The 144179-nt window shown below is 43.5% G+C and overlaps 1 protein-coding gene across 2 annotated transcripts; it reads right to left on the reverse strand.

The window, feature by feature from the left end:
• Positions 1-14896: 14896 nt before the first annotated feature.
• CNKSR3 (CNKSR family member 3) lies at positions 14897-103685 on the reverse strand. Of its 2 annotated transcripts, XM_059401304.1 has the most exons (13): positions 103596-103679; positions 49277-49440; positions 41714-41916; positions 41188-41275; positions 36403-36444; positions 33358-33477; positions 31117-31176; positions 26751-26819; positions 26355-26501; positions 21836-21960; positions 19063-19271; positions 18475-18564; positions 14897-16267 (listed from the first exon to the last, which is right to left on the reverse strand). In XM_059401304.1, the coding sequence occupies exons 1-13, from the start codon at positions 103645-103647 to the stop codon at positions 15969-15971; spliced, it is 1668 nt and encodes a 555-aa protein (XP_059257287.1). In that variant the 5' UTR covers positions 103648-103679; the 3' UTR covers positions 14897-15968. The 2 variants fall into 2 exon arrangements, with proteins under 2 accessions (XP_059257287.1, XP_059257288.1); XM_059401305.1 differs by lacking the exon at positions 49277-49440 and having other exon boundaries at positions 103596-103685.
• Between the last annotated feature and the right edge of the window lie 40494 nt (positions 103686-144179).

The following is a 144179-nucleotide window of genomic DNA, read 5'->3' on the forward strand; positions in this document are numbered from 1 at the left end:
AGAGCTTCTGGAATTTCCTCACAATCTTCTAAGGCAGTAGAAAGCCATAAGTCTAATTATAAAACAAGGTTAGCCTTGTCACTGCTCGGTTAGCAAGCCAGAAAGCTGAGACGCTCAACAAAGCAGTGGCTTGAAGAGATTTATATAAAACTTTGTTTAGCTGCCCACCCCTGGAGAAGGAAGTTCTTCAAGGTGCATCAGCATCACCAAGGAATGTTACCTAAGCTCTCTCCTCCTCCTAAGTAATCAAATTCAAGAGACACTTAGGAAAGAATCTACCACCAGAATATGCCAGTTGTTTTTCTGGACGTCCAGGAGCTATCGAGAAAGTGAAGACTCTGCCCTCCCAGAGCTCACAGATCTCTGGGCGGTGTGGAACCTCTTACGCCCGTGGTGAAACCTCTTACACCCGGTGTGGATTTTCATGACCATTCTCCTCTTTATCAACTTGTGATAAGACACAAAATCCAGTGATACAGGGATTCGGTTTGGAGCCGTCTTCTTTACACTTTTTCTTCCACCTCACCTGCAGCCCCCACTTTCCGGGGAACAGCACACCTGGGGAGGGGGCAAACCCCTGGCTCTAGGAGTGTTTCTCCCTCCAAATCTGATACGTTGGACATCTCATTCGGTCTCTCTCAGCCCCCGGTGATTTACACGGAAGGAGTGTGTCCAGGGCTCCCCTGAAGCCTTGAAATCCAAAAATGCCTGTCCTGGTGACAGAGGATGACCGCCTTCCAGGAAAGATGCATGGCAGTGGGAGAAGCCACGGCTTTTTCCAACAGACTCTCTGAGATTATATCCAGCCTAGCAACTTTCTTCTTTTTCCCAGAGGAAGAAAAAAGTAATTCTGCTCCATCCAAACTAAAGACTCACTCAATTTTTTTTTTTCTATTTATGTGTATCAACTTCCTTTCTCCCTCTCTTATCTATCCCTCCAATTACTGAGAATTCTTTGGAAAGGCACGATACAAAAGCAGCTAGGTTTATGAAGTGGAGCCCTTAATCTGTTCTGCCTCGAAATATCTAAATTTCTTAAAGACAGCTTTTTTCTTTTAATTAAGGATAATTAATGTATAACATTATATTCATTTCAGGCTTATAACATAATGATTCATGTGTATATATTATGAAATCGTCACCATAGTAAGTCTAGTTAACATTCATTACCATCCCCAGTTACACATTTTTTCCTGTAATGAAAACTTTTAAGATCTACTCTCTTAGCAATCTGCAAATATGCAAATACAGTATTATTAACGATGGGTGCCCTGTTGTAGACTCCATCCCCAGGACTGGTTTATTTTATAACTGGAAGTTTGCATTGTCTGACCCTCTTCATCCATCCCGCTCACCCCCAGCTCCTGCCTCTGGCAACCACTCCTTTGTTCTCTGTATCTGTGAGCCCGTATTTTGCTTTGATTTTTTTTCTTTTTCTAAGATGCCACGCATAAGTGAGGTCATGTGGTAGTAGCTAAAGATAGCTTTCTACATTACAGATTAACAACCTTAAAGCCTTCCATTAAAAAGCAATTTCAAAGCACTTATGGATTACATAATACCCAGATTCATACACGATTATTAGCATTCTGCCTTCCTAACAAGGAGGGCACAATTACTCCTCCACCCTTCCACCTGTCAGTCTCTAGAATCAAAAATGACAGCGGTCCCCTGAAATCCAAAGACAAGCGTCCCCTGTGTACCTTCTCAATGTTAAAGGGAAAAAGGAAAAAAACTTAGAATAGGGCAATTATCAAAACATGAAGGGGAAAGTATTTTGTTCCATTTGAAAAGAATTAATAAAAATACATCCACCACTGTGGCAACTGTCTCGTAAGTGTGCCCGATGTTTTCTGATTTTCATTTCAGATCTACTCTTCACTCCCCCAAAACTTCCTGGCACCATAACCCCTGCTTTGGGCCACAGGAAGCTGCCCTCTGTGGACCCCTTCATCCACCAGGCTTTCCTGCCCTCTGTCTTCTGGTTGTGTCCTGACAATGGTGGTAGACAGTGACAGAAGGAGAGGAAGGTCAGGACACGTTCTCTTCTCTCTCTCTCTCTCTCTCTCTCTCTCCTGCATTGGCAGTGAACTTCTACCGAAGATCAAGGCTTCCAGTGGGCATCCCTCCCTCTCTCCTCCTGCTGCATTCTCCCTGGGTTCCAGGGACCTCTTCCTCCCCTAATTTGTGGTCCTTCCTGCTGAATCTGAGGGGCTTCACTGTCCCTCAGGAGATCTCTGCATCTGACAACACTTCTGTAAATAACCCATTCAGGAGACTCTCATCAATGACCCCCTTGGAGGGTGCCATCTGTTTCCTGCAGTGACCATGACCAGCACTGTGCATGACTGATCTTTTAGCCTTCATATCAATACATCAAGCATTTCACTCTTTTCCAAATGAAAAGTAAATTACAAAAGAAAAGAATAAGCCAACCACAGGGTGCCCAACTTTGCATAACTAATAAAATAATTTAGGCATTGCTGAAAAGAAAATTAAAGAAAGATGTTTTATGGTGTACATTATTTAATTGAGGCAATAGGAAAGGAATGTTAAGGAAAGCAGGAATGTTTGTCGAGTTCAGGGTCCGTGAGAACTGCCGATCTCTCCATGTTGCAGCCACATGAGTCATTCACGATGGGTCTGAACATGCATATGTAACGGTTCTTCTACTTTAGTGAAATGTAAGAAACTGGCCAGCCTTGGAAATTAGAAACATACATGTTCAATTATTTTATTAGGCCTTATTTAAAAAGAAAAATTTTCTATAATCAAATGTATTGTGCATTGTTTGCTGACATCTGAAACAATGGCTTATTAATAAAACTAATCAGACTTAAGAGTTGAATTTTTACAGGAGATTTGATTCTTTTTCTTCCCAAAGTAGGTTTACATTAGCTTTGCAAAAAGAGTCAGCTGATTTCCTGGATGTAAGGAAGAGTAAGGTTCTCAGAATTGAAAAGCAACCTGCTTTTCTCTTTTGTGTAGAAAAACAAACACAGGAACACAGAATTGAATTGTTCATAATTTGATCTGGGATTCTTTATGCTACATCATCAACATCGCCCCCTCTTTGTACTTCTCTTACTTTTTAAATTTCATTCTTAAAATGATAAAATGAATTCCTACGTACCCACTATGCTAACCAGAAACGGGAATATTACTGACCAGCCACAAACCCATGCGCCCCCCGCCCCCCATCCTCTCAGGACCACCCGGGCTCAGGCCCCGCCCACATCTAACCAGCTTGCTGGGGCACAGGGTTCCCCACCTAGGGGTGATCAGGGCGGGGCATCCCCTTGACCCTCACCAGGACCCTCCCCACAAAGCACACCCAGGTTTCTAGTTCTTCCTTTATGATGAAAGGCCACACAGCGTGGCATGGGCTCTGGCTTCCTGAGCAGCCACTAAACAGGCTGGAGGACACCAGGCAAAAGTAGAGGGACTTTAACTTCCTCGGGCAGACCCTGACCGATGGGAGACGCGAGTGGGCAGGGAGGCACCGGAAGATAAACCCCTTCTTCATCCTGCCTCCTCACAGTGTTCCAGAGAAGCCCCAATGAGCAGGACACAATCCCGAGTGACCCACTGTGCCTCTTCGTGACTCATCCCGACAGGGAAGGCAATACCTCCGTGCATCACTTTGGTCTAGTCTACTCAGGTGTCCACGACAAAGGACCACAGACGGGGTGTGAACAGCAGAAATGTATTGTCTCATATCCCTGGACGTCAAAAGGCTGCTATCAAGGTGTTAGCAGGGTTGGTTTTTCCCAAGGACTCTCTCTGGCTTGTGGAGGTCAACTTCTCCCTGTGCCTTCCCACGGCCCTTCCTCTGGGCACACATGCGTGTCCAAATTGTGTCCAAATTTCCTCTTAGAAAGACACCGGGCATACTGAATTAGAGTCCATCTTAAAGACCTCATTAATTCGTTCACTTAATTCTTATCTCCAAATATGGTGGCATTGTGAGGGCCAGGGATTTAGGACTTCAACATATGCATGGGAGCAGGGGTGGGGGAAGAGAGGGCATTGGGGGCTGTGAGGTGTTGTGGGGGGCACTGTTCAACCCATTACACTTTGCACTCTTTCGCCTCCCTTTTTTCTCACTCTAGTTGCCCTGGGTCTTTACTTCGCATGTAAAGCATCAATCCGTGAATCCCCGACCCCAGCGAGGACTGGGCTTCTACAGCAATCACGCACACCCCCACCTGTGGGTGCTTGCTTTTCCTGAGCTCTTACCACCCCAGCACAGCTAACATCCTGAGCTCGGTGTTTCTCATTCGCTTTCTTTTCACTTTCCACTTAGAGGCTACACCTCCATAGTATCTTCTCCAGTTTTACCTCTTTTGGAAGGTAATGGAGTGTTACCCTGTGGGTTGAATGCTGGCACTTCCTCGTTCCACTCAGCATCGTGTTCCTAGATTTCGTCTTGGATGTGAAGAGCTGGGATTCATTCGTGTTCTCTCGCTGCAGAGCCTTCCATTGGAAGAATAAAGCACCGCGCAAACGTTGTTGTGCCGATGGACGTCAGGTTGTGCTGCGCAAACAAAAGCAAAGGACTAAGAGCACCAATAGGGCCCTCGAGACCATGTGCCGGGGACATTCAGAAAAGCACGGAAGGAGTGTGGGCCCCCTATTGCCGATGTCATCTAGGGCAATAAACATGAGTCTAACAGAGCCCACCCTCAGAGCCCAGGACAGAGTGCCTAAACCTTATGGGGATTTTATTTTAACCCACATGACAGAAGATGCCCTAGGCCCTCCCCGGCATGACTGGGGGCTGTGCTGGCCGCTGACATACTACCAGCTAGCCCTAGGATCCGCTTTATGAGCGCTCATGGTGAGAACAACCAGCTCTTCCTTGCCCTTGGAGTACCAGGAAAATAGGATCTAAGCCTTGCATCGGATCAGATTTTATTGCCCTCAATAACAGATTGCAGGCAATTTCCATGGAACTCTGTAGAAGTCCAACTCCTTTTTTTCATAGGGAGGAGATCAGTCTTTGACATGTTAGCATTTACTGCACAGGTAATTACCATGTCGTTCTCCAGAATACATGTCCAGGCTTGAAATTGCTGGGGCACAGGACATATGAATATTAAATGGTAATTTAACTTCTCCCCAGCAACGCACTGGTGCTCCTACTGTATTCTCCTGGTATTTTCTAGTTAGTTCATTTTTGCCAACCAATGAGGTTAAAAGGGTAGCTCCCTGTAGTTTTGACTTAGATTTCCCTGATGACTCCTGAGTATCTTTTAGTGTGCATATGGGCCATTTGCATTCCCTTTTGTGAAACACTTTTTGCTCATTTTTATACTGATTTGTCTTTCTCTAATCAACTTGTGAAAAGTATTTACATATTCTTAATTGTTAATTCATAGAATGTATCTTCTCCCAATTTGTGGCTTCTATCTTTCCTTTCTTTTTCTTTTAAGATTTTATTTATTTATTTGACAGAGAGAGAGACAGCGAGAGAGGGAACACAAGCAGAGGGAGTGGGAGAGGGAGAAGCAGGCTTCCCACCCCACAGAGCAGGAAGCCCAATGTGGGGCTCAATTCCAGGACCCCGGGATCATGACCTGAGCCAAAGGCAGACACTTAACCGACTGAGCCATCCAGGTGCCCCTTGTGGCTTCTTTGTATTTCATTATAGTGTCTTTTGATAAACAAAAGTTCTGGGGGTGCCTGGGTGGTTCAATAGGTTAAGCCTCTGACTCTTGACTTTGGCTCAGGTCATGATCTCAGGATGGTGAGACTGAGCCCTGCATCAGGCTCCCTGCTGGGCATGGAGCCTGCTTAAGAGTCTCTCTCCTTATCCCTGAGCCCCTCTTCACCCTCATTCTTCACCCTCACTCTTCACCCTCACTGCGTAGGCATACTTGCGTGCTCTCTCTCTCTCTCTCTAAAAAACAAACAATAACAACAACAAAAACAAACAAACAAACAAACAAAAAACCCACAACAGTTCTTAACTTCAGTGTAGTTGGATCTATCAACATTTTCTTTTATAGTTTCCCCTTTTGTTGTCTTGTATAAAAGATTCCTCGCTATCCCAAAGCCATGAAAATATATAAACTTCAAAGTGATGCATGGACCAAAAATTAAATCATAATGGCAATTAAAAACTGGTTGGAACCGAATGATAATGAAAATACCACGTACCAAACCTTGTAAAATACAACAAAAGTCATGCTTGAAAGGAAACCTACGGTCTTAAGCGTTCGTATTTTAGAAGTTGTATATGAACGAGCTAAGTATCCAACTCAAGAAACATGGCAGAAACCACAAGTCCTCCCCAAGATCCCTTTCCCATCTGCCCTTGCAGTGAGGGGGGCGTGGTCATCATTTCTAGGCTAAGTTGGTTTATGCACCTTTGCTTCTGTATGTCCCACACCCCCATCTACTGGACAGACAATGCCAGGGTGAGTCCCAAGTTGCAGAAACCATCAAACGGGAATCACCTGAGTCCCTGAGCCACTGGCTGGAGGAGAGCTGGTATGGAGAGTTGCCCAGCCAGCACACCCGCAGAGGAGTGCGCGTGAAGAACATGTAAACTCTTGTGTGTTGAATCACTGAGCTATGTCAGTTGTTTCGGCGTGAACCTAAAATAAGAAGTTAAAACACAACACAAGAATAAACCCAAAGGATATAGAATGAAGGAGAAGGTAAAAGAGCAGAAATCGCCGAAATGGAAAACAAAGATGCAGCAGAAAGTCTCAACAGCGGGACAGCTGTTCTTCCCAGAACTCTGGAAAAGCCATCAGGTAACTCCTCTACTCCACACTGACTCTCCTCGCAGAAAGTGTTTTCCTCTCCCCACACTGCACAGAAGAAGCACGCACTGACCCCCCCAACACACACACATATTCGAAGCCACATGGGCTGGACTGTTTGTCACCTGCTTCTCCATGTGCCAAATCAATGGTATGTATTTCCCCCATGGCAGCTGCAGCAGGAGAACCATGAGAGCATGGAGCAAGAGACCGAGACTGAGAGGAAAGGTAAAAAGGGCACGAGGAAGAAAGAAAGGCCTGCAGGGCACAGGGTTGGGTTTCCTGGGCCGCTCAGGGCAAGTCCTCCCCCTCCAAGGGAAAAAAGACAAAAGCAGAGTATTGCCATCTGTGCGCCCCAAATATTTTCCGTTGCCCACAATAGAAGTCAATCCTTTTCCCATGTCCTAACTGTAGTCTACAAGTTCAGTGAATTCTACAAGAGTGCTTTGGATAAAAGTGCCCAGGTGGATCCATCCAGGAAAAGCAGCCAAAGGAAGGTCCAGTATTCCTCATCATTAACTGTGATTTGCAAAGAAGGGTTTTTTAATTTAATCATCTGGTATTTCTTCCTTTTAATCTTTTTTGTTCTTGTTGTTGAATGGCGTCATCGCTGAACGTCTCCTGCTACAGGTCATCTTTCCAGCGCGGGTTCCTGGGGAGCAGAATCCCTGCTTGTTTCCATCCATCAGAAAGGAGAAGCCCACGGATTCAGGTGAGCCCAGCGTCGCCACAGGCAAAGGACGATGTCATTGTAAAACCAGGCATCCACGACCTCCGCTGGTAGCAACAGAAATAGTCTCCATAGTGCAGGTCACTCACCCCCTCGGCATAAAGGCTCTTAGGAATGTAGACTCGACAGCCTTCCTGTTGACACCCTTGGCTTTCTCAGGCTAGAATTACTCGCCTTCAGTGAAACGTCAGAAAACTGGAAAGGTCCTCCATCTTGCCTAAATTTATGGGAATGTTCCTTCACCCCTACACTCCAACTGTTAATTTTTCTCCACTTCATTTGAAACTGCCTATGTGAAGGAGTCTTAAAGGAGTCCCCTGTAGACTCCTTAAAGAGCTTAGGTTCTCAGCAGTTCCTGTAATTCTGTAACCAAAGAAGCTGTTGTTGACGCCCGGGTGTATTCTTCCTATAAATACGAGTGAGTTCTGACACCTGATATCATGTTTTTCTTTAGAACCAGAGCCAATGTAATGAAATTCTCTATGCGGTAGTCTACAAAAAACCTTAATAGAAGTTTTTTTTTTACAGAAAACTTTAATAATTTTCTCTAGTCTTTTTTCTGACTCTACAGTCGTTACTTTTTCCATTTAGTTACTTCAATAATATTTGCTCTACTGCCTACCATGGGAGTTACCCAAACTCTGATTTAGAAAGGCTCCCAATCCAAGCTAGAGAGCCAAACATCGACCAGGATGAGTCAATGTTATAGAAAAACAGAAGAGACCAGTTAATGATGTCCAGAATAGGATCGAAGAGAGCCCCAGAGGATGACCAGGGGACGCACCCCAGCGACTGCATCTGGAAGGGTGACTCCTTCCTCAGGATTTAAGAATCCAGAACCAAGTGCTAAGTAAGCGTTGTGAGAAGAGCATTAGCTAAAATTAAATAGTTAGTTAGTTAAAACTAACATACGAACCAAATCTTACACCCTGGCATTTGTATTTTATCTTCTCCAAAGGGTTTAATTCAATTATCATCATCGAATACCCTCAAAGGGGGCACTATAGTGGCACCCCTTCACTGAAGGAAAATCTGAAAAAGGTACTTCCAAGTAAAACACGCTGCCCTAAACAAGGTTAGCCCAAAAGTTCTTCCATTTATGTAAATGCCCTAAGAGTAAAAGGAGAAGCAAATCCTGAAAGCTCTTAGTTTGATTCTTTTCTTCTCCAAAGGTCAGGTTCTAGTTGCTTTTCTTTTTTCTTTTTTTTGGTTTGGTTTTTTTGTTTTGTTTTGTTTTGCTGTTGTTTGCTTTTTTTTTTTTCTTTTGTTTTGTTTTGTTTTTGCCGTTGTTTGTTTCGTTGTTGCTAACTGTTCATCTGATCTGAAAGCCCACGGCCAGCCCTCATCTATCCTTAACACTGCCCTGAGCACAAGTAACACAAAATGCCAATTTTGTCAATCACCACAGTTGTCTTCCATTTTTTCTAGGAATTAGACAGATTATTTCCTAGGAAATAAACAGATGAGTAAAATCACATTTGGGCGTCATTGTTAGGCGTTTGGGGGTAGCGAGAAATACACGGAGGCAGACAATTCGTACAAAATCCGTCTGTGACACAGGGTACAGAACAGAATTGAGTTTTGCTAGAAAGAGAAGGAAGGAAATACGATTATGTTGAATTGTGTGTACTGCTGATTATGTAGGTTTTTAGTGCATAGGGCCAAATTCACACATCCACATGGTTCCCCTCACAGAGGAGGGACACAAACACAAAAGCCCAAGCCCTTTCGCAAGGGGCAGGGAAAGTCGCTGTAAAAAGTGTAGCTACAGCCCCACCCCAGTCCCACATCACACACAGATAAACTGAGACTCGTGGGCTGGGCTATCAGATTTCCATTCACAAAAGTTCTTCCAGAAACAATATTCAGGACCAGTATTCACTCTGTATTTGCTAAGCATCTGTCAGTCTGTGTGCTCGGTCTGGCTGGTACGTTGCACATCCCCAGATGGGCAAAACTCAAGCACGGCCCCGTAAAGCAAATGAAAGCCAAGCCCCAAGATCACCGTCCAGCCCCCTTTCCTTCTCAGAGGTTCTTCCCCTAATTACCCCCAGTCGACCACAGCATTAGTTGGAAAAGGCATCCAAGGACGGGCCTTTTCAGCTTCTGCAAAAGCAATACACAATCTATTCTCATGAACATTTTCAAAATGGGTACCATTCTACAAGATTCCTACTCTACCAATCCCATGAAACACAGAAATAAGTTTGGGGTGGGGGGCATTCCAAAGTGGGTATGGGAGGCAAAAGTCATTCGGCCAAACAGGAGATGGGCAAACCCTCAGATTTTGTTTTCCTCTATCATTTTGCTAAAGCAAGCTGGTGGGGAGTTGGCAGTAAGTCGGTGCTGTGATACTGTGATTCTGGCTGGATGTGTCCGCTCAGGCTTTTATCGCTGGAGCTCTGACTCAGCTAACACTTCAGAGCAACTGAGATTGTCCCAGCAAAAACCACACTTCCGGGTCACACACAGCTCAGCAGTCCTCTGCCAGTGCAACCGAGGCATTATTTTGCTGCTTATGGAAAAAGAATGAGCAATTGTCTGTAGACCAGCTCTGAATGTCTTATTTACTAGAGGTTAAGATTGTGTAAACACCACTACTAGAGTATTTCAACAAAAGTCAGTATCTATTAAGTGCTGTGTGGTAGACTGTCCTAAGGGCCTTACAAACATTATCTCCTTTAATCCCCATAAGCCTATGAAGTCGATTCTATTATTACCCTCATTTTGTAGATAACTAGGGAGCAGAGAGATAAGTGACTTGCTTCAAGTCACAGAGCCTGTAAGTGGTCAAGTGGGACACCCGATTACCTGACTTCAAAAGCTGAGCCCCCCCAGCTGCTTCTAACCACTGCCAATTTCCAAAAGTCAAAGACTTCTAAATTAGTACTAATTCCTGAAATCTCTCCACTCTTATCCTGGCACAGCCTCAGCTGGAATGACAGAGAGGTGTTCATACGTGGGAAAACAGAACTCGACACCCACAAAATTAAAAGACAATTTCTTAACTTCAGAAACAGTATTGCTTTGTATCAAACTTCATTTTTAAAGTTCCGTCATGTTTCTCTAAAATAATCGAAAGGTTCAGACCGAGATACATCAAAATGTTGAAGGAAAGTATTAAAAATCTGGTCTCTGTCACCCTAACATTAAAATTACAAGGTAAGTTTCTTAAAATGGGTCTAGTCTGTGGAAGAACAGGAAAAAAAATAGTAATTTGTTTCCTGATTTTTTTTTGTCTCCTTTTAATCATTCCTTCAAGAACAGCTGAGTGGGAGAGAAAATGATGAGACCATCCCTGGATCCCGGATTTCAGGAGTGATGTAGCTCCTTTGAGGATGTAGCTCCTTTGAGTGATGTAGCTCCTTAAATGCCTTTGAGGTTTATTTTTTAAATTTTCTCCTGCAGCTTCAGTTTCACAACTTCTCAGGGAGACAAGAAACTCTGTAAGGAAGAGCGAGTGTAATAGCCGGTTGCAAGCATGGCATGAGCGCTCAGACTGGGGCCCGTCGTCCCAGGAGCAGGGACTGCAGCGCGGTAGGTAGGAGCTGGGAGAGAACGCAGGAGGAAACCCCATGATCGTGGCTTTAGCCTCATCACGTGTTTTAATCCCTGAGGTCTGTCGTAGGTTGGCAGCACGTGAACACTTGACCAATCAGAAGATGAACTTCACAAACGCTGCCATTGAATTTTTGAGTATCTCCAAGGATGGTCGGCATACGCCCAGACTCTTGTCCTTAATAACCCCACACCATGTGCCTTTCTATGTTGAGGGGAGTAGGGGAGGTGTCCAGGGGTTCTCAAAGACTGTGCAACAGGCTCCTGGATGAGTGATGTTTATTTTGTTCATTGTGGACAAAATCTCGCCTCTTCTCTTTCCCATCAGTAAGCTACAGGCCATTACTGTAGAAGGACTTTTTTAAGAGGACAAAATTCTCTTCCACATATATACACAGGGTTTGGGACAGATCTCACATGCCTAAAACTGGAGAAAAACACGGCCATCTAGAAAATCTGAATTTGATATAATCTCTTTGTCCTTTACTTACATTAAACCTTACATTTGTCAAAACTTTTGTCAGACCAGCACATGGCTAGCAGTAAGTTTAATGGCCAAAAATAAAACCTCTAGGGCAAAACTTAGCACTTAAGAAATCTCCAGAAAATTATAAGGTAAATTTTATTAAAAGATCACTGTTTTTTTTTTTTTTTCTAATCCCATAGGTCATAAAATCTTTTTTTCAATCCCTCGAGGTACCCCCAACCACATTCTATGATCCCACTAGGTTTGATTCATCATGAAGATCTTCCACCCATTTGAAGAAACATCAGAAAAGGTCAGTTTGTGTATACTATTTAAGTCAGCTTTTAATCGACAGATTTTTAAATACTCACTTTCAACTGATTAGCATGAACATGTAAAAAAAAAAAAAAAAAAATCCACCTTCCACATAATCTCCAAGATAGGGAGTTTGTGGTAGTCTCCTCCCAAAGGAAATGATGCAGGGATTCTATCACGAGGGCGGGAGGGAGATGGGAACCCCTTGTCCATAAAAACGAGTCCCAGACACATGGAGACCTTCAAATGAGGCTGTCCCATTTATGCCTTCAGTGGCAAAAAAAAAAAAAAAAACAAAAAAAACTGTCTGGCTTTTATTCTTTGCTAATAATATTCAGATGTCAAACAAGTTTACGTAAGCTCTTTAAAGGGTAAAATTACGTGTAAATACCTTAGTGTTTTCTGAAGGCCAACACTCTCAAACTCAGTAACATTCATGGTCTTTGGGCCAAAAGCAGCAACAACTGCTTGGCTTTGGGGAGAGGAAAAGAAAAACAAAACAAAACAAAACAAAAACACAGTAAAACTGATTCTAGAACCTCAGGTTTGGTGGGTAGAGAAGCAAGGAGAAAGAACCAGAGATAGACGATGGACAAGAACACAGCATGAAGACTGACTCACACTCGATGATGATGGTGGTGATGGGGTTTCTTTTAAATCACTTGTTCTCCAAGGATGGCGTCTCCTCCTAGAGCCAGTTTTGGAAATGTGAGGTGCCAATGATGGGGAGGGCCACTCCTGGTGAACAGATGGGGTCTGGGCGCTACGTGAGCTCCACTGGTTAGATCCCTTACAACCAAAAACTGCCCTCCATCGGTACAGCATCCGACTGCGCCACCAAGTACTCATGTGGATGGAAACCCAGCTCAGCACTGAGTCTATAATCTCATTCTATCCCTAAACACACAGGGCATTTTTAGCCCAGTTTTAAGACGTGTTGGAATTTTCAGGAATGCAATCACTCCCCAAACTGAGAGAAGCCAATACGTAAAGCAATAATGAACAAGGAGGGTAGAGCCAAATCACTTCGATCTTAACCCCAGCTCTCTTATCAGCTGTCTACCCTTGGATGACTCCCTCACTTGTAAAATGGGAAGAACCGGGACACTCATCTCACAGTTGTTGGGTAAATATTTAGAACAATGGCAGGCACCCAGTAAGCACTACATAGGTGTAGCTCTCATAGATTTTTGTTTTATCTACAACTTGATCAACAATTGGCCACATTTTAGAAAATCTTGTTACTGACATCCATCTATTCCTGGCATTGCGTTGCCAGCAGAACACACCTGTGCTAGTGTCCGTTTTGTAGCTGTCACATGCATGGTGATTTTCTCTACAGGTTCAAGTATGTGCCTTGTCTCAATATTTCAATATATCTTGTACTATAACCGTGCTAGAATATTTACATAAGAAAATAATTATTTCACTAGAAAACACTTATACATTTGTTTATATTTCATTTAGGACATTAAGTTAATGCATGTGGTTGTATTTACTATTAATTTCATTTTAGAATCGTAAAAGTATATGCGGGTGATACTTTTACATGTGAGGATAGGTTTAATCATCCATGGCTTTTAGTTGATGATTGTAGCTGTATTGTGAAATATTTATGATAAAAAGGGATGGGTGTTGGGGCGCCTAGGTGGCTCAGTGGTTTGGGCTGCTACCTTCGGCTCGGGTCATGATCTCAGGGTCCTGGGATCGAGCCCCGCATCGGGCTCTCTGCTCCGCAGGAAGCCTGCTTCCCTCTCTCTCTCTCTCTCTCTGCCTGCCTCTCTGCCTAATTGTGATCTCTGTCAAATAAATAAATAAAATCTTAAAAAAAAAAAAAGGGGGGATGGGTGTTGAGTTGTTCTGGTAGGGTTAAAGAAAAAATCACTTTTAAAGTTTCAAGTGTCATTCCACACATCCACCATTAAACCTCGACTGTTACGGAGGCAAGTCGCTTCCTTTAATGGCTAAGAAATTAGTATTAAACTATTGTTTATGTATCTCGATGGTAGAGATATACACAAACTTTTTTTTTTTTTCCTTAAAGCAGGGATCTATTTCCCAAATGCAATTCAGGAGAAAACCCCAGGTAAAAATACAGATGGAGCTGTGGCATCTGACAGAATAAAGGCAGAGGACCCAGAAGCTTCTCTGGTCTTCTATTAGGGCTTGAGGGAACAAAGTCACAGAAACACCCATGTGGTGCAGGAACTGAAGCTGGGCACTGTCTGTAGTTCAGGCAGACTCCTGAAAATGCATTTTTGAGGATGGTCATCCGATCGCAAGTGGCATTTTCTCCACAGAAAAGGGGCCAACTTCCAGCTAAGACCTCCAAAGCTACTTAACTCATTATTCAGCTGAAGAGCACTAAGAATCCTCCTAAATCCAGGGAGTGAGAGGAAGTGTTGCCGCCCCCTTTTCTGGGCATAAAGCCAGCTCAAGCTAACAGTAAAATAGGCCAAGGCTGGTGCCCTTCCTTTTCCATAGCTTCCACACTAGTCTCCAGAGCCTTATTACCAGACCTCCCCACCAAGCTCTGCCCTTACATTGTGTTTAAAGCACCCAATGAATCATGCATTCCAAGCCTCTTCTGTCCTTCAGCGGCAGCTCCCTCGGAGGCTGACAGGAGGAGCCCAACTGCCTTCAATCCCTTCAGCCTCACCAGAGGCACTTAAAAAGGAAGATGTTGACTAACTGCAGGGAAGCTCTAATTCGTTGAATTTCAGGCACTTGAGCAAAAAGTAAACAATTCCAGAGGTGTTGGTGTTGGGGGGGGCGGTGTGTGTTTTTGAGCAGGGAATACCAGCTCGGCCTAGGAATATACCTCAGAAAATTCCCCGGATGTAACTGTCACTATACGATGCTTCCTCAACACCCCCACTTCTAAACCATAAAAATCCCAAAATGCTTGGGAGGGTTTATTTTGTTTTCTAACAATAGCGCCCATAGAGGCAGCAGCCTGGGGGGGGTCACTTGTAAATCGGAAAGCACCCTGAACCCTCGTTTTCATTAGCTTCACGCAGGATGCAAAGCAGAAATACTTCAATTACACGTGACTAAGAGTAAGAAAAATATACAACTATATTTAAAACACTTAAATTAACAAGATAGGACTTTTCTGTTCTAACAAAATATCATACATTCAGTTTAAACAAGAGTTAATATCTTGACACACTTTTCCAAAATACCTGATGCTAGTTGAAAATCAGTGACCATGAGACTTTCCAAGAGATTTCTATTTTGCAAAATATGTACAATTTTGAAGAACTGCCTGTTTGTTTGTTTTTCCTGGAAGACAGAATTTACACAGTCAAAATGCAAACTGCTGTATCTCTCATAAACCTAAATATTGTTGCTTCATTTTTCTGAAATGATCCTTTGGCTGTCAGCACATCTTATAGCTTCTTTTCCCTTAAAGACAATAATATATAACAACAACGACACCCCTCACAAATAATCATAAACTTCTTTGTGTGTAGTAATCCCTACCTAAATGTGTTCATGTGTTTCTGTGTTAACTGACCTACATACTGAGATTGTTACGAAAAGGGAATAACCAAGTGCAACAGGCCTACACTTACTGAAACCACTTCTTTGAAACAGCAGGAAATGCATGCCACATGTTATTTCAAAGTCAAAGCCGCTACACTTACAAACAGGGTATGTAGCTTGAAAAATCAAAACAAAAATGTTTTCTCCACTGGCTTTTTCAGGTGAAGAAGATGGACCACAAACCAAGGCCTCCGTGTGACAGGGCCACCAACTTCAGCCCCACCCCCAACACCACCATGGCCCAGTTCCTCATCACGACCAAAACATTCCAGGCACAGGCCCCAGTGTACAGTGTGTGTCTTCGTGTTCCCGCCCTAAGGAAGCCAAGAGGAGCAGACTCGACTCATTTCTCTCCTTCGGCCTCCACAAGGCAACACCTAAGATCCTCCGTGATCTGTCCCCATCCAATCACTTCCAAAGTCCGAGAAGGGCAGTATACAACTTCCAAAAGAAACAAACAATGAAATCGTGTAAGGTCACGATGTAATACTGTGGATGGAAACCGGAACAGGTTGTCAACGGAAAAAGCAAGGCACTTGGGGGCGGGGGCCAGGGACGGGTCCGAGGAGGGCGGAGCTCAGTGAGTCAAGAGTTTCAGGCGAGTAAACCAGCTGACCAGCAGCGACGGCTCCGTGGAGGAGGCCTTGGTCGCCGAGGAGACCGGCTTCTTTCGGGTCCCCTCCTCCTGGAACGGGATGGTGGCGCTGCCGTGGAGATCCGAACCGAGGTAGCCCCTGCTCCCCCGGACGTAGTCCGCGCCGCGGACCAGCTGCCTCTCCGCTGGGGGCCTGGAGAAGCGGTACGGGGGCGAGGGGCGCTCTTCCAGGATGGGGGGGATCCGCTCGTTACTGAAATACCGGCACAGGGCGTCCTCACCTGTTTGCAGACAAAGCCCACGAGTCCATTAAAATCCACAGCACCGTCCAGCTCAGCCAGGCGGGCAGCGTGCTGAGACCCGGTGCCCTCGGGGTGCGTCCCAGACCCCGCCCTCCCCCCACCCAGCCAGGCGCACCCCACTGGATGTTTAGAAAGTAGAAGTGGAAGGAGTCCATCTAAGTCTGCTTCTACAACCCAAGAGGCAACACAAGGGCAGGGCAGAATCGGAGGGCCCACACTTCTTTAGCAGTGTTAGAATTTTCGTAACATTTCACTCGAAATTGAAGGGGGAAAAAAAGCGAAAAGGTTGTCTCAGCCTGCACTCCTTAAGGCCCGATCTATTCTTGTTCAATGCCTGTGGGCACCGGGACAGTGGTTCTTATCCCCAAGTCTCCCCTAACGAGCAATCTGGAAGGTGGGGGTGCCTTGGGCTGACACCCTCAGTATAGGGCAGGCACTGTCACTCACCTTTAACAGAAAGGGTTCAGCCATGCTTAAGACAGTTCCAAAAAAGGAAGAATGGTCCCAGCCTAAATGCCAGTACACCGCTCTTGGGGGCGGGGCGGGGGGGGGGGGTGGGGGGGGGGGGGGGGGGGGGGGGATGCGAGATAGTTAGGAAACTGAAGAGAAACCTAAAATGCAGGGCAGTCTGGCCACGTGTAACATTCTTTTGACCCAGAAATTATGACGATCTAGGGACAAGATGCTTAGTGCAGCATGGGTGCTCAACGTGGGGGAAGGGGGGGGCACACACCCGGCGGAGGTGTCCAGCAGCAGCAGCCTGGGTGAGTACATGCTAGAGCCCTGACATGGATGTTAGGATGTCATGCAGTTGCTACAGAAAACATACATGTGTTGAGTAAGTCACCTTTCACGGTACTGTCAAAAATCTATTTCTTCCATTTTGCACATTTTTTCTAAGTGTATAACATCAGAAAACATTCAGACTGATTATGTCTAGTTTGGGGAAGCAGAAGACAGTGGAGTTTTATTTTCTCCTGTCTTCTAGATGTTTCTCAGTATGCCTGTTTCGTTTTTGTTAACCAAAGGGGTAGTTGCTTTGAAGAAGTGCCCATTGTCAAAGAGCCACATAATGCAGGAGTCTACTCAAGAGTACAAAAATCCAGAGACACAAAGTAGATTAGTGGCTGCCAGGAGCTGAGGGAGGAGGGCATGAGGAGTGACTGCCTCAGGGGTTTCTTTCTGAAATGATAAAATATGCTGGAATTAGACAGTGCTGATGGACACACGACTCCATGAATGCATTAAAAACCTCTGAATTGTACACTTTAACAGGGTAAGCAGATTTATGGTATGTGAGTCCTCTCTCAAGAAAGCTGCTTTTTTTTTTAAGTGCCCATCACGCGGACAGACATCTTTTCATTCTAAAACAATCCTACGACAGAACTATGGAAGGTGAAACAGGAGGTCAAGTATGTCTCCACTTTCAGACTTAACACTCCCCACCACCTCTCTCATTTCTAAAAGGAAGTAAAAGGCTAAATCAGGGATTAAAAGCCCAAGAGAACAGCAATGAAGATGTTGACATTTCTAAATCTAAACAAAGACTGCCCTGCCACCTGCTGACTGCTCCACAGACTTTCATATGCCAGTTAAGGGTATCCTGGACCTTACTCCACAGACATCTTCTCCCTTTCCTGCTTTATTCTGCTCCAGGTGATTCAGGTTCGTGAGGGAGGAACTTTACCAAGGCCCGGGGAGCTGTGAGGGGTTGTTCACTGTGGAAGTTGAGCCTCCAGAACTTTTTTCTTCTTCCTTTTATTTATTTATTTTTCTAAGATTTTATTTATTTGTTGGAGGGAGAAAGAGCACAGAAGGAGAGTCAGAGAGAAGCAGACTCCCCACTGAGCAGAAAGCCTGAGGTGGGGCTCGATCCCAGAACCCTGAAATCATGGCCTGAGCTGAACTCAGGAGTCAGAGGCTTAACCAACTGAGCCACCCAGGCGCCCCCACAACCTTTTTAGAGCACACGATGCTAATGAGAAGATTCACAGTCACTAACTAGGGTAATATAATTCTGCCATTCCAGGAACAGGTAGGGCCTCAGAGACGTTTTATATGAAGGGACAGGACTCAGGCTGGGATCCTCTATCTGGTTATTATAGCACAACTAGGAACAGGGCTGAAGTGAGGGCCATGGCCCTTTTGATTCCGGTTTGGTGTATTTTGGGTTTGTTTCAACTTACCCTTCCTCCCATGACCTCGAGGTCTGGCAAAAGGGTCCACGATCCCCATCCAGCTCCCATCCGCGGGCATGGACAAAGGTCGGGGCTTGCCTTCAAAGGGAAGGGAAGGACACGACAAGTTGACAGAGTCTGTGGACCTTAAAGCATCTTTCCTTTTATTTATAACTTAAGACTCCCCCATATCACACTCACTTAAACCTAAGTGATAACATTATTGTAAACTAAGAAAAGTACCGCCAGGCCTCCCATTTCCGTGGCAAGCAGTGAGAACACAGGCCGGCCGAACTCAAGCCTGTGTTGTCTACCGAGCAAAGCCGTTCCACGCTAAAAACCAGGCCCTGCAAGTTAAAACCGTAACATGATCTCACTCCACTGGGCTTTGATGCCAGGCAGCGAGTAATGATTCAACAAGACTTCGCTTTGGAGAGATGAATAAAGGTCTCATACTTAGAATTTCATTGAGGTTTATGTTTTCCTCAGATTACCCTGCAAGTCTGCCAAATCCATCCAACAGTTCCAAATAAGGAAGGGGGGTAGGGGAGGGAGGAAAAACAAACAGCAGAACAAAACAAACAGGCAGAAATGTACCATGAGATGGAGTTTTCTCTCTCATTTTTGTGGGCAGAATATTGGTTTCCACCGAATACCCAGGCAACTGATCAGAATCAGCAATGGTAAATCTCCGTCTTCGGCTCTCCTGGTCCAAGAAGGAATTTGGCGACTCGGAACCCTTAGGACCAGGCAATGGCTGTTTACACTTACTGAAGCCTCCATAAAGAAAACTCCCGTTTTCATCCCTGGAAGACAGTGGGCAATAATTAAGTCGCTTACAAAGATCCTCTCCTACAGAAGAATTACAGGACATACTTCCTCCAGCACACACACGTAAGAAAATTTTAATCTTCCTTTCCACTACAGGAAGCAGCATTCCTTTTTCGTTCTGTTACCCTCCAATACACAGAAATCCTATTACGTAAGAGTAAATAGCATGATCCTACTAAATAAAGGAAAATCACTTTTTTTTTTTCCCAGATATGTGTAAAGAGTATAAATACAGCTTTGAAAAGACAGCTCTGGTTTCCTGTACTTCTTATCTGAATCTCCTATTTATTATAGAAATCACAAGTGAAAGTATGATTGAGCCATTTTTCTGATGCCCAAAGTAGTATCTTTGCCAAGATCTAGCAGAAAAGACACTGGATGTATAATGGAGTTGTTAGGTTTGAAAATTATGTCAAAAAATACAAAGGCGCCTTTATCATACCCAGTGGAGAGTGTCTGTTTTCTGAACTCCCTACAGAAACTGGAAAGTGTGGCTTAAGGACTCCAACTTAATTCTTTGTACATGTCAGCTTTCCTAAAACTTAATTCTAGTTGAATCCAAGTTACCAGCTAGTTACATTTTTTTGAACCTAGAAAATTCTCTTAGGTGATCATTGCAAAAACTACAAGACAAATTACAACATCAACTGAGTCCAAAAATAATCTAAAGATCAGCTTTGCCTGCTTGGTATTCCCAGTGAACCTCCTGCCTGTGCACCCCCCTTTCCCTTCTACAAATCCATCTCCTTCTATACTTTTAACCCTGGCCTATAACTGCCCCAGTCACAAAGCTCTCAAGACTCACCTCTCGTTCTCCATAGCCATGTGCATGTTTCATTCCTCTGAAGGTATCCTTCATTAACGGTGTGTAAGTATATGTGTGTATGCACGTGTACCTATGTATCATGTGTGCATGTGTGTCTCCCCTGGGCTTAAAAGCTCCAGTTCGCTTTCCCCTTTACTATGCAAGTACCCTTTTCCCTGCCACTGCTCTGTGACCCTTCACGGACACCCAGACAAGGACATTCAGAGTTCAGGGTTAGGGAGTGGCCTCCTGGTTTCTTGTAAAACCACCCACACACAGGTCATCAGTGAAACTGTGCCCTCCATGTGCAAAGGCAACTACCTGTCACTTGAAACGCATTGAAGATCCTATGACCACAGGACTCTGGTCTGTGAAGACAGGGAACGGTCCCATCTACCAACTAGGATGCCTATGATCAGCTAAGGTTCTCTATGCGCTGTACTAAGTTCTAGGTGGCCCAAAGCCAGGGAGAGGAAAACGATGTTCATTTTTCCTTGTGCCCAGGGAAGAAACAGGACAGATTCAAACACTCAGCTTAAAACAAAAACAAAACAACAAAACACTTCCAATATCAAGTAACATATCACTGTAAGATTCAGCCTGAACTTTTTCTTATGAAATATGATACCATAATTATGTATTTCTCCATTTATTCTTGAACAGCTGACTAAGACATTGGCAGTTCTCCGGGGGTAAGAACCGCATCTGTTTTGTGTAAGATGCTGATGCAGGCCTCCCACTCACTACACTTCTGTTGAATAAATGAGTTAAATTCTCCGTAAATAGGTAAACTGATACAAATAAACCTGCATTTCACACCTAAATAATCCCCCAAGGAACAGCTAATATGGCTAGCCTCATTATTCCATGTGCCAATTAAGAATGTCTTCTAGGAGAACTTCGAAGAGACACACAAACACACGCAACCACAAGTACCACATCTCCATCCACATTTCTTAAGTCCTAAGAAGAACACAAATTCACCCCCAACTACAGCTTACCTTTAACTTGCCGCACAAAAACATGTATTATCTTCCTCCCCAGAGATGATCTGACCTTATACATAATGAAACTTCAGCTTCAGGGACCCCCCAACAGCCCTTTCTGGTGTTCCAGAAGGAGCTAAAACAATGCATTCCCAAGAAGGCTGCTTTCTCTACCTAGAGAGTCTCCTCTCCATCAAACTATATAGTTTCAAGACCCATGAAACCTGGATCCATCCCTATATTTCTCCCTAAATGATCACACATCCCCCTCCCTGTTTTATTGAGAAATAACTAGCATAGAATGTTGGGCTCATGTTCGGTGTATGACATAATGACTTGATTCATGTACCTATTGTGAAATGATCACTACAAAAAGTTAACACCCATCACCTCACACAGTCACAAATGCTTCGATTCTTGTGATGCGAACTTTTAAAATCTCTCTCAGCAACTTGGAGGTATAAAGTACAATACTGTTAACTATAATCGCCGTGCTGTTCGTGATGTCCCACAACTTCCTTATCTTGTAACTGGAAGTCTGGACCTTGTGACCCGCCCCCTTCACCCATTCCTCCCAGCCCTACTCCCAGGACCACACTCTATAGAACAACTGCCATTTCAAGACTTAGCCTTGTCACCCTGGAGTGCATCAGCTTCTGCCCTTGAAATCCTCATGGCCTTCATACCGCCACTCAAATCTCCACACACAGGAGACGGGCATGCACACCGCCAACGGATGCTGACATACCGGGGAGAGTAGGGCACGGCCGGCGGAGGAGGGATATAAAGATCCAGGATGGCTGGCTTCTCCTTCTTCAGCGAGGTATCCATAGTGCTTTCAGGGGACTGGGTTGTCGTGGGTGGAGGAGAGGCCTGAAATAGAGGCCAGTGCACAGGGCAGAGGTGAGATTATTCTTGGGTAACTCTCCTTCCCCAAAGCCAACACCGAGGGCCAGCATCATTCGTGTGTTTACAACTATTAGCAACACTCAATGCGTAGTCTTTGAGACACTCAGAATCAACTGGGCATTTTGAAAGACTAGATGTGTAGGAAGAAGTAGAGGCTTGGGGGTAGAGGGAAGAGGGTGCCTGGGTGGCTCAGTTAGTTGGGCAACTGACTCTTGGTTTTGGCTCAGGTCACAAAGGCACCGGTCGTGGGATCGAGCCCCTCATGGGGCTCTGTGCTCAGCATGGAGTCTGCTTGAAAGATTCTCTCCCTCTGCCCCTCCTCCCCACTCACCCATCTGCATGCCTGCGCGCTCTCTCTCTCTCGCAAATAAGTAAATAAATCTTTAAAAAAAAAAGTAGAGGCTTGGAAGCCAGGTTAGGATTCTATCTCTGAGCAAATCGCTTAAATACCCTTGTCTGTTTCCTCCTCAAAAAACAGCCATCCTGACAGCAGCTCCTGCACTGGGCTGTGGCCCACCCTGGTCACGTGAGTTCATACAAATTAGGAGCGATGCTACCATGCATAAGAGCCTCCGTCCAGGGGCTATCCTGGCTACAGCTCTCACTAGCTGTGTATCTCTGGGCAAACCGCTCACCTTCTCTGTGCCTCATCTATAAGACGGGAATAAACGAGACAAGAATAGCACCCACAGAAGGCGAATTAAGTGACACGATACACGTCATAGGCTTAGCACACTGCATGTCACACGGTAAGTGCACAACCTTATGCGCTTTTTGTCACACATCCATACAAGTTAATTTTAGAACTTTAAAATCCTTACAGCTTAATTTTAATTATGTTATTAGGCTCAAAAGGACCTATTTTTTAAAATCTTATGTGAGACCTTCAAGTCTTATTTCTTCTATAGACTAACAATGATGACCCACTTTCTGGCGGGTAAAGAAAGGCTTCCAAAATCCCAGAGTCGAGGCATAAAGACCTCTGGTGACGGCCAGTGGGTGGTGACGGCCACACGAGAACTGTGCCTGGCCCCTGGTACCTCAAACCCTATCCAGCCAGGATGGTGACCCAAGACCCCACAGTACCCCCCCAAGTGAGACCACGAGCTATATTTAAGGACTGAAAGGACTGGAATGTACTCACAGTGACAGGCCTGTTTTAGGGGGAGACCCCCAGACTCAAGAGAAATGGGGGCTTAGTCTTTAGTCTCCTGTGACACGATCCCTACAATCTGGATGGTGGCCACCAACACAGTCAACTCTACTTAATATAGAACTGATTAACAGTGTCTGAAAAAAGTGCTGAAAACAGCCTCAAGGGCCCCCACAAGTGTCAGCAGTACAGTACAGCACTGGCACAGAGTGGGCGCTCTCCAAGGGCTCCAGCATTGATGATGCCGACTATAAGAAGAACTCTCATTTACCAGGATGATGGCCTAAAACCAACGAGGATACCTTCTCAGGGACAGGCAACATTAATGATGGTGACAAGAATGAAAGAAACGCACTCCCACAAGAGGTGGGTGCCCAGGCGTGAAGCCTGGAGAATGACACACAGCAATGTCAGGGAGTGTCAGTGTTCCAGAATTTATATTCTGCAACTATCCTCGACCCGTCATACACTTGTAGCTAAGCTATGAAAACGGCCTCTCAGTTGTGATGCTGGTTCTACCCCTGGGTCAGAAGCAAAACGAGGTATCTCTTCCCTCACCATCAACTGGTCCCCAAACTGCACAGTCAGTGGGACTTGGCAGGAAGGTGGACAGAGCCAGAGAGGAGGGAAGCATGCCCTTCTGAAGTGAATTTCCAGACATCAAGGGACTAATTCTAGCCTGTACCTAAAAACAGCTTCCACTTACACTTGAACACAGGCACTTGAACTGTCCCCCCCCACTTCCGACTCAGTGATTCTCAGAAGACCCACCATCTCTGCCTTCCCGACTCTAATTTCTGTCACTAGTATCACCAGCCAGGTGCAATGTCACACTGCACACCTGCTTTGCTTGCCTTCCTCATCCCTTAGTCCAAAGCCTTTTAAGATTTTTATTTATTTATTTTTTGAGAGAGAGGGAGAGAAAGAGAATGCACAGACATGTGAGAGAGAGAACACAAGCAGGGGGAGAAGCAGAAGGAGAGAGAGAGACGCCAGTTCCCAACTGAGCAGGGAGCCCAATGTGGGGGCTCGATCCCGAGACCCCGGGATCATGACCTGAGCCGAAGGCAGATGCTTAACCAACTGAGCCACTCAGTTGCCCCAGCTTTCTCTCACAGTAAATACCAATAATTAGGGGTAAGGTTTAGAAAGATTAAATACCTTATCAGAGATCCCATAGTTAGAAGTGGCAGAGCTGAGATTCGAACTGGAGAAGTTGAACTCTAAGCCCCCTGTCTAACCACTAGGCTGTGCTGCTTTGTGAGTCTTTTCCATGCTTCTTCCAAATGACCTCTTGGCATGAGTCTTTCACTGGCATTGCCCCATCACAGTTGGGGTGTGATTGATATTGTTATTATTTAAGAGATGATTACTTATAAGAATTGACTTATAAATCATTTATTTATCAGTTATTATTTAAGAAGTGATTTTAATTATGTGTCCCTCCTTACTCCATATCCGACTTATTTTTTTTTTAAAGATTTATTTATTTTTTTAAAGATTTATTTATTTATTTGACAGAGAGAGATCACAAGTAGGCAGAGAGGCAGGCATAGAGAGAGAAAGAGAGAGGAGGAAGCAGGCTCCCCACCGAGCAGAGAGCCCAATGCGGGACTCAATCCCAGGACCCTGACACCATGACCTGAGCCAAAGGCAGAGGCCCAACCCACTGAGCCACTCAGGTGCCCCTGTTATTTATTCTAAACCCTGCATCGAGGTACACATGTAGGTGTATTTCCAATGCTGTATGTATCACAGAGGGTTCAAACTGAGAGCCTGAGACAACTACCATTCCTCCCATTGAAGATGAACCGTAAAATGGCAGACGGTTCCACATAAATTACAATCTCAGTCTTTAAAAAGGGCATTAAGGGCGCCTGGGTGGCTCAGTGGGCTAAGCCGCTGCCTTTGGCTCGGGTCATGATCTCAGGGTTCTGGGATCAAGTCCCACATCGGGCTCTCTGCTCAGTGGGGAGCCTGCTTCCCTCTCTCTCTGTGCCTGCCTCTCTGTCTACTTGTGATCTCTCTCTGTCAAGTAAATAAATAAAATCTTTTAAAAAAAATAAAATAAAATAAAAAGGGCATTAAGATGTCATTGCTTTTATATTTATGATTTAAGAAATAAACACTAAGGACCAATGATATCCGAAGGGGGTCTGGCCCTTGAGCACACTCCACCCAGCTGTGGGGAAAAGGGAGTGCACTGTTCGTACGGAATTACACAACAGTCTCCAACACGAGGCTGTAAGTCAGTCTGCTGCTGCTGATCACTCGAGTCTGCCAGCTCTGAACTAAACAATGCAGTGGTTCCACTCCCCGCTGGATGGCCGAGTCCCACCATCCCTAGCCCTGCCTTGGCAGGACTCCACCCGAGGTGGTCTCTCCAGGGTTCGTGCTCAAAGCGTGTACCGTCAAATATGTTTGAAAGGAGGGCGCCTGGGTGGCTCAGTTGGTTGGACGACTGCCTTCAGCTCAGGTCATGATCCTGGAGTCCCAGGATCGAGTCCCACATCAGGCTCCCAGCTCCATGGGGAGTCTGCTTCTCTCTCTGACCTTCTCCTCGCTCATGTGCTCTCTCTCACTGTCTCTCTCTCAAGTAAATAAATAAAATCTTAAGAAAAAAATGTTTTTTTTTTAAAATATGTTTGAAAGGAGAGGGGAAAAGGACCAGAACGAACTTCTGCAGTGATGATGACAGCCACTAGCCACACGAGGCTACCAGACCTCTGAAGTGTGGCTAATGAGGCCAAGGAAATGGACTTTTCATTTTATTTAATCATTTAAACAGTCACATGTGGCGAGTGCAAAATCTAGAACCTGTGTTCTCACTGAAGTAGGACTAGAGAATGATTCCGCATACACAAACTCCTGAAGCCGATCACCATCAAATGGTAACTGTTCTTTCTGGAGACAAATCTGATCCTCAACACGGTTCATGCGCAGAGAGCAGAAAAAGGTTTACAGGGGCGCCTGGGTGGCTCAGTGGGTTAAGTCTCTGTCTTTGGCTCAGGTCATGATCCCAGGATCCTGGGATCGAGCCCCACATTGGGCTCTCTGCTCAGCGGTAAGCCTGCTTCCCCCTCTCTCTCTGCCTGCCTCTCTGCCTACTTGTGATCTCTGTCTGTCAAATAAATAAATAAAATCTTTAAAAAAAAAAAAGAAAGAAAGAAAAGAAAGAAAAAGGTTTACAACCAATAACGGATACCTGCACGAGGGGCGGTCTCCACCGGAGGTTTTTCAGGGGAGCAGGGGTAAAGTTGAAAGAACCCGTGGGGCGCTTCTTAAGCAGTAATACGACTCCTGTAGGATTCTCTCTCAGTTTTCTCACCAGATTTTTTAGCTGCCATCCCACCTTCAAAGAAAGAAAATGAGGAGAAGGGACTCCCTTGTGAGTTATGAAAAGTCAAATCTATGAATTTATTCCAAGGAAATCAGTTGTGAGCAAGTAAGCAGACACTAGTGTGTCCATCTGAGCACTACTTAGAACTATGGAAAATTGGATGAAAGTCACACATTTCAAAAGTTCAAGCAAAATGGTTTTGGATTTAGTTAAAAGCGCTAGAGGGGAATATAAGTCTTAAGTCTCAATGAACCAACTCACCACGGTCTGCTGATTAACCTGAATGACTTCATCACCAGCGTGAATCTTCTGAGATCTGTCTGCAGGAGACTATTAGGAACAAACACAGAGACCTGTCTTATTTTTTTAAATCTTCTATTTGTTTCTGCTTCTATTTCTTCCTCCTCCTTTCTTCTGCAGACAATGAGGAGTGGAAATACAATTTTCTCCAGAACTATGACATGAAGCACTTATGAGACAATCCCAAGACAATATGGTCTGTCAAGCCTGCCATGGGGGTGGGCACTCATGTTCCCCACCTGATGAATGGCTGGCTGGTCCAGACCATCTGTCCGTTCCAACAGCCTGGTCCACCCACCAGGAAGAGTGGGACATGCTGCCAGGTCCACCTAACCCATCAGGAAGAGTGGGACATAATGCGACACAGTGAACTAATAAAAAAGGCTTTCTTTGGTTCATCTAACGTATATCCCTATCAAAATTAGTCCTGTAAAAGCTGACCAACTGCTTAACACGTAAAAACCATTGTTATGGTGATGTTCACATCTCCTTTTAAGCAATTATCAAAACGAACTCTTGTCTACTCAACCTTGTTTTACGCATCATCACAATGCTATTATAGCACAGAAAGATGGTGACATTGGAAAATGTACTTCTTTAAAGAAAATGAATTTAATTTAATGTACTTCTTTAGAGAATACAAACTTAAATTTTTGTCATTTTCTGGTTGAATCTAAAAATGAATGTGTTTTTAGTATCAGAAGTCCAGATTTTGATTCTGCCCAATAATACTTTGCTACAAATCTGCATATATATATATATATATATATATATATATATATATATATAGCTTTCTCTCCACTTATGTGTGCATATAAATATCTACAAATAATCTATTTCTCAAATATTTGTCCACAATATTCTGTTCAATTAATGAAACTAGCACTCTCTGAGTTTAAGGTGTCTCCTATGAGCAAAAGCAAAGAAAAGGATAAAACCTTGATTTCAAATTACAATCTAATGTTCTCGAGGCCGGAGTATTTTATTTGGTAACTTATGTAACCAACTGAATCTTCTGACATATTTATAATTATTTTTCTTTAAAAAAAAAGCAGCACCTCTGAACACAGTCAAGAGGATGGGAACCAAACACAAGACATCCTTGGCTGAATCTTCTTGCTCAACTGTTGGGACAGGCTCAACGAGAAATGAGCAAATAGCATTAAACTGTACAAACTATCCCTTCAATGTATCTAGGGCCAACGCAAGGCACAGGGAACTGAGAGTTATTTTTCCTGCCACCATAACAACCAGCAGTGTCTTCCCTGAGAGACCTGCACCGTGGGTACCTCAGGGAGATAGTCTACCTCAATCTCTTTCTCTTGAGGCCCTGAAAGAAAAAAACAGAATGTGTCTAGGCTCCCTTTTGCCCCTCCATGGCAGATGCTTAACCCATAGTTAGAGACCAATTTCCATAAGTCCATTCAGAATCAGTCCAGCCTAGATAATCTTCTCGGCTTAGGGTTCACTTAAGGTAAAGCTTCACTTTAAAAGATGGTTCTGAGGCTAGGATGTTCTTGTTTATGGATGTGCAATCTTAAAAACCAATCCTAAATGTCCTGAATTGACTTTCCTTCCTAGTGATCCTCATGCATTCATTTCTCAAATATCCTACCAGGTGATGAAGAGAGGTGTTTGGCAGAACACTGGTAAAGAGAGAGCTTGATACCAAAATTCTCCCTGGGGCAGTGACTCTTGCCTATTCTCACCACGAGCCAGACTACTGAAAAATGATGCTTGTTCTGGTTTTCTGCAAAAGGGCGATGACCTGGAGAAGAATGCATCCATTCTTCAGAGGCTAATCGAATTCCCACATCATCTCAGAGGTAGGGAACAGAAGTATGGATGAGATCCTGTCAAGGTGTTGGACAACTTCAAAAAAGAAGTCATTGAGAATCACTAGATACTGTTGGGCTGACCTTGGAGTGATCCTGACTTCTCGGGTAACCTCCCCCCAAAATGGACTGGAGGCCTAAGATAACCTACGGGCGTTGCTGCAGCCTGGAGGCCAAGATAAACACGGGGAATGCAATGGGTGATTTCCATCCACTACCAACCACAACACTAGGCTTCCTTTAACACATTCTAATACCGGGAGTGCCTGGGTGGCTTGGTAGGTTGAGCATTGGACACTTGATTTGGGCTTAGGTCATGATCTGGGGCCCTGCATGCGCTTCCGAGCTCAGTGGGGAGTCTGCTTGAGATGCGATGTCTCTCTTTCCCTCTCCCGCTGTCCCTCCCCCTGCTTGCACTCTCTCATTCATACACACACATATATACATACATACAAAACTTAACCAGCATTCTGATTTGAAAGTCACAACAACCGTTAAGTGCTAGCTGGAAGGCTGTCCCAGAGCTGGCAGCTGGCATTTTCTACTGCCATTTAAGTGTAAAACATGCAGCATTTAGGGTCAAATACCCAGATTAAGCCCTGGAGAAGTAGGCTCTTACCTACGGTCCCCAACCCCATCTGTAAGATTTAGCAAGTGTCTCACACATTCCAGGTACTCCGTGAACACAAGCTCAATGACTGAAAAGAATGAGTGACATTCTCAAATGGATTGCCAGAAGGAATAAGACAAGTTTTCCCGTTTTTGATCTTTCACAAGATGGAAACCACCTGTGTCTCTAGGATGACTTCTGTATAATCCTGCATGGGATCAACTACATCCATGTCAACCCTGAACCTCTCATCCAGTCTTACTGAGTCTTGTAGGAATTCCAGGAGACGTACCCTTGCATTTGACATTTCACTGTATTCAAAAGCAGCTTGTTTCGTCTCTCATTCAACTCTCATCCTTAAAGCCAAAGGATGGGGGGCTGGTTTGAAGAGGAGAAATCTGTGTGCCTTCTGGCAGTAACAGGATAGCGAACTACACATCTATCCAAGATGAAAACTGCTTTAAGGAGACCAGGGAGAGTCTGCAACCATACAGGTCTGGTGGTTAATTAAACAAGGCAATCACTAAATTGCTGAATGCAAACTTCCACTCTTTAAAAACTGAAATGACCTTCACCGTCCCCCTGAATCCTTCCAACTCCCAAACAATGTACCGAGTGGCACACAAGCATGTTCTCATTTTGGTTGACCTGAAATATACCAAGTCTCTGACAAGAATGAGGGATGAACCAAGTAATGAATTACGCATTTCATCTTCTGCACCACCCCTGACCTAAAAGCAGAACTTCCCGTGCTGTTACTGCCTATCAGGTGATATGCCAAAAAAAATCCCTATCGCTTCTCAGTGTGTTCTCACAGCAGCTCGACAAAGAAGGCTTAGACACCACCATCTTCCACTCATTCCTCTGCCAGAACCACACACCATATTTAAAATTCACTGACTGCCTTCAGCAATGTCACTTCTTTCTTGCTACGAATATCAAGCTTGTGTCACAAACCATCAAAGATCATGCCGTTTTATTTTATCAAAAGACGCTGCAGCTCGAGTTCAAAATTCAACACATTATTTCCAACAGATCAGAGGAGCTACCAAATTTCTTCTATTTTTAGAAATTATTTCCTCTTGTCTTAGTTGATTAAATAGCAGATTAGTTCCACAGACACATGCTTCTTTCATACAGATCCAGGAAGCTATTCTAACATTTCGACCCCCATATCAATGTCATCAAAAACTAGCCATATTGTAGGTTACAAAAAGAAAGCATTCAATTAGCTCTACTTTTCACAAATTCAAAATGTTAGAGGGGCTCAAGAAAACCTTTCATGGAGCAGCATTTCCAAAAGGAAGTGAACAGTGTACAAAGACTCTCACAGGAAAAGCAGCCCTGCTTTTTCTATTCAAAAGATTGGGGGTGGGGGGGGCAGGGGGGTACTAAATTTCAGTATCATGCCAAATATTACAAAACACAACTCTGTAAAAAGTATCTACACTGTGTAAAAGTCCCAAAATAGCTTCTCTGGTGATCCATCTAAATTCCATTAAACAACAACAAAAAACTGTATTTTACACATACGGCTACTAATTTCAGTTCTTATAAGAGTGGTTTTCAACCACAAAGAGATCATTGTTTTTAGACTTACGGGTTAACACTTCCAGGGTGCAAAGGAATAATTAACAAGGGTGGGGGGTAAAAACTGGGCAAGGTATGGGAACAAGAGCAATAAAAGACAATTTAAATAATAAATTCCCAACAGCTGGGGATAAGCAGTATGCTAGCAACAGAAATAAACAAAACAGCACCCACGCTCTCACCGCAGATAATAAAATAGGATGAACACGTTGGAACGAAAAGTATAGGGACCACGCGTCACATTTGTTTAAACACACGACAGCTTTTACATTTAACGGATGTGCGCACTTACGTTCTCGGTGGTTCCAGTAATCACGTGCAATCCATCATAGGTTGATTTGATGTACATGCCCTAGAGGGAGTCACAAACATATTAACTCATTACTCCAACATTCAGAAACACAGCCGCCAGGGAGACTTCATCTTATAAAACATTAAAGGCAATCGCTTCGGGACAACACGCATTTCTAAGCCGCCTGAAACTCTGGGAAACCAGAGCCAAGGAGCAGTGAAGGGAGCTCAGAAAGGGAACACTCATGAAAGAAATCAGCAGCCGGATCTCTCTGGTATTATAATTTGTGTACTGGGCACGGAGAATTTTCCCATAACTCTGGGGACTCGGAAGGCACCTTCTCAGACCCGCGGAATGAATGAGGCATTTCAAACACGGACTGTTCTCTCCTGACCTTCTCCTGGGTGACACGATATATTCAGATAAATGGGGGATCAGCAGTCATCATGGGTGACTTGCTTAAGCCACCAGCAACCCAGACTAGGATACACGAGCCAAGATTATTAACCAACACGACACAGGGAGTAAATCAGAAACAGGCACCGCTCCGTTTTAAGGGAAGGGTAAAGCCAAATGCACTCCTGCTGACGGGCCTGGTGAGCAAACTCACAGGCAAATGCCATACCATGGAGGAAACATTTCCACTGTTTGATGTACCAGACATAAAAAAATTTTATTAAATGTTCATAAGATTGGGGGAAAGAACAAAAAAGTCGACCGGGCAAAGAGTAGTATCGAATTTGCAATAACATATCAAAGCTGCAATAACGTAGATCTTCCTCAGATATCATGTGGACCCTGAACGTGTCCTGCTCAGCAACCTACACCACCCTGTAGTAAGAATCTCATCAAACGCTAACACCTTCAAGGGTCTCCCCATTCCTCTCCTTTCCTGTTTCTTTCTCTCACAGAGGAATCCCTTTCTCCTGACCTATGCAACTCCTCCTTCCAAAGCATTTGCTTATAGAACTTTCCATCTGAAAACAACAAGTCTACTTCTGCCCGTCTGGGGTATTTCTCTGCTTCAAGCCAGAACTATAAACTCACCTCCAGGAAGTCTTCCCTGATTAATCTACTATCATCCATCAGGTGAACCCAAGAAGTCTCAACATGCATATTGCTATGTACTAAGACTGAACTTGTCGATACTCAGTTGATTTTTGTTTTCCTGAGAGCGGAGTCTGCCTTGGCGTCTCCCCACAGCTACCTACACACTAGGCCTTCCTCCCCGCCGCCTTCCTCCTCATCAGTGCCAGCATCAGAACCTGCACAGCCAACAATGACTACACGGGAACCATGTGTCCAGCAGCTGGTACCCAGCACTCCTCATCTAATTTAATACTTTCAACAACTCTGTGAGGCAGTAATTATTAGGGTTCACCTCTGTCAGATGAGGAAACCAAGCTCTCTCAAACTTACAGCCCTGAAAAGCTTATCAGGGAGCCCTGTAGCCTCCCCACTGGAAGATGTAGGTACCGAGGCACAGATCCAGGGAAGGAATCTGCCCGTGTGTACGCTCAGGGCCTGTTCGTATAGGGCTCCTACAGTGCTCATGAAACATTTCTGAACTTGTTTTTAAGAAATCATTTTGTTCCACCGGCTCTTCTCACATTCATCCTAAGTGCTAATACAGACTTTCAGAGCAGATGTTGTTTTGTACCCAGAAACCATCTTTCCTTTGTGTAAATGTTTTATATCTCCCTGCATGGCCAAGTCCTAAAAATAAAATTGTTAAGACAATTCCTTCAAGATATGAGAATATAGTTTAAAAACGGTATTTATTTTTATACACCGAAGACATAAAACATACCAACAGTTCAAGGTGGCAAATTCCTAACTGCATAATGGAAGACAATCGAATTGAATTCTATTCAGAATCATAGTAAAAGCAGTAAGGAGTTGGGGAAAAAAAAAAACTTTAATAAATGATAGTATGTTATTATGTGAAAAGGAAGCAAGCATTTCCGGCACCTGGGAGGCTTAGTGGGTTAAGCCCCTGCCTTCAGTTCACGTCATGATTCTGGGGTCTTGGGATCGAGTCCCCAGTCAGGCTCCTGCTCTGCAGGGGGTCCGCTTCTCCCTCTGCCCCTCCCCTCACTCGTTTTCTCAAGCTCTCAATCTCTCTCCCAAATAAATCAATCTTCAAAATAATTAAAAGAAGAAAAGAAAAGAAAAAGAGGAAAGAGAAGAGAAGAGACAAGAAGAAAGGAAAAAGAAAGCAAGTATTGCTAGAATTCTTACCAGGCCTTCCCCAGGTTTAACGTTGGGCAAGTGAACCTCCTCCAGACATGCACACTGGCTCATAACCGGATCCGTAGTAGATCGTATTGTTTTGTCACAGATGCCATTTAAAACCTTGACCTCAAGTTGGGAGAGGCAAATAGGAAAGGTTCAATCATTAACCAAGTTTATCTCAATCTGAATTTTAAAGAAACGCACTTCCCCTACAAACCTGAGCTCCCATCAGCAATTATTTTAATAATGCTACTCCATGAAGCCAAGGCATGTGAACTTTGCATTTGCAATCTGTAGAAATGGGGCCACTACTTGGGTGTTTAAAGCGTACAGCCCTTCCAAGAATTATGGCCACTAAAAAGCAGAGACTGCACAGAAACCCCCATTTGGCGGTGGAGGAGAATCGCCTCTTCCCAGCCATCTGCATGATGTCTTCGTGATCACTCACATTCTGTGCCTATCAAATACTCACAAGGCGAGAAGAATTTTTTTTTTTTTTTGTCTGCAGCTGCTTTTTTTTTTTAATAGATTTTCTTTTTAAAGCAATTTTATTAGGTTTACAGAAAAACTGAGCACACAGTACAGCATTTCCCTATACTGCCTTCCCCACCCCAACACAATTTCCAGTAATAGCTATAACATGGCTAATAAGAACAAGATATCAAAACGTTCTGCATTAGTATGGTACATCTGTTACAACCAATGACCCAAAACTGGTAGCTTTTTATCAAAAGAGAGTCCAGTTTCCATTAGGGTGCACTCTTTGGGGTGTATAGTTCCACGGGTTTTAACAAACGCATAATGCTATGTATCTACCACTATATACCATACAGACTAATTTCACTACTTAAAACCCCCCTGCTCCACCTCCGTCACCCTCCTGACAATGAACCCTTGGCAATCACTGACCGGCTTACTGTCTCTGGGGTTTGGCCTCTTCCAGAACGTCAAATAATAAGAATCCTACGATATGTAGCCTTTTCAGCTTGGCTGCTTTCCCTTGGTGATGTGCATTTAAGGTTCTGCCATATCTCTTCATGGCTTTATAGATCATTTCTTTTTATGAGTGACTGGAATATCCTGAGTATTCTAAATGACATTCTACTGTCTACATGTGCCAGTTTATACAGTCACCTACTGGAGGACATCTTGGCTGCTTCCAAGTTTTGACAATTGTGAATAAACCTGCTATAACATTCTGTGTAGGTTTTCTGTAATTAGGTAAATACCCAGGGGTCTAACTGCTAGATAAGGGGGTAAGAGTAGGCTTGGTTTTCCAAGAAACTCCTGCAGTATCTTCCAAAGGGGCTGTACCATTCTGCATTCCCACCAGCAATCAACTACTTCTCTAATCCTTGCCAACATTTGTTGTTGTCATGTTTTGGGTTTTAGTCATTCTAACAGGTGTGTAGTGGTGTCTCACTACTGTTTTAATTTGCAATTCCCTAATGAAACTGGATGCTGAACACTGTTCCCTATATTCATTTGTCAAATGCCTATCTTCTTTGGAGGTGTCTGTTCAGATCCTTTGCCCACTTTTTAACTGGGTTTATTTTCTTATTATTGCATTTCAACAGTTCTTTGTATATTTTGGATACAAGTTCTTTATCTGGTATGTGTTTTAAGAATACTTGCTCCCTGTCTTTGGCTTGTCTTTGGATCCTCTTAACACTGCATTTCATGGAGCAAAGCGTTCCATCTCAAGGAGATCTACCTTGCCAGTTTTTCTTTCATGGATTCTATCTTTGGTGTTTTTTTTTTTTTTTTTAAGATTTTATTTATTTATTTGACAGAGAGAAATCACAAGTAGATGGAGAGGCAGGCAGAGAGAGAGAGGGAAGCAGGCTCTCTGCTGAGCAGAAAGCCCGATGCGGGACTCGATCCCAGGACTCTGAGATCATGACCTGAGCCGAAGGCAGCGGCTTAACCCACTGAGCCACCCAGGCGCCCCCTATCTTTGGTGTTTTATCTAAACATTCATCAGCAAACATAAGGTTAACCTAGATTTTCTCCTGTTATAATTTAGGCAATAAATAGATTCGTGCTTGGGGCACCTGCTCAGTAGGTTAAAGCCTCTGCCTTCGGCTCAGGTCATGATCCCAGGTCCTAGGATCAAGCCCCGAATCGGGCTCTCTGCTCAGCAGGGAGCCTGCTTCCCCCTCTCTGTTTGCCTCTCTGCCTACTTATGATCTCTGTCTGTCAAATAAATAAATTTTTAAAAATCTAAAAAAAAAAAATAGATTTGTGTTTTATATTTAGGATGTATGATCTTTTTAGTGATGGCTCACATTCTCCGACCCCAAACGTTGACAAGGTAAAATTTTTGAGCCATGAAGATCCTTGGTAAGTGGTCTCCAGGTAAAAATAACCATGGCTACATGTGGTGGTTTCCTCCAGTCAGATTCACCTAATCTTTCAAAATTAAGCCACCAAAGAAATCAGGAAATTTCAAAGAGGATTTTTTTTTTTCCAAGGGGGAGAATCCAAGAAGTGACACTTCTTACATTCCCCCAATTTGTTTAGCTTCCCTATTTATGGAAAATATATTTATAGCTGTTTCATTGCTAAATTCCTCAACATCAGTGGGAGGAAGGCCTTATCAAAAGAGCACAGGCCAGCTTATGTCAAAGGGAGGAAGCAAAGATGACTAAGTCACAAAATTTCTTTAAACAATCACAGCACATCCCCCACCTCCATCATAAGGTTTTTGCCAAGGATTTTTTTTTTTAATCAAAATGTTCCTAAAGTGAAATCTGTGGATCAGTGTACCTTGATTATCAGCCTAGCTAGTAATTTAAGTATAACTGTACCTACTGAAATGTTAGAAGACAAGAGACCTCCATCTACCCAAGCACAGGAATTTTCACAGTAGTCATTTTCTTCTTGTTATTAAATAACTTTCATTCTTCCCTTTTGACCTTAAGTCCCCAAAACCCAGTATTTCAAAGTATATCCTGAAGGAATTAGCCACAGAATTCTTGCTCGAATTGATGTGAGTTCCACTGGTTTGGGGAAAGGAATTTTACAGTAATTTTTAAAAGGTATACTTACTACAGTTAAAACTTTATCCTCCATTTCTGCAACAAGGCAATCCTAATGAAGGAAAGAAGAATAAAACTGTAAAAGCTAGAAACTTCCAAAAACTGTTGGCTTAGCTCTATAGGTACTTCCTGGAGCCCAAGATGTGGCTGGCACGCCCCTGACCCTGCAACCCAAGGAGTCCTGCACTGAATTCAGAGGGCACAGAGCGGGGCATCCAACCCCTCCCAAGGCTCTGCCCTCTCCTGACCAAAGGAGCTTATCATCCAAGGAATGCGTTTGGCCAATTATTTAATCAGAAAACCTATGAAAAATAACTGAACTGAAACCCACCGACCATCTAGACTGGGCAGAGAGCAGTAAGCCAGAAGTCAAGTCCAAGAAACCTGAACAATGGCTCCTGAATGTGACCCCACACTCAGCCAGCCCCTGGCCAACAAGCCAGGAATCTTTTAGCTCTGGGCCTGCCTATAAGAATAGCTTTCAAATAAGGGCTTGAGTAAACATAGCCACAGAAGTTTATTTTAAGCACCACCGAGATTAAATCAGATATCTCAGTCCTTAATAAATGAAAAAGGTTCAACAAAACATTCATTAACACACTGCCAAAAAAGTGGTCTTGAGGTATGCTATTGATGACATTAAATAAAGGGCTGGAATGCAAAGCATTATTTACTCAGCTTGAGAACAAAAGACTCAGAACTGTACGAACCTGGTTGGCTGATGATAGGAGTCACCATTGTCCTGTCTAAAAGTGGTCAGAGTGAAGCCGCTGACGTCAAACTCTCACAGTTAACCTTCTAGAACTGGTCTACAGCAGAGGTTTCCCACCCACGGGGCACAGTACACAGGAAAAAAGGGGACTAGATTCTTTATAGTTCTTTTGCACCATTAAGTCTAGTCTAATCCCAAACTAGGACATTCTAATTCTTTCATGGACATGAAAGATATAAATCAACTCTGTTGAAATTGTCAAAGATTTTTACTTCAATCGAAAGTCATTTGAGGTCATTTCTCTACTATCATGGGGTGGGGGGGGGGGCTGGGTTAGAAATGTATGATACTCTACCCTACACAATTCTGTAATCAGATTTTTGGGGTCTTCCTAAAAAAATTCTCTACTAGGGCGCCTGGGTGGCTCAGTGGGTTGGGCCTCTGTCTTCGGCTCAGGTCATGATCTCAGGGTCCTGGGATCGAGTCCCACATTGTACTCTCTGCTCAGCAGGGAGCCTGCTTCCCCCTCTCTCTCTGCCTGCCTCTCTGCCTACTTGTGATCTCTCTCTGTCAAATAAACAAAATCCTAAAAAAAAAAAAATCTCTATTAGATTAAAAAATGTGGGAAACAATACTACTCCATTTCTCCCAAAATTTACAGATTCTCAGGAAAAGAGCAGCCAAGTAAGGACACACTTTAAAAAAGAAGTTTAGAAATGTATTTTTACATGTGTAAATCTGATATAAACTCAAACTACAGAAGCAATTTCTGTAAGACAGAATAATCATAGCTCAAAAATGTGCTGTTCCTCCTCCCTCTTGTGCACAGAACTAAGCCATCAACTACCACCACGGTTCAACCCCTATTAAAACCATTGGAAAGAAAGAATTATTAAATAAATACCAATTTTAGCAAACAATACTTATGTTGTCTTGTGCTAGAAATAAAACTAATCATACGTGTTTATGATTTTTTTTTACTATAAATCCCAAAATGACATGGGCCCTGCCACCCTCCTGAGATAATCACCCACAGGCAAAGGGCTCCTCTCGATATACCAAAGCCCACAACTCAAGGCAGCTATGGGCTCTCGTGGTTCCTGACACTTAATTCCCTGACAGATCCAAGAAGCCACCAAGAAAATGGGCTCCATGCAGCATTGGAACCAAGGTGTGAGAGGGACTCTCCTGCCTCCCAAAACTATTCCAGTCAGCATGCAAAAGAGCCCCCTTTTTACCTTCCGCCACCATGAACATAGGTTCCCACACCCGTTTCTACTGGGAGGAAGCAGCTGCAGGCATGACTTCATGTTGTTTGGCATAAAGGCAATGGAATGGGAAAAAGAAGCTCTGGAACCAAGTCACCCCTCGGGAGCCAGGCAGTGGAGCTGATCTCTGTCATATCCCTTGGGTCACCCAGATCAGCAGACTTAGGCCAGCCTACTGGGCAGACCCCCCGCCAGGGCCACCATCGGGTGCCCCTTCCTTCATGGCTCTTCCTCATTCTACCTTCTTACCAATGGAGGAGACTTCAGCAACCTGTCACCCTCTCTGTGCTGTCTCTTCCTGTAAAGCAGGCATGATAAACCCTAACTCAGAGATCTGCTGAGAAGTAAATGTGGTAACAGATGTCAAAGATGTCACATGCACCTGAGACACAACCAGCACCCAATAAATGCTCTCATGGCTTCTTTTTCCTCTGCTTCCATGGCCATATCACTTCCTGTTCAGTCCTTCTGGGCTTTCTAATGCTCATTCCCCCCAATTTTTTTCCACAGTGGAACTCTGGTGCCTGCCATTGTCATTTCATCTCTCACCCCTGTGACTGCAGTTTTCATGTCATTGCCACTTCACGGGGACAGACGGAAGATACAGCCCTTCCCATCCGAGTTTCCCTCGTAGGACGGTAGAGCCTGAAAACTGGACAGGGACTCTATCTGAGGACTTGGTGTGGGATGGCAGCTGAGGCACACTTACAAGAAGGGTGCAGTCTCCTCACAGGGGAAAAAGCAGCAGCTCTTTACCCTTCAGATCAGAAGACGGACACATTATCCTTAAACGGAAAGATGCAGACAACGTGACAAGAAAGAGAAGGGCGGATGACAACACAGGGAAGAAAAGGAGCAGAAGCATAAGCAAACCGCTCTCCTCACAGATGGAGACAAAAGGAGTAAGACCCAAAGAGAACATGTTCCTTGTCACTGGATGAAGGACACAACTTTCATTCCTTAAATTTCCCAGAGAAAAGGAATAAATGGAAAAGACAGGTTTCTTCCGGAAAAGTCAAGAGACCTTCTGCCAAGAAGTTCTGGAGAAAACTATTCTTCTCCTCATTGGAAGACAGTGTGAAGTCTTCTGGCTCATTCAGTCTTGTTGCTGCTGTCACACGGCATATAGAAAAAGGCATTCAGCTCATTCATCAAGTTTGTTATTTCTAATTTGTGTGCACACAAACATTCCACTTGCCAAGGCACCTGTGTTCTCTAATTGCTAAAGAAAACATATGTTCACAAGAGCTAAACATCTTTCCAATCTAAGTTCATAAAATGATACTCCCATGTATATTCATATTTTGCCAGTTTCAGACCATCCTTAAAAATTGTTCAAATTTTAAAAACAACCAAAAAAAAAAAACCAAAAACAGAAAAAAAAAGAGCAATATACTTGTTGACTTTCTCTCCTTAAATCATCAACTTTGTTTCCAGAAAACCAGTATAAGGCATGATTTTTTTATATTTCCTACTCTATGCTATTATTTCTTATGGATACTGTACTTTACATATATTATCTCATTTTATCTTTCTACCAATCTTTTGAGGTAGATATTACTATTTTAAAATAAAACATTTTACATTATATCTCTATATCTAATTTTACACAAATACATACATGTGGTTAAGTAATATTCTTTGTAAATGAAAGAAGTGCTTCTTTTCCATCCCAGGGTAGAGGGGGTTTGGCTCTTTTGCTCCATCCCCAATTCTCTCCCTGCCAAAGAAAACCCAACTTTTCTTTTCTTCCAAATTGCCTACTGCACTTATTCCTTTGTATGCAGGTTTCTGGATTTGCCATTATATTACACTTTTTTTTCCTTTTTTTTCTTATTGAACAATAACTGCTAGAAATCCTGCCAAATCATCTGGTAAGGTAAATATTAGTATTCCCATTTTACAGACAAAAAAACTGAGGTTCCTAAGTTTTAAGTGACCCATCCAAGGTCTCAGGGTTAATTAGTGTAGAGGTAGGATTTGAACCCATGGTTATCTCTGAAGCACCCGCTCAATGAGCACCAAGGGGAAAACAAAAACCATACCTCTTGTGTCCCCTAAGTTGGGCTGAATTTCTTCCGATAAGTGACAAAGTCTCATCAGCTGATTTATCAAAAGTATTATATCTCATTTGTTTAAACACACATTTAAAAATCACTACTTCTCATGTGCCAGGCAGTGTGAGGCCTGCAGAAGGGGCAAACGTGACGAGTCGGCAGGGAGCCTTCTCCTGAGGTGAACAGCTCAGGATCTGTAGTTCTCACGGTGACATTTCTTTTCTACCATCAGTTCTTAACAATCAATACTTCCGTGACCATCAGGAAAGCACCCGAAGACGACACAGGAAGCCCTTTTCCTCCAGACAGGCACAGAGTCACACCAGTCCATTTACTCAAGCGTCACCTTCTCAAAGAAGGTCACCCCGCCCCATACCTAAACCTGAATTCCTCCTCAATCTTTCCCGTGCTCCTTCCTTCCTTAGCATTCCTTAACTTCAGGCCATGCAGTTCCTCCAGAGCTTCTATTAAAAAAATTAAGTGCTCATACAGTTTAGAGAAAGTACAGGCCTATTAGCTCCATTATTTTAAAAAAAAAACAAAAGAAGGCAATCTTTGATGTAAAGTCCACTGGTTATTTTCCAGAAACCATCTGTACAATGCATCTCATTAAAAGCCTTTCATCTCTCCCCAGTTGCGAGAAATGGGGAAAAAAATGGCAAGGGACAGAAAAGCAAAAAGCACGTGGTCCCTGTGAGGAAGAGGACAGGGCAGAGGGAGGAAACAATGTCAGAAAGCAACAGTGATGATGTACTGACCTTCTGCACGGTAGTGGTCAGGTCCAGGCAAAGCTGAATGATTTTGTTCTTGGTTACTGAGAAATCCGTGATCCCTGTAAACGGAGCCCTAAAAAGCAACAAATGTTCTTTTATAAAGGGGGGCGAGCAGCACCAGGATCCTGCACCGTACACGGAGAAGCACGGCCACAGCACAGGCTGGCTTCAAAGACGGGTCATGCAACTGCTTCCTCTCAAAAACAGGAATCCAAACAGAATAAAGGCAGAGAAGTGCTAGATAAAAACACATCAGAAATGAGCCTTCAGAGGTCAAACACAGCTTCATATGGTTCCAGGCCTTCCCCAAGGGGAGCTTAATTTGTTCCTACTATTCACCCTTTCAGGAGCTTCCACAGGGACCTAAAAACCCCCCCACTGAGCCAGATCTCCTGCACTGGTACAGTGGAAGGGACAGGCAAGGGACCCCAGCTCACTTCCCAGACAATGGACAGGCCTCTGTGCAGCTCGGGCCCTTCTGACTGGATGGTCGAGGTCATGCATCACTTACCGGTCCAGCCAAGCCAACAAGGCCTTAGCAGCACCTATTAGCTCCACCACAGAAGTCAGGAACTCATTGGGGGGCTTGTGGGAAGTGTTTCCATCGTAAGCTGGACTTTTCCGCCGGCTACTTATGTAATTTTGTAAGTTGTGAGAAGAGGCTCGCAGTTTCAGAACTAAGTTCTTCATATTGTCAGTTTCTAGGCCATAATTCTGTAGAAAAGAAAATCAAAGAGAAAAATTCAAAACAATCAACAACATCCAAACTCTCATAATTACCTCAAAAGCCCGCTGAGCAACTTGAATAACTCCTACGACAGCCACAAAACCCTACACGATTTACCCACAGGGCTGATCTTTCCCACTCCAGCCTTTTCTGTCCTTCCTCCAGTGTACTCTGGTCCCAGTGACTTTGTTCTTGCTAGTTCCTCTTTTCAAATGCTCCTGCCACGAATATTTGCATGAACAGCTCTTTTTTATACTTACCTAGTAGCCCAAAGGTTCCCTCCTCTTTGAGGGTTCCTTGACTATCTAGAACAGTTTCTTCACCTGAGGCTTACTGACATTGAAAGCCTACTGTCTGTATTTTGGTTGGGTGAGGAGGAAAGGGAGGATTCCTGTACACCGCAAGACGTTTAGCAGCACCCCCGGCCAATTGTACCCTCTCCCTAGTTGTGACAACCAAAGATGTCTCCAGATATTGCCAAATTCCCCTTCAGGTAACTCTTTAGCTCATCACCAACTGTCACCTCTCTGAACTGTCCTGTTTGGCACCATCTTTCTTCACAGAGATGCAAAGTCGGAGAGAGCCAAGTTCCGTGTCCAGCAAACGACCATACTGGCACACAGAAGATAACAGAGTAGCCCCTGAGTGGATGCATTTCCACCAGGTGAGACTCACCTGCCAAAAAACAGCATCACTGACCAAATGTCAACTCCCCTGAAATACAATTTCCACCTCTTGAGTTTCTCACCTGTGTTCTTTCTGGATAACGTTCAACTGACTCAGGTGCTTTGAAAAAATTAGTTTTGTGTGATAGATAGAGAACAAATCCCAGAGGACAACACCTACATCTCAGATAACTTTGGTGGGAGGTGGGATGATTTCTGTGTTCAACCGCATGTACATATCCCAAGTTGGTGTTTCTTTGTTTTAACCAAAAAATGAAGATATTTCTGGATTCTATTATACTGTTGAAACAGCATCCCAAAGTCAGAATGCGGTGCCATTTAAATTCTGGGATAACAGAATGACCAATAAAATGGAACATTTACTCTCTGCCATCTCGAGGCTGGGCTAAGTCCTCAACAAGTATTATCTCAGGGAAAGAGCACATGAAATTGGGAATGATAGGATATCTATTTTCTAGGTAAGGAAACTAAAGCACAGAGCCATTAAATAAATTCTCCAAAGTCACACAGCTCATCTGTGGAGAGGAAGGCCATCGGCACCAAGGGCACAACGCTTCGATCGCCATGCTGCACAACCCCCATCCGTGCTCCCTGCCCAAGAGAGGACAGAAGAAGACAGAAAACAGGACAGATAGTAAATGAGGAAAAGAAGAGTGGCCAGTGGCCTTGGATCTACACAAACTAACAAGCTGCTTACCTCCCCCCAAGTTCTGTCTTGACCTGCTCCATGCCCTGACATTCAAGAAGTCAATGTTTGCATAGTAATAAAATTCCAAGTAATTTCTGGGGACATTGGCTACAGACACTATAGCTGGGTTTTCACTGCAGTGAAATGTTCGTGAAGCTTAAATGTATGTTGCTGCCTATAATAAAATTAAAAGTGCTTTTTTTAAAAAGATTTTATTTATTTATTTGATAGACAGAGATCACAAGTAGGCAGAGAGGCAGACAGAGAGACGGGGGGAAGCAGGCTCCCTGCCGAGCAGAGAGCCGGACAGGGGGCTCAATCCCAGGACCCTGAGATCATGACCTGAGTGGAAGGCAGAGGCTTTAATCCACTGAGCCACCTAGGCACCCCTAAAAAGTGCTTTTTAAAAATTTTAGGTACACACACAAAACAGACAATCATATAAAAAAATGTGCAGAAGATATGAACAGATACTTCTCCAATGAAGACATACAAATGGCTATCAGACACATGAAAAAATGTTCATCATCACTAGCCATCAGGGAGATTCAAATTAAAACCACATTGAGATACACCATTTAGAATGGCCAAAATTAGCAAGACAGGAAACAACATGTGTTGGAGGGGATGTGGAGAAAGGGGAACCCTCTTCCACTGTTGGTGGGAATGCAAGTTGGTGCAACCACTTTGGAGAACAGTGTGGAGATTCCTTAAGAAATTAAAAATAGAGCTTCCCTATGACCCTGCAATTGCACTACTGGGTATTTACCCCCAAAAAACAGATGGAGTGAAAAGAAGGGCCATCTCTACCCCAATGTTTATAGCAGCAATGGCCACGGTCGCCAAACTGTAGAAAGAACCAAGATGCCCTTCAACGGATGAATGGATAAGGAAGATGTGGTCCATATACACTATGGAGTATTATGCCTCTGTCAGAAAGGATGAATACCCAACTTTTGTAGCAACATGGACGGGACTGGAAGAGATTATGCTGAGTGAAATAAGTCAAGCAGAGAGAGTCAATTATCATATGGTTTCACTTATTTGTGGAGCATAACAAATAGCATGGAGGACAAGGGGAGATGGAGAGGAGAAGGGAGTTGAGGGAAATTGGAAGGGGAGGTGAACCATGAGAGACTGTGGACTCTGAAAAACAATCTGAGGGGTGTGAAGGGGTGGGGGGTGTGGGGTTGGGGGAACCAGGTGGTGGGTATTAGAGAGGGCACGGATTGCATGGAGCACTGGGTGTGGTGCAAAAACTATGAATACTGTTACGCCGAAAATAAATTTAAAAAATTAAAAAAAAATTTAGGTAGACATTTTGAAAAGAATAGAGTACAACTAAAAAAAAAAAAAAAAAAAAAGAAAGAAAAATAACTCCTCAGAACCATTAACCATAAGCTGTCTTTTGCAAGCTTTAAAATTTTCACAAAGATTCATCATTTCATAATTTTACAAAGTAAAATTTCATAATACATAGGAGTGTTTTGTATTGACAGTAATGTTCTATCCAAATCTTATATTCCTTCATTTTTTCCTGTCATTTTCTGCAGACAAAAATATGACTTTGTCCTTCAACAAAGAAGACAAAAATATGAAGATGGAGTTTCAGTGTGCTTTTTAAATCCAGAGAATCAAAGACTCACAAGTGAATGGATAAAGAGCCACATGACAAGCTTGTTTTGAAGGACTTGTGACTGATTAAAGGAACTGTCCCCTCATTCAGTCAATTACTCAGCCTGCCAACTTCTACCAAGAGTTCTGAACTAAAAGCAGAAAAGTCAGCTTTCTAGACTAAATGTCACCAGAAATGACTTGGAACTCTTATGACTACACACAAACATTTACTTCTTGAACTCAAAGAGGTTTAAATGCATTTTAGTACAGCAAGAAGTGTTAAACCTCCATCTCCTACAAACCTGCCACTTTTAATATAAAATAAAGGGGGAGCATAGCTTCTCGTTAACCGGTTCTTTTCATTTCCACTCAATGTGCTCTGTTTCTGGTTTCCCACCCAAAACAAACCACAGGACTGGAAGGAGGGATAGATGCAGCTTTAATGGAGTTCAGGTTTAACAAGATAGAAAAGAGGAGCAAAGGAAGGATAATGCCTTCCCTTTCCACCCCATTCCACACAAGAAGAGAACAAGACACTGATTATATTCCCGCAAGAGAACCTCTAACGCAGAAACATAGCCAGGAAAGGATGACCGACTTAAGTGCCCCACAGTGAAAGACAGAAAATGAATAATTTCCCAGACCAGATCTGATTATCTTCCCTCAAAGTTGTCCCCTTCAGAAATTATGCTAAGATAAAAGGATAAAGAAGATACAAACCACGTAAGAAATGAAACGAGTCTCTGAAAAATCTATACACACACAGACTCCCTTGGGCTGGGGGTCTCGCTTCATTAGAGCTCAGCCATCCGGGGGTGATCTTCCAGTCTGGCTGGGGAAATCACACAGGAGGCAGAAGAGAAGGAAAAAGGCCGATTCTCACTCTTCTGGTGCCTTAAGTACACACATTTTAGCTAAGATGAAACTTCTCCTTCTCTTCTACTTTCTTTCTCCATTCCTCCAATCTAACACGTGTGATTACGGAGGGCCAGAGACACAGTCTACACCATCTCACTAACTTGGCACAACTGAGTCACAACCTAAGAGAAATATTCCACATTCTTTTCTTAAAGGCATTTAATACACTCATCAGCAAGATCCAGTTAAATTCAGAATTTTAGCAAAGATTACTTTCCCGGCATGATTTCTCCCCATAAAGAAGGTAACATTTTTCATGATTTGCCATAGATGGGTAAAAGATGAAATGAGTAATCTCAGGGATATACGAGTGCACAGAAGTGCCCTGGGCAGGTAAATACATTACAGGTATTTCATTTAATCATACATTTAGGGGCATCACTTGACATGTGCTACCGATCCCCACTTTATTCTCCTTCTCAACCTACTTCAACCTTAAACAATACGGGGCGTCTGGGTGACTCAGTCCGTTAAGCATCTGACTCAGGTCCTGATCTCATCAGGATCGCGAGATGGGAGTCCTTGCAACCGGTTCTGAGCTGGGCATGGAGTCCTGCTTGAGATTCTTTCTACCTCCCTCTCTGCCCCTCCCCCCTTGCGTATGTTCTCTCTCTCTCTCCAAACTAAAATCTTTAAGACATATATAATGTTTTATAGTTAACTAATTATAAAATATTTAATGTGTGTGTGTGTGTGCGCCTTCCTTAGTAACTAGGGTCTGGTTGATTTGGCAACAAAAATGGGTTACCATTTTACTTTCTTACCCTCAATCACACCCTCCAGACCAGTGCTAGTAAGCAGAACTTGTTGCAGTTAGGGAAATGTTCCCTATCTGCACTGTCCAAATATGGTAGACACCGGCCCCCAGTAGCTATGACCTAAAATATAGCTTAGTGCGACCGAGGAAGTGAATTTTAGTTCATTTTAACTTATTTTAATTTAGATAGTTGCATGTGGCAAATAGCTGTCCTGCTGAAAGAGCAGCTCGAGCGTCTGCCCCGGACAGGGGGAGAAAACCTGGGCTCCGACTCATTCAGTCCTGAGAAGTGGTCTTGGTTCTGCCTCACAATCAAGTCCCCAGTCAGTATTTGCAAAAGGCAGTGGTGTTGTCTCCTGGCTCTCTTCTCTACCCACGACTGGCTGTCTCTGGGGCCATCTGCTCACTGGTTTTGGAATCTTTACCCATAGCTATTCCCTAGTGTAGGCTTTTATCCATTCTATCTGCCCTGTTCTCTCCAGAACTTTCCAGTGGTTTTGTTGCCTCCTCTTTCTTCTACATTCTATTCATTTCCTGTCCATCACAAAACCAACATCCACCAAACTAAGTTTCCATTATAGCCTCTTTTATAACCCTAGGGCCAACTGCAAATATACATTAACTGCCCAAGGGATGGGTTGTTCAAGGTGAAAAATTATCACCAATTTATATATACAAAGGTCTACATAGTGGAAATGCATTGAATAGATAGCATAATAACAAACATATGCATTTCAACAGGAACATTCTATAAGGATATTATATCAAGATGAAAAAACATTTCACTCCAATGCTCTAAAACCCTCCCCAACCCAGAAAAGGCACAGACACATGGAGGAGAACCCCCCCGTGCCCCTCCTGTCCAATGCATTCGCTGGCACTCTACTGCACAAAGCATGTCCAGAATGAGTCTGAGGTCAAACTTTGTCTACAAAGGAAATTAGAAGGAAATTGTAGGAGATAAAATGCAGCTTTAGGTTCTGGCATTTGTCCAGTTTTGTTCCTTTCGGTCCAATATTTTAAGAGGCAAAGAAGGGGTGAGAGCAGAGAGGCAGTTGCTACGTTGATCACCTGGCTTGCTACACACTACGTGCCTCCAACGGCCCTTCCTCCTCACCTCTCACACTGCCGACTGCAAAGTCATTTAGCTCAAAGCCCTTCCTTGAAGCTGAAAGAGACAAATCAAATGAGCAGAAAACATGGAAAAGTGATCTTCCCAGAAAGTATAATAAAAGTAAACTCAAACATGTTTCACTGTATTTAAATAAAAAAAAAAAAACACCATACAGCTTTAATAATAAACAGGACTCTAAGACATCTTCTGGGCAATGCAACACACACATTCGAGCACTGCCACATCCAGAAAGTGTTACTGTACAGATGGGGAAAACAGACACCCCCGTTTCCCTGGAGGTCAGAGACTGAGGAGTGTGGAGCAGAGCCAGGACGAGAATGCAGAGAGCCTGCCTCCCAGGCCAACACTCACACCACTTGGCCACAGCGTCTCCCCTGTGGCAGCTCATTTATCAACCACAAATAATTTCCCCATTACTTCTGTAAACAAGAGCAGCGCATCTCAGAGCCGGAGACAAAGCTCTGTCCATTTTAAGAAGAAGAACTTGCACAATGCGGAGAGCGTTATACAATCGACGGAACGCAGAGCGGCCGTGGCACCGTAACCGGGAGCACATTCTTTCCCACCATTCTCAGTGATGTAATTGTATATACCCCTGGCTCAGGTTCGCGGCATTCCTTAACCCAGCCTGAATGCCACGGAGTGGGTCCAAATCCTGACAGTTGGGGAAAGCGCATCCTGGACACGGCACGGAGACAGACAGATGCAGATCCCACCGTGTGGCATTCAGTTAGCAGACCCGAGGCCCTCACAGGTGTTTTTAGCCCACGCAGCCACGGATGTCGGGCCAGAGTCAGAACCTGGCAGCCCTGAGCTCACTGATGTTCCACCCGAAGCTCAATCATCTGCAGAGTGGAACTACGCTCTCACACTGTTTCCCATCTAGCTTCCATTTCATAGGCCGACTGCAGCCCGCCCAAGCGTCGGCTATTTAAATATCACAAAGACCTGTGAAATATAAAAAAGCTTTTCATGGTAACAAAAACAGGCACGGAAATCAGAACCTATTTCTCATTTCAGCTTAGAAGGCGCACTGTCGTTCAGGACGGTCTCCTTCTTCGCACTCTCCACAGAAGATAAGAAAATGAGACTAACACAGACTTTTTTCTGTAGAAGGCAAGCTGCTTCTTCAAGGGCAAGACAGTCAACACGCTGGACTCTGGGGGACCCCCAGGTCCCTGCTACAACTACACCACTCTGCCTCTGTAGCAATGAGGGCAGCCACAGACAACACAGAAATGAATAAAACTTTATTCATTAAAACTGCATGCCAATAAAACTTTATTGACAATGCCAATAAAACTTTATTGACAATGATAAAGGGCCAGGCTTAACCCGCAGGCCACAGTTTGCCACCTCTTCGTCTAGATAATGATTTCTTTTTATGCTGTTGTTCCTTTTTTATGCTGTGTTCAGCTCATGCCTCAGTTCAATGGATCATTAATAGAAAACAATGCTAGGCTCAACCACGAATGTTGAGGATTTTGAGAGAGTTACGGTTCTAAAGAACATCATCATGGCACAAATCATCTTTTCCTGAACTAACCAGTGCACAGAGAAGGTCGACAGCCTCCAACACAAGTTCTTGGTGTCCAATGCGCGTGACCCCCAGCTCCTCAAGATCCTGATGGGAAATCTGCAGCAGCTGCTCTCCATTTATCTTCTCCCGTTCAAACTTGTGGACATACTGCTGCAGGCAATCATCTAACCCTACCAAAAAAAGCAGAAGTCCATTATTGTCATTTTGTTACCTTGACTCAAAACACTGCCCACATTTAAATCAACCTCCCAGGTATCTCCACTCATGGTCCAACTATTTCACTGTTGATATACAATGTATATCCCACCTGATGGACCCTTTTCAGATGTGTCTTCAGATCTGCGCAGCTTAAGATAATGGATTTAGCAGTTTCATGACAGTTAACCTTTCCATCCCCTTTCAACTAAAAGAATAAACACTAAACCCTTGCCAACTTGGGAATGCTGGTTATATATACTAGACATGTCTGTTTGCCAGGCAGGGATGTGACACCAGCCCTGTCCCAGCACCTGTGATCCCAGGGGACTTGCCAATCTAGAGCCCTGCCACAGTCGCTGGCCACAATACTCTACCCGCTGGCCAGTTAGAGGTTCAAAGATGACCAAGCAGAACCCATCAAAATCTTCCCTGATATTTGATATATGGACACAGGAAGACAGAGGTTCTTGCTTTCCAGCTGGAAGTCATAAGGATACAACTTTCAGAATACTGACAGTCCCTTTCCTGATCCGTTTTCTGAAAACAAATCCACATGAGAGAAAGAAAATGCTCCACTATGCTCCTGGATCTACTCCTGCTTAAGGATCATTCTAGATCTATAATTTTTCACTTGAATTAAAATAAATTCCCTTTCCAGCTTCAGCTTGTTTGTGTTGGGTTTCCATCCCTCGTGACTGAAAAAGTTCTGATGAATACAGAACCCAAAGGAGAAGATACCAGCAGTGGTACCAGAGAACGGCATGGTCCGTGGGTTCACTCATGGGACTTCTTCCAGGTCAGTAATACTGCTGACAGTGTTGTATTTTAATGCTCTTCTATAATGACTAAAATAATTATACAGGTAAGCCTCTCAGAACTTGGGGTTCTTTATGCTATACAGAGAACTCTCTGGTCGACTTGTTTCAATGGTTTTACCGGAATAAAATTTTACACTGAATCAACTGGTCAGTTCAAGCCTAATAATAAATGCCACCTTAGTGTTTCCAACACTGAGGCTTATAAAAATTTAATCCTAACACAGAGGATGAAAATTCAACTTAACCACCCTAAAGTAGGTGGAAGGCATGCAGCTGTCCTCTCACACACACACACACACACACACACACACACTCACTGACCCCTCACCAAAGCTCTGCCAGGTGGGTACTCTGGACTAGGAAAAGTAGACACAAGGTCTGGTACTGGCTTTTGGCTATACTAACGTCCGTGGATCTTAAAAGCCGATGTGCTAGGCTAAATGACACCTCTGCCCCACACACTGTCATCATTTGCCTCCTGAGCAGATATAAAAAGAACAATGTCCTTATCAATATTTGGGGACTCCTTCAAATACAGGAAGAGGAGGTTAAAAAAATATATATAAGATGATCCGTCAGAAACTACCCATCTTCCCTCATGTGATGCCTCTCTCACTGAGAGGTTCCATCACACTGCAGGCCAGATTAGAGACACTGACATAAGCCCAGCTCCACTCTGACAGCCGAGAGCCACAAGTGGCCATCAGGGCACATGAGTCAGACGGGCCCCGGAGACTACCCAAGGCAGCAGGTATGAAGACGGAGCCTCAGCCCCAAGGCTGCAGGGGCTGCAGGGGCTGCGCTCCAGGACCCACCACCCAGAGTTGTCTACAGAGCAACGGCATCGATGTACATGAGCAGTAGTAACAAGTGCCCAGAGCCAAGGAAAGCCTCCTGACAGCTCCCTTCCCAATCTCTAGATACCTAAATTAGGGCGCATGGGGAACACATAACCTGTCCACAGCCACATGGCTGGTAAGATGCCAAGAGAAGGATTAAGATGCCAAGAAAAGGCCTCAAATTCAGATCAAGGCCTAATGGACACAAGCTCTGTTCCTTCTACCCATGAAACACAAGAATATAAAAATTCCCCTCCAAGCATCTTCCCAGATAAGCAGTAAGGTCTAATTACAAACACTTACTAAGAGAGAATCACGAAACCTTAGAGGTACTTAGGAAGTACTGTCACTGAATCTGAACAAAAAGTCTTCATTACTATGAATTTCAGGGTAAATCACTTAGCCAGTTCTAAGCCAGATCACGAGCAATAGCCTGCAGTCCTCTCTCTATCCGGATGTCCTCCGCCCTCACCCATTTTTCAGCTTTAAAAGGAATTTTTGTTTTAATTATCATAAAAGTTTAGGACAACCGTGTTATACATTTAAATTTGTTATGGCCAAATTGTGTCTCCCCAAAATTATATGTTGAACCTAAGCCCTAGCTCTTAGAAAGTAACTGTACTTGGAGATAAAGCTTTAAAGATGTGATTAGGTTAAAATGAGATCATCAGGATGGGCCCTAATCCAAGATAACTGGTGTGTCCTTATAAGAAGAGGAGACACACACGGAGGCAAGACTGTGTGAAGACCCAGGGAGAAGAAAGAGATTTACAAGCCAAGAGAGAGGCCACAGAAGCAGCCAGCCCCACCAACACCGGGATCTCAAACTTCCAGGCTCTGGAGTTGGGAGGAAACTAATCTCTGTTGTCTCATCACCCGGTCCGTGGTGCGTTTTCACAGCAGCCCCGTTAAGCCAACACAAATGTAACAGGGTTTCAGTTCCTCTTCATCCACATGTCATAAACTCTTTCTTAGACAAAATACACAGGGACCAGGGACCGGCAGAATTGAAATCCATGTTTACTGGGCCAAGCAAGTTCACTGTGCAAAGTAAAGCATAAAACAGAGATTCCTATCCGTTTTCATGGGCACAATAACTAAGTCCATTAAAATTAAAGGGAAGAAACCATGCACCACGAAAGTTCATTAAACTTCTTCCCGGAGTAATAAGTAGAAATGAAGATGAGGCCGGATTCCTCTTTTAATTAACTGAAGAATTTCACTGAGGGAAAAGGATTTCAGGAGTAGCTTGAGAGCATGAGGAGGTATTTTGGACACAGAGAAAGCTGTGGGGCAGGTGCAATGCGGGTTCTTGATAGGATGAAAGTTGTCCACGTGATCAGAGATTGAGAACTTGAAGAATACAGAAGAAGAACATTTCCCTGAAAGGAGGGACAGAATGTCCTTGAAGATTCTGAGGAAATACCAATGACCTAACCTCAAATAATCAAAAATCTCTAACATGTAGGAGAATTATCAAGTAAGAATGCCATAAAGACCTACAGTGGCATAAAGACCTCTTCCCAAGGAATACACACGCTGAAGACACTAGGTTTTCAATAATATTGCTCCAGTCTTGGCACCTGGGTGGCTCAGTGGGTTAAGCCTCTGCCTTCAGCTTGGGTCATGATCCCAGGGTCCTGGGATCGAGCCCCGCATCGGGCTCTCTGCTCAGCGGGGAGCCTGCTTCCCCCCACCCCCTCTCTGTCTGTCTCTCTGCCTACTTGTGATCTCTCTCTCTGTCAAATAAATAAATAAAATCTTTAAAAATATATATATTGCCCCAGTTTCATTATTCTAACATGTTATGGCCTATTATTCACATCCCACTGATCAGAATAAAGTGAAACATTTGTCAACAGCTAAATTAAACTATTATGCGGTCCCACAAAGGACAGGAAAATCCCCAATTTCAAGTAAACTGGTCTAATCATTTTAGAATTTGCAATACACGCTTTGACCCATTTGTCACATGTACCTATTTGCCAGATCCTTGCTTCGAGGAATTTACAGAACATCTAGCGGAACGGAGAGAAACACACATCATTAAATAAAATTAAACACATACCATTCAGACAAATTAAACACATAATTCAATGTGAAAGAATCAGGAAGGAAGGAAAGGAAAGGGAGCTCCCAAAGAATGCAAACCACAGGGAGAGAGGCCCAGACTCCCTCCACTGCCCCCAAATCTGGCACGGAATACTCTCAAACTTTCAAAGAAATCCCAAACGGGAGAAGCAAAACAAGGAATCTCTCACCCAGAGGTAGAAGCAGACAGGGCCATGGTGAAGAGCTTGAGTACCAATTCGAGTCTTGCTTCTTGCTTAGGGGAACAAGTGACTTAGTTCCCTGGTTTGTAAGACAGGGTACCAGCACTGCCTGCTGCACAGACCCGTAACAAAACTGAAATGTCAGTTACTGGTAATGGGCTGAGAATGCCATGAAGCACATGGTAATCACTCTAATGTGATTTGTTCAACTCCTCAATTTGCTCAGTGTTCAGAATAAAAGTTGCTAGGGAGACACAGAAACCCCCAAATGCTTAGATGGCCCCTCCTCGGGAACACAGTTAACTACAGATTCTTAGGTCCTCCCCAGGAGGTGCTCCCAAACACGGAACCTGCCCCCATCAGCGATTCCACCCAAATGTGTTTTCTGATTGAGACAAGAATAGAAGCACCAGGAAAGCAGAGACTTCCCTTTGCTCCCTGTTTATCCCCCAGCATCTCCAACAACGTCGGTGCTTAACAGTATCTGTGGAGCCAATAAATGAATGCGTGCAGACAGACAAGGAACTTCACAAAAATATGAAAGCCACTCCGGTGTACAAGTCCCCTGATTTCATTTTCCCATGCCAGCGAGTAATCAGAGAGAAGGAAACTACAGTCGCTGATACCATCGACAGGTCTGCGCTGCCCGTCTCAATGTGGCAAGATTAAAGAAGGTCCTTTCTATATTAAGGAAAGGACCATACACAGAACAAAACTCGAAAGTGAAACTCCAGTCTTTGACAAGATACTTGTCCCACACAAAAAGTTCTTTATTAATTAGTTAGTCTCTAATGTAATACAATAAAAAATTTTAAAAAATAAAAACAATAAAAACAAAACAAATGAAAACAAAACAAAACAAACAAAAATTAACTAATCTCTCTAAAATGTGGGAAGGGGGCGCCTGGGTGGCTCAGTGGGTTAAGCCGCTGCCTTCAGCTCAGGTCATGATCTTAGGGTCCTGGGATCAAGTCCTGCATCGGGCTCTCTGCTCAGCAGAGAGCCTGCTTCCCTCCCTCTCTCTCTGCCTGCCTCTCTGCCTACTTGTGATCTTTCTCTGTTAAATAAATAAATAAAATCTTTAAAATGTGGGAAGGCTGAGTCCATGAAGGTGAAATAGTTAGAGTAAATGCTCCACTAGAGAAAATATAGGAATAGTCTCTTCTTCTTTTCTGTGGGAGACTAAAATCAGGTCACTGCCTAGATCACCCTCTGTTCTGCAGGTGAGGCCCCCTGGAAAGACCTCTTAGTGGCTATGCCTTTGGTCTATACAACTCAAGGCAGCAAAAACTCTAATTCTGCAAATACAGTGAGTGAGCCCAGAGTGGTCTTATAGCATTTTACACCTGGTACTTTTGATCACTGAAGCATGTTTTAACCATAGGGTTTTGTTCTGTTTGATTCAGAAATTGGTTCAGTTAAGACTTATGAACTCGTGTCTTACTCAGGACTCTTAAGAGCAAACGGGATCAAGGATACGGTGTTCTTCAACCACGGGGATCAATTTCAGATCTCACATATTCAACTTAATTCAACATAATTTATGGAGCAATTAACTACCAAGTGTACGGCCTTCCACCACGAAGCAGATAAGGACTCGGGAACGGGTCAGTTCTGGATGATCTGAATTGGAGGAAAGGAAACAAGACTTGGGTCATATGTTTATACCTAACCAAAATATTCTTGGAATTCCCAATACTTTTATTTTTTTTTAATTTTTTTTTTAATTTTATGTGTGTGTGTGTGTGTTCCAAAATTCATTGTTTATGCACCACACCCAGTGCTCCATGCAATACATGCCCTCCTTAATATCCACCACCAGGCTCACTCAATCCCTTACTCCCTCCCCTCCAAAACCCTCAGTTTGTTTCTCAGAGTCCACAGTCTTTCATGGTTTGTCTCCCCCTCTGATTTCCCCCAACTCCCTTCTCCTCTCCATCTCTCCATGTCCTCCATGTTATTCCTTATGCTCCACAAGTAAGTGAAACCATATGATAACTGACTTTCTCTGCTTAACTTATTTCACTCAGCATCATCCCTAGTCCCGTCCATGTTAATACAAAAATTGGGTATTCATCCTTTCTGATGGAGGCATAATATTCCATTGTATTTATGGACCAAATCTTCATTATCCATTTGTCTATTGAAGAACATCTTGGTTCTTTCCTCAGTTTGGTGATTGTGGCCATTGATGCTATGAACACTGGAGTACAGATGGCCCTTCTTTTCACTACATCTGTATCTTCTGGGTAAATACCCAGTAGTGCAATGGCAGGGTCATAGGGTAGCTCGATTTTTAATTTCTTAAGGAATCTCCACCTATTTTCCAAAGTGGCTGCACCAACTTGCATTCCCACCAATAGTGGAAGACTGTTCCCCTTTCTCCACATCCTTCCAACACTTGTTGTTTGCTGTCTTGTTGACTTTGGCCATTCTAACTGGTGTAAGGTGGTATCTCAATGTGGTTTTGATTTGAATCTCCCTGATAGCTAATGATGAACATTTTCTCATGTGTCTGTTAATGATTTGTATGTCTTCTTTGGAGAAGTATCTGTTCATGTCTTCTGCCCATTTTTTGGTGTGATTATCTGTTCTGTGTGTGTTGAGTCTGAGGAGTTCTTTATAGATTTTGAATATCAGCCCTTTGTCTGAGGTGTCATTTGCGAATATCTTCTCCCATTCCACAGGTTGCCTCTTTGTTTTGTTGACTGTTTCCAATACTTTTAAAACCTCACAGCAAAGTTCTTCTGCCTTCCCAACTGGCTGACACTCCTGATCCACAATGTTATAGTATCTCCCAAACATGGTATCAAACCAAAGCTCGGTGTGGTTTAATTAACCAAGCAAAACCAATTTCAATATCATGGTATACTGGTAGGACCTCCAAGTGCCCTTTTAATGAAGTGAGCCACCCAACTATATCCGTTTGGAATGACTTTCTTTTGTCACCCTTGTTTCGTTGAAGTCTCTAGGACTTAATTTTAAAACCAGCTGATAAAACTGGTTTAAATATAGCAATCTGAGTTTTGGCAATAACATTCTGTTTGAGGCACAGGGTGTGTAATTTTGAAGGACTGAGGAATTCTTTTTACCTGGTTGGACATGCCCTTGACTAACTGACCTTTCCTGAAGAAGTCAAAACTGCACCCAGTGTCTCTAGGTAACAGGTGAAAGAGAGAGGGTCCAAGGGCCACCTCTCGGGGGCAGCCTGAGACAGCAGGCACACACCTTGAGGCCTCTGACAGAAGCAGTTCTACCCTTTAGTTTAGAGGGACCCAATTTGGGGCACCTGGGTGGCTCAGTCAGTTAAACATCTGCCTTTGGCTCAGGTCATGATCCCAGAGTCCCAAGACTGAGTTGGGCTCCGGAGTCTGCTTCTCTTTCTACCCTCTCCCTGCTCATGCACACTCTCTGAAATACACAAGTAAAATATTTTAAAAAAAGAAGAAGAAGGAGAATCCAGTTTCCTCACAACCCCACCCTCTTTGTCCCCTGTTAGCCTACCCTATATCCACTTAGAGGGAAGAAACTGCAGCCACACATCGCCTACTTTGGCTCAGGATGCGCAGTACCCCCTCACAGATCTCAAGAGGACAAGGAGAAGCATGGGAAGCAAAGAAGATAATACAAGTACAGCAAATTATCAAAATGGTAGAACTGATGTTTCTAAGCAATGATGATCAGATCTAACAAGAATCAACTGAAATGTGGCATCGCCATCCCGTTAATGAGAAATCACACCCTAAATATATATTTGCTCTGTGATTTAAAAAAAAAAAAGTTTCAATCTTTAGCTTTTCCTTTGGAAATGTCTATGTCTTATGTTAGGTTTTAGAGTAGCCCTTCCCTAGGAACTCTCCATCCCAAGCTACCATCCTGGCTAAATCCTCTTACCTAGGTTTCTACAATAATCTAGAAACCAGCTGCCACACTCAGTCCCCTCTTCCTCTTAATTCATCGTCCATAATTCGGTGTCCGCAAAACCACCCTACCCTTTACAGATCCAAGTCTGTGAGCTCAGCCCTGGAGGGCCTGTTCTCTTCCCGACTTCCCTGTACTCCCCCCTTTTCTAAGACATTCATCCTCCCGGTGAGAATGGAGAAAACGCCCGCTTTGCTGAGTTTTTCCAAAAGGAACATAACTCCCAGGTTCGCAAATACAGCTCAAAGGCCCAATTAGACCCACTGCCGTGTTTTGTAAGTCAAGTTTTACAGGAACACAGCCTCATTCTTTGGCATACCTACTGCCTCTGACTGCTGTCACGCTACAGTGACAGAACTGAGTGCTGTGACAGAGACTGAACGGCCCACAAGGCCTAAAATATTTACTATCTGGCCCTCTACCAACCCCTGGTATAACTCACAGCAGTGATGAGTACAAAGTGATGATCAATCTGCCAAGTGGAAAAACAGACGAGACTGGGATTGAAGTGAATCTGGGTTTTTTTCTTTTCTTTTTATATTTTTGAAAGAATCGTTTTCTATAACTACACTGAATTTAAAAAGCTGAGAAAATGTTATCTCCCCTCCCCCACAAAAATCTTAAACATGTTTTACGATGCCCCTTACAACTTCTTATCCAGTGTATTATTTCCTTTGGGTCGGTTTTTTGTTGTTTTTTGTGGGGTTTTTTGAGGCATGATAAAATTCACCAATTTTCAACTCAACAATGAGGTTTTTTTGACAAATACATACAGTCATGTAACCATACCTCGATCGTGAGATAATCATTTCTACCATCCCCCAAACAGTTCCTGCTGCCAGTCAGTTCCCTCCCCACAGTCCCTGGTAGTCACTGATCTGCCTTCTATTAAAAGGAAATGGTATCGGGCGCCTGGGTGGCTCAGTGAATTAAAGCCTCTGCCTTCGGTTCAGGTCATGATCTCAGGGTTCTGGGATCGAGCCCTGCATCGGGCTCTCTGCTCGGTGGGGAACCTCCTTCCTCCTCTCTCTCTGCCTGCTTCTCTGCCTACTTGTGATCTCCGTCTGTCAAATAAATAAATAAAATCTTTAAAAAAAAAAAAAAAGAAAAAGAAAAGGAAAAAGGAAATGGTATCTTATTCTGCCCTTTACCGCGCGGCCTTACTCTGGTTAAACTGCTTTGACTCCCAGTTCTTGAGTTCCTCCCACACAGATGAGCTGACTTGGATTAGAACTGGGCCCCACACCTACCACTACTCACACTGATTTTCTCCTTCGTCCTGTCACACGTCCAGTAGAACGTAACTTGAGGAAAGGGATCCACAACACAATGTCTGCAAAACTGGGTTGGAGGACCTCTCGGTCCCTTCCAGGTCTGCAAGTGTATGTTCCTGTAACATGTCTGAGCGAGCACGAGTTACCTTCATTATGACAGCCAAGTGCGAAGAAGGGAAATAACTGGCCCAGAAACTTAAATCTCAAACAGCCTCAGAGCCAAAAATAATTAGCAAGTGAATGAACTTGGTCTTGGTTGGAAAACTCTATTGGGTTTTCTGCCCTGATTAGAGTCCGACCACAGGAAGCCATCCCTAAGGACTCCTCTGCCTTAAAGCACAAGCAGTATGAAACCCAAACACATGGAAAGATCCAGCAATGGGAGCCTTGGAAGCCCAGTTAGGAACCAAGTTCCTTCACCGTATCGATGGAATGGAGTAACTGCTTTGGAGGAGGAAGGATAAGCTACTGGACATTTTTTCAGGGCACCGAGCTGAGAGCACAGTAATGCTGAAGACAAAGTAAAAGCTCGTATTCTTAACCACCTGGGAAAAGCTGGTCCACACATCCCTGACCCACTATGTAGCAACAAACCCAGGCTTCCATTTCTCTCAAAAAGTAACAACAAGGAGAGCAGAGGGCAGTCGGGTAGGTATTTTGTTTCTAAAGCAAACTCTGCTTTCTTGCTAGGCACCCATGTCTTCTAAGACTTCTGTCGTTCCCAAGACATCAGAAAATGGAACCAAGAAAAAAACTGCTTTCTGGGTTTCACTACCAAAGCAGACGATCCGTTACTGAAACAAAACTTGGAAATAGCCAATCTATCCATGCCAGGATAATTTAAGGAAGTAAAAATAGAAAAACTACCTTAGTTCAAGGATTCAAGTTACCCAGAGAACAGTCAGTCAAACGGCCTACCCTCGTTTGAGGTTTCTGCCCTGGTAAGTAATGCCTTCCAGCTGGCAATTTTCACCAGGAAAGTCTGCGTCAGAGTCGTAGGCCCTGCAATCTGACCCTGTCTCCTCCCATCCCTTCAACAGATCCAGCACAACACTGTGAAAGGGACCCGTCCTGCCGAAACTTCAGAGTCCTGAGCCCACCGGCCCTGTAGGGAGAAGTGCCCAGAGAGAAGCGTCCACTCTGGGGACAAGGGAGATGAAAGCAGTATTGTCTGAAGTCATCTTTTTCAGGAGATGCTTATCCTGATCTAAATCACTAGAAAAGAACTGACAAATGCAAACTCTGATGCAAATCAGAATCAACCAAAGAACCAATGGTCTAAAAAGATGATCAGAATTCAGAAGATAATGGCAGCCCTCACTGTTTAGCTCTGAGTCCTCCCGGCTTGCCTGCGGCCCTCAAAAAAGATATCCTGAACATGAAAGGTAACACTGAAGGCAAGGAAGAAACTTGACGTTGACTTCAGTGTCTGAGGATGTCTACACGCGTCTGCGCGTATGCACGCTTACACAAATGTATCCTACTAGATGTTCAACACAAAATGCCAAACAATTTTTTGGACTCTAAAAACAAAAACAAAGTCGTGGAGAGGAACATAAAGGATTCCACAGGCTCTGGGGAAAATAAACATGTACTTCCCAAGGCTGGCTGCTGTAATTCAGTAACCAAACCACCGTATCCAATTCTGCAATACTTGGACCCAAGGGCGGGGGCTAGGAGCAAGATGTAGAAGAGGAGAAAAGAACTTACTTCGCTCAGAGTTAAGCTGTGCTCTCCCCCCACCCCAACACAACTTATTTTGCCAGAACTCTCGATTAGATTTGCTCTAAAACCAAACAATGGCTCCAACTCTTGTCATGGGCATGCTTATGCTGAATGGAGGGAAGAATGAACTAGTTCCCTGCACGCAGCAAGCCTAAGTTTAGAGCACGGCAGAGAGCAACTCCACAGGTGGACCAGGTGGTGGTCATGTCTGCCAGCCTGGAAACTGGTCTTCAGCTCTGCCCACCAGCTGGGTGTCCATACCACCCGGGGAAAAGCACCCTGGTGCACGTAATCCATCCGTCACTTCTGTTCCGCTGATTTCCTGGGAAAAACTGCCACGGGTCCGTCTAGCCCTCTACCAACACTGCCATCACTGCTTCCAAGGGAAGCGTCCCAACAGCTGGGCTGCACATTAAATGACGCCACTGGGTCAAGAGGAGGCTGAAAGGTTTACAGAGCACCTGCACGTACAGTATCTCACTGCTCCGTGCGACGATCCTCGGGAGGATGCTTAGAAGGACCTCCACTCCACTGACGAGGAAGCCAAAATGAGAGAGGGCTTCCCCAAGACACTGGGCCAGTCGAAGGATGGGAGTAAGACAGAACCCAGACCTTAACCCGGCACCCAAATCCTTGTAGGGTCTGAAGTGGTCAAAGAAGAAATGAAAGGATGCGAAAGTGACTTAATTAAGTACATTAACTCACAGACTATGTTTTAGTTACCATGCTGAGCGCCGCAGAAATGCTGCAACATTACAACTTATGTTCAGGTAATTGGATTAAAGGACTGTAAGCAAAGCAAGGACAGGGCTATTATTAAACTATTTTACAGGCCAGGATCAGCGGCAAGGCAGAGTAATTAAGAAACAGGGCCTCTGCGGCCAGACTGCCTGGATTCAGCTCTGCTCCTTCCCAGCTGTGTGATCTTGGGCAAGTTAGTTAACCACTCTGTGCCTCGGTTTTTTTAATCTACAAAATGGAAAGATAGCAGTACCTATCTTGTGGAGTTATCTGGATGATTAAATGTGTTAAATATTCTTAAAGCATAAGTGTTAGTAAATGTGAAAATAAAAATTTTAAGTTTTTTGTTTGTTTGTTTGTTTGTTTGTTTTTTCGAAGACAAGAAACTGGGCCTCAGAGAGTTTTTAAGGACCTGACCTGCAGTCACATAACCAATAAGCAGGAGGGTCAGGATTTAAACCACTGGCGAGCACTGTGAACGGGAGCCCAGGAACCCACGTGCGACCAGGAAGCTGGAAGTCTGAGGGCAAGAAGCTGACATCATCATCAGCTGATGTGTTTTGCGGGGCGGGGGGCGGGGGGGGGGGGGGGGGGGGGGGGGGGGTAGTGCAGCAGGGATGCTCCGACACAAGGAGGGTAGAGAAAAGCCAAAAACAGCTGCTAATCTGAGGACAGCTGCCTGGGGCAATGGCGCTGGGTGAGGCACCATCAGTCTTTTCTGAAATTTTTTTTTAAGATTTTATTTATTTGTTGAAGGAAGGAGTGTGTGAGCAAGAGAGACAAAGAGAAAGAAGGAGCAGGGGGAGGGGCAGGGGGAGAGGAAGAAGCAGACTCCCAGCCAAGCAGGGAGCCCGTCCTGCCCCATGGGGCTCCATCTAGGGACCCCAGGATCACGACCTGAGCTGAAGGCAGACGCTGAACCCACCAAGACCCCAGGCGGCTCTTCTCTGATTTTTTAAATGACAGCTTGACGGAGACATAATGCACATACCATCCAGTCCACCTACTGCATTCACCAGTCTATGAGTCTGGTATATCCAGAGTCCTGCAACACAATCGCAACTGACGTTAGCACACGTTCAACCCCCCCAACACACGCACACACACAACCCGCTTCACACCCCCACCCCTAGGAACACCCCCACCCATTGATCTATTTTCTAAATCTGTGGATCTGCCTGGTTATTTCACATAACAGATTCTAGACATTTCCCCAAAATAGAATCCTACAATATATGGTTTTTTGTGACTGGCCTCTTTCACATAATAGAATGTTGTCAAGGTTCATGAAAGCCTTCCCAACACAGTTTCACCACCACGCCCTTGCTCCAAGCCCTACTGGCTTCCCACTGCACTAGGGAAAAATCCAAGCCTGGGAAGCCCAATCTGGTGTGTGAGCCTCCTACCTGCCTCTCCAACTTCTCTCGTGCCCCACACTCCCCCAACCACTATGCTGGACACTGGTTTAATCCGCTTCATCTACATCTCAAGCTCCTTTCTACCTCAAAGCATGTTCCTTCTCCCTAGAATGATCTTGCCTCCTCGTCCCTCAGGCTTCCCTTCAGATAGTGCACGGCGGGAGGCCCCAGCTCATCCGGATATAGGAACTAGCCCGACAATCCTTGTTCTTCCTTTAGACTTAGGAAACTTGTGAGCTGTTTTTTGTTTTTGTTTTTGTTTTTTAAGATTTTATTTATTTATTTGACAGAGATCACAAGAAGGCAGAGAGGCAGGCAGAGAGAGAGGGGAAAGCAGGCTCCCCGCCGAGCAGAGAGCCTGATACGGGGCTCGATCCCAGGACCCTGAGATCATGACCCAAGCGGAAGGCAGAGGCTTAACCCACTGAGCCACCCAAGTGCCAAGACTGGGGCAATATTATCGAAAACCTAGGGTCTTCAGCATGTGTATTCCTAGGGAAGAAGTCTTTATGCCACTGTAGGTGCACCACACACACTCTCTGGTATAAAGAAGGCACCCAAATCCTGGTTGGATGGAAGAGATGAAAACAAGGAAAATCCTGGTTGAGGATGAAGACCACCGCTTAGGGGTATAAACCGATGGGGTTGTGCTCTTCTTGGCCAACCTGTCCAACCCTCCCCTCCTCTGGGTCTTTCGTTAACCCCTGTCACAAGAGCTGTGGATAGTGGCAACCAGAAAAGAGAAACAGAAGGTCTCAACCCTTGCAGCCCACAGTGGGGCAGGGGGAGAATCTTTTAGCAGCTTCCACACAAAATTCCCACAAGTCGGCCACAACTACGGCTTGACAGATGTCGGCGCTGGTTTCCCCAAGTGATGAAAGGAAAGCCTTCTCCTGGTTCTCCAGAAAACCCAGTGTTTACGACACTCTGGGCCAACACAAAATGTCCATGTCCTGTGCTACCTGCACGATGTTCGTTCCAAAGACCCTTTTATTTTCTGTACCGTGTGGGGGACAGAGCGTGTAGCCCTGTGGCTCCAATCTTACCCGCTACGTGACCTCGAGCCCCTCACTCCACCCATTCACCAAGGTGTATAAGGCAGTGGCCAGAAGGTTGATCCCATGGTCCCAGCAGCACCGTCTTTCTAGGATTCTATGATCTCAGAGCACTAACTCCCTCTACCCATCTTCAAATCGGTAAGACACCAGCATCCTCCAACCTCCAACTGACAGAGAGGTCAAGGGCTCAAATATCACAGCCTGCTCCCATCAACAGGACATGTAATTAGCACTATCTGTATACAGTTACTGATGTGAAAAAGTAGTACTTTCAAGGCTAAAAGAAGATCACACAAGCCCAGAAAATGGAGCAGAATTAAACAAAAAAGCAGGTCCTGTGCTGGCTCAGCTAGGCCTAACTGGAGATGTGGCACTACTGACTCCCCCCCACGCACCGGGGATCCCTCCTCATCGTGAAGCAGGGACAGCAGGGCCCACTACCTCCCTCCCCTCACAGAAGAGCGCTTGGAGCCATTCAGAATCAAAAAAAAAAAAAAAAAAATCCCCCACGTGGGAACATTCATACGGACCTGCTGTACAAATCAGATTTTTAAAGTACGCTAAAGAACGTCAAAGGCCTGAATGAGCCATGACGCCTAAGCTACCGGCCTCCCCTAGAGAGAAACATCCTCGAACGGGAGCAAATGCGGGTCAGACCCTCAGAGGACTGTGTCCGCTCTGGAGACCCGCAGAACCGAGAACCGATGGCTTCAAACAAATTCTCAAGTCTTTAATGAGACATACAACAGGACTGACGTCTTACCAAATACTATGGATAACAAGAAACCGGGTTTCCTACGATACAAAATTAAGAAAAATAGAATTGGGAAAAATAAATATACAAAATTACACATATAAATTGGCAAAATGATTCAATGTCACCTACTACAGGGCAGGCCCCTTCTCGAGACCTCTATATCTAAAAACTTCCATCCTGCCCCTGTCCCCGGGAGTGCGCACTCCAGCCTCCCACTTCAGAGATGAAGAGCAAGGGCCCAGAGAAGCAAAGTGACCTACCCAAGGTGACCCAGAGGCAGGGCTCACACCCTGGGGGCTGGAGCCGGGTCTCTCCCCTTCACCTCCATATACTGCCTCTCTGTGCGCCAATGCAGAATGTTCCCCCACAGTCCTTTAGCTGATCTAAGGAAAATACGGTTTTGTGCAACAGCACAAGTCCTTGCAGCTTAGTTTCCGATCTGTGATGACCATGGGACATTGCAATGGCAATGAAAGGACAAGCGGCCCTCCCATCATAGGTCAGATGAGAAAACCAACAGCCCCTGCAGCCGTGTGCTTGCTAATACCTGACAGTATCAACTCGTGTCCCAGTCGTCCCGGTCCCGCTCTAAAAGACAGGCGAGACGAACTCTGTTTTCTAAGAAATCGAGACCATTCTTTTCTAGCCCTTTCACTGTTGAATGCAGCTGCAGAAACAGGCCTGTGAGTTAGGTCAGTGGTGACTGTAAGACATGAGGATACACCAATAAAACTGACTGCCTTTAAAGGATTAAAAACCAAGGCACTGGGGTGGCCCAGTCAGTTAAGCATCCGGCTCTTGGTTTTGGTTAAGGTTAGCATCTCAACGTCCATGAGACAGCCCCAGGCTGGGCTCCGCACTCCGCATGGAGCCCGTGTGAGAGTCTCTCTCCCTCTCTCTCTCCGTCCGCCCTTCTCCCACCTCCTCCATTCCAGCACATTCTCTCTCTTTCTCTCTCTCTCTCTCGCTTATAAATAAATAAATCAAGGACTGAGTATCTGTGGAAGTCACAAGACTTTCTCCTTCTATTTCCCAAACTTACTTTATTAAAACTTTAATACAGAAAAAGGCAAGTTTTCTTTTTCTGGGACCAAATACAAACATGGGCCATTAGGCCACTTGAGGTCTTCTGTAGACATGAGCATTCCAAGAACAAAGGCAGGAAGAGACACCACCACGAAGAAGACAAAATGCAGCCATCAGTACAAGTCAAACCTACCTGCGAATCCCGAAGGCTATAGAAAAAGAAGAGAAAAGTGAAAAAAATAAATCTAACTCTGTCTGCAGTGTGCTCCTCTGTGGGGAACACGCCAGTTCACTGGGCTCAGGGACGGACCTGCATCTCACCACACACCCAGACACAAAAGTAGCACCTGCCTACAGAAGCACACGCGAGCGTGAGCAGCCACGCTGCAAAAACTGGGAAACGCCATAAAACTGGAGGGTTCGCTGCACCACAGTCCATGGAACCTCCCACCCCTTCCTCCCCAAACACCACCACCATGCCCTGAAACGTGCAGGTGTTCGCCTGGTTCTTGTTTTGGACAGATATGACACTACCGACAAAAGTTTCCTGCTTCAGAGTTCCAGAAGAATGACACGTTCCCTAGAATAGAGTTCACGGCATCTGAGCCAATTCACCTAGAAGCTGCTCTCGATCGCTCCGGGAAGGGGCCATAGAAATGCGGTCAGGGGTTCTAGTCACCCAAGCAAAACCCATGGGTCATACTCCATTTTTAGACCATATATAATACAGTAAACACATACGCACCCGCGCGCTCTGTCAAAAAGTACAAAATGACAGATGTGAACACGGAAGAGAACCAGACCAATGGTTTAAACTCAAGTCTCAGAATGTGATCCCATAAGGAACATAGGAAATGTTGAGGGTATGGAATACACGAGACGTTCCTCTTCCTAACAACTCTTCTGCCAGATCTCTGCCCGGCTTTCTCAGGTCCCCCAATCTCAACTCAAATGTCACCTCACAGGGAGACACGCTCTGATCATCCAATCTAAAAAGCCCATCTGTGTGTCACAGCCAGTCTCTCATGCTGGCCTCTGATTTTCTTCTTAAGACATCACTCTGAAATTACCCTGCTTGTTAGACTAATGGCTTCCTGTCTGTCTCCTCCCTCTGGGCCGTCTGCACCACTGAGTCAGGGTTCTCATGTTCTTATTACCTGCCTATCTCCAGCACTGAGAACAGGTTCTTGCACACAGGCAGCTCTCAGTAAGTAACCGTTGACTGAATACAGGATGAATGGACCCACACATTCCATAACAACAGGAAAGCATGTGGGGCAAGCATGAAAATACAGCGGCCATTCGGTCAGACAACCTGGGCTTGAGATCCGGCTTGACATCTTGTTTTCCTATGGGTCTAGGAACAGTTACTTAACCTTCAGAAGCCTGTTTTCTTAGCAGTAAACTAAGATAACAGGAAGTACAGTTTTCCTAAGTAGTTTGCAAGTCATGAAGTACCTTATGATCATTATTATTATTATTATTATTAAGACATCTCGGGTCAGTATTTATAGCAGCATCAATGAAAAGGTTCATTAGAATAAATCCTTAAATAGGTGTGCCCATCTGGCAAGAGTGAACTTTCTCAGCCTCAACCCCATTTGGCAACTCTGGTCTTTGGCCGGGTCCCTCTCAAGTGTGTGACAACTTGTGTACACATTGTAGTACCAAGCACAGTATGAAGCCCAGGGCTCCTGTCCCTACTCTAACTACCATTCAGCATCTTTAACTCTCCCATCCTCCCTCCCTTACACATGCAGAATATATATGAATAACCCACAAATCTTAGAGTAGTACTGTTGATAGAAAAATGCAACCTTATGCTTTGCACAGCAGGTTCCCACTGACCCATGGTAGTCTATGTTAGCATTCTGGCTCCAGAGGCCACATGGACGTGTGGGGAAAAGCACAGTCCCAGTAGCAGAGGGGCAAGGACAGGAAGCCCATCCCATAAGCAGTGGCAGTCACTCACACCTTTAGAATAAACCTTCTATGACCATGCATACATTTTCATGCTGCCAGATTTTTTTTAAGCTGTAATTCACAGACCATAAAGTTCACCCTTTTCAGGTATACAATTTGGCGATGTTTAGTATTTTCACAAGGTTTTATGACCACTACCTAAATTGAGAACATTTCTATCACCCCAGAAAGAAAGCCCATACCCATCAGCAATGAGTCTGTGTCCCCAACACCCAGTCCTTACTACCTGTCTCTGTGGATTTGCCTATTCTGGACATTTTCTATAAATGGACTCACACAATATGTGGCCTTTTGTGTCTGGCTCATTTCACTCACTATCATATTTTTAAGCCTTATCCATATCATAGCATGTGACAATACTTCATTCCTTTTTCTGGTTGACTAATATCCCACTGCATTGGTACCATATTCCTTAATCCATTCGTTGGCTAATAGACATATGGACTGCTTCTACTTCTGTGACTATGATGAATAATGTTGCTATGAGTACCTCTGTATAAGTTTTTATGTAAACATACTTTTTTTTTTTTTTAGTTCTCTTGGGTATATACCACCTATTATAAAAGAATTTTCTGAGTCTTCCGGGAACTCTATGTTTAACGTTCTGAAGAAGTGCCCAACTATTTCCCAAAGGGATTGCACCATTTTTCCTTCTTTTTTTTTTTTTCTCCAAAGGTTTTATATTTGTCAGAGAAAGAGAGAGCACACAGAAGCAGAGAGAGTGGGAGGCTGAGGGAGAAGCAGGCTCCCCACTGATCAAGGAGCCAGAAGTGGAGCATGATCCCAGGACCCTGAAATCATGACCTGAGTCAAAGGCAGAAGCCCAACAGACTGAGCCACCCATCGCTCCCCATTCTTCATTCCTACCAGCAATTTTATGAGGGTTCTAATGTCTCTGTTATCTTCACCAACAGCCATACTACCCACTTTTTTAATCCGAGCCATACTGATGGGTGTAAAGCAATATTTTATTGTGTTATCACAGTATTTATTGTGTTTTAACATCCAAATCTTCAGTAAGTCCCTGAAACCAAATGGCAGATGGCAGGGGGAAAATTCGGGTTACACCAAGACAGTACTCCCAAACTTCACTTGTTTAAGAACCACCTTCAGGATTTTGCCACACTAGGTGCCATTTCTAAATTTTTAAAAACCAATTCATTTTTAAAAGAGCCTTTAAATCACTGTTATAAATTAGTATCACTTACCATAAACAAAGTATCAGAAACATAAATATAACGAAAACTAAGTTAGCTGGATATAACTGTCTCCCAGGCCCTGCCTCCTGTAAGAGGGAAATTGCAAGTGACAGGTGTTGAAGACGTGCTGGCCACAAACACGGCCTTCCCTTGCCTTAGTGAGACCATCTAAAATCACTTCTACTACATCACAAGTTCTGCGCTTTGGAAGACCCTGCTAAAATGCCTTTCCTGAAAGAGATGGTCAGAAAATGAGTTCCACGGTGAGGATTATACTTGGGCGGGGATTAAAAAAATCATGCCATAAACAGCATCATATTCTGGTAGCCGGTTACACCGGGCTGACAGGTGTCCCTTCTCTGCGTTAACCAACTTTATTCAGCAAATTTCCAATAAGTCGGTCCATACTCTAGCTGCAAGCCTCTGTCTCTTCAAGTTTCAACAAAAACAGCTTTCAGAACAAATACAGGTAATACGAATTAAAGGTAAGAGCACCTGCCTTTGGGTAGGCAAGCCCAGGCAAGGCGACGGTAATGTGACAAAGTGCCTGACGGACTTGACTGACAGCCCTGGCCTCGAGTGTAATAAAAAACACAATGCCTTGTTTGTGCTCCAATACATTCAGCCTCCCTCACCCAGCCTAACACACGTACTATACACAAGTCAGATAAAAACAGTCAGTGACAGCATATTTGGGCATCCAGATTTGAAGACTAATTATCATCTGTCATCGTCTGAGCTTAATAAAATACTAAACAGCATATTACATTTACAGAAAAAGAGTGAGTATAGAATCTGAAGATATCCCATGGCCTCTTTACTTGGGCACTCCTACTCAGCCCTCAGATCTCAGCTCAAACACCCCTTCTGGAGGGAAGAGTTCCCTTGTCCTCAATACAAAACCCCTTGATTCTAAATCTCATGGCACTTTTCTTTCTAATTCATTATTTGCATGGTTGGTTTCTGTCTCCGAAACACAAGCTCCATGAAAACAAGAACAGGCTGCTTTTTGTCCATCATCATACCCTCAACAGCCAAGCCAGTTCTTGACACAGGGGAGGTAATCCAGAATTACATGTTGAATGAATGAGCTCAAAAGAGGTCAACATTGTATTATACATTCTAAGTCTTGGCCATGTTTAGAATGACCACTAAGAACACATTTCAGAAAGGCAAAAGAGCACAAGGCAGGGGCTCTCAAACTTCCTAAGGTTTCCCACTAGTGGACCTCAATCCAGTCCATCCCTACAATGGAAGCCTCTCTTCTCTTCCATGTAACTTCCCAACAACTAAGCTAGGTACTCAAGTCCATCAATGAGCCTTTATGGAGGGCTTGAGTAGTAGAAGACGGTTAATGACAAGGCAAGAAAACTAAAGTTTACTGAGTGGATACAGTATGTGGCATAGTCCTTCTTAATCCACAAAAAAACCCTTTGTTATCACCCTGATACAACTGAGACTTGTAAATTTCAGGAACTTGCCCAAAGTCATACAAGCTAGCAAATGGCCAAAGGGAACAATGATCCGGTTCTTTGTGAGGGGAAGGAGTTACACAAGTGCTATGGAGAATATACAAGCTGAAATAGTCCTAAAAACACAGACAAAGGTTTGGTGCAAGAGGCAGGAAGAGCATTGTAATACAACTCCTTACAAGACCTAATGTGTACTGACCCTTTTCCATGGGCTAGGCATAGGACTGAAGCAACGGCCCCACATTATTTAATTTACTCTGCATCTAAACCATATGAGATGAGCATACGTATCGTCCCCCTTTTGTAGAGTAACACTGTGGCTTGAGAGAAGGGATCCGACTAAGGGGAGGCAGCTGGTAAGTGTCTCTGGCCTGAACTCCATGCTCTGGGAGCTCCAATGAGAAAACTTATCCCTTCCTCCACCTCCTGCCATGACCCAGGGCTCACAGGAGGGATGGGAAAGCTGGCAGGGCATGGATTCAGGAAGTGTCGATCGTATGTCAAGACTAGGCATGGAGTGTGGTGGGCTGAGAAGAATGACACAGCCCTTGTTCTCTAGCACCTTATCTATGGACGGAAGCCATGAAGACAGAGCTGGTCTGAGAAGGCAGGGTCCGGAGCCAGGCTGCCTAGGTTCAAGCACTGATGACTTAGGCAATTTCAGGCAATTGCTTAATTTCCCTGCGTCTCAGCTTACTCCACTCCAAACTGGCACCAGTAGTAGTACCTACTTCGCGGTGCTCCTATTTCTTACAGTAGGCTGATATAAATAAAGCCATCAGCACAAAATTAGCACAAATACATGTTAGCTATTACTACGTTTGGACCGAATGAAAATCAAGGTTAGAGGGGAAATGCAGGGCCAGATCCAAGGACTATGGAAGGAGAAAGGAGTTCAGCAGCATCTGAAGAATGTGCAAGGTCGACAGGGGCAAATGAAAGTAAGAGAATCCCCCCAAAACTGTGGGCAATCCACTTGTGCAGGGATGCAAGCACTGCACAGATGGGGACCGTGGCCTCACAAGAGAAAGAAATAGACAAGATCAGATGGTGGGGTAGAAACGTCCCACGGAAGGCAAGAATTCATCAAGGACCACACCAAGGGCTGAGTCAGGCTGACTGGAAAAATTCAAACTCTAACCGAACATTAACGGCAACATGAAAGGGCCAACAGATCTGAAAAGGGAGAGGAGACGTGTAGGAAGAAGATGAGGTAATGCATTTCCTCCTGCACCTGCTGCGCTGCCTGCGCCCATCAGTGAGTCAGTGAGTGGGCCCGGCCTGTGGGCATCAGGAGGCTCCAGACTGGGTGCTGCGGAAGGGCTGAGCCAGGAAATTACCACTCGCTGAGCACATGCTAGGTTTACGGAATACATGGCCCAATGGAGTCGCCATTATCCTGAAGAATCTACAAGATCAGTCTTACCATCTCTTTCCCTCTCATGAGGAAGCTGATGCTGGAGGAGCTAAGAAAGCTGCTGAAGACAACGCAACTAGAAAGTGGCAGAACTAGTCTTGAGACTCAAGTTCATCCAACTCCATAGGCCACGGTCTCCCCATGGGGAGGTTCAGACAGTGTGACTGGGAGGATGAGCCGGCTCTCCAAACAGAAGAGATCAGACCTACAACACACACCTGGCCCTCATCTCCTTCCCCCCTCCCGGCCATCCTGGGCATCACCTGGCCAGCCCTCCCTTGCCTTCTCTAACCCAGTCGCTGTACTCATGCGTCAGGATCCGACAATGATCCTACCAACTCCGAGGAGTCGTCACAAGCCACCCTCCTCCCCAAGTGGAAGCGATCACCTCCCCCAAACTCCCGCAGGCCTTGCTGTCCACCCTACCTGTCTGGCGTGTACAGACAAGCTTCAACCCAGCTATGCGGATCTGGCCACCGCACTGATGGCCAAAGCTGTTTCTACTGCTGTGCTTTTCCTGGGGCCCCTTCCCACCGCTCAGTGCCATCTGAGTTATCCCGGCAGCTGTGCCCTCAATCAGAGGTCAACCTTCCAGAGAGAAGAGGAGGACTCCTATTCAGCCACGGGCCTTCCAGGGGCTGAACCACCCTGCTGGACCTTCTGACAAATTCTAAGTGCTGCAGTTTTCTCCTCCACTACTTCCTCTGCCAAGTCAGAATTTAACCCCCTACGAAGTCATTCCGTGTTGTTCACAGTTGTCTTCCATGTAGAAGCTCCACAAATCATCATGGCCAAAGACAATGAAAAACCACCTTTACACAGGGATCTCCAGCAACCTCAGAACCCAAAGGGAAGCCAAGAGCCTTCTAGACAAACAGGTAAGAGGCCAGGGGACTGCTTTCCTTCACTCTGCAAACGTGGCAGCACTGCCCGCAGAAGTCATGATGCTCTGGTTTTTCAGATGTGAACGCTGGGAAGTCTTGTAAAACAGAAAATGAGTCCTCTCTTTGAAATGTTAACAAGATAAAGCCTCCACAATAGAGTCCATGCCCTTGGTGTCACAGGACTCCTCCAACAGACCCTCACCCAAAGCCTATACCTTCTCATTTCAAGAAGGAAGTTTATTGTTTCCCAGCCTCCAAAGACACAAGTTGAGTAAATTTAAAAAAGGCAAGGTGGGACAGGTATGTGGCTAGAAGCACCTGTTACCTAAAAAAGCCAAGGGCAGAAACTCTGGAAACATGGCATTCTGGAGCCATTTAGCAAGACGGTCACAGCATCAATCCATTATCACCACGGTAATCACTGGCTTCGACGATTCTGCAAAATTCAATCTTTCATAACGAAAGAATATTGAATACACTCTGGTTTATCAGCACAAGAAGGTCAGTGATTTGTTCCAGAAAGATTCCCATCCAAAATAGCAGGGAAAAATAATAAATATCCAGGTGTTAAAAGGAGGGAGTTCAGTTATCAGGAAAACCTACATAGTGGAACAGTTCATTCCCTCATCAAGCCCAGAAACCAGGAAGATACATCAGAAGGATTCTCTCAGGAATTACAGAATGAACACTTCTTATCTTCTCTCACTTTGCAAACAATCTAACTGCAAGACTCAAACGACTATGAGGTCAGCTGTTTGAAGCCTATGAAAACCTGCTTTACATAAAGAACTCATTTATATCAAAGCATTCAATGCATTTCAAAGCAAGCTAATTCATTAAGATTTCTTGAATCCATCACTGAACTACCAGTAAATGAAGAAAATGATTATAATATTATGACATCACAACTTTTATTAGAATCCCCAGGGCAGCTATGGGCTTTGCACAGTGGGGGGAAAAAAAGTTCTCCAAGCTTCTCTGTAATTTTTAGTACAGTTTCAAAACATCTCTAATAGAAAGAGATTGATATTAGCTATTGATAATGAACAGGTCAGCAAAGCCTGGGTCGATCCAAGGCAGCCGGAAGACAGGATCACCTTACACGCTCCTTCGCTTGCTCGCCGTGTACACCAATGAGCTCCCTTCCTAAACACTTTCCATCATTCACACTGCTCTCTTCACACCCAAATGCACTCTTGTGAACCCCACTCCCTGATTTAGCCCCTCCAATGGTTCCCCAACACTCACAGGATAAAATCAAACTCCCTAACATCATTCAACGCCGGACACTGTCCAAGGCACTGGGAATACAGTCAAAGCGGAGGACAAGTCCCTGCTCTCATGGGCCTTCCATCCTAACAGGACATGGGCAATGAATACACTAGGCTGTGAACAGGGCAGGTGGTAAGTGCCAGGAAGCAGGCTAAAGCAGGAAAAGGAAATAAAGAAAGATACTAGTCAAAGAAGGCCTCTAAAATGAAGGGAGCAAAATCCTAAAGGAAATGGTTCGACCATAGACATGCAAAAGCCTCCCACAGTTGGCCCTGGCTTCCAGGCCAAGCTCCTCCCCTACATTGGGGAGGCCACTGGAGCCTCCCCGAGTTAGGATTCCCTCTCCTAACACACCTTGCTGCTTTGCACTTTCATGCTTTTGCCTTTCCTCTTCTGCCTGTGATGCCTCTCAAATTCCTCCTGAGCCGCCAAGATTCATCTGAAGCTTCTCCTCCTTTATGAGGCCGTCCCTTGCACACCAGCCACACACCACAGCCCAGCTCAGCAAGGTCATCGCCCCTCCTTTCTGCCACACGGACCATGTCTTTTTATTCATGTCTCTGATTCCTCCCTAAAATGGAGCTCCTTAAAGCCCAGAGCACAACACCAATCCCGGTGTCCCCAGTACCTCGTCCTTCAAGACAGTTGCACCTTTAGGAACTCAATGAACGAATGAATGAAATGCCTGCCCTCTTTTTAGAACACCATCTTTGAAAAGATCTGCCCATGAGGAAAGCATAAACCTAAGAATGTCCTTTAATTTAAAACCCTTTTTGTAAAACTGACTTTTTGTTTTGTTCCTGAAAGCTGCATGATTTAAAAGTCTTTTTGGGCTTTTCCCCCAGAAAATGATCTTGACACCTAGCCATGTATCACGGTACACGATGCAGCTGTAACTCTACAGTTGGAAAAACATTTTGCTGTGAAAAAAGAAACCGTATCTGCCAAGACACCAAAAGGACTGCTGAAGATACAATGAAAATGTAACTTTGGACACAATGAAAGCAGCTTATACTCTTTTATAGCCTGGGATCATTTTCACAAAACCTTCTTTTTCAGGAGGATAAACTGTTTCAAAGCAGGGGGGAGGAACACATACTCTCTTTTGGCCCTTCTTGTTCTAAAGCTACACTCTGGACCTTTAACACTCAGCCTCTACCTTCCCCATCATCATGGTACCCAAACAGAAGGGCCTATGAAGGAGAAGAAGGAAAAAAAAAAAAAAAAAAAACCAAGAACGGGGGGGAGGGGCGGGGGAAGCAGAACACAACACATATGGCCCCGGATAAAGGAGATAGATTCAGGGGAAGAAATGCCTGCTTCGGTGCAGATTTCTCCACCATTATTTTAGGTTCTACTTTGTTTTCAATGCTGGGCAAATTGAAGGTTTAGAAGGGAGGGCCTCCCATGTCAGTGTGTGGATGCTGGATTCAGAGCGGGGTTTTCGCTGCAGAACATCAGCTGCACCTCGGGACGACTGGCCGGGGGCCACGCTGCCAGCTGTCCCTCCTCAAGCCCAAACTATAGTTCTGAAACTGAAGACCCTTGAAAAATAACAAAAGGAAAACCTCAGCTGCTCCATCCCAACTTAAGCACCAAAGAAAAAGGGGGAGGGGGTGAATCGTTTCCATATTTCACATAAACACAGATCTTACTGCGGCAGCCAGGAATGCGTGAGAGGCACGGGGGCCGAGGACAAGCACTGCGCAAATGGAGCCCCGGATAAAGATTAATACAAGAACGTGCAGCCTTATTTGATCGCAGACACCCCGACTGGGAAATGTTGGGTGTTTACGGATTTCCAAACAGCCTTTTTTTTTTTTAATAAAAGATTTTATTTATTTATTCGACAGACAGAGACCACAAGCAGGAAGAAAGGCAGGCAGAGAGAGAGAGGAGGAAGCAGGCTCCCTGCTGAGCAGAGAGCCCGATGCGGGACTCGATCCCAGGACCCTGAGATCATGACCTGAGCCGAAGGCAGCGGCTTAACCCACTGAGCCACCCAGGTGCCCCCCAAACAGTGTTTTGTTTTTTTTTTTAAAAGATTTTATTTATTTACTTGAGAGAGAGACAGTGAGAGAGAGCATGAGCGAGGAGAAGGTCAGAGGGAGAAGCAGACTCTCCATGGAGCTGGGAGCCTGACGCGGGACTCGATCCCGGGATTCCGGGATCATGACCTGAGCCGAAGGCAGTCGTCCAACCAACTGAGCCACCCAGGCGTCCCCCAAACAGCCTTTTTAAAAATAAAGTGTCCTTTTCCATGGGATTCTAAGTCATTCAAGAGAAAGCACCCGGAAGATACATTCAAATGTAAATGTCATGCAAAGTAATTTTGACATTTTGTACTGAGAACTTACTGTAAGTGTATATCGTTCCTCCCCCCAGACTCCTTCCTGGGCTGGCTGAGGTCAGGATCTTCGGGTTACTGCCCCAGCACTGGTCACGGTCGGGGAGGCAGGGAAGCAAATAAATCACAGAACGGTGGCAACTCCAGAAGGGTAGTCTCGGGAGAGGAGAACTTTCTCCATGTTGACTAGTGAACAGTGTGGGGAGAACCAAGAACCAGACGCCTGGTGCTGGGGCCAGCTCATTTCACAATAAAAGAACACAGGGAAAAAAAAGAAATAAATCCATCACAAGGACCATTTCCTGAGCTCTTCCGTATTCGTAACACAAGCTGGGCATTCACTCCCAGTGTCCCATTAATCCTCATAATAACCAGAATATGTACTGCAGTCCCCATTTTCCAGGTGGGGAAGCACGCTGTGAATGGCTTTGTGCTCAAGGTCACACAACCCCTAAGCACTGGAGTGAGAATCCCACACAGGACTGCCCCGGGCTGGCTCTGCCTTCCCCCTGCAGCAGGTGACGTCCTAGAGTGACTTCCCCAGACAAGTCTCATGAACAGGATAGAAGTGGGGAAACAGCGTTTCCCCTGATTTGTTCTCTTTGTGCTCAAACTGACTGATGCTTCATAAAGGAACGAAGGCAGGAGGCAAATCCAGGGCCTAAAGAACCCTTACGAGCTGTTGTGTGAGCAGGTCCCTGCTCACTGTCAAAGACGTGACACTGCTGAGCTCTAACTACCAATTCCATATCCAACAGAAGATAAACCATGTTCTTTTTTTTTTTTTTTTTTAAAGATTTTTATTTATTTATTTGACAGACGGAGATTACAAGTAGGCAGAGAGGTAGGCAGAGAGAGGAGGAAGCAGGCTCCCTGCTGAGCAGAGAGCCGGATGTGGGGCTCGATCCCAGGACACTGGGATCATGACCTGAGCCGAAGACAGAGGCATTAATCCACTGAGCCACCCAGGCACCCCGATAAACCATGTTCTTAACCTCACTATGGCCCACAAAACCCCAGGTTCCTTGAAAGCCAAACGAAAATAGCCGACTGAGTATGTGCCATCGCATCTAGAGATTAAGATTTCTTTATAAAGCCATGAGACGGACTCACATCTTCCTTCCAGGGCATATTTGATAACAAGTTCCCATAAAAGATCTAAGTGACCAAGAAAATCTCTCTCTCCTCAAGGAGTTCCTTCTTTAAGGCAGCAACTGACAGTGTAAAATATAGAAGACCTGGTGCCTTCAAGAATAGAGAAGATTAGGGGGCACCTGGGTGGCTCAGTGGGTTAAGCCTCTGCCTTCTGCTCAGGTCATGATCCCAGGGGCTTGGGATCGAGTCCCAAATCAGGTTCTCTGCTCAGCGGGGAGCCTGCTTCCCCCTCTCTCTCTGCCTGTCTCTCTGCCCACTTGTGATCTCTCTCTCTGTCAAATAAATAAATAAAACCTTTAAAAAAAAAAAAAGAATAGAGAAGATTAGGAAAATAGGCCCACACAGCCAGCCATGTAGCCTTCATAATGACACCATCTCCTCAGATTTTACAATTTTATGCATGCCTATGGGTTGTGTGTTTTTGTGTTTTTTTTTTTAAGATTTATTTTACTTATTTTAGAGAGAAAGGATGCGGGGGGGAGAGCAAAAAAGGGAGAGAGAAACACAAGCAGACTCCATGCTGCGCGCTGAGCCCGACACACGGCTCCATCTCACAACCCTGAGATCACATCCTGAGCTGAAGCCAAGAGTCATTCACTCCACCGACCGCGTCATCCATTGTGTTATTTTTAAAGAAGAGACCTGGCTACCAGGTTCTGGTCACTTTCACGGCATTGAAGAAAAAGCACGACAGCAGGTGGCCGGCAAACTGGCAAGTCAATAAGGCATCTTCCCCCCTTTGTCTGAACAACATGCACTGAGGTCATCCATCCTGACAGCATTCCGGCAGCAACTGTGGCTCCTGCGACAGGTGCTGTTGTGCTTCGGGGAACAGCCACAAAAGCCCCTGGTCTGTCGGGGTTTGGCAAGCTCAAATGCCCAACACAATTTTGGTGAGTTTATTATCGAATGCTTCCCGTGATGTCAGCAACCCACGAATGTATCAAAACAATGACCTTCCCCAAGCCCCCTTCCAAAGGGTTCCCCTTATCAATTCTAGGTCCTACTTCCCAGCACTGAAATTCAAAGCAGTCACCTTGCCCTTTGGGTCAAAAACTGACCAATCTCTCTTAAACAGGCTTTGCAAAATGATGAAGCAAGCTTGGAAGGAAGATACAAGTTCTACATGCTTTGTATGTCTTGGAGATCTCAGAGACTATCAGGCCACCTCTCACTTTAATACCCTGATATTAAAAAAAGACCAAATGTTTGTTTGAAGCAGAGCTGGTGGCACAGTAAGAAAAGCAAGAGATCAGTTCTCTCTTGTCAAGCTGACCCAAGATGTTTTCCCAGGTGCCTGTCAGCCTACCATAAAACATCCTGAATCCACTGGTCAACACCAGTGTGGGTGGTCATGATACCCTTTTCCTAAGAGGCACCCAATTTTTGTCCAGCCATTCCTAAATCACAAATGATTTGAATTTAGTTTGATTGTATAAAAATTACCACTAAAATGTTTGAGGCTTATTTCAATAAAGTGATATGGAAAGATCTTTAAGAAGAGAATTAAATGTAAAAAATATATATATCAATCAGATTTCAAACTACCCATGACTCCATAGAAAAGAAAATCATTATCTGTGGATATGTATAAAAATATATGTGACTGTCTCAGAAGGATTCTGGAGGTGCTCATACACAACTCTGGAAAAGGGGAGGGTTTAGCAGAGAGAGCGTGTCTCCTGAACTAGAGTTATATTGTTTAATTTTTTTTTTTTTAACAAGAAAGTATTTCTGTACTATAGGACAAACAAAAATAAAATCTTCAGGGACCAGAAGGACAATGGGGGGAGGGGGGAATGTACGAAAACAAATCACAATCCCTAACGTCCAAAGGTCTTACCGGAGAGGACTCTGCATTAATAATCCTGCACTGACCATGTTGCTCCACGAGGCTGCATTTCTGCCTGCGTCGTTAGCAGCAGCTGTTTCCTATCATCCCTTATCTGCTTCCTCCAAGGCCGTGAAAACTGCAAGGCAGTTCTGTCTGGTTCCAGAAGCTGAAACCTGCAAGCACGCCTTCACCCCAATGGCATCTTGGAGGAAAGGCAGGAAGGCTCCACACTGAACCAGCTGCCTTTATTATTTCTGAGACTAAGGCAAAGCATTATTCCAGAACCTTCTTCCCTGAGTCACCGAAGCCACCATCACGGGCCTCTAGGCACTCGTCAGCCCACAGACAGTCACAGTGGCCATCATATTCAGAGACATTTAACGTTCATTGCCTTAAAAGAAAACAGAGGGTTACCGATAAAACTTCAACCACTTGTTTCCATTCTGAAACAGCCTGGAGAAGGTGAACCACGTGAACAACCTGATTCCCACAACCTGCTGCGAGCCTGCTACCAACTCCACCCTCCAGCACTGTCCACGGACGGTTTTTTAGTTTTCTAAATCCCTTCCCCTAGCAGGACCCACCGCCACTCCACTGCTGGCTGGCCAACTCCCCTCTATCCCTTCAAACCATCTTCAAACAACTGGCCCCTGACTTCACACACACACTGCGTTCTGCGCTCCTCTGAACGCCTCCCAGACCTGTACCCGCACCCATCACTGAAAGCATCAGACCATTTGTGTAATAATTAGGGCTGACACTAATTAGCAAAGCTAGAATGGAAACTCTGCATCACTAGATCCCCAAAGCTGACCCGGAGTCTAGCATATCACAGGTGATGAATACAGGCTTATTGATCTGGTTTCCAGCCCAGACAGGAAAAGAACCGTAGTGCCCCACACTGCTGCCGGGGCGCAGGGAGCCTACAGGTTATAAACGTCCAGGACTGTGAGCCGGGATGTGATGCAGGCGAAGTTAGCAGAAGAGTACGATCAGAAACAGTCTGGGGCTGGAAGTACGGAGAACTCGGTTCTGGCCTAGGTCCTGCCACTACATCTCAGCTCTCTGGGCCACCCGTTCTTTCACTGGGAAATGAAACAATTTATTCACTCAAAAGACCATGTATCTGGACCACATGATCTAAGGTCACCACCATCCCCCAATATTCCAGGTAATGATGGGGAAAACGCCTAGAAATTGGGAGTGCTGGAGCCACAGTCCGAGGAAAAATTCACTGCCTTGTTAGATGCCCAGCAGAAGTCAAGAACAAGCCCACTCTTCCCAATAACCAGGCCGACCTCCAGTTCACAAACCAAAACGGTTACCAGTCCCGTACCGCTTAACCCCTCTTATTTCTTCACTACAAGGGAGCCTTCTGGTCTCCCTGATCTCAAACCTAACAGGATTTTTCCCTTATCCCTTCCCCCAAATAAAATGAGTAAAATTTGAAAATAAAAATAAACTGCTATGAATATGAGGCGAAGACATCTGTTGCAAATTCAAGCGGCAAAGGACTATGACAGCAAACCCTGCGTCTTTAAGGCTTATAAATAGACGGGAAATTAGCCACACAGGCCTCCTGGCTCGCCTGGGCTGATGGCTCCAGGCCTCTGGATGGGATTTTCAGCGTGGCTCGCCACCCCTGCTTTCTTGGAGAGCAAAACTGCCAGTAGCACTGAAGACAGTGTTGCAAATCAGTACGTATTTTAAATATCTCCTCACGGTGCTTTCTGTGTATTTTTTTCATCTTTTACGTTTGGTATACAAGTTCGAAAGCTGACAGCCTCTAAAATATGTTCTGCATTAATCCAGGAACACTGAGTGGACGGCATCTCCCTACACAGAATCTAAAGCTGTGTCACCGGAGGTCAGGGAGTGGTACAGAGAGCTTACACATGTATTTTTTGAAGTAATATGTTTATATATTACAATCAAATACAGTAAGAAGAAAATTGACCCAGAAGAAATTATGTGTCAGTTTCTCAAGCAAGAAAGGGACATCCATGGCTAATATAGGTTTATCTAGTTTTCTCTTTTTTAAAGGTTTTATTTATTTATTTGAGAGGCCGAGAAAGAGTGTAAAGCAGGGCAGGTAGGAGCAGAGGTAGAGGGACTCCCCACTGAGCGGCGACCCTAACTTGGGACTCCATCCCAGGGCACTGAGATCATGACCTGAGCCCAAGGCAGCTGCTTAACGACTGAGCCACCCAGGAGCTCCCAGTTTTAAGACAACTTTCCTACATTAATCCCTGCTGAAATCCTGTTTCAGAAGCAGGTACACAAGGATTACATACCGCTTCCCTCACTTCAAAGATGCCTTACAAAAGCCGACTTGCTCTACTGATAAGCAAATCAGGCCAACTTTTCAGCTTTGCACTTAACACCCCAAGCCTCCCAAAACTAACATCAGGTCTGAGTCTGCTCAGAAGCCCACTGACAGGCTGCTCCAAGTCACTCCCGCCGCCTCTTCGAGACCTGTGGGGATCCTTCTCTCTCCCTCCGCACATGTAACCTCAGAGTGCTTTGAGAAGTGTATGACTTTCTACGATTTTGAAGTTGAGTGGAGCAACTATGGTAAGTAAAGGACAGAAGTAAATCACCATCCCCATAGCTATTCCCACAGTGCTTACAGGAGCAGATCTTACGAAATAACTTCTTGGCTCCCAAGAAGAAACCCGGCTGGTTTTCTTAATTGGGTTTGGTGAGACAGAGTGCCTTCCACCGGGGCTGCTGGGCCAGATGATGACAGAAGACTATTACTCAGTGGAATACATATTATACCAAGGACACACCCTAGGGTTGCCTAGGGTTGCCATCACCCCACCTGTTATCAAAAGCCCTACTAAAGCAGGAAATGTAGTAAGTTGTGGATATTACCTTTGATACCAGAAGAAACAGAAACTCAAGGGCCCGGCCTCTGGTGACAGCCTTCCCTCTGACTCCTCATGGCTACACTCTACAGATCACTGTTCACAGCTGTCAAGTCTCGGAAAACACCGGTTGGGGGAGAGATTTAAGAAATCACCCACATCTTAAAGGTCAAGGGGTGTAACTGGCATCTCCTCTTTTGGGTATTATTTTTTATCAATACTGTCCCCTAAGAATATGTGACTCAATCTTGTCTTTGCCTTCCTTCTGAGTTGTAATTCGCCACTTGCATGAGGCAGGTTTAATCTCTGGGTTTAATCTCAAGCTGTTCTGTTGGAAATGTGAAATTCTGACCCAAGATGTCCTTTTATGTAGTCCACACAACAGAACAATAGCTAGCGTTTTATTAAGCACTTACTATGTGCCACATAGTTTATCTGATCCCTTATTGTGGTAAATGCTTCACCTGCATGATCTCACTTAACCCTGAACATAAATCCTCAAAGTTTAGTAACAGCATGATCCCAAATGTGAAAATAAGCTAGTTGACTCCAGTAACTTAGCCAACATCACACATCTAGGGATAATGGGTCCAAAGTTAAGTCATCATCCCCGCTCTTAACCACTCATTATTCAACACTCAAAACAGTCACAAATGTTTCAGAATGAGGAACGGCTCACACACAAACATGTGAATGTATTCAATTGTAAGAGAAAGAGAGGGAAAGAGATAGAGGAAGGAGGAGACTATGAATGGATGCCCCACTACGTTTTCTCTCCAGGCAGAATCTTTGAGAGAGGAACAACTGCTCCTCCACCAGACGTCAATTAACTGCAAGCATGAGCTCCTACCCTCACCCAAAGCGGACACATTCCATCCAGCTCCAGGATTTTTAAGTTAATTCCAACTTTGCTAGAGACACTTTCAAGTTCTACCTTCCTCTCTGTCAAGTGTTTACCAAAGACCATTATTGTTTAGCCCTAACTTGAGAAGATAAACAGACTCCATCCCTGACCATCTCAAGTGCAGATGTTAATCCTATCATTTGGCTTTAAGATGAAAGGATCCTCTTAAAAGAGAAAAAGAATGTTAACTGCATGGAACCAAATCAAACCAAAGCAAACAAAAACCAAAAAAAAAAGAAGAAAAAAAGCAACTGTATTCTTTATAGCGCATCACAATGTCACTGTCATTAGAACTTTTTACAGAAAAAGTAAACAAAACCAACAATTACAATAATAAGATCTATAGTATGCAGTCTGCTTTTGTAAGAACAGTCTTAAAATGTTTTTATAATAATATACAGTTATCACCAAGGATGCTAATTACCTACTTTACCCCACAAAATTGTTTTCAGATCTCCTGATAACAAGTCATTATAAAAGACTGATTTCACCTCACTGATCACTTCCAGGAAATCTACCACAACTGCATTTAATAAAATAGATTATCTTAGATCCTGAGATTCTACCCTGAATTCCTAAAGTTGCTTATAAGCATTTATACTTTCTCTTCTTTTGTTGTTAGTCTTAGGAAATGTTCCTTTTCTCTTTCATTCATTAGAGCATGGTTTTAGGAGATGGAATGTCTGTGCCAGAGTTGAAACATGGTATTAGTTCAAGTTAAGGTTAATTTTAAAATTGGAAATAGGAAAAAGGTACCAATACGCATGCTACCTTAATAAAATATTTCTGTAATATGCATTCTAGGGCTTTAAAAAAAAATAGGTGAAGGAGAAACAAAAAACAAACCTCGAGATGGGAAACAAGGCCAATGATGTAAAAAAGAAGTTACAAAACAGAGTTCCAGGTTGCTGAAACATACAGAGAAGGTAAAGTAATAGAGACAGATGTCTTCCCAGGCATCACATACTCAAAAATCATTGTGGGGAAGAAAAGGGAACAGAAGAAAAAAAAAAAAAAAAAAAAAAAACTGACTGGTTTTTTAAATGGTAACTATTAAGAACTAAAATTTTACCTTGTTAAATTATTTTTAAAACCACATTCCACTGAATTGTAATTGCAGACCGTGGAAGATGGAAGCTTTCCCAGAACTGAGTATATGTTTAACCCTGGGAATGATGTGGCAATGTCAACCACCCACAACAATCTGGGAAACAATGCAAAGCAAGAGCAAGGGCAGCCACACCCTTCAGAGGTGGGTTCTTTCTTTGGTTTTTTCATTCAACCATAATCAAGCCCCATTAGTTTTAAGTACAGTCTCGATGTTCTTCCAGAGTTCAGGACCTCAGACACGAACACCCATGTGACAGCTTCCGGATCTGGCACAGCAAGTGTGATTCACCCGGGTCTGGGTCTGAAATGTTCAGAGCGAATGTTTTCAAGATACAGGTTATCAACTGCACCAGGCTGAGAGTGAAAGGGCAGAAGGACGGCATGCCTCGCCTTAAAGAACATCCTTCTGGGGTGGGGAACGGGAGCTTTCCTAACCTTTGGCTGATAGTTCTGACTCCTTCTGGGTAATAAATTCCTCCAAATGCTATGCTATGCTTTGGCTCACCATAGAAAGACAACATTATATGCTGAGCTAGAAACAATCATTAATCAGCCATGGGCAGCAGATTGGAGGTGATAACACACGGCACACCCACAGCTCCAGGTGTGACCTCCAGCACTCCTCCAAGCACTTCGCTTCCTCTCTGCGCCCAACTGCCCCTCCCAACCCGCAGGCGCTGCTCCTCTCCCTTCCTCGCCGCCTTCTGTTTTCTCTCCCACCACCACCACACTTCAGCTTCTCTAACTCCGATCACTGTTTTAGCAGCGCCTTCTTATTCTAATGAAGAGTTTTTCTGTTTCCTTGTGCTACGTCAGTTTCACATTTCATAGATCGCGGGAAATAAACACCCAGGAAGTCAGGTAAATTTTCACACAGAGCCTTTAACCGATACTTCTTGAGATTCAGGTTCAGTCTGGGTCGTAACCCCAGTACCCTGCTATGTTCCATTAGAATCAATCAAGTTAGTGCCTCCCTAACAGAATCCCAAATCAAGTAATATACAGGAGCCTTAAAAAATCTAAACACATACATGTATAGTGTATATGTATATGTGTGTGAGTACACATATGTGTGCATATTCCGTATGTATACAGGCACACACACTTCATTCCCCAGAAAAGAGCTCAAATACATAAAACTCCCTTCATTGCAGGGCGCCTGGGTGGCTCAGTTGTTGGGTGTCTGCCTGGATCATGATCCCAGGGTCCTGGGATCGGCCTGGCGTCAGGCTCCCTGCTCAATGGGGGGCCTGCTTCTCCCTCTCCCACTCCCCTTGCTTGCGTTCCCTCTCTCGCTGTGCCTCTGTCTGTCAAATAAATAAATCAAATATTAAAAAAAAAAACTCCTTCATTGGGTTCCACGTGATCATAGGCCTAAGTAGGGCCCTGGTGATCTGCCCTATTCCCCCAACACCACCTCTCCAGCCTCGTTTCTCTCCACTCAACCTCCTCAGAGAGTAGCACAATCTAGTTCTTTCAGTAGCTAGTACTTAAACGCCTGGCTCTCCCTTGCCTTTTAGTTCTCTGCCAAATATTTCCTTTCCCCTCCCTAATCTAGGCCAGCTCATACTACAGGTCTTGATTTGAAAATGGCTTCTTCCAAGAAGCCATTCATGCACAACCCATTCAACTCTGATGAAATATTCCTCCTCTGCACTCTTAGGATGTCCTGTAGCTGAAATGCCTATGGACCTGTCGCTCTCTTCTACTCAACAGACGGTGCCAAAGACACCAGGGACTCCGTGCTGTTCACGGCCCCTAAAGGAGACAATACATACGACAGGTACTCGATAAATAGTTGATGACTTATATGTAAAGCTGACGGGTTTATCTGTTTGCACTAATACTCTTGCTAACGAATGGCCTCCATGTACAGGCTGTAACCAACCCTACTTATATATTGTTTTATGGCATTCGGAGTATTTCAGATAAATCTTACAATATATGAAGGTAAATCATCACCAATAAGGAATTCTCCCAAGGTTTTAGATCCACCTATAATGAACATTTCCAACCTAAATGGGTTAACAACAGAATAGCACAGAAGTCAGGCAGAGAGCTATTGACTTGAACCCAAATTTTCATTTCCAAAAAATGTGGGAACAAATGGGATAGAGAGGTTGGCTCCTGAGTAACTCTTCTCTATGGAAGCCACAGTCCACAGTCATTCACTAAATGAATGGCTTTGTTAGTATGAAAATAAGAGACTGCATCATCTACAGTGTACTGTTACCCCACTGGCGTAACAGGAATTGATCCAAGAGCCGCTTACCAAACAGTTACCTATTTCAAAGCTTGGATACAGATTTTAAAGAATTAAAACAACATGCATCCAGTATTCTCAGTCATACTGGGAATAAACCGATGCTTTAACACCAGGTGGTCTCACAAAACGTCAAGTCCTCTTCTCCCGTTTGCCCTTGGATTTCCTTAGACATACGCGGCCATCAACCCACTGAAACAAATTTGTCCAGTCCTCCACACAGCTCAATATGCTGGCCAGCTCTGCGTCCTCCCCTTATCTGCGCAACTGTGATACATGCTCCAGCAGACTGTGTGTCCTCCCTCCTTCTGGGGGATGCCCCCTCCTGGGCATACTCTCTGGCACCGGCCTCCAGAACCCCCCTCTCTTCTAGCCTCCGTTCTGCTACAGGCAGCAGATTCACAACCATCTTTCTGGTTGCTCATCTTCCAGACTTCCGAAGATTGGGTTCCCCAGGCTTCCCTTCCTGTTCACTCATTTGTCTTCTTTTGGTGATGGGTCTATGACCCAACTGGTCTTGAACCAGTCCCCACCTGCTCCATTAATCCAGACACATCCATCCGACTACCTGCCTCACCTGGGAAACAACACACTGCAATTTTAAAATCTGACTCCCTAAACCGTCTCATCCCAACTCCTCTAGACCAAACACTTACTTGATAGGTATGCCTTCCGCCAATATCCAATCTCCCAACAAATGCTACTGGCCTTTCAGAACACTCAGGACATGGCCACCTCTCACAGTGGCCACAGCTACCACTGGCTGCGAGTGTCATCTTCCACAAGATTGCTGTCCTAGCTTCTGGACTATTCCCTGACTCCACCCCTGCTCACTTCAGTCTTCTTGATGCAGCAAACAATGCAACCTTAAAATGTAAATCAAGTAGCACTCCTCGGCTCCCAATCTTCCAACAGCACCCCAAACACCAAATTAAAGCCAAATATGTATAATGATGTCTGGCTGGTCCGAAGGTAGTGAGTTATCTCAACTGATTGTATAATGACCTCTAAGGCTCTGCACCACCTGGTCTCCAATCACATGTGGCAGCCCTTGCTTCTCCAACATGTCAGGCACTCTGCTGTCTCGGGGCTTTTGCACTTGCTGTTCCCTTTGCTAAAACATTCCTTCACCTGTTAGCCTCATTGCTCACTGAAATCTTTCCCTGGTCACCATGGTTAAAACTCCCTGCGCCCTTCCTACATCCACCTATGCATCCCTTCCCCACAGTATAGAACCAAATTTTACTCATATTCTAAGTCTACCCCCACTAGAAGAGCAGCTCCAGGAAGATAGGAACTATCATCTATTTTATTGACTCTTGTATCTTCAGCTCTTAGAACACTGCCTGGCACAATGTAGGCATTCAGTAAGTATTTGCTGGATGAACACATGGAACTATGAACCCTTACCAGATGGGAGTACCAGTTCACAGGGCACTATAGTTAACAGACAAGAGTTAGCTAAAGGCAAAGAGTTAAAGTTCTATTTCTCCTGATATGGCCTAGTGGCACAGTACTTCATCAGAAACTTTGCTTCTGGGGCACCTGGGTGGCTCAGTCGGTTAAGCCCCTGCCTTCAGCTCAGGTCATGATCCCAGGGTCCTGGGACTGAGCCCCGCATCGGGCTCTCTGCTCAACGGGGAGCCTGCTTCCTCCGCTCTCTCTGCCTGCTTGTGATCTCCGTCTGGCAAATAAATAAATAAATAATCTTAAAAAAAAAAAAAAAAAAACTTTGCTTCTAGAACTAAAATGAATGTGAAAGACAAGTGGCTTCACTTCAGAGTATCAGGTAAACGGAGTCAGTATGAATATAAAAATCATACATGGGAAATTAGCAAGTTTTAATAGAAATGTTAGCCATTCAGAACACTGGGAAAGATGTTCTAAAATAAATAATCTATGATTTTATACCTGATCCTATTAAGTAAAGAACCTATTAACTTTACCTGAGGGATATCGCAGAAAAAATCACACCTACGTCTAAGAGTTGGCTGGGATGAATAAAAAAATGGGCCATATCGAACTACTGCAGGGGGACCCATCATCCCTTCCTTTTTGGAGATTCCTCTACACCCCTGGCTCTCTCCAGGTTGGTTCTTCCACTCACCCACCTGCTTTTGGCAGCCCAAAGAAGGCACTAATCTCAGGAAATGAGCTTCCCCACCCACACAGCAATTATGACCAAGCATGTTAACCAAAACTGCTTACCTCACTAAGCACTGGACAAAACTTCAGGGACAACTCCAGGATGAATTCTGCATTTATCAGCATTGTTTTTGTATCTACATTTATATGCTGTCCTACAGGACTTGAATCCTCTGTTTTATTTTGCATCCCATACCCTGTAATGTGCCGTACAGAAATAATTCTAGGTGTCATATTCATGTATATTGCATCATTTCACACTCAAGTATGAGGACCTAAATTTCAGCTAACACTATCCTATTTTAACATGTTTCGTGTGCCAAGCGGCATATTTACACCTCATTAAACCATGAGACAATCAGAGTGCTGTAGTAAGAGAGGGCACTGTGTCTTCTTAAGAGTTTGAATCATGTAAGACACTGGCACATCATGCAAGATGCATCTTCTACAAATAGGAAGAGCTTTAGAGGTTGGTATCTATAGGTTTGTTCACCCTTGAACCTACAAAACAGCTCTGCCCAGAATTCAACACACATTATTGGTGCTGCCACATGAAGTCATGGAGCCACCAATCCTGGATATGTAAGTCCCTTCTGCCACCACTCACTGTTCAGACCCTGCTGGGGCTCCCAGTCCACTCCTGGGCAGTACCTCTCTCACTGTTCTCTCCCCCCTGCTTTTGTTCCCAAGGCTTCTCAGGCCTCTTCAGCACTGAGGACCCCAAAATGCCCTGTAGAGTAGGTCTCTTAACCTCTAATCACTCCTCCTCAAAGTCCTTCCCATTTCCCACAATTCTAGGGGCAACATGCCTCCATTCAAACTTTTCTATCGTTTCCCCAGTGAATTACGAACAAAGTTCCTAAAGGTCAGTGGCTCTCAAACTGTGGTTCACAGACCACCAGCTAAAGACATACGGGGCTGCCTTCTAAACATGTGGCTCCCCCACCTATAACATTAGCAGACCCTGGCAGTTAGGGCCACGAACCATTTGGTCTGTACTAGTGACTCTTTTGCCCACTAAAATCTAAGTGCTCCTGAAGTTTTGCCTTCATACAGCACAACTGCACACACCTGGCTGTGCTGGACAAACCAGCCTACACAAGACAAAAACAAAACAAAAACAAAACAAGGACATGCTAGCTGTTTGAAGGTAACAGAGAGCTGCTAAGGCAGCCAAAACTTGGGGCATCAAGGTCCTGAAAAGACAAGAAAATGCATCCAACATTCTTTCCCATGTTGATCTTCGCATCTTTTCTGATTCCCAAGCATCCTGAAAATAAAAAGCCAAGTAGAAAGTAGCCATGGCTCTCAGTACAAGACAAAAAACATTTCTCTTCATTGATACAAGAGAATAAAAGCCACCTTTAATCCTATCATCCAGAGATAACCCATGCTGGCACTATAATGTATTTCCTCCCAGTCCCTCTCCATTTTTTAATGTATATTCACACAATCTCAGAATTATAACTTACAAGAAAACTAGAACCTAATATCATCAAGTGATATCTAAAGGTTACATCATCGCTATTAAATATATTTGAAAAATCCACCTTTCCCCCTTTTACAACAGCCCAATCAAAAAAAATTTTTAAATTATATTTATTTTCAGCATAACAGTATTCATTATTTTTGCACCACACCCAGTGCTCCATGCAATCTGTGCCCTCTCTAATACCCACCACCTGGTACCCCAACCTCCCACCCCCCCACCACTTCAAACCCCTCATATTGTTTTTCAGAGTCCACAGTCTCTCATGGTTCACCTCCCCTTCCAATTTCCCCCAACTCCCTTCTCCTCTCCATCTTCCCTTGTCCTCCATGCTCTTTGTTATGCTCCACAAATAAGTGAAACCATATGATAATTGACTCTCTCTGCTTGACTTATTTCACTCAGCATAATCTCTTCCAGTCCCGTCCATGTTGCTACAAAAGTTGGGTATTCATCCTTTCTGATGGAGGCATAATACTCCATAGTGATATGGACCACATCTTCCTTATCCATTCGTCCGTTGAAGGGCATCTTGGTTCTTTCCATAATTTGGCGGCTGTGGCCATTGCTGCTATAAACATTGGGGTACAGATGGCCCTTCTTTTCACTCTATCTGTATCTTTGGGGTAAATACCCAGGAGTGCAATTGCAGGGTCATAGGAAAGCTCTATTTTTAATTTCTTGAGGAATCTCCACACTGTTCTCCAAAGAGGCTGCACCAACTTGCATTCCCACCAACAGTGTAAGAGGGTTCCCCTTTCTCCACATCCCCTCCAACACGTGTTGTTTCCTGTCTTGCTAATTTTGGCCATTCTAACTGGTGTAAGGTAATATCTCAATGTGAATTTTTTAAAAAGAAATGAAATAGTTGGTGCCTGGGTGGCTCAGTTGGTTAAGCGACCAATTCTTGATTTCAGCTCAGGTCATGATCTCGGAATCATAAGGTCAAACCCTGCCCTGGGCTCTGTGCTTGGCATGGAGCCTGCTTAGGATCCTCTCTCTCTGTGCCTCTCCCTCCACCCCCATGCACCTGCACGCACATACACACACACTCTCTCTCTCAAAAAAAAAAAAAAAAACACACACACACACAAAAATAATAAAGAAAAAGAGTTTTCTCTATACATTTTTTTTATTGGGTGGTAAAATTACAGATTAAATTTACACAGTTCAATTCAAATCATACCATTAATAACGTGAATGTTTTCCCTTGCCCTCAAAACTTATTACCGGCCAACTTACGTCGGTCCTGCCAAAGGGCAGCTAGGCGACAGGTCAGGTTCAGGAATCAAATGTGTCTGGATTCAAACCCCATTTACTTATCACGCAACCTCAGCGAGGTCAGGGCCTGGTTTCTTTAACTCTAAAATGAAGACAATTACAGTGGCCCTGTCAAAAAAGCATTTTGAGGACTAACGAGATTAATTCACAAAATGTCCTAGCAAAGGCCTAGCACATACAGCAACTCAACGTCACCTGCTAACTGCTCCCTCCTTACTAAGCCATGAGCTTCTTGACAACAGGCTTCCTCTGTAACTGACTCATCTTTTTGTCCCTAGCGTAAATCAGATTTAACTGGTATCAAAAAGGAGAGAGGGCACCTGGGTGGCTCAGTGGGCTGAGCCTCTGCCTTCGACTCAGGTCATAATCTCAGAGGCCTGGGATTGAGTCCCACATCGGGGGGCTCTCTGCTCAGCGGGGAGCCTGCTTCCCCTCTGTCTCTGCCTGCCTTTCTGCCTTCTTGTGACCTCTCTCTCTATCAAATAAATAAAATCTTCAAAAAAAAAGAGAAGTAAAAAGGAGAGAAATTTTCTCTATGCCTTTTAAAGGAAATTAATGGTTGAAATAAAAACTTTATTAATAAAGATTTAACTGAAGACTATCTATAATGAATATGTGTGTGTGTGTGTGTGTGTGGTCTATATACTTATATTATGTGTATGTCATACGGACTATACAGACTATGTACTTACAAAGCAAATGAAAAGATTAAAATTCTCCGTAATTACAGTTGAGAAGTTTACAGATTGCATTTTGGGGTGAGTGCTACCCCGCTGAAAATACTCACACTAGCACTTTTCTTGTTTTTGTTTTGTTTTTCAAGAAATGGCCCTGAAGTCAACTGTCAACTTACTAAATCAAACAGCACCCCACAATTAGCACAAAAATCTGGAACATATACCCTACTTTAAAATGAACGAATTTATGTATGAATGCAATCTTCCCGTACAAACAGAAACAGCTTCTGTCAGGGGCTAATCCCACAGAGCCAATGGCAAAACAAACGCAATCAAGAGAAGCCAAATTCCTGTTTTCTTACTGAAGAGTAACTACCTAATAGTCTGCTACATACATCCGTTAAAGCATTGGTATTTTTGGCCTAACAATACCTGTATGGAATTACATATTGCAATGTTAGGAATAATGGAACTAGTTAAGGAGCAAAATGAAGTTATATATAAGAAACAGGTTTGCTAAGTAATTGATGGATTACTGTAGAGCTCATTGTATTGACCTCTTATAGGTATGTTTCTCACTTAGGCAATTAACACCCAACCATGGCTGTCCACAGAGGGAAATACAAACAGGCCCACAGACATATTTTGTTTGTCCAATTAAAAAAAAAAAAAAAAAGTAAATGGTTTTCTAAAAACTGGGAGATGTCACATACAATGCCAGATTTCCAGCTTCGTTGTGATGACGACAACAACAACAACAAAAAAAACAACAAAAATTAGAAGATCTGGAAACTGTAGGTCTAGTCAGCAGAAACTGAGCCAACGACTGTGTCTTTGGGTTTGCCACACTGTTGGCCACTTCCTCCTGACTCACATACTCCTGCGTTTCCATTTTAGACACTGTCTGCCTGGCCCCCAAAGGCCTCTGAGTTTGCAACTCTTGTTGCAAGTTCCAGTGCCAATCCTGGTCTTCATGTCCATTTCTGTAGTACCTTTTGTATTTTGGACTCTCCTGGCCTTGGACAACTGTGGGAGGCAGGCTCCCCAAATTCTAGTGTCCATGCACTCAGACAAAAGAGCTTTTCACCTTGAGCTGCTCTGAGGAATTCTCTTCCCTGATTCTTCTTTCCCTCACTTCTCTCTGCATCTGCTTGCCCAGTTCAAAGCCAAAACCTGAGTGCTAAATGAGACACCCACCATCCACCCTCTCTCAAAATGGAATGGGGGACGGGGGTGTTACATTCTGCTCCTCAATTAGAGCAAGGTCTGGAAATTCCATCCAAAACCTAAATGGGTCCCTTCTGACCATGAAACATTCCTCTTCTTCTGTGTTTTTCTGGGGCTGAGGGCTCAGAGGTACACAACAAAAGGATCCCCTGGGTCCCGCGTGGAGCAGCTGGCTAGGAGCCCACAGGTTAACAGCTTTGACCCTTCCCTGCCCGCTCTGTGGAAAGGACACTCAAAAGTCAGCGGTACGTTAACTCATCCACTGAAATATGTAACAACCATTTCTACTGGAAAAGCTCTGCTTCCTAAGTGATCATTATGTATTACTTAAAAATGAACTGTGGAAGGAATTATGGGGGACAGTCTGCCTTAAATCATTGATTTTTGAATGTTCTACATGAGTGGTATAAACCAATGGTCCTCAAATTTTAGCCAGCACCATACTCTCCAGAGGGACTTGATACAACACAGATAGATTCCTGGGTCTCACCCCCAGAGCCTCTGGTTCTGTGGGTCTGGGGTGGGGCCTGGGAATTCACACATTTAAGCTCCCAGCCCATGTTGATGCTGAAAAAGTAAGTTCAAGAACAACAACGATGAGATGTTGGGGTTGGGGGTGCCCCATGTATGAGACTGGGAAAGGGTCTCAAGAAAATCTCAGCTTAAAAACGTCAGGAGTCAGGCCCAATATTCATATATTGATAGGTGGTCACTGCATGTGCAGATTAGAACCAACAGTACCAGATAAGAACCAAGAATCCATCCACATCCAAAATGGTCTTTCTTCACCAATCTTCTCTAAGATTCTCCAACTTCGCTCAACTAGACCACTTTGCACTACATGTCTCCAGACATACTCTAACAAGAAATGTTTGTGGGTTTTTTCCATACCGTTACTAACGCTTTTTGCTTTAGCATAGACAGTCACTTCTCACAGCCATGTTATCTGCACGTGGTTCTTGCAGGACTCCGGCTGGAATCCATGTTAACAATGTGCTCACCATTTCAACAGGCATTATAAGAAGTCTGGTCCACTCTCCATAAAAAGCTAGTTTTCCTATCTCAACGATCATATTCCAGGTAGTTTGACTTGACTCTCTTGAAAACACTGTAATATAAAATTACTCTGGGAACATGAAAGACCATTCAATTAACATAGGTTCAACTTGGACACATGCACACACACACGCACACACACACACACACAACTACTACTACTACTAAACCCAAAAGCACTGAATTTCCCCTCTGCCGCAAATCTCTGAAAATAGGAAATAGAATGTTTCCTTTCACTAAAAGGTTTTCCTCAGGAAAGCATGATTCAGATTATCAGAATCACCGCCTTTTCTGATAGATAACACGTGGGGGTTTCTCCTCTCAAAGGGCTGGCAGATTTTCTTCTTGGGGGGAAGGGAGTAGTAAGCTTCCAGGTTATTCTCCCATAAGCCTACCTACCTCCCACTCTACCCTGTTGATAAGTAATAGATTAAGTGTTTAAAAATGTGTTCAACTCTAACCTGCTGAAAATTCCTCAGTACACCATCTATTCAACCAAAAGTATGGTGGCTCTCTTTTCTAAAGCACAAGTAGGATAGTCTTGCAATGGAGCAAAACTATTTTAAATGAGATCTGTCTGTGGGTTCCTTGGACCCAAACACTTTTTTAAGTGTTCCTACAGAAAGCTTTCTAGCTTTTACAACCTACTGGTCTGCATTCTAAGGAACTGTTTTGCTCTAATAAACACAACTGCATTTGCCCTTCTGATCCCAGGTTAAAAACTGTTCAATCAGCCATTTGATGTCAAAGAAAACAAAGTAGGCTATGTCCACTTTCACAAAACCCCTATTCATAGATGAATAAACAGCTTCAGAAACTGTAGCTCCCAGCAAAATGTGCCAGGAAAGAACAATACCGGGAACAAAGCATGTGAACACAGAAAGACAGATTACACCCTCTATTTAAATGACAAGAGAGTAATCAGGATGAGGGGAGGGTGGGAGCTCTCCTAGGAAGGAAAACAGACACACACAAAAATATAGACATCACAATTTCAAATACAATTTCAAAATGATCTATCAATGAACCAACTCTATCCAGAACTTGGCTTCTCAAATGCCGGAGCCACCAAAACCTTAGTCCAAAATGCCATCATCTCCAGAAAAGTGTACTACATGCCAACTGGATGCCCTAAATTCACTTCTGCCCCAGAATCCAAATCAAATTTGTCACTCCCCTGCTTTCTACAACAACCAGAAAAAACTGCAAACACCTGATCAAGATTTGTAAGACCCTAGAGGTTCTGGCCTCTGTGTATCTTCTCACCCCATCTCTACTCGCCACCCCGCCCCCGCCTACCCCCCCCCACCATCATCCCTGCTCTTCAGGACCCCACATTTCCAATTTTCTCAAACACACCAATTTAATTTGTACCTCAGGGCCTTAGCACTGGCTGTTGGTCTCTTTTGTTGTGGTTGTTGTTACTGTTGTCTGCCAACCCTGTAGTAAAGCATGGACCCAGCTAGATGCTTGCACCTAGACCAGTATGTGGAACTTAGCAGGTCCTAAGTAATTAAGAAACTCTTTTTACTGCCGGGTAGAATTGTCACAACATGAGTCTTCCTCCTAAACTCTTGCTCCTAAGCTCTTTCCAAGAACGCTACTACACAACTGTTCTATGATAACACCTCCCTCCCTCTAAGGTCCCCAAAGTGTCCAAGGGAACATGAGGTAAAAACAGAAAATAAAGATGATTTAACATACGACCCATATACCAATAAGAGGGAGGATGGAATTGTTCTACGTTATTAGTAAACGTGTGAAAGGTGACTATCCGCCAGATAGTCTGAAACACAACACTGTTTAACACAACACTGTTAAATATTCAAACAAAAATAAAATCCAATTATAGTACATATTAACTTGGAGTTATTACAAATTAATCACCAATAAGTGTATGAACATTTATATGCTATATATTCCCTATATGGCCTATTTTAATTGTAACTAAAACCCTGTGTATTGGTTATTCTCAGTCCCATTTTACAGATGAGAAATCTCAGCAAGGCTTGAAGACCATAAGATACTTACCCAACCTTTCAAACCAGTTAGTATTAAACACAGAACCTGAATGCAGTTTTATTTTATTCCAACGCCTATGTATCGTTCACTGTAACTCCCTGACCTTCTCTCTGAAAGCACTTGAAATGAGGGGCGCCTGGGTGGCTCAGTCGGTTAAGCATCTGCCTTCAGCTCAGATCTTCATCCCAGGTCCTGGGATTAAGTCCTGCATCCAGATCCTTGATCAGTGAGGAGCCTGTTTATCCCTCTGCCTGCCACTCCCCCTGCTTCTGCGCACTCTCTCTTTCTCTCTGACAAATAAATAAATAAAACCTTCTTTTAAAAAAGCATTTAAAATGAAGTCACTGTGAATAATCAAAGGTAAGCAGGAAATGTGTTTATATGTGTATGTGTTATGATTCCACCAAATAGAACTACTGATTACATCATAGACAAAACATTATAACATTGCACTCAAAAATTAGGAGTGTCAAAAAAAGGAATGATGTATTCCATTACTGAGCTGCAATACAATACAACACAATCAACAAACCACAAGGAGATAAATAACTAGCAGTAAGCGTCTAGAATGCTAAAGGGTCAGGTTCAAAACGGGCAGGGGCCTGCTTAGGCTATATAGCTGAAAAAAGAAAGAAAAAAAGAAAGAAAAGGCCTGTGTCCCATGAGTATAAATCCTAAGGAGATAATCAGGAAACAAAAAAGTCAGAGGTTCTTTGCAGCTGCCCCTTTCCACATCTGCCCATTAGGAAACAAAAAATACCCACCTTGGCCAGAGGAGGAACCAGGTTTGGAGTGGACAGAACAAGAGAACAGAAGCCTGGGGAGTCTGGTCCCAATTCCTGGCCTTTGATCTTGGCCAATTCATTTAACACCAAAAACCAAAATTTCTTCATCTGCAACAGAGAGATGCCTTTACCGCACATCTCTCGGGCTTGTGAGGGCTCAGAAAGGAATGAACATGGAAGAGCTCTGCAGAGCTCATGTCAATAAAACTTGGCTTTATTTATTAGAAGCTGAAAGATGAAAACTCTACGAATACCACAGAAGGAGAGTAAAATGGGACATCAAGGTGAGAACACGAACGTCCCAGAGCTAGAACCCAACAGGCTACAAATGATCAGAACTAGAAGTGATGACCCAGAGTGCAAGACGGAGAAGAGAGGTCCCCACAGCTCCATGCAATGGTGTGAACACAGGAAGGGCCTACAGGGGAGCCTGGAGCATGAAGAGGTCACTCCCAACCCTTATGGACACAGAACCCAGACACCTGGCCTTGGCACAGCACACACTTTTCAATTTTGAGAGCTGCTCTGCTTACTCCCAAAATAACATTCTGTGTCATTTTTACCAACAGTAAAATCGTCTTACAAATCTGCTAACCATGGTAAACCCTGTGCAGTCAATCACCAAAGCCCTCCTCACCCTCCCACGTTCACCGGACAATCCGGACAACACACTAAATCACGGTGCCCATGAACCACCCCACAACTCCCTTCTGACCACCTGTTTTAAAAACAAAACAAAACAACACACACACACACACACACACACAAAGATTGTTAAGAGAACTCTTCAAGTCCCCAGTCATATGTAAGAAACCTCATGGGAAAGGTCTCCTTCAGGCGTGCAGAGAATTACCTGATGCCGTTGCTAGGTGGTGCTTATAAATACAAGCACACACCCTAAGATGGTCTTTTTGCTTTAATTAGTGGCCAAGTCAAGCATCCTCAAATTAAGTGCCATCATGTAAGGGCTTAAATAAAACACACTGAGCCCGTGCCAGATCAGACTGCAGAACCTACCAGCAGAGTAGAAAAATGGGTTTGCAGCTCCGTGCTCCAGCAGTGCTTCTCAAACTCTGAAGATCACACGAATCACCAGGGGCTCTTGTGAAAATGCAGACTCTGACTCAGTAGGCATGAGCTTCTGCATCTCCAACAAGCTCCCAGGTGACGTGGACCACTGGTCAGGACCGGGGACCAGACAGCAGCTACCCTATGACAGCATAAGCCAGCCCTAATGCTGTGCCCACTGGAAGTCCAGTTATTAGTAAAATTTTAAAAAGTTGAGATAATACAAATTGGATTTCTTTACCCAAAGAAAGTTCACGATATTGGCAAGAGACATCTGTCACTCAGCTAACCAAGAACCTTCCTGATCGGCTGAAAATCCTGCCCTGGGTCCTCTGAGTGGTTGTCAGATGGCAGGGAAATTTCCTGGCAACAAACTGGGGTCCCTGCATGGAGGAGGCAGCCTTATGACAGACCTGATGGCTCAGAGAAGAAAACATGTGACCTGGAGCTACAGAATAAAAGAGAGGAAGCAATAAAAACAAGGAGTAGCAATTTACTCGTATAAACGAGACCACACAATTCAGGGTAGAATGGGGGTACAGCTCCCGAGTTTGACTGCAGAGCCCACCCTCACCGTGGAGCTCCCCTGACCTCCTGCAGACTGTGGAATTAATGACGTCATGGGGGGGGCGTGTTTACGAGCGCCACAGCTTATAAATACAGGACCCTGAGTAAGTTCTCTCTCTCTCTCTCTCCCTCTCCCTCTGCTTCGGTTTCTCCATCTTTAACATGCATTAGTAATGGTCTGTACACGTCACTGGGTTTTCTAAGAACCATATGAGTCCAAATAAAGCACTTTGCACAGTGGCTGACACACAATAAATGCTTCAAAAACTGTTTTTCTATCCTTATGATTAAGATAACTTTATGGCAAGACCCAAGAAATAGACTAACACCAGGAACAGTGGAATAAAAAGAAGAGCTTCTCACCCACGAGGGAGATGTACCAATGTCAAAAGAAAAGGACCTTCCTTTTTCACGGGCCACCGAGGCTAATGGAAAAAGTCTAACCTAACTGCAGTCAGGTCTGTGGGAAGCACTGGCCTCTGCATGGACAGCAGCAGGAGGGGCCTAAGAGTCTGACCCTGGAGTTGACCTACAGTGTACCAGATCTCTACAGATAACATGGAAATTCCAGCCCCTCCAGGACCAAACAGGGAGGCGCTTTAAGACTGCTGATGTCCCACATACTAACAGACACACTGTTACACTGTACACACTGTACAGGCAAGAGCAGTGCTGATGGCCAGAGAACAGAGAATTAGCAAATGCCCTGAACCCCACAGGCTCACACCTGAAGCAAGAAACCCTTCACTGGAGGTTCATGATAGGGAAATGGTACCCATGCTAGGTACAAGAAGCTGGCCAGAGGGTCTTCTTCTCTGCCACTAAAGCAGGGTATTAGAGATGTGCTCACTCCACAACACACTTACTGAGAACCTACCCATGCCAAGCCAATCAAAGACCAACAGAGCTTCTGGGGACAAATCAGCGGTCCACCTTGTCAAAGATAATCCCCAGTGGTCTGGAAACAGAAACACAACTTGGGTAGCTGTGCTTTACAATGCAGCTTCTAATATTTAAATCAAACTCAGAGAAAAAGACTTCATATAACGTATGGTTTTTGACCTGAGAAAGCTGAACAGGAATAAAAACAGAACGCCAGTTCTAAAACAGGGTGGACCCACGGGCTTGCGGTATGTGGGACATTATGACAGGTCTCCTACTCCGAGAACTAATCCATAAAGATCAGTACATATAAATGACTGTGTGTCAGACACTACCGGCCGCTTACCAGTATCTATTGTCCAACCACCCCCCTTTCTTCCTCACTGAACAAAGTCCAAATTTTCTCAGGTCAACAATGGACCCAAGTAAACTCCTCCCCCACTCCCACCCCCACCCCCCCCCCCCCCCCCCCCTCCCCCCCCCACCCACCCACCCCCCCTCCAACAGGGAGGTGCTAGCCTCCCTTGCAGCATGGGGCTATGTAGGAGCGCTGGCAAGTGAGATGTAAGCCCCCTCCCTTGATGAAACTTCCAGGAGAAGACCTGGCTATCACCCGTCTTTCGTCTTTGCTGGGTCTCCTTTTACCCGCCTGGAATAAAGGCAAGATCCTGGAGGCGAACAGCCACCCTGCGCTGTGGCATGAAGTGTGAAGATAAACATGACTTGCTTACCACATGCTAAGAATGGCTGAACAGGATGGCTGAAGGAGCCTGGGCCCCTGGTGGAACCATGGAAGCCCCCGTCTACTTCTAAATTCCCCATTTCCAGACTTCTTTTACAAGAGAAAATCAGCAGTCCCATTGGGTTTACTCCTGTAAACTGGATTTTCAGTTATGGGCACCACACCCTATTCTCACCTGATAGACATTATAAAAGATCATTTGCTTTGCAAAAGCCTTTAGAATTATTTAAAGACAGGGTGCCATGAACTATGAATTAATTTGATTTACAAATAATCCTACCAAACAGGCAGGAGAAGACACATATATACCAGACAACTCTGTTCCACTAACAGGGTATTAGTAACTCCCATCATGGGAACCCTGACGGTCTGCTCATCAATGTGGTAAAGATTCTAGAGTCCTCTAAGAATGAGAACCTCCTGAGAAGACAGAGTTAAAACCAAGGCACCTGGGCTCAAATGCCGCTGTCCCTTCCCCATTGTGTGACACTGATCAGGGTACTGGACCTTTCCATGCTCAGAACAGAACTACAAAATGGAAATAATGGAAATATCTGTTCCTACCTCAAAACGTGTTTACCCACATTAAAAGAGTGAATACTCGTACCATGCGGAGATCTGAGCCTAACACGCTGCTAAGATTTACTGAGGATCTCCTAATATTATGATGAAAATGGTGACAGTATAGCTAAAGATTCATACAAACAAAAATTTTAACAATAATAAAATAAGAATAAAACCCACACGAATTCATTCATTCTGTAGACACAAACCCCTTTTCCTAATGCACGCTCCTGCCTCCCAACATCAACACGAGAGAGAGCACGCTGTAAACCGTGGTCAGGTTTAGACAGTTTTAAATCCAAGGCTTTCTTTCTACAGGGCTCACAGTCACCCCCACCATACTCGTGCAGCACCACCAAGGCAAAATCTACATGAAGAACTTCTTATCAGTAGGATGTATTTATAAAGTGGGGGCTGTGCAGAGAGGTTAGCAAAGACAACTAAAAATAGTCATATAAGCAAACAAGTTTGCATAAGTCAACAGTTGACTTTTGACTTTTGAGTCAATACTTTCACATCATTACTATGAGAAATATTCAAGTAATGTGTCATGCAATTTGGGAGAGTGCTGCCTCTTGCCTAAGAGTTTGCCACACTTACTCCTGTTATCTTTTCTAGGTTCTAAGACAGAAAGTATCCAGGTCATTCTATGAGGCTGTATTTAAGGGTCCAAAAGGGCACAACCATTCCATATCGAGTTGCCACACACTAACCACAGGTATGTAACCTAATCAGTGTCCAGTGCTCCTGATACCGAGATATTGAACCACTCATATCTGCTCTTTCACATCAGTAGGAAACTTTTCCTAAATGAAAGCAATCCCAAGTCCTAACGTTAAGGGAACTGGATGCCAAAAACCTTTGAATCTGCTCTTCCTTTTAGATGCTAAACAAACATAACAGGATATGAATTTACACTTCTCTTGTCCCAATCCCAAGAGGGACCCAAAAAAAAAAAAAAAAGACACGAATCTTGAGGGTGTGAAGATCTCACTCCATAATCTTCCTGTGTGCCTGTTACCATTTTTCTAGTTGTACGTTATCAAGTAGGCTGGCAGGGACTCAGGAAAACCAGAGTGATAAACTGTAACCCTTTCTTGACTCCGGAGCAGTACAGCTCCAAGAAAAATATACTGCATGCCACAAATGTGACTCATGTGTGTAATTTCTCACTTTTTAGAGGCCACAATTAAGATAAAAATAAGCAGGTGAAGTTAATTTTAATCATAAATTTTATTTAACCCAATATACCCAAAAATAGTCACCTCAACATGTAGTAAAAAATGAAAAATTGAGATAATATACACTCATTTCCTTGCACTAAGACTTCATTTATGTTTATCTTACACTTACAACACCTTACAATTTTGACCAGCCCACCGCCAGGGCTGAAGAGCCACATGTGGCTATGCTATCGGACAGAACAGCTCTGGAGGTCAAACACTGCTGAAAATCATCTTTTACTTGAGCTGCTTCTATGATAAACACATAGGTAAAGCAGATCAACCAACTCAGTCTTGGCAAGTCCCTGGTTGGGGAATCCAGCAGTATCTTGAACAGGGAAAAGGTATCCAGTTGCAAAACAGGGCCTAGGAACTTACAAGCTTTTAAGCTAATGTCTTGTGGCAAGCACTGGCAATGCTATTTACTCTTTACCTGGGCAAACCAATCACCAATGCACACATCTGTGTTGTTTTCATCCTCATTTTAAATAAGAACCCAGGAAATTCTGGTCCCTGGACAAAGCTCTTCTCAGAACTACATCCCTTTCCTGCTCCCAATGTAAATGATCAAGCATTCCCCACTGACACATCCCATAATGTCCCATAGATCTAGAATATCCCATTCCACATGGTCTCTGTGTACTATGCAGGCATGAGAAATGAGATGCAGAGGTGACCAGTTTCCATGACGCCCCAGCCATGGGTGAGACAGTTGGAAAGATGACCTGATCTTACCAGTATTACCTACCTCACAGGTTTACTGGGATGACCAAAGGCAATAACAGAGAGTTCTTAGCAAACCGTAAAGCGCTATACAATTCTAGTTATTATTACTGAGAAAGGACACCATTCCTCACCTGGAAGAGTAGATAGAAGAAAGAAAATAGTAAAAAGAAAAAATAGTAACTTGAAACAAAAGAGATGATAAGCTGGGGGGGGGGGGAGGAATCCATGAAAACAGTGGTTGTTTCTGTGCGCTTCGTTTCTTTGGAAGAGTACGAAGAGGCTTGAGGAAACTCATCACTCCTCCTTGGAAATACTAGGAGGCATAAAAAAGCAAGCCAGACCACTGGACCTAGGAGCTTCTATCCCTGCTCAATCACCCATTACCACCCCACCCCACTGTTTGTCCTCATCCCCAATACTGTACAACCCGGGACAGTTATTCTAACAGATCTCTTCTTCCCGAGGTCTAAATGTGGCCTAAAAAATATAATAATAAAATAAATAATAATAATAATGCAGTGCACAGGCGGTACTGGCACCTTCTCGAGCAAGTCACCGAGTCCGGGGAGTCTGGCTCAAGGCTTCTCCCCGGCGCGAACGCCTCAATGCTGGCTCCTGGGCTGCCCTCTCGCCGCCTCCAACAAAAACAGAGGCTCGGCGAGCCGCTGGAGTCTCTACCTGTCCAACCGCCCCGTCACGCCTGCGAACTCTCTGGGCAGGCGGCATTTACGAGGTCCGAGGGGAGCCGCCCACACAAAGGCGCCTTGTGCCTCCCAGCCCCGGGACCCGCAGCCTAGGAGCGCGGCAGCGCACGCAGGCAGGGAAGGCGCCCGGGTCCAGCGCTCCCCCGCGAGCCCCGAGATCCGCACCCCCAGCCCTCGCTGTCCACGGAGCGCCCATCTCCCCTCGGCTTGCCACATCCGCACCCCCAAAGCAGGCACAAGAGTTAGGGATGCACAAACCACTTGGAAGAAGTTTGTATTGTCACCGCGCTGCGCTCTCAACGCGTCTCGCCCGAAGAGCGGCTGAGCCCCCCCCCCCCCCGCCCAGCTCCCCGCCCGCCCCATCCCTGGACTGGACGCGCCGGGCACCCCCACCCCCAGACCCGCTCACCTCTAGTCCAGTCCACCACTTGCTTGGGGCTCCACTTGGTCACGGGTTCCATGGTGCACGGCTTTGCTCCCAGCTGGGCGAGAGTCGGCGGTTCAAGTCTTACTACCCCGGCCCGCTGTCCTCCCCGAGAGGGCGCGCCCCGCGGCTGGTCCCGGTGCGCCCGAGCGCCCCGTCAAGGCTGCATGGCCGCGGTCAGCGGGTCATCCCAGAGCGGCTAAGCCAGGACAGCGCGGCCCCCTCCCGGGCACACGGGACAGTCGCGCGGCTCCTCCTCCAGCTGCCACCGTCCAGCTGCAGCTCCTCCTCCTCCCCGTCGCCGCCGGGAGCCCGGGCACAGCTGCAGCTCCTGGGCGAGCAGCTGCGGGGACGCGGGACGGTGACCCCAGGGCCCCTGGCCTCGGCTCGGCACGGGACCCTTTGGGCCCAGCTGCTCCCCGCCTCTCGACTGCGCGGATGGTCCGGGCCACTTCCTCCGGCTCGTCGGCCGCTGGCTCCGCTCCCCCTCCAGCTCCTTCCCTTCGCGGCGTGCTCTCCCGGGGTCTCCGCTCCGCGTGCGCCGGCGTCCCCGAGCCTTCCCGGCCGCAGGTCCCACCTCCAGCGCCTCCCTTCGGGGCTGGACTCGGGCTGGGAGGAGCGCGGGCGAGCGCGCTCGGATTACAAAGTTTCAGCTCTCGGCGCAGCTCTCCGAATAAAAGAGGGGCGGGGCCGAGGACCCGGCGAAACTCGTAGGAGGGGGTGGTTCCGCCCGAAAAGGCCGACTCGGGTTACTTTCTCTAAGCCCTGCGCACACACGGTCTGAGCGTCCCGGGCCCTACCTTCCTTTTCAAGAGGCGGGTTGTAGATCGTGCGTGCATCCTGGACAGCCCTTTGGCTCGGGTGAGCCCGGGTCCTATTGGTAGCAGAACAGTCTGTCTCAGTGTGAGCAACAATACGCTAAAAAAAAAAAAAAAAAAAAAAAAAAAAAAAGTAGGATCTGCACGTTCTGTTCATTTTCAGTGCTTTGCATCAGCATTGCTCGGCGATTAAGCCTTCCTCCTTTTAAATATTTCAGGGCAAAATTATTTTGCTTCACATTTTAGATACCATTGTGACAAGGTAACTCACTTTTTTTGTAAATGCCCCAAACACCAGCCCGGTGCTATTTAGTTCTCCAAAGACAGCAAGCTTACCAGGAAACTGCTAGTCGCTTCACGCTCGGCTTCACGCATTCTAATCTGCAGTGAAAAACTGGCCCTCTACGTATGTATGTTCATCCTTTTACTCATTTTCAAACTAAGCCTTCCCTGTTGAATCTTCAAGGCCAGTGTGTAAGAGCAATTCTCTCTCATTTTAACTCTGGATATGGGCCAAGTTCTCTTGACTCTGGGATGGTTTGGGCCACAGAGTCCCGCGAATCTTGCCTTTGAGATGGACCTTGGCAACAAAAGGCCCGAAGCATCTGAAGGTGCAGAATGTTGGCAGGTAGGCAAAGCCAGAGGAGTTGGGGAGGAAAGAGCCTGACTTCTGGGGCAAGGGGAAATGGAGCCAGTCACTTCATTCTCAGCTTTATCCCACTCTCCTCTTACATGAAAAACTTTGGCCCCCTGCGTATCTCCTCCTATCCCCTTCTGTTTCCTACTTAGGTCTTGGGTGGCAGACAGGGGCAAGAAGGCTGTTACAGCAAGCACCCGGGGTTGAAGACAGGCTCACACTCCATCCCTGCACTGATGGAAAGCGATCACTTTCTGACCTGCCCTGGGAAAGGCTGTCCTCCGCTTACTGAGTAGCAGGTGCTTGGCAGGCTGGAGTTAGTATGGTAATGCTTACCCGCAGGACTCAGCTCTCTTCTTTTAGTCATGCTACTGCAATGATATTTCAACTTGGTAGCTAAAGTGAATCACAATAAATTGGTAGCTTTTAGCATTATTTATTGCTGTATTGTAATAGTCGTATTTGCGAAGTGAGCTAATGCTCATTTGCATTAGTCATCAATCTTGAAGGGAAAGTTGCTCACCAGCCAACACACACACACACACACACAAAAAAAAAATACATTAAAAAAAAAAAACAGGAAAACAACAAAAATCAAGTACGTAATTGCAGAAACCGAGGGCAGGAGGGCCCTTCCACATTTCATGGGACTCAATCTGGGGCCCAACTGAATCCTGAACAGAGGAAAAAATCCTAAATTTGAATACCTCTCCACCTACAAAGCCTCCGCTGAACACCCGCCCCAGCCAGAGTGAGCTCTAACACCCACTCACAGATTCTTCTGGCACTGAGCGATTCTTACCTTCAATTATGGTTACTGAAAACACCTTCCCCTTGGAGACTTGAAGGCAGTGCCTACCTGAGATTATGCGGAGCTTTCTCTCCCTTCTGTCTTCCTCCCTCCTTGCTGGTAGCGCCTCACACCAAGCCAAAGGTGTGGTAGTATTTATTCATTCAATTAATACCTGTGAATGCCTCCTGTGTGCCAGCCATTGCAGTCACTAAGTATTTGTTGAATTCGTGTGATAGGTACTATTTATACAAGTCTGGTGGGATGTTTATGCTGAGAAGATGGCTAGCAGCAGGCCTAAGCATCTGTTGTACACTCCGATGAGCTGAAGAAAGAAGAAAAAACACTTTAAAAAGTGAAACAACATCAGACCCACCTTCCATGCAACTTATCTCTAGGACTGAGCAAACACATCACAGATATGCAATTATCAAATACCTTTTTTTTTTTTTTTCCTTTTGGAGCAAGAGTTGTTGGTAGACTAGCAAACTTGGCAAAGGCAATGACAAACTTCCTGGTAGAGTAAATGACCTTCAAAAAAGATGACCTTTTAACCTTAATAATATCACTTACTAGCCATCTTTATGGCAGAGAGTAGGGAAAGGGACTCTGACATGTGTCATTGGGTTCACTAGAAAATATAACCACACCTTTTGTTACAGCAATCACTGTGTGTTGTCACTTTAAATTATGATGAGGATGACCATACAATTTTTCTCCAAACCAAGATATTCCTGAATATCTAATGCTAAGGCATGGGAATCACATGAATAAATGGGGCCATATGGTCCCTGTGATTATGAAGAAAAATGAAGTGTTAACAATTTTGCCACAGAATTTTGCTTGAAGTTTTTCACAACACCTTAAAATTCACTGGCATTAGTCATTCCTGGGGAGTTAAAAGCTAAAATTCTGAGAGTCAAGCAAGATTTTGCAAAATTTCATCCCACTGAGTCAACACACTGTCTACTCAGTACATAAATACATCATAGCTAAAGAGGAAGGCCATGCTAAGATCTCTAACCCAGAAGACCAATTAACTATCTAAATGAATTAGCGTTCTGTTTACACTTCAAGTCCTGAAGGCTAATTACTATTTAAATAAGGCCTTCTACTTTAATTACAGTTGTTAGCATGTGAAAGTTTTAGGGAGGCCTCCCTTCCTGTCTGAAAGGCAAACCTGAAGACATCCGAGGCACATAATAAAGGCACATAATAAAGGCAAAATCTTAGGTAAATAGCTTTGGAAATGAAAGTGTATATACAAAAAGATCGTTTGTAAATTTGCTAAGTTTTCTTCTCTGCTAGCTGTAATCTGTAGCTCTATTACACGGTACTGGTGTGCATGTACAGACCCAACCGCAGCGGTGCCATCTTCTTCAGAAGCAGAATTACTCATTTGGACCTTGATGTCTACCACAATTCATGATCCACAGCAAGAAGCTGAAGAAATCCTCTTCTAAACGGAACTAAATTTGTAGAACTGATATTAGAAGTCACATCTAGATTTCTCCTCCAGCTCCCTCATTTTCCTGACTTTGGGTCTCCTTGAATATAGAGGTCATTTATTCAACCAATGAGATAATTCATTCAGTACTTGTAAGGCATTTCATGAGGCCCAAGGAAGATTCAGAAACAAAAGCCAGTATATGTGAGAGTTATATAGAAATATATATACATATATACAGTCATATATATATATACATATATATGTGTGTGTATATATATATATATATATATATATATATATATATAAAATGTAGTAGTTTGAACTTGAACTCATGGGCTTGAACTCATGACCCTGAGATCAAGACCTGAGCTGAGATCAGGAGTAGGACACTTAACCGACTGAATCACCCAGGTGCCCCTAATGCCAGTAATATTTATAGGTCAAAGGTATTATGTGATTTTTCTGAGGGGTGGATTTTATCTGTAGTCCTTCTCAGAGAACAGTACCCTAGTAGGCCCAGTAAGTTTTAAGGGTCAATGTGATATTAACATTTTGAACCAGTCCATACTTTATTAATTTTTTAATTGGAGAGCTAAGGATGGAACATTTTGGATTAGTGGTTATTAGCATAATTTATTTGACAAACACGGGAGTAGCAAAATAAGGAAACTTTTAAGCAGATTATTAATCTGTAAAGACCCAGTCTCCTTCCCCACTCCAAAGCACTGTTTCATGGCTTTTTTCTGGAATGAAAGAAAAAAATAAATAAGGCAAGCTACTCCAAAAATTCAGCTCTATCTTACAATCTGAGTTCCTCTTAATTATCCTATTCTTCTCATCACGTTGCCTTTCCTATTTTCAGAACATTCCAGACTATTTAATGTTTTCTTCACATATAATTGTCTCGTGTATGTCTCTTGAGTTATCTTTTATCTTGAGCAATCCCACACAATTCTGCAAAATGCTGCCTGTGAGGCTTCCTGCAGTTAGAGCGACGCATTCTTATCTACGACATTACCTCACTGCAAAACCAGCGGTTAACTAAATTATCCAGGCTGCTGCTGATTTTGTCTTTCACTCAATTCCATTTGGTCTGAATTCTTCACACCATGGGAATAGTTATCTTCCTAAATACCAGGTTCCCATCAGAAAATTCAGGTAGTCAAGTCCTGAAACTTTTTTTACTGTGCTGTTTTTTTATTGTTGTTGTTGTGGTTCTTAAGTCTCACAAGTGCTGCCCTACTTATTGGAATTCTTTTGATCATTCAGTTACGTTAATTAAGTCATCCTGCAGTAGGAAAGCCGATAGTTGGCTTTCTTTTCCTGAGCCCCATCTGTAACTCTGAGATCAACATAAATTGGATAAATGTTCAAAAACCTCACCTATTTTAAACCAGACTTGGAGATGCTGATTAGACTTCTCTAACAAAAAAGAGAAACATTGACACTGTTAAAATTCTATTTTCCAGGATTTATAGCTGTAGTTTTGAAGAGTTGTTATATGAAGAAATACCCACAGAAGAGCTGAGCTTCCTGACCCACAAGGGCTAACGCGGCTAACGAAGCAGGATGCTACACACAAAGAAGGAACCATCAATCCTGCATTTTCCCCGTGGATTTATGCTCCTTTCATTCCAGCTATCAAGTTGCAGAGTGTCCAGAAAGAACAGAACGCCATTTGCCCCAGTGGTTCTTCTAGTTTTGTTTTAACTTGTAAGACTCATAATCTCCAAGACAGTACATACTCGACCAAGAGTTTCAGACTCAATGATTTTTGTTTTAGAGTCCAGAGTACTAACCATTACACGATGAAACCTGATTTTTGTTTCAAATATAAACTCCATGTTGATAATGACAGACAAAAATGGGGAGTGTAAAAAAAAGACTAACTTTTTAAAGTCTCCTAAACCTAAAAATAAAACTATAACTTAAATGGGCCAACTGAGTATTTAACATTAGAAATAAAACACAGGTCGAGTTTCATAAACGCAACCCAACATTCTAACCCAACATTTTACCAAATTCCTTAAGAGGTCAATAAGAATGTAAAAATAATTGTTTATTTAGTATTTTTTATTTTTCTAATGTGAGTTTTGTCTAACAAAAATACTCATAATGACATTTCAAATCAAATTGAAATACATATCCAAATGCTCCAGACTCTAATTAGGCAACTTTAATGAACTTGGAGTTCAGTCTACAGGATGTTTGCTTTTATTACGGAGTCACAGTTGTGTTCAGAGGAGGGCCATTTCTTCATGGTTTTGACCCACCAAAGGTATGTAGATTATGCAGCCACCACTAAAGAACAGAACCAGATTTTCACTAACAGCACCTTTATTCCTCCCACTTGGATCCTTAGTCATTCGAGCCTGGAACAGGACCCTATTCCTTAATTTTCTACCACTAGCCCCTTGTATTTGGAAATACTATAATCATTTGGGATGGGGGAACGGTGGGAAGAGAAAGAGCACAGCAGAAAAGCAGGAAGTGCTTCAGTCTACTTCAAAATCAAAAAGAAAAGGATGAAAATTAATACCAATCAGTGTTTTCCTGTAGAGAGTCAAATGATTCCATAGGATTTTAAGAACACTCCCAAAGGTCTAATTGAACACGAAAACTCACACCTGCTGCCAAAAAGTCAGCAAAATGGTTCCTGAAACCCACAACCAGCTCACAAGTGATAGCAACAGTAACTGTTTTAAAATATGCACTGCCCCCAGAAAAAAAAAAACAAACAAAAAAACTCCCAGATCAAATCTCTTTTTTCCATCTGAGCTCCCCTGAAGTTTTGCTTTTAGTTACAGAGGAATGGAGTTAAATTCATTCTTTTCCCGCTTTTTCCTCCTTCTCCTGAGCTTTCTCCCAGAGAAACAGCTGTGGGGGGTGGGGTAGAAGAGATTCCAAGAACTGGAGGAACCCCTGTTTAGAGGCGGACAGAAAGCCCTTTGGTGCTTAAACTCCAGGTACTCGAGTCCCCCGAAATCCCCTGTTGCTGGGTAGAACCAAACAGAGGGAGGTACCTGCATAATCCCACAGATGTAACCAGCAGGCCTCACTTCTGTCCTGCTCATTAGAATGACCCCAGCGGATGCTACACAGTGGCCAGCCAGGGCAAGCAGGGTATCAGAATAATTCCGATGCTGGCCTCACTGGCGGGGCCCCAGACAACACCAAGAGGCTGGGCTGCAACACTGGCCTAAAAAAGAATGTCCTTTCTCTGATAATTCACCTCTCTTAATGAGTCTACAGCCAGCCGTATAATCTTAAGCAAGCCTGCCTCTTTGGGACTATAGATGGAGGATTTAGGTCTACAGGGACTTAAAGAATCCTCCTAACTTCAAATTTCTCTTTTTCAAATAACAAAGTGTCAGTTGTTGGGGACGAATGAGAGGAAGGCAGTTTTGCCTCGAGACCTGACCAATTCCTTCCTGTCTGCTGTGAGTCCACAGGGCTGTGTAAAATCAGTTGGTGTTGGTGACACTGCCTTTGAAAATAGGAAATAGAATAGTGATAGGGGGAGAAAAAGAGGTGGCTCAGGCTTCTGTATATTATTTATAGCTTTTAACCATAGAATGAACATGAGCAATTTGTCAAAATGAAGTTATACAGTTTGCCAAAAGCTGTCAATACTGTAATCATAGCAGATCATACTTGGGGTGTTAAGCCAAGGGTTTCGGTTCTGCCAGTAGTAAAATAAAATAAGTAAAAATACTAAATGCACAGAAAAACACTTATTACTACAACTAGGCACTGGTGCCAACTCTGGCTCCTCCTTGATAGTCTGGCTGCCCAGGAAAGAAATGTTACCTGGTGTGAAGTGAGGTGCCCCAATTTCATTTAGGACCCAAACGGCTTTTGCATTTCCAGCCCCCTCCACTTTGGGTTCCCCCCATTCAGGAGATCTTAAGGGCACACACTGTTTAATTTCACTAGTTTATTTGTTTGTTTTAACAATTTAAATTTCATTTAGTTCTGTGGCTTTTTCCTTTCTCCCCCTTCAGATGAAAACATATCCATAAAAAGATCTCTAATTAAATTACTATTTTATAGAGTGAAAACCTAAATCCAGCCATTTTGTTTTTCTAGAAAACAAAACAAAACCATGTGCCAGAATGTTCTAATACGAGCGGTGCCCATATCCTTTCACCAAGTCAGGATTCACTAAATCATTTCATCTCTCTGATCTCTCTGGAGTCAGAAGCCAGAGAGAATCAACCCATCTATAAAGTCTCCCTCAGCTCTATAGATTTATAGATTTATAGATAGAGCTATAGATACATCATCATATTTTTAACCACCGCTGCACTCCCTACCATTGTTTAAAAATCCATATAAATACATCTGAGTTTTGCCCTCTCCTACCCAAAGGAATTCCCAGATACAAGTATGGCTTTAATCAGCACTTGATTTTTTTTTCATTCCACATTCATTGTGTAAAATATTATGTCTTTCTGACACAATGAGCTTCCGTCTTCCTCAGTCCGTGTCTCTGTACAACAAGAAATGTCTGAGATATTCAAGACACTAAACTCCTCCACCAATGCAAAGAGAAAAAATGTCTCTCCTACTTCCCCTTTTCTCTTTAACATCTGACTCCGTCACCAGCTTCTTCTATTTAGGGCAGCATCTAGGAATAGAAATGAAATGTTCACATAACTGACAAGGTCTGAAGTCTGACTGATTATCTTTTATACAATTTTTTTTTTCCTATTTCTTCTGATAGCACTTGTTTCTGTGGTTACTTATTGTAAAAAATGGGAACAATTCAAAGAATGGTGTTATCTTCAGTTACTAATTAATCCACTAAGAAACTTAAAAGCATTCCCTTCTGGGAAAAGGGGGTCTTATAAAGTTGACAAGAGTCCTTTATGCCCAAAAGTGCAGAGGCTAAATCACTGTCGACCTCCAGGAGAGCTGCCATACTTTTAAAGACTCCCTAAAGGCTTCCCATGGAAGACTGCCCAAAGGGGAAGTCTGGTCATGGAGAAAAGTTGAGCCTGATGAATTCCAAATTTGACATTTCAGTCCTTAAGAGGAACCATCATCAGACACGGGCCACAAAGGGGAGCCTCTCATCTGTTCCAACCAAACATGCAGATATTATAGACAAATGGCCCAAGATTTATTCTTTTGCCTTCATTTCTCTATATGCTGTTTATAGCCTCTGAGTAAGGATACACAGTCTCTCACCAGGCTTCTGAACTAAAGGGTAGCTGACCACGATTTTAAATGTTCATCCCCTGGTACAGCATTTATGTACAGACAAGCCTAAGGCTTCCACACAGGAGCTTTGTTTCTATAGACAAAAGAAGTTCCATCAGAAGTAACTTACTTGAGAACCAGAGGCCCTTTTATTTGAACCCTGGGCCATGAAAGTCCAGTCTCCAGTCATTTAGATAATCCTGTTCCATACAAACGTGAAGTGATGATAAGTGACCTTAAATCCATCAGCTAATCCCATAGTTGAAAAAAGAAATATCAAATGTTTGCAATAATGAGCCCCTAAACACCACTGACATATAGTGGCAAAACGACCCAAAATAGTAAGAAAAGAATGACGCTCAAGCCAAATGATGCTTTGTCTAAAATTAATAATAAACAAATTTTTTAAAAGCTGTAAAATAAGGTATAATATACTAACATACTTTATACCATATATAAAATAAAGCAAAATTAATTTTGAAATAGTGTCCAACTAATTCTGCAGGTTTTAAAATACATTTGCAAATTCTTTGACATCTCCATTCAAGAGGAAGAGGTTAATTCCCTTCCTTTTGATTGAGTGACTTGCTTCCCATAGAACATGGCAGAAGTGTCTCCAAGACAGTGACTTGGAGACTATGTCTTAAAGAACATGTGGCTTCTGCCTATCAGTGTGTTGGATCAGTCCCAGTGAGAGAAGCCAGCTTCCATGCTGTGAGGAACCCTAAGAGGCCCTGCAGAGAGTTCCGTGTGGCCCAGAACTGGGGCTTCCTGCCACGACCAGGACTAACCTGCCAGCCGTGGAAGTCAGCTGCCTCGGAAGTAATCCTTCAATCCTAGCTGAGCCTTCAAATATCTGCAGCCTTGGTCAAGATCTTGATTGAGAGGCCCTAAGCGGAACCCCTAGCGAAGCCAACTCCGGATGACTGACTCATGGAAAGTAAGTGAGGCAGTGAAAATTTATTGCTTTACGCTGCTAAGTTTTATTATTATTAACATATAATATATTGTTTGTTTCAGGGGTACAGGTCCACGAATCATCTGTCTTACACATTTCACAGCACTCACCATAGCACATAACCTCCCCAATGTCCATCACCCATCAGCCCCATCCCTGTCACCCTCCTCCACCTAGCAACCCTCAGTTTGTTTCCTGAGATTAAGAGTTTCTTATGGTTTGTCTCCCTATCTGGTTTCATCTTGTTTCATTTTTTTCCTCCCTTCCCCTATGATCCTCTGTCTTGTTTCTCAAATTCCTCATATCAGTGAGATCATATGATACTTGTCTTTCTCTGATTGACTTATTTCGTTTAGCATAACAGCTAGTTCCACCCACGTCATTGCAAGTGGCAAGATTTCTTTTTCTTTTGATGGCTGCATAGTATTCCATTGCATATATGTACCTCATCTTCTTTATCCGTTCATCTGTTGATGGACATCTGGGCTCTTCCCATAGTTTGGCTATTGTGGACACTGCTGCTATAAACATTCGGGTACACATGCCCCTTGGGATCACTACGTTTTTATCTTTAGGGTAAATATCCAGTAGTGCAACTGGGTAGCAACTGGGTAGGGTAGCTCTATTTTCAACTTTTTGAGGAACCTCCATGCTGTTTTCCAGAGTGGCTGCACCAGCCTGCATTCCCACCAACAGTGTAGGAGGGCTCCCCTATCTCCGCATCCTCGCCAGCATCTGTCGTTTCCTAACTTACTAATTTTAACCATTCTGACTGGTATGAGGTGGTATTTCATTGTGGTTTTTATTTGTATTTATCTGATGCCAACTGATGTTGACCACTTTTTCATGTGTCATTGGCCATTTGGACATCTTCTTTACATAAATGTCTCTTCATGTCTTCTGTCCAGTTCTTATTTGGATTATTTGTTCTTTGGGTGTTGAGATTGAGTATTTAAGTTCTCTATAGATTTTGGATACTAGTCCTTTACCCGATATGTCATTTGCGAATATCTTCTCCCATTCTGTCCATCGTCTTTTGGTTTTGTTGACGGTTTTCCTTGGCTGTGCAAAAGGTTTTGATCTTGATGAAGTCCCAACAGTTCATTTTTGCTCCTGCTTCCCTTGCCTTTGGCGATATTTCTAGGAAGAAATTGTTGCAACTGAGGTCGAAGAGGTTGCTGCCTGTGTTCTCCTCAAGGATTTTGATGGATTCCTGCCTTGTGTTTATGCTGTTAAGTTTTGTGGTAAGTTATGCAACAATAGATAACTAATATAGAATATATCTGAACCATTTCTACCATAAGATTTCAATCATATAGATAGATGGTATGTTACTATCTCAAATTATTGATGTCTCCACTGTTGGTCCCATCCCTTTAGAATGTATACTGCATGAAGCAAAACACTTCGTTTTTTTGTTTAGTGTTGTGCACTTACAGTGAAAAACAATGCATGGCACTGAGTAGGTGCACAATAAATATTTCTTGAGTGTATAAATCATGTGAGGAATTCATCATAATCTCTATCAGATAAAGAGTGGAGGATTAAAAAAACTGAAGTATTTCATCAGTAGTAAGCTAAACTGCAGCAAAGTGGTTAAATGATAATAACATTTATAGTAAAGGTGGGATGACTTTTCTAATGTTAAGATAATTTTATTACATAAAGTATCTGTGAAACTATTTGTTGACAAAAGGAAAAGAATGAATTGGAGATAAAATTCTATAATCTCTCCACATAGTGCTAACCAATGAACAATATGAGAAAAAGGGTTCTATAGAAAAACAAGCGAAAGGAAGAAAGAGAGAAAAACAAAAATCAAAACAATAACCAAACACACGTACACACACACACACAAACACACACACACCACCCCTGAATTGAGTGTGGGAGAATGGATATGATGAACTCGATTGATAACTTGAAAATGCTGAGAGACAGTAACATGAGTACAATGTGGTCAGTTCTAAGAGCCAAAATAAATAATACAGTGTTCATTTTCAACACTTGCTAAGCTGTTGCTTTCCTGTGTATACTACGGAGCCAGATAGGACTGTTGGTTTTGTTTTCAGCAGCTTTCCTATTTGCATCTAAAGACCCATCTACTCAAGTAATTATTTTTCCCCTGTGTCCCACTAAATCCTTCTCTACTAAGTGACTATTCATTCAAGTTATACAATTCCTCTGTGCTCCTCCCTGGTAGTCATTGTGTCATTTTCCTTTCTTTGTACTCACTGGACATAAGAGAAATGGTAAGTATCCTGCATTTTAACCATTCAGATCTAAGACAACTTTAAAAAGTCTGTAAGAATCTTGTTATCAGTTCAACAAGGAGCTGAGTATCTACCATCAGCTCCTACTGTTCTAGGCCTATAAATAAAATAAAATTTTAAAAAATTAGATAATGTTTTCTAAAAGATAATATAACATTACAGCAATAGACAATATCACCACACCACTCTTGTGTTAGGCAACTGGAGGAATAACAGAATAATTCAGTCTCCTGGCTGAGTTGTGTCACGGAGATGGAAGCTATACAAGGTCAGTGAAATCAAAAATAGGTAAACATTTCAGAAGGAGAAAAGTTCTTGTATGGGTTGTGTGAGCTACAAGAAAAGTTCTTGTATGGTTATGTGGCTTACATCTGTCCTGAAGCAAACAACCCTAGAAAATAAACAGAGAGAAAGAATGAACAGAAAAAAGGGATAATGCGTAAATAAACCAGACACAAAACCTGACTTAATAATGGAGTTCTGCCTTCCATAGAGAAATAACAATCGATTCTTTATGAGTCATTGATGCTTTGGGAAAGAATCATAATTGCTGAAAGACCATCAAAGCAATCAGAAGAGAAAAGAATCAAGCTAGAGGCATCAGGCTTCCAGATTTCAAACTACACTACAAAGCTATAGCGATCAAAACAGTATGTATGGTATTGGCATTAAAAAAAATGCATCAAGGGGCGCCTGGGTGGCTCAGTGGGTTAAGCCGCTGCCTTCGGCTCAGGTCATGATCTCAGGGTCCTGGGATCGAGTCCCGCATCGGGCTCTCTGATCATCAGGGAGCCTGCTTCCCTCTCTCTCTCTCTCTGCTTGCCTCTCCGTCTACTTGTGATTTCCCACTGTCAAATAAATTAAAAAAAAAATTTTTTTAAAAAATGCATCAATCTATAGAACAGAATAAAGAGCCAGAAATAAACAAGTGCATATAGGTCACATGACAAAGGAGCCAATAATACATGGTGAGGAAAGGACAGCCTCTTCAATAAAGGATGTCGGGAAAACTGGGCAGCCCACATGCAAAAAAACGAAGCTGGGCCACTACCTTACACCATATACAAAAATTAATTCAAAATGGATTAAAGACTTGGATATAAGAACTGAAATGGTAGAACTCCTAGAAGAAAACATAGGAAGTAAGCTCCTTGGTAGTGGTCTTAACAATGATACTAAGGATCTGACTTAAAAAGCAAAGGCCACAAAAACATAATGAGTAAGTGGAACTACATTAAACTGTAACACTTCTGCAAAGCAAAGGAAACTGTCAGCAAATTGAGAACAGCCTACTGAATGGGAAAAAAAGAAACATTGCAAATCACGTATCTGATAAGGGGTAAATACCCAAAAGACATAAAGAACTCATACAACTCAATAGCAAAAAACAATCTGATTTTAAAATGGGCAGAAGAACTAAATAGACATTTTTGCAAAGAAAACAGACAGATGGCCAATAGGTACATGAAAAGATGCTTAACATCCCTAGTCATTAGAGAAATGCAAATCAAAACCACAATGAAATATCTTCTCACACCTGTTAAAATGGCCATTATCAAAAAGACAACAAATAATAAGATTTGAAAAGGACATAGAGAAAAAGAAACCCTTGTGCACTATTATTAGGAATGTAAATTGATGCAGCCACAATGGGAAACAGGATGGAGGGTCCTCAAAAAATTAAAAATAGAACTACCATATGATCCAGCAATTCCACTTCTCAGCATTTATCCAAAAAAATTTAAACACTAACTCAAAAAGATATATGCATTGTCATGGTCATTGCAGTATTATTTGTAACAGCCAAGATATGGAAACATAACCTAAGTGTCCATCAGTGGGTGAATAGATAAAGAAAATCACACACACACACACACACACACACACACACACACACACACACAAACACAGAGGAATATTATTCAGCCATTAAAAAGAATGAAATCTGGGGCACCTGGGTGGCTCAGTGGGTTGGGCCTCTGCCTTCAGCTTTGGTCATGGTCTCAGAGTACTGGAATCGAGCCCCACATCGGGCTCTCTGCTCGGCGGGGAGCCTGCTTCCCCCTCTCTCTCTGCCTGCTTCTCTGCCTACTTGTGATCTCTGTCTGTCAAATAAATAAATAAAATTAAAAAAAAAAAAAAAGAATGAAATCTTAGGGCACCTGGGTGGCTCAGTCAGTTAAACATCTTCCTTCAGCTCAGGCTGTGTGTGATCTCAGGGTCCTGGGATCAGCCTGTATCTGTCTCCCTACTCAGGAGATAGTCTGCTTCTCTCTCTCCCACTCTACCTGTCCAACCTCCTCCCCACACATGTGCTCACTCTCCCTCTCTCAAATAAATAAAATCTTAAAAAAAAAAAAAAAAAAAAAGAATGACATCTTAGGGTGCTTGAGTGGCTCAGTCAGACAAGCAACTATCTCTTGGTTTCAGCTCAGGTCACAATCTCAGGGTTGTGGGATTGAGCCTGGTGTTAGGCTCTGTGTGCAGCGGTTCATCTAACTGGGATCCTCCCTCTCTCTCCCTCTGCCCCTTTCCCTCTTTCTCACAAATAAATCAATCTTTTTTTAAAAAGAATGAAATCTTGCCATTTGCAGGAACATGAATGGACCCTGAGGGCATTATGCTAAGCTAAGTAAGTTAAACAGAGAAAGACAAATACTATGTGATCTCACTTATATGTGGAATTTTAAAAAACAACAATAACAAGCTCACTGATACAAAGAACAAACCGGTGATTGCCCGTAGGGGGGAGGGGTGGGCAAAATGGAAGAAGAGGGTCAGAAGATACACAAAAAGTATGAATTTCCAGTTATAAAAGAAATAAGGATTAGGGATAGAACCTTCAGCAGGGTGGCCAGAGCTAGGAATACTGTGTTACATACTTGAAAGTTGCTGGGAGTAAATTTTAAAAGTGCTCATCACAAGAAAAAAGAAGTTTTCTAATTATGTATGGTGACGGGTGTTCACTAGACATTGTGGTGATCACTTTGCAATATATACAAATATTGAATCATTATTTTGTAGAGCTGAAGCTAACTCTATCTCCATTAAAAAATATATATATATATATATATATACATATGAAAGAAATGTTTGGAAGAGGAAACATCAGGGAGGAGACTGAGGGGTGTTTTTCTAGCCAGACTGGGTTACTGTGATGCCCCAGTCAGGCACCAACCACATTTCTCCTTTGATCGATTATTTTGAAAATTTAAATACAGATAAACATCAGGAGCCCAGTACAAACAGCTCTCAAATAATCATAATATTGGGGAAGAGGGAAGAAAATCATGGTAAAAATAAAACAAGATGACAAAATGCAGTATCCTAAGGGCTCTGAACATTGCCTCCTGATCTCTCTTCCCCGCTCCACGAGTGCCACCATTCTCCACTCTCCCAGGATCCACATCCCCAAGGGCGTTGCCCACATGCGCATGCACCAGACCCTGTGCTGGCTTGGGCATACAGCAGCCAACCAAACAGATAAAGACCCCCATCTTCTTGGAGTTTGTCCTTTAATGTGGAGGATTCAAACAATAAATAAAATACACAAGGGAAAATATACATATAGATGACAATTAGATGTTAATATCTTTTCACAAAATTTTTTAATGATGGGGAAAGTCTTTGACATTGATATTTACCCTTTCCTCAGATTTATCCTTCCCAAGGAGCCAGGGAGGTGAACCATGTCCCAGCTCTTTTCAGTCATGGGTTAAGGTCTGCTTCCAGGGCAGTGCTAATTTCTTGGCACAGAGCAGGCTCCCTGGGCCAGAGAAAACCTTCAGGCAAAGGGATGCAGATGCCGGTAGTAGGTCATAGGTCCAGCTTGCTCTGCAATGGTAAGGCTGAAAGAAAAGGGTGGAGCAGAGTTTGCTACAGTTTATAATTATATATGCTACATTATAGGACACACTCCTAACAGGTACACTACCAGCTGGATCCCTATGGCTCTCCTCTGCCTATGGACCTCCCTACAGAGGAAGGTGTCCATGGAGCTAAGAGGACATGGCCATTTGGAACCCATGGAACCCCTTCTAGACCATGCTCCATGGTATCCCAGAATTCCTCATAAGAGTAGAACTGTGTCCCCTAACTAAAAAAACATTGTAGTCCTAACCTTCAGTACCTCAGAATGGGACCTTATTTAGAAACTAGGTCTTTACATAGATACCCAGTTGAAATGATGTCATTAGAGTTGGCTCTATTCTGCTACGACTAGTATCCTTATAAAAAGGAAAATCTAGACACAAGGCAGGTGGAAGGAAGATGATGTGAAGAGATACAAGGAGGAGATAGATAGCTAGAAGCCAAAAGGAGAGGCCTCAGTTTCCTCAGAAGGAACGACCCCGTTGACATCCTGAGTTGGACTTCTAGCTGCCAGAACTATGAGACAATAAATTTGTTTAAGCCGCACGGTTGTGGTACTTTGTTACGGAAACCCTTAGTCTGAGAAACGAGTACTCTGCCTACATAGCCCCAAACCTTGGTCAGCGTCTGTGCAGGGCTCTCTCTCAAGTCCATCTACTCACGTCTTTATGGGCCACCAGAGTGCCCTCCCTGGTTTTAAGGTGTAGCCATTGGTAGGGAGGTGTAGATGAAGCTTGCATGCACACGTCTGCATGAAATCTCTCCAAGTAGGGCATGGGACTAGAAGTGGGAGAGGAGTGAGCTCGGTCGGAAGCTAGGGCAAACCCTCCAAGACCCCTTTGTACCAAGGTGGAACTCTGGCGAGTCAAGGACTTCTACATCCAAACCTGGTCTCCCAGGTTGTTAGAATGATATTTCAGTGCTGGAGAGGTATTTAACTTTTTACAATAAAACAGCAACCGGAAACCACTTTAAACAAGTGTGAAGGACAGTCAATTTTTATAAGACAAAAACTTTGAAACTACCCAAGAAAAAGAGCTTCGCTAGTGGTCCCAGAAGCCCTGCTTTGTGCCCTACCCTAATCATGCCCACCCCCCAAAGCAAGCACTATCTTGACTTATAGAATAATGATTTCCTTTGTTGGTTTGTTGTTTTTTTTTTTAAGATTTTATTTATTTATTTGACAGACAGAGATCAGAAGCAGGCAGAGAGGCAGGCAGAGAGAGAGAGAGAAGGAAGCAGGCTCCCCGCCGAGCAGAGAGCCCGATGCAGGCCCCGATCCCAGGACCCTGGGATCATGACCCGAGCGGAAGGCAGAGGCCTTAACCCACTGAGCCACGCAGGCGCCCCCCCTTTGTTGGTTTTATCACCCAAGCATTCATCGCTAGATACTCTATGTTTTGAACCTGATAAATCTTTTAATCTCCAATCTAGTTTTCTCTTCTTTCTATTCCTTTTCTTTACAATGTATCTGTTCAACTTTCCAGCTTATTAGACATGGAGTTTCCCACAGTCTCAATGTTGGTGGTTGCGTTTTCATGGTACACTTTAATACATTTCTCTGTCCTCCGCATTTCCTACACATGGGCAGCTGGATGCAGAAACTTCATTAAACTCAGATTCAGGTGTGACATTTTTGGAAAGTCTAGTAAGTGTTCTTTTGCTTTTTTTCATCAGGGAGACTATCCAGTTTTCATTCTTTTTTATGTTAGCAGCTACTGAAGCTCAATGCCTGGATCTGTTCAATAATTGGAATTACAAAATAGTGGCAGTCTACTGTTTATTCTTTTATTATTTTTTACTTATTAAATAAAATAATCTATAAGATAATTCTTCTACTCATTGATTATACAGTTACCTAGTGGTATAGTTCGTATGGGTAAGGCAGGATAAATCCATGATTTTTTTCTCCTTAAACAGTTTTCAAGATAAGGTTGCTGTTTTGTTTAGTTTTGGTCAACTTTAGAAGATAACTGATTTGTTTCTTTTAATCATATCCAATTTCAAAACCATAGACTTTAATCTATTTGATAGGTTTCAATCCATTTCAGTTTTTATCCTCATAGAAACCCAAATTTTTCTACCTTTGATCAGAGAAATTTGCAAATGGGCTCAGCGAGTCTTTTTGACATCATGTCCATGTCATTTAATCCTCAAAGCAATTCTATGATGTAGGTAGTATTTATTATCCCTATTTTACAAGTGTATTTAGTGCTGTTAAATAATTTGCCCAGGGCCACTAGGTAAATGATGGGAGTTGGAATTCATATCCAGGCAATCTGTTTACAAAGTCTGACCTCTTAATCACCATGATAGCGCTCCATTAACAAAAATATGTCTATCTTTACGTTTATAGTTCTTAACCATGTCCAAAAATATTCTATTATACACTTCTCTGGGGTTTTTTAAATATATACTCTTCTATAATTAATTTTTAGGTGAACTTCTAGCAGACTCTAGTGCAGTCAGGCAATGAGCATAGAATTACCACTGGCTATTGTCACTGTTAGATGAGCTTTTATTGATGGTCATGGCTTGGTGCTGCGTACACACAGAGGTAAAGCATTGTGGTGGGCTCAGCATTATAGTGTAGTTTACAGTTCAACAAAACCAATCCCCAGAGATTCCTCTAGCGCTATTACATTTCAGCCATTTCTTTTGAAAGAGTCTATATTCTAAATTGGATTCAAAGTATAACTCTGTTCTCAACCTGGATTGTGATCTATAACATAAGAGCAACAGGCAAAGTCAGAAATTATAACAACATACAGATTAAAGGGAGTCTGTTATGGGTTCCCTTGTATCCTCCCAGAAGATACACTGACATCCTAACCGCTCTCTCCTCCTGCTACCTGTGAATGTGACTTTATTTGGGAACAGGGTCTCTACAGCTGAAATCAAGTTACCATGAGGTCATAGTTAGGTCCTAATCCAATATGACTAGTGTCCTTATAAGACAAGAAGAGACACAGAGGCAGAGACGCACATGGGGAAGAAGACCACGTGACAACAAAGGCAGAGATTGGAGTGACGGATGCGTCTGGAAGTGAAGCACGACAAGGAGAATTTAGAAGAGGCCGAGGAGGATTCTCCCCTGCAGGTTTCAGAGACAGCACAGCCCTGCAGACACGTTGATTTCAGACTTCCAGGCTAGGTCAATACACTTCTGTGTGTTAAGCCATCCAGTGCTTGGAACTTTGTGAGGGCAGCCCTAGGAAACTAGCCCAAGATCTTTCATGGGTCATTTACCCTATGAGGAAATCAAAAGCTAGTGAAATACAAAGATCGGCTAAAGATACCACAGAGCAACCAAGACCAGAAGGCAGATCTTTTGACTCTTTTTCCTAGTCCTCCAAGAATATACTGCTTCTCGATTCAAGCATGAGGATTCATTCATTCACTCCCTCCACAAATATTTATTAAACATGTACTAAGTGGCAGTCATTAATATAGACAAGAATATACTCTGTCCAGAAAAAGTTTTTTCTTCATGGGTACTTAAACCCTACTAGGGAAAATGGATAATGACTACTAATCATAGCAGTACTAATGATAATAAAACAATTTCACAAGAATACGTGGAAAACGTAATAATTTAATATTCTGGTCAAGGGGAACAAAACTATAAAGAATGAAAACAGAAAGATTTTGGTGAAAAATATTTTCACCAAAATATTTTTACTAGTAAATCAAAAGTTAGATGTGCTGTTATAAACTTTAAATACTAGACGATGCCCCCACCACCGGAGGCCATTTGGCAAAGACTAGAGACATCTGTGATTGTCATGACTAAAGGGATGCTACAGGCACCTAGGAGGCTGTGCCAGACATGTGACTCAACACCCTACAATTCACAGGACAGCCCTGAGCATTGAGTTATCCACTCAAAATGTCAACAGTGCCCAGGCTGAGAAACTGAACTAGACTAGAATAGAGGTTATTTTCTTGGCTATGCCCCTTAAATTTATCACTGATTCCTTATTAGAAAGGGCCTGAGGGCTGATATCTGAACCCACTGTAAATCCATTACAATTTATTTACAATAGGCCTACAGAAAAAAATGCGTATACTTCCCATTTCGTACTCAATAGATCTTTCTGTCTTCCTAACAATTTTGTAGCCATTATTTTGTACCAATATCTGGTCTAGGTGAATTTGTGACAATTGCTCTAAGATTCTGGCAAACTCTAAAAAAAAGCACCCCTTACGGAATGCTGTCTCACCCAGCCCCACCTCTGCTAGAGTACACTATGTATCTAATAGGCATTAGAGAATGACATTTCTGTCTTCTATCGTTCAGCAAGCTAAGTCATTTACTTCTCATATCAACCTATTTATTATTGATAAAGGAGTCTTTAGATTTATCAGGCACCAAGAATTAGCTGTTGAAGCTCAGACAAACACTTGTGAAGTGACCATCAAGGATCAGACCCCAATGGGATGGGAAGAAAAACATGCAGGAAATAATCATATGGGGATTAAGTCAAGTAGGAAGTGAGTAATGCATTTTGTACAGGAACACACAGAAGCAGAACCAGAGGAGACGGAACTTATAAATTCATCCTAGCTGAACAGAATAACCAAGAAATTAAAAGGTTTCTAAAAATAGATGATTCCAAATCCAATATAGCAATGACAGGGCAGGATGAAGCACATTCAAGAATAAAAAGAGCAAGACACCGACTCAGACTGGCTGGTCTGGAGCCAGGGATTCTGGCCTGGGGTAAAAGAACCATGGACTTAGGCACCGGGCCCCGGGTTAAGATTGCCAAGCAGAGGGGCGCCTGGTGGATCAGAGGGTTAATCCTCTGCCTTTGGCTCAGGTCATGATCTCAGGGTCCTGGGATCGAGCCCCACATTGGGCTCCCTGCTCGGTGGGGAGCCTGCTTCCCCCCACTCTCTCCCTGTCTGCCTCTCTGCCTACTTGTGATCTCTGAGTGTCAAATAAATAAATAAAATCTTAAAAAAAAAAAAAAAAGGTTGCCAAGCACAGGTGTGAGGCATAGAAATGTGATCATGCAAGAAGTCCAGCACAAATGATTTTGAGCAAAAAGGTAAGAAGATGCAGTCACAAATGATCAAATAACTTAGACTTTTTAAGGACCCCTAATGAGCAGATCATGATCGTAATTGCATTACCATATTCATCAAATGAAGCTTCAGAATCAGGAAAATTAAAGAAAGATTGACTTTCAAAATAAGCTTTTGATTTATAAAGTGATGATAATTATAAGTAGTAAGAACAATAAGTAAAACATATCCTTCTTCGGGAACAAGACATTATTTTATTTTCTCATTTAGCCCTCATACTAATCTTATAAGGTAGGAACTATCAGTAACTCCAGTTTACAGGTTAAAAAAAAATGGGTATTAAACAGGCTCAGAAATTAGGCCAACCAAGGTTCTGGAGGTTATAAGCAGCAGACAAAGGTTCTAACCTACATCTTTCTAACTCAACAGGTTTGTTGTTTTCTCCTTTTGTCATTAACTACATATATATATATATTTTTAGATTTTACTTATTTGACAGAGAGAGATCACAAACAGGCAGAGACACAGGCGGCAGGGGCGGGGCAGTAGGCTCCCCGCTGAGCAGAGAGCCCGATGCGGGACCTGGGACCGATCCCAGGACCCGGAGATCATAACCTGAGCAGAAGGCAGAGGCTTAACCCACTGAGCCACCCAGGCTCCCCATTAACTACATATTTGGAGAAACTAATACATACACCTATAAAAAAAAGAACTCATGAGCTATAAATGGGTGAGAGAGTTTTTTCCCCAGTTCTCGCTTCAAAGAGAACCACTAGTACCGTTTTTTTATATATTCTTCTAGAAAGTCCATACGGCAACCCTTGCTCACTCTTTTTATTTCTAATAGAAATGCCAGCACCAAGCACACAGTGTTCTGTACCTCATAAAGCTATTTTTCTTTACCACTACACTATATTGCTTATTTCCAAATGTTAAGCTCTTCTTAAGTAGCTGAATGAATTTACCTTCCTCTCCCTGAAAAAAAAAAAATCACATGTAAAGAACATTGTCAAGAAAAGGTAGTCTACAAGATAACCAACATTTTGGAATGGGTTAAGTATGGCCATAATTGTTAACAATGATCTCTTTGGTTCCTTTAGGCTTATCATGATGATTCAGTGTAGTAGTTATTTAGTTATCAAAGTGCAGTTGGGGGACCCATTATGGTCCCTAAGACTTTCTCAGGCACGCTACAAGATCAAAATTATGTTCATAATAAAAATGAGATGTTATCTGTCTTTTTCACATTGGAGTTTTCCAGAGACTGTGTGATGTGTGATACTGCAACACTTTGAATGCAGAAGTACGTACGAGGACTCTGCTGTCTTCTATTAATTCAGATATCGAAGACATTTGCAAAAACGTAAAACAATACCATTGTTCTCATCCATTCTTTTTGTTTGGTGTAGTTGTTTTTATTCAAAAACATCAGTTCAGTTAATATTATTGCTACTTTTAATGAATTATAAGTAAATATTTCAAAAGCTTCTTTCTTTTAAGATTTTATTTTCATTTATTCATTTGAAAGAGCGTGATAGATAGTGACAGAGATAGCGAGAGACAGCACAAGCAGGGGAGAGGGAGCAGCAGGCTCCCACGGAGCAGAGAACCCAAAGTGGGGCTTGATCTAAGGGACCCAGGATCACGACCTGAGCCAAAGGCAGACACTTAACCAACTGAGCCAACCAGGTGCCCCATTTCACAAGTTTCTTAGTTTTAATTTCTATTTGGGGTAAATGCTGGTAGATATATCAAACATAAACCCACATAAGAATTTTGGGGGGCTTTCAATACTTTTTAAGAGTATAAAGAGACCCTAACTTTAAGAGCCATTGGTTTGGTAACTTAGAGACCTGCTTTGGATCTTATAAATAACATACAAACCTGACTCTACTTATAGAAAAATGATCTGAAGACAGAAGTTTCAAGGCAAGAGTAAAAAGCAAGAGGGAAGTCTTAAGAGCAGAAACAGTCCCCTAACTGCTAAGAGTGGACCAAAAATATACTGTCATCTAAAATAGATTTTTTAAATTTTTAGATTTCTTTAAAAATCTAAAAATAGATTTTTTTAAGCCACTTAAAAACTAAATGAACTTTGTTTTCTTATTTTAAAATTAGAAAGGAATAGGATTAGCAAGGAAGCAGTTCTGTATTTAACAATCTATGGTAAAATATTTTATAGGCCGGGGCGCCTGGGTGGCTCAGTGGGTTAAGCCGCTGCCTTCGGCTCAGGTCATGATCTCAGAGTCCTGGGATCGAGTCCCGCATCGGGCTCTCTGCTCAGCGGAGAGCCTGCTTCCCTCTCTCTCTCTGCCTGCTCTCCATCTACTTGTGATTTCTCTCTGTCAAATAAATAAATAAAATCTTTAAAAAAAAAAAAAAATATTTTATAGGTGACACAGAGGTAAAACCACAGAACTCAGCTATCCCGAGGAGAGAAAGCCTCCAAAGGTTTCTCAGAGAAGCAGCATTTGATGCCAGATGTCAGCACAGCAGAAGGATTTTTACAGTCTCTTCAAATTCATTATAAATAGAATTTGATAATATGATAAGAATGAAAACTGTAGGAAATGATTTCCAAAAAGAAGATGGATTTTTTTTTTTTTTGCAGGTTTTCAAAACTGCAGCTATGAGTTCTTGCTGAGATGAAGGACACCCTCAAAGGGTCGGGTTGGTGAATGAGTATTCAACTGACTGCACGAAGACAAGAGATGAACTGAAGCCAGCACCACAAAACAGGGAGGATGCGAGTTTGTCTTCTTGGGCTCCCAACTTCCCCTCTTTTCCTCCACCTTCACCACCCCCCCGCCTTTTCCTTCCTACCCAGAGTTCCCCTCACCGCGCTCTCAGTGCTCTTGGCTTTCTTGACATGAATCGGGGCTCTGGCTTGACCACCAGGGGCTTGTGGGTCATCTCCTCTCTGAGCCTCAATCTACCCTGTTAAAAACGAGTATAACTAAAATGTGGTAAGAGGAGAAAGACAACTATCATATGATCTCCCTGACATGAGAAAGTAGAGACGCAACATGGGGGGTCTGGGGGGTAGGGAAAGAATCAATGAAACAAGATGGGATCAGGAGGGAGACAAACCATAAGAGACTCTGAATCTCACAAAACAAACTGAGGGTTGCTGGGGGGAGGGGGGTCGGGAGAAGGGGGGTGGGGTTATGGACATTGGGGAGGGTATGTGCTATGGTGAGTGCTGTGAAGTGTGTAAACCTGGCGATTCACAGACCTGTACCCCTGGGGATAAAAATATATTATATGCTTATAAAAAAATAAAAAGTTAAAAAAAATTTTTTTTTAAATTTTTTAATTAAAAATATGTGGTAGGAGAGTAAAACTTAAGTGTTCTCACCAAGGGGAAAAAGGATCCATATATGAAGGTTGTGTGAATCCACTAGATACTTTCACAAAGTACACATACATCAAATTACCATGATGTGCACTTCAGCTATCTTACAGTCTTAGATGTCAATTATACCCCAGTAAAGCTGAGATCTTTAAAAAACTATTTATTTGAAAATGGGGATGATGATAATGCTTACCACACAGGATTATTAGGTATAACCCTCTTCATAAATCATACAGCTCCAAACAAAATGGGCATATTATTATTATTAACCCCCTAAAAGTCCCATCAATGTAGAATATCCATAGTAGGCATTCCCCAGACTAGACGGGGGTGTTAGAAATGGCCCTGATACCCTGTGTGTCCTGAAAGTGAGCCACATAAGAAGTCCATAGCTTTGGGTCAGCAGGTGGATTAATATGGCGCTTGTGACAGACCTCCTCTCCCTTTTCCTCTTGCCTCTCCTTCAACACATCTGATCACAACTCCGGACTAAGGGAAACCAACCCTTAACATCAGTGGATCCTCTTATTCTTACATGACTGTCTCTGAAGTTTGGCCTCCCTTCGCTTTTACAACATTGGTTTGTTTCTTGCCCGTCCTCCACTGGGATGTACAGTCTTCCAATCTCATGCTTGTCACCTTGGTCCTGAGGGCCAGCGCACGTGAGGGAGGAAGGAGGAGACAGGGTGTGGGTCCAAACACATAAGCAAGATTTTGGCTTGAGGATATAAGCGAATGCCATAGAAGGCAAAGGAATCCCAAATACTTGGTGAGTAAATGCAGTTAGATTTGGTAATGATGATGACAGAAAGAAATGACAGGCTTTACAGGGAACATTCTGGACTGATTACAAGTACACTGAAGCGAGAAATCAAAAGCCTGTTTTTCTATAAAAATGCAACAATAATTAAAGCAGTTTATGTAAAATGCTAAATATTTAGGCTTAATGACGATGCACCTCTGTGACAATTATTTATATGCTGGCTGTGTGGGCTCACCTTTATTGTTTTCTTTGACAATATCGCACACAGCTGCTCTGGTGTTCAGGAGTTACCATGAGACATGGTCATCAATTCCCTGTCCAGAACGAGACCCACAAAGGTCATAAAACACCAGCTGAGCCTGCAGAGCGAACCCAGACGCAGCCCCTTTTAACTTGTGTGTGTGTGTGTGCGTGTGCCTGTGTGTTCACCCTCTCTGTGAATTCCATCTCTCCCTTAATTGACCTGCTTTGTTTTAAAGAAGAGCAAAGGTTGGTGAGTCTTGAAAACTTACAGCAACTGGGTCAGAAGTCACGATTTAAGAGTTATTTCAATGGCAGCAGCAAACTAAAACATTCAAACAAAAAGTTCCTTGTGTGATTTTTAGCTAAAAAGGAATCCAGAGAGGCTGTCCTGATACTACATCTCTTATTTTTTCCCAGTCTTTCATGTTATTGAAATAAATGACTAATTGGCACAAGTTAAACTTTATTTCTTTTTGGAGGGTACATGCTGACAATGATCCTATTACTTTTTGTAAATCATCTTCCGGGGCGGGGGGGGGGGGGGGGAAGCAGTGAAGAGAAAGATTTTCCCCCTAATAATTTATGTGACAAGTTAAGAGCCAGGGGAAATACAAAAATAAATAAAATCCAGTCCTGATTTCAAAGGCATTACAACATAGGACAAGGATTAGGCAGCCATGGGCACTGTAATGTGACATAAGGAGATGTGTGGTCTTTGCCTACGTAACAACGCACTAGGAGAAGCTTAAGAACAAAAAGTTTTGTGTTTTATATTTTCATTAAGGTTTAGGTTAAAAAGCAGAAGAGGAAGGCAAGGCATGCTTATAATACACTCAAAATTTACTGAAAAGAGTTAATAATAATCAATGATCTTCTTTTTAAGATTTTATTTATTTATTTGACAGAGACACAAGCAGGGGGAGGGGCAGAGGGAGAAGCAGTCTTCCCCCTGCCCACCCCCCCTCCCCGAGCGGGGAGGCCCATGTGGGGCTCAGTTCCAGGACTCTGGGATTATGACCTGAACAGAAGGCAGAAGCTTAATGACTGAGCCACCCAGGCGTCCCCAGTGATCTTTTTTTTTTTTTTTTTTTAAAGAGAGGCAAATCAAGAAACAGTCTCCCTTTTTTTTTTTAAAGGTTTTTTTTCTTTCTTTTTTTTTTCCCCCTTTTAGATAGAGAGAGATCTCAAGTAGGCAGAGAGGCAGGCAGAGAAAGAGGGGGATGCAGGCTCCCTGCCGAGCAGAGGGCCTGATGTGGGGCTCGATCCCAGGACCCTGAGATCATGACCCGAGCCAAAGGCAGAGGCTTAACCCACTGAGCCACCCAGGTGCCCCCCCAGTGATCATGTTTTAACGAGCAAATCCTACATTAAGAAGTTTATCTATGAAACAAGACTTTTTGTTTCATTGTGTGCATCTATTTGCTAATGTGTTTTTAGTTTTGAAATACTAAATTCTTTTCTCAGCCATAAGTTTCCTGGTGCCATTTTCTGGTACAGTGGATTTACTTTTATATGACATTTAGATGACAGCAATAAATCAGCACAGAACACATGAATTAAAGAACATTCTTTTGGAAATAATTAGAAAAGTAGATACTGGGAGTTAGGAATAGGAAAAACGAGATGAAGCAGTCTGGGGTTTTTGTAATAAAGCTTTGTACAGATCATGAAAGTAATGCACAGCATTTGGGAACACAGACAGTACAGCAGCTGCGCGCCACAGAGATGCAGACACACTCACAAGTGGTTATTACGGACAGAGCTGAGACTATGCAATGTTGTGTGCTGGTAGCAGTGAGGTGGGGGTTTGGGAAACTGAGATGTGCTTGATGCTATCAAACATGTTTTTTAACTTTTTTTCTTTTTAAAGATCTTATCTATTTATTTTTCAGAGAGAGAGAGAGCACAAGCAGGGCAGGCAGAGGGAGAAGCTGGCTCTCTGCTGAGCAGGGAGCCTAGACTCAATCCCAGGCCTCTGGGATCATGACCTGAACCAAAGGCAGATGCTTAACGACTTAGCCACCCAGGCGTTCCTCCATCAAACATCTGAAGTGAAGGTTTCTCTGAACTTTCCCATGGTGAGCCTCGAGGCCTGCACCTGGTAGGGCCATCCTGGAACCTAAGGGACCAGTGTCAACAGGTTTGGGTGACGAGCCAGAAAGGCACTGAGCACGTGGATGAAGGAACAGAGGGGGGAAAACAAACCACTCTTGGGATCTCTTTTCTTACAAAGTAAAATGAATTTATTTAAGCTAGAAGAGGAGGAAAGATAGTTTGGCTAATCCATGATTCCTACCGCATTTGCCTAATGTGGTACAATCACCTTGGTGCATTCTTCCAGACAGATCTCTTCCCTAGTAGTAGAGAAAAGTTTCTTGTGACCTAGAAGCCAGGGGCCACATCTTATGCATCTACAGAGATGATGGCCATATTACATGGTGCAAAGTGGTACACAATTCAAAAAAAAAAAACTTTGCTAAATGAATTTTATTTTTAATAAGTTGTTTTGAGTGCTTGTCTTCAAAAATCTTCTGTGCTATCACTATCCCATTTCACAGATAGGGAAACTGAGGCCCAAAGAAGCTGAGTAACTAACGCAAGATCCCATAGTAAGAGTTAAGCCAGAATTCACACAGAGGCAGGGTAACACCAGAGCCTGTACTCTTACTAACTTTACTATATGCCTGTGTCTTACTGGTTTGTTCAATTAAGAGGATGCTGAGCACCTGCTGGGGGCCAAGCTCCATTCCAGATATTGGAGATACAGCAGCAACCAGACAGACCAGGCCTGGGCTCTCACAGGGCTTACATTCCACTGCGGCAAGTCTGTAGTATACGTGGAGAAGGGGTAAGGAGAGAAGGAGAAAGAAAGAGAGGAGAGGAATGCCTGCTCACTCCTTAACTCTAGGTGTAAGAGTTTCGGGAAATGCCACTGCTTTCCAAAGCAACTGGGCCATTCTGCAATCTACCAACACAGTAAGTGGGTTCCAATTTCTCTGCATCCTCCCCAATGGTTACCGTCTGACTTTTGTTTTTATTATAGCTATGATGAGCCTCAATTTCTGTTTCTGACATAACGAGCTTCTAAAAAACAACTTTGGGTGAGGTCACAAATCAACCAGATGAAGTAAAAAAGAGGGGCGCCTGGGTGGCTCAGTGGGTGAAGCGTCTACCTTTGGCCCAGGTCATGACCCCAGAGTCCTGGGATGGAGCTCTGCATCTGGCTCCCTCATCAGTGGGGAGGTCTGCACACCACCCCCACACCCAACGCTTGTGTACGCGCTCACTCTCTCTCTCTCTCTCTCTCAAATAAATAAATAAATAAAATCTTGAAAGAAGGAAAGAAAGAGAGGAAGGAAGGGAAAAAGGAAGGAAAAAGAAAGCAGGGAGGGAGGAAGGAGGAAGGGAGCGTGGGCCCCAGTCAATGTCAACACCAGCAGCAGAGCTCCTCCGTGGCCCCATGGGGAAAATGGCCGCCCAGGCCCTCAGTGTCCAGGACAACCTCCAGCTATCTGGAGGAAGTTTCCCAGATGGTCTTTCAGTGATCAGTCAGGCTTCTTTTCATTGCGAGACACATATCTTCCTCCCTGCTGTGTCCGTGAAAACACAGGTAAAACGCTGTTATGCAGTCAACAGAAAACCAACTGAGAGGTATGTGTTTATTTTCTTTCTTTTCTCCAAATTTACACTTTACAAGGGTCATAGCTCATGAAGACAAAAGTAGATCACCAGCCTATCAGATCTTTACCAGAAAAAAAAGAAGAAGAAAAAAAGTTACTTCTCCTTAAGGGACTTAAGTCAACGTGGGGGTCACTTTTAAATTAAATGTAAAATAATTTTTTTTCTATTGGGGAGTATATTTTTACATCTTAAATGCAATTTTTACTTTTTAAAAGACATATTCCAAATCTTCCGAATATTTCTTTTTAAAACGTGGCCTAAAACAAATAAACTGTAAAAAGTAAGTGGTGCGTCCCTGTAGCAATCAGGTTACCTACAGAACAAAATGTGAACTGTAGCGAAACCTCAGCAGAGCCACCTCAGCCAATATCCATTCCTAAACACGGCCACAGGCAAAACCGGGGATCTGCCTAGGAACAAGGAATCCTCTATGCATGTGGACTTCCCCATTTTTCTTTGTTGCGATTAGAGAACTGCCTTTACCTTGGAAAAAAAACAACCAAGCATATTTGTATTAAAAGTTAAGAAAGGAGTAAAGTTGGATTAAAACCCTGGCCTCACACCATTTTAACTATGAAAGAACAGGAAGAAGATGTAACTGAAAAGTTCTTACCTGAAGAATTCTTTAGATAGTAGTTTTGTAAAACTCTCTCGTTGCATGGTTTTTCACTTACTGCTTTGATCTTCTAACTATTTTCTCTCATTGGGAACTCCCACTGACTCCAATTTAAATAAATAAGGTTTGTTTTGAGATGGCTTCCATGGGAAGGCACTGCTGAGACGCTTATAATCCACTCGGTACAGCAGAGTGGATTTTTGTCCAAGAATCTCACCTTCTTGTTCCAACATTTGAGACTTTCAACATAATATTCTTTTAAAACCATTCTGGAAAGAACCTGTATCTTTCATTTGAGGATCTCACAAAACTTGGTTTCATTAACACAACACCTCCCCTGCCCCATCCCTTCCAAGAGCCAGCTGAAGAACAAAGTAGTAACTTTAGTTTGCCAAGGAGGTTAAGATAAGACAGTTAAGAATTTTTTGCACAGTAAAAGACCTTTAAGGTGATCTCTAGGCCATGAGTTCTCAAAACGTGGTCCTCCAACAACCTGCAAATTTATTGGAAATGCAAATCCCCACCTGGATCTATTGAACCAGAAACCTGAGGATTGAGCCCAGACAATTAGTTGTAACAAGCCCTCCAGGTAATTCTCATCCAGGCTAAAGTTTGATAACCACAGATTCCCTCCAAGGCATTGATTTTATAATTGAGGTATCTAAGTCTAAAACTGTAAGTGTCAAAATTAGAATTAGATTCCAAATCTCTTGCAGACTTCAAAGGCATGAAACCCATTAAGGCAAATCTCAACTCCTTTTGCCATGGTTAGCTGAATCTAGTTAACAGGTTCCAAACAAAGCTGGTTTAGGAAATGGAACCCTGTGATAATTGTTTTCAAAATCCCACCCCAATTCCCTGTACTCATACCTCAGCTTTCGCCATACCTCAGCTTTCATGATTTGTTGTATAGTAAACAGAGTATTGACCTGGGACAGTAGAGAATTCAGGTCTAGTTGTTTCTACCAGTAACAGCTAAGTGCCCTTAGACGAATCACTTCCCTTCTCTTCCGCTTGCATCTCTATAAAAACAAGACAGTTGTCCATATAGAATTGTATAAGAATTTAAGATTCTCTATCGCTCAGAAATTTCAAGATTCTCTGACCATGAGCTTTGTTTTGTCCTTTTTTTTTTTTTTTTTAAATTTACCTGTACACCCAATATGAGGCTTGAACTCACAACGCTGGGATCAAGACTCCCATGCCAGGCAGGCACTCCTCTGACCATGACTTCTAAATAAATGTTCGCATTGTCACCATGCCAGATGGAAAAAATCCATTCTCCAGTGACTGATCAGAAGAATCCAAATTCCCAACACTTGTTTTCACTGTTCCTCCATCCTAAGTCAGACTTAGGTTCTCTAAAATAGCTCACGTGCTACCATTGCTCAAATGCCAAACTATGATTTTATTGTGGTCATCAAAGCAGAATTTAAAGAAAGAATCACAAAACCAAACAAAAGAAAAAGACTGACCAACAACACTGGATATTTTAACTGTCCCAAGAATAGGAAACTTAACATGCATGGAAGTTCTGTCTGTATTAATATTTGCATAGTTTGCTTTGTGAGTTGACCATAGTTCAAAAATAGCAAGAACATTTTTTTAAATACTTAAAGTAAAAAGTATTATAACATAGGTTAAAACATTGGCAAGGCAGTTACTTTTCAGTTTGCCCGTGAGACGTCATGTGTTTATAAGACATGGCTTTTAATACATGAGCGCCATTATACACCTATGCAAAATAGTTTGCAACTTCACTGAAATTGAAGTGGAACAGTCCAGAAGGTGAACCCACCAAGACTGCCAAAAAGTCACAGCACCAGTGAAAGAGAGTACGTGGCCCCAGACTGCAGTTACATCAAGCTCTGATCAGACTTTCAAACCAAGACTCTGTGTAGGACATTGACATCTGGAGGGCTGGTTTATTTCTCAGACTTCATATCAAGGAGACAGCATCATTAATAAATCCCATACAATGTCTTTCCATCTCTCCTTAGGATTCTCCTAATTATTGCTATTTAATAGGAAAAGGGCACTTTCCATGAAAAGACCAAAGAGAGCTGCCTAATGAAGATCTACTTTCTACCCATCAGCAAGTCATTGTCTCCTAACTTCGACATGAGTCTAAAGTCATACATTCATTCTGGATTTTTAATTTCTGTGGAAGAATCCTTTTTATAAGGATAAGAACCTTAACAGTTAGACACAGAAATAGAGATGTTTTGAGCTCCTAAATTAAATTTGAAAGTATGTGAGAAAAAGGAAGAGAAGAAAAAATAACATTACTTCAGGAAATTTCACAAGTTGTTTCATTAAAACAAGCTACAGCAATTTATAGAGAAGAAAAACTGTGAAATCAGTATCACTAAGGATTAAATTAACTTTTGTTAATAAACACATGAAACTACTTCTACATTTTATTTTCTATAAAGAAAACAAGAAGTACAAAAGGGGCTTAGTTCACTTAGTGACTTCATCCAAAGAGAGTGGACATTAAGGAAATAAAAGCACAATTTTTTTTTTTAAGATTTTATTTATTTATTTATTTGACAGAGAGAGATCACAAGTAGGCAGAGAGGCAGGCAGAGAGAGAGAGAGGAGGAAGCAGGCTCCCTGCTGAGCAGAGAGCCCGATGCGGGACTCGATCTCAGGACCCCGAGATCATGACCTGAGCCGAAGGCAGCGGCCCAACCCACTGAGCCACCCAGGCGCCCAAAAGCACAATATTTTAATGGTGACATTACATATATTAGTTAAGCAAAGAAAACTAACTAGAAAGAAAATGGCGGAAAATTTAAGTAAGGAATTTTTTAGGATAGGAATATTATATGTATATTATATGCTCCTGAAATATGTTTCTTAAATGGAAAAACAAAGGAATGAACTGGGTACTTATTTAAAATCCATTAAATATATACCATAAAATCCATTAAAATACACCCTAACTGGGGGGTGCCTGGGTGGCTCAGTTGGTTAGGCATCCGACTCCATCTCAGTTCAGGTCATGATCTCAGGGTCGTGAGATGAAGTCCCCCATTGGAAGTCACTCTCTCCCGCCTCCTCTCCCCCTGCAAAAAAACAATATATATACACTGTGTATCAAAATATACATGTATCATGCCTATCCCTTAGCCCCTCTTACTGGATGTCACCAAATCCCATGCCCGCTGTAAAGGAAACCCACATATGGATTGGACCTGGAAGTAAACTGGCATCAACACTACCTCCCCACCCCCACCCCCACCCCCTAGTGGCATCTCTTTCCAAGGTAAAGTCAGTCCAGGATCTTCAGGCTGGACCAGACCCAGTCTGGGGGGGTGTCAGGGAAGGGACGACACCACTGAAGAACGCCTCCTCCCAGCACAGGGAAGGTTCCCTTGGGTACTGTTTTCCTGTCAAGGCTTATAATTATACTAGGACTTCTGTTGTTCTTGGGCAGAGTACAAAGAGACTTCAGTTTTGGATGAAACTGTTGGCTTAAAAAAATGCTTCAGGGAGGAAGAAATATCATTGAACCATGGAGTTAGTGAGGACCTTAGAAGTCGTGGTCCCCGACTTCCCTCGGCCTCCTTAGCAGCAGCTTCCAAATGTCCTCTCTCTCCTTCCAGCCCAGCACCTCGCTCTCAGAGAATTTCCTCCACTACTTCTCCACTACGGCTACTGGGAGGGAATCCTTCAGCTGCCTTGAGGCCTTTAGCAGTATGAGCTGGTTTAATCCCAACTGTAATTCTCTGTTTTACAATAATGGCTCAAAGAGGTTCTGAAATTTACCAGCATCACAGAACATGTCTTCATTTATATATCTGCCTTCTATGTCTAAAAAGAAGCATCCCGGAGTTGATGACACTGTGATGTATCACTGAAGTTTGCTGAGAAAATAGAACTTAACTGTTCCTGTCAGGGGGAATAAAAAAAAAAAGTAAACATGTGAGGTGACGGATATGATCTATTAAGTGACTCCACCTGGGGGAGCCCTTTATATATATCAAATCACCATTTGTCCACTTCAAATATCTTACAATTTTCTCTGTCATTTGTCAATTATATCTCCATAAAAACTGAAAAAAATAAAAATTGATGAAATGAAATGAAAAATGAAGTGAAACATCCCCGCCCTCCTCCCAGAGTCACATCCCCCAACCACCTCGCACCTGTCGTCTTGTCTTTTCCTCTCTGCCTCCCCAGAGCCTGATACCATACCAGGCACATGATAAGCACTGAGTATCTGTTGAATGAATCAATAATGAAGTCATTTAATTCAACTTATCACAAAGTCCTTCTGGAAAGTCTCTCCTCTTTGGCGTTTCAAAACGTCTTGCTTCTCCCAATCGACCATCTTCCTCACACGTTGTCTTTCTTGATTTCCTGCATTGACTCTTTCCTCTGCCATCCATGTATGTTCTTCCTACTGTCTTCCAGGGAGATCTCATCCATCCCGTAACTTCTCTTATCATTCCTATATTGGCAGCTCTCCAGTCCATACCCCCGTCCCAACCCCTTTCTTAACCAGACATCCCCCCACCAATTTCCAAAATATATTTTGACATGGATAATGCATAATTACATCAAGTTAAACTTGTCGCAAGGACAGTTCACAATCCTGGTTCTGGATCTAAATCCACTCATCTTGTGTGTGTTAACAACAACATCAATCAGTTGCCCAAACTAGAACCTCAAAGCAATGCCTTCAATTCTCTGCTGACTTTGTAAACCATTAGAAGCAGAAGAAGAGGGGAAAACTGGGAAAGAGGGACTGAGGGTTTTCCGTTCTTATTCCCACCACTCTTCCTTGAGCAGGTGTGCAAAAGATTTCACAGACTCCAACTGAGATGTGCAGAAAATATGTACTATCTTTAGTTTGTCTTTTTCCTAAGTCTAGTAAATAGAAGAACAAATTAAGACACAGTCTGATCCAGTGGCTCAGTCGGTTAAGGGTCCAACTCTTGATTTCGGCTCAGATCATGATCTCAGGGTGGTGAGACCAAGCCCTGCGTCAGGCTCTATGCTGGGTATGGAGCCTTCATAAGATTCTCTCTCTCTCCCTCTGCCTCTGATGTGCTCCTACTGCCCATTCACCTGTGTGCTCTCTCAAAATAAATAAATAAATAAATAAAAATAATAAAAGCATAATTCCACCTAATAATTTTTTTTTAGATTTTATTTATTTATTTGACACAGAGAGAGATCACAAGTAGGCAGAGAGAGAGAGAGGAGGAAGCCGACTCCCTGCTGAGCAGAGAGCCCGATGCAGGACTCGATCCCAGGACCCTGAGATCATGACCTGAGCCGAAGGCAGAGGCTCAACCCACAGAGCCACCCAGGAGCCCCCACCTAATAATTTAAATAGACCATTTAGGGAATGCCAAGTCTTTCTTGGGAAAAAATACCCAGTCTCTCAAGAAGCTTCCCTGTCTTCTGCTTCTTTCTTGAAATACTATCCAGGTATATAAGAACAAAGTTATGAAACAGATATGCCTTTGAGGTCTGGGGGAGACACCGTGGTTCACAGCATGATTCCAGAGTTCCTTGTCATCATAGGTGTTGGCAGAATGTGTGATGGGGTCCTCTCGGCCTGGTCTGGACCAGAAGGTCTCTGCAGCTCCTTGCACCTCACTTGGGCTCCCACCAGCTGCCTTCCCTGAGCCATGGTGCTCGGGGCTCCATCGAGCCATGCCCAGGTTAACCCTGCCACACCTCAGCATTAGCTTCATTTCCACACAGGAACTGAGGCTGAACCTCAGAAAGTACCCACACCGCCATTTTTTTCTGAGGCCACACTCTACAATGGCTGGTATCCCCCTTCCTTACTCTTGGTATAACCCACTGACTGAACGGGCCCTCACCCTCTCAGAGACTGGGACTGACCGGTGGCTCTCTGTACCTAACTTCCCTCCTCCTCACACATTCTGTCTCCCTTCTCTTCCCTACCATCGGTAGCGTCAGGAATGGGTGGCCTTTCCTTTCCCTCCTGCACATCCTGACCTCTGCCCTTCTGACTCCATCTATAACCGGGGGCAGGAGTCTCTCCTCTCTACTGTGAGAGAATTCTGTAAGCTCACTTCTCCAAGCTAACTTGTCGGTATGCCAAAAAAAGGAATTAAAAGAATTTGGATAATATTTTCTCAAGATAACATCTGGCAAGTCTGATATAAATTAAACCTGGTGAAGTGACCTTCATCTGGCGGGCTAAAGAATTTTAATCCATCCTAAGGGCAACATGCGGATCCACTGATGATTATAAACATGATTACATGTTTTCTTTCAAAGATCAATTTGGTGGCACCCAGGTGGCTCAGTTGGTTAAGCATCTGACTTTTCTTTTTTTGAGAGAGAGCACAAGTGGGCAAGGGGAGGTGGGGAGTAGGGAAGAGAGGAAGAGTGAGAGGGAAAGAGAGAATGTGAAGCAGGCTCCAGGCCCACCATAGAGCCTGATGCAGGCTCCATCTCACAACCCTGAGATGAGATCAAGAGTCAGATGCTTCACCAGCTGAGCCACCGGGTGCCCCGAGTGTCTGACACTTGATTTTGGCTCAAGTCATGATTTCAGGGTTTTGAGACTGAGCCCCACATCAGCCTCGCACTGGGCATGGAGCCTTCTTCAGATTCTCTCTCTCCCTCTCCCTCTGCCCCTACACACTTCCTCTCCCTCTCTTAAAAAAGAAAAAAGAAAAGAAAAATCAACCTGGCTGCTGTGTAGACAGTGCTTCCCAGACTCTTCATCCACAACCTCCATGGAACATGGTAATACGATAAAGCATAACAAGGGAACAGAAAGTGGTGGCCCCAGGTCCTGCCCAGCTGCATTGAAGACTGAGGGGATACACATACCTGGAGTCCACTCCAGGTATGATACACTGATCACTGTGTGAGTGGCTCACTGTAAGAGCCACTGATACAGTGGGAATCTGGAAGGCAGGAAGCCAGGTAAAAGGCAACCGCAATAATTCATAAAAGAGACAGTAACTGTCTAAAATGTGCCCAGCAGTGGATTTGCAGAGATGAGAATGGGTTTGAGGGATACCAACCGGATAGAAGGACATTATATTTGATTGGACAGCTTGGTAAAACGTGTTGCCAATTCACAGAGATTAGGAGTTTCCAAAGTAGTGGGGGAAAGATTGATGTTCTTGCTAAGTCTGAAGTGAGAAAGACATTACTATGGGGCAGAGGAGTTGCTGATAATATTACTTAGAATTTTTCCAAGTCATATAAGACCTTAAGAGATCATGTTGGTCAAGCTGCTCGATTTACAGATAAGAATCTTCACTGTTTACCTTCCATCTTTTAGGCAACCATCTAGCTGCACTACAAATATCAATCATTATTTCAGCTGAATAATGTGAAATAGCTGTTATTATTTAAGAGTGGGGCGATGGAATCCCTAAGAGATAAGTAACTTGCCTGGACAATTCTGAAATTCAATCGCAGAGCCAAGAATCAGATCCTGAACTCTCTGTTGCCAAAATCACTTATCTTCCTACTATCCTGGATCTCTCTGAAAAGAATGCAACTTATTTTTAAAACCTGCAAGTTTGTGTATGTTTGACAACTTCCAAAATTCTTCCATTTTATGTGTAAAGTCCTAGAGCCAGTAAATAGTAAGCCAGGATTAGATCTGGGGTTCTGCCTCATCATCAAGTTTCTTTCGACATCCCATGCCTTTCCCTTCCTGAGCGAAGTGCCTGATCAGAAAAAATTGAAATTGCATTTTCTCTGTCACCTGAGGCTCAACATTTTACCCTTATAGCCATAAGTATATCTCTAACCTCCTCCACTAACACCATATCACCGTGCCAACTGTCTGCAGAGACTCTGGGTTTCTGGGTGTCAGCATCCCTCTGTGTTACGGGACCCCCACATTTTTTAAAGCTTTTTTTTCTTAATATTTTATTTATTTGAGAGACAGCACAAGCAGTGGGGAGAAGTAGAGGGAGAGGGAGAAGCAGGCTCCCCACCAAGCAGGGAGCCAGATGCAGGGCTTGATCCCAGGACCCGGGGATCATGACCTGAACCGAAGACAGAGGCTTAACCCACTGAGCCACCCAGGTGCCCCAGAACTCCCATAGTTTGTGATGTCAAGAGCATCAGGTGCAGGCAGAGAATGCAAGAATGTGGCCAACTTCCAGTCTTCCCTGAGCCTCTTCAGATACAGGCTTACTTCTTTGAGTTCAATTCTAAAAGCCCCAGTTTTTTAAGGCTTTGAAAATGATCTGCACTTAATTCAATTTAAACCTGATGTCTTTTCCTTCTTATGGTGAGAGACACAAAATCACTGTCGCCATTATGAAGGATGCAACGTACAGAGCACATGTGGTCAAATGCCCAAACACAGTCAGGATGATGTCATTTCTGCGTTCAACTCAACCATGCCCTAGCCCCAGGGGAATGACTCCCTGACTCATTACAAAAGTCATAGCTTTCTACCTGGGTTAGGATATGGCTGGTGGTATGATTTCATCTTTACCATGACATTTCTACAGCATTAGGGCTTTTGCTAAGTTAAGCTTCTTAATGATGTCTGTGGTTGGTATAAACAAACGCCAGCCTTACCACCAGCACCGTCAAATTCCTCAGATGCTTCAGCACAATTAAAGGAACTCAGTTGTAGCAAAGTAATTATGTTGTATGGATTAACGTGTAATCCTGAAGAGCTAGAATATCCACGGCAAGCATGAACTTTGTTTTGCTACTGTGGGGGAGAGAAGTCAGATGGGTCAGGGAGAAATTCCAAAGCATGGGTTTTGCCTATAGGCTTCGTGTTTTGGTAACTCAGAGTATCTAACACTCCTGAATTCTTCAGCTGCAGCGGGAACGCTCTGGGAAACCCATTCTATCCCTAGGCTTGGCACTACACCAAAAGTGTTTTTCTGGGAGAGGAGAAGAGCTGGGTATCCTTACAAAATTTCTTCTAGAGTTTAAATTGACCACTGTTTCTACAATTATCACTATTTTTTTTTTCTGGGAAAGAGAAAGGTTTTTTTTTTTTTTTTATTTGCCTTTGTTTCACATTGGCAAAAAATGCTCTACACATATTAAAGGTTAGCAAATCAAAGGTTATATATAAGGTTAGCAAATCAAAGTAAAAAAAGTTTTAATTACTGCTCTCATTAAAATGCTTTCTATATTTTACCACTATGTAACAATTCTATAAAGGACTGGAAAAAATAAAATACATTCCCTACATTCAAAGGCAGTATTAATGCAAAGAAGAAAACATCATAAGGTGACAGTGGAGGTTAGTTCTATACATCAGCTTGACTGGGTCATGGCGTGCCCAAATATTTGGTCAAACATTACTCTGTATGCCTCTGTGAGGGTGTTTTTTAGATGATATTAACATTTAAATGGTAGACTAAGTAAAGCAGATCATTCTCCCTAATGTGAGTGGGCCTCAACCAATCAGTTGAAGACCCAAATTGAGCAAAACTGCTGGTTCTCTCCTGAATAAGAGGGATTTATCCTACCTAACTGCTTTTGAGCAAGAACACTGGGTCTTTTCCTGCTTTCAAATTGAACCTGAAACGTGACTTCCTCCTCTAAAGTTTTTCACCAACTCCCCCCAAATTAGAGTCTACTCGGCAGCCCATTAAATACCCCTACATTCAGGTTCTTCGGATGCCTCCAATTTCTGAGCCTTTCTGGGGTTCTGCGGTACAAGTTAGCTTGTTGTGAACTGGTTAGCTGTCAACATCCCCTAATCTAAGTCAGTAACACTTCCCCCACGTACTGTTCGGTTTCCAAAATCACTTTGAATCACTTGCTGCCATCTCCCCTCTGCTTATGTTTGTCTTTGGGTTTTACGGTTTTGTTTTGGCTTTTTTTCAGAGATAAATACATGTATTAATCTATTGGATTTAAGCAGAATTTCCAGGGTTATAATCATCATGTGCAAAAGACTGGCTATAGGCTACTAATGGGTGTGTGGTTTCTTCAGGGGGTGATGAAATATTCTAAAACTGATTGTGTTTATGGTTGCACAGTTCTGGGAACTTACTAAACACTACTGAATGCTACACTTTAAAGAGGTGAACTGTATATTTAAATTATATATCAATAAAGTTATTAAATATTTAAAAAAAAAACTGGGGGTGCCTGGGTGGCTCAGTGGGTTATGCCTCTGCCTTCGGCTCAGGTCATGATCCCAGGGTCTTGGGATCGAGCCCCGCATTGGACTCTCTGCTCAGCAGGGAGCCTGCTTCCCCTTCTTACTCTGCCTACCTCTCTGCCTACTTGTGATCTCTGCCAAATAAATAAATAAAATCTTTAAAAACAAACAAACAAACTGCCCAAGGAGCTGAAATCCTTAACAATAGAGGGGGTAGAGCTCTATATACCAAGCTCAAATATGGGTCAGATATGAGTGGCCAGCTTAATGAATCAGCAAAAAGAGAATTATAATTCAGCATCTCTTCTACCATCCATCACAACTCCCAAGAAAAGCATGACTAAGCATATCTATAGACTTTTGTGATTGTAATACAAGATAAATATTTCAGTTTGAAAATGTGAACTCACAAACAATGAATGAAATCAGGTGAGGCAATTTCATACAACCCACTGATTCAAAAATATAAAATTTAAGGTGCTGGAATAGGCTCATTTTGGCTGCTTCTATCTTAAACGGCTGTCAAAACAGCATTTTGTGGTGAACACTTTTTCAAACAGACTTTATTGAATGATATTTTCGGATCTTTCTGTATATACCAGCTGTTAGGTTTGGGGGGAACGCATCTAGTTACTTGAGGACATGTCAAAAACCAGAAGGCATATTCAGTTCATATTTCTCCATCAATTAAATTGCTGCCAGGAAGTAGAAAAGCATCCAGGAAAATTTCAATGAGGTACCAGAAATCTACAGGGATAGCTTTGTGTTTCA

This window comes from Mustela nigripes, chromosome 5 (genome assembly GCF_022355385.1).
Source record: "Mustela nigripes isolate SB6536 chromosome 5, MUSNIG.SB6536, whole genome shotgun sequence".
Classification (NCBI taxonomy): domain Eukaryota; kingdom Metazoa; phylum Chordata; class Mammalia; order Carnivora; family Mustelidae; genus Mustela; species Mustela nigripes.

Coding starts and splice junctions, on each gene's coding strand:
- CNKSR3 (XM_059401304.1), bottom strand. CDS start 103,647: ATGGAACCCGTGACCAAGTGGAGCCCCAAGCAAGTGGTGGACTGGACT. Junction 49,441..103,595: donor AGTGGTGGACTGGACTAGAG/GTGAGCGGGTCT, acceptor TTTTTTTGGTAG/GGTTAGATGATTGCCTGCAG. Junction 16,268..18,474: donor TCGAGGTCATGGGAGGAAGG/GTAAGTTGAAAC, acceptor GTCTGCAAACAG/GTGAGGACGCCCTGTGCCGG.